The sequence below is a fragment of the Prionailurus bengalensis genome, chromosome B2, assembly GCF_016509475.1.
Source record: "Prionailurus bengalensis isolate Pbe53 chromosome B2, Fcat_Pben_1.1_paternal_pri, whole genome shotgun sequence".
Classification (NCBI taxonomy): domain Eukaryota; kingdom Metazoa; phylum Chordata; class Mammalia; order Carnivora; family Felidae; genus Prionailurus; species Prionailurus bengalensis.
In genome coordinates this window covers 78000926-78145104 of record NC_057349.1, presented here as the reverse complement: position 1 = coordinate 78145104, position 144179 = coordinate 78000926, and the positions used below count along the sequence as shown (strand labels likewise).

The 144179-nt window shown below is 37.5% G+C and overlaps 2 protein-coding genes across 2 annotated transcripts; one reads left to right on the top strand and one right to left on the bottom strand.

Annotated features, from left to right (window-relative positions):
- The first annotated feature begins 30852 nt into the window (after positions 1-30852).
- GJB7 (gap junction protein beta 7) lies at positions 30853-33642 on the top strand. The gene has a single exon (XM_043590518.1). It carries the CDS (start codon positions 31776-31778, stop codon positions 32637-32639), a length of 864 nt encoding a protein of 287 aa, XP_043446453.1. The 5' UTR covers positions 30853-31775; the 3' UTR covers positions 32640-33642.
- A 14442-nt stretch (positions 33643-48084) lies between these two features.
- On the bottom strand, positions 48085-143724 carry ZNF292 (zinc finger protein 292). The gene is made up of 8 exons (XM_043591889.1): positions 143475-143724; positions 93947-94101; positions 93683-93761; positions 91314-91449; positions 75677-75879; positions 68995-69131; positions 66554-66695; positions 48085-58303 (listed from the first exon to the last, which is right to left on the bottom strand). Exons 1-8 carry the CDS (start codon positions 143640-143642, stop codon positions 51149-51151), a joined length of 8175 nt encoding a protein of 2724 aa, XP_043447824.1. The 5' UTR covers positions 143643-143724; the 3' UTR covers positions 48085-51148.
- Positions 143725-144179: the final 455 nt, after the last annotated feature.

Here is a 144179-nt window from a genome sequence, read left to right as displayed (position 1 = left end):
GAACCACTGATCTGTGTCACTTTCCTTCTTAATTTGCCAAATAATACGTAATTGCTTCTTATTATATGGTTTTGAGGTAGGGAAGCTGTAGGGACTCCATTTTAGAAAGGTTCTGTCTTGGGGCACCTGAGTGGCTGAGTCGGTTAAGTGTCCAACTCTTCTTGTTTTTGGCTCAGGTCATGATCTCATGGCTTTGTGCGTTCAAGCCCTGAGTGGTGCCATGCTGTCAGCACAGATACCAGTTGGGATTCTCTCTCTGCCCCTCCCCTACTGTGCTTTCTTTCTCAAAATAAATAAACTTTAAAAAAAGAGAGAGAGAGAAATAAGCTGGAAAGAACTTAGTGAATTAGAAAGTACAGATAAAATGGAGGTATAGTTGAAGTCCACTTTCAGATGCATAAAATATAAAAAAGTCTTCTCTTACAATAATTCTACAAGGATGCCCTGCAATGCCATAAACAAAAATGAAAAGTCTCTTTAAACAAGTAATAAGTATTTCCTTGTCTTCTATTTTCTGTGATTCCTCTCTCTCTCTCTTTTTCCCTTGTTCCTTCTTTCTTTCTAAAACACTTGGAGTTTTTCCTCAAGTCATTTGGAAGTTGTTCTACAACAGATGATGCACAAGGCAGGGTTATTTGTGGATTACAGCTAAGTGTTTTTATTCACAGTAAAGCTGCAAATGTGCTCAATTAAGGTAACCTGCTGACAAGCTAAGTACTTTTCTTTGTTAATGATGGCAGTCGTTGAGAACCACAGTAAAAGACTAAAATCTAAAGAAGAGGACAGTCTCATATATTAACAGGAGTCGGAGTTTTCTATTCTGAGCAAAATGCTCGCTCTGTTTAAAATTAATAAACCCCTACCACTCACTCCAAGCGACTAAGAATGTCTTCCTGCCATGTCTCATAAAGAAATTTTACATGTGTTTTTGTTTTTGTTTTGCAAGAGGAAGAGTTTTGATCCATACAATTTGAATAAGCAGGCAGAGAAAGGATGCTCTGTGCTAGACCAGAAACGCCTGATGGAGTAAGGCAGAGTGACACAGTCACAGAATAGTGGCAAGGCAAACAAGACAACAGGATTTTGTAATTTTGAGGAATGATTTTCTTTTGTTCAAATTGTCTTTGTAGTATTGCTACATTTATTTTCAATTACAATTATTTAAAATATAAACTGATGTCAGAATTTAGGCCTCTCCTTTGCTTACCTGTTTTTTTAAATCATCATTTTGTTTAATCAAAGCAGAATGCTAACAGAAAAGGATACAAATCCTAAGTGTACACCTTGATGGATTTTAGAGTGAACCCCCTCAAGTAACCACTACCCAAAATAGGAACTAGAATACCACCAGCATCCCCAAATCCCATCATACCTCCTCTCAGTTACTATCCATCCCCTCCTCCATTAACTGCTATTTTGATTTCCATCACCATATTAATTTTTTAAACCTCATGTTTTAAAATTTATTCATATTGATGCATTTATCAGTTATTCATTTCCATTGCTATAGGGTATTCATTCCACTGCATTAAGAATTGAGATTTGGAGCATCTGTGTGGCTCAGCTGGTTAAGCATCTGACTCTTGATTTCAGCTCACCCCATGATCTCATGGCTGTGAGATCGAGCTCCATGTTGGGCTCTGTGTTGAGTGTGGAGCCTGCTTGAGATTGTCTCTCTTCCTCTCTCTGCTCTTCCCCTGGGCTCGCTCTTGCACACATGCTCTCTCTCAAAATAAATAAATAAATTTTTTTAAAATGGAGATTGCCTGCACCTACATAAACTTAAATGATGGGACTGATTGCTAAGACCACCTGTGTCAATATTACTGCCTTTATCCCCCAGGAAATTCTTGCCAAGGAAGCTAAAGTCACAGATCAATAAAATTTAACAGTTTGTATCAGGAAAACTGCAGAAACCAATTCCTATAAGCAAATAGTTTTCTTATCTGGGTAAACAACTCACTTATCAGGATAATAGTTTGTTCTTCATAAAACTCATCTCCAGATTATAACCTTGTTATGACCATCAATTCTAAAATGCGTGTCATGAACTTCATCCAGTTCCAACCAGTTCCCTACTGTGAACAACCTGTCATAAACCTGAGTTCAGAATCCCCAAACCTACAAATACTCTTCCCTAATATCCCCTTTTAGGGACACTACTTACTAATGTCACCAGCTAGGCCCCAAAACTTGACCTTTAGTACTCACCTTCTTGTATTCGCCAATATTTGCTCCACATTTTTCCTTAAGCTTTTCTTTCCAGTTTATCTCTTAGCTCAGGTAAATGCAAAACCACCCCTAGAGCAGTAGCAACTGCTCTGACAAGACCTTCAGCCGTCCCAGACCATCCAGACCAGTTTGAACTTTTCCCATTTTCTTTGGTGAAATGTCTTTTCCCATTTTCTAATTGGATTGTTTTTTTTTACTGTTGAGTTTAGAAAATTCTCTGTTATGGATACAAGTTTTTTGTCATATATGTCAATTTACATGTCATATAAATATTTGCCATCAAAAATGTCAATATTTTCTCCTAGTCAATGGCTTTTTTATCTTTTTAATAGGCTCTTTTGCAAAGCAAAAGTTTTAAACTTTGATGAACCCCAATTAATCCATTTCTTTTTCTTTTTTCTTTTCTTTTCTTTCTCTTTCTTTCCTCCCCTCCCCTCCCCTCCCCTCCCCTCCCCTCCCCTCCCCTCCCCTCCTCTCCTCTCCTCCCCTCCCCTCTCCTCTCCTCTCCTCTTCTCTCCTCTCCTTTCCTTTCCAGAGCTTTATGGTATTATTTCTAAGAACTCTGCCTATCCCTAGTTGGTGAAGAGTTTCTTCTGTGTTCTCTTCTAAAAGTTTTATAGTAGTATGGTTTATATTTACCTCTATAATCTGTTTTGAGTCAATTTTTGGATAAAGTACAAGGTTTAGGTTGAGTTTTTATTTGTTTGTTTTTTGCCTATTGCTGCCCATTTATATGTTTGTTTTTCATTCAGACATCCTATCGCAAAAATACTTGTTCTTTTGCCTATTTTTCTATTGGGCTTTCTAATTTGTATTTTTAATTTGCATGGATTCTATAAAGATAGTGGATATGAGTCTCTTCTTAGATGTATGCAAATATCTTCTTCCAACCTGTGACTGCATTTTCTCTCTCTTAGTGGTATCTTCTGATGAATAGTTCTTAATTTTAATGAAATTAACCAATTTCTTGAAAATTTGAAATTCACTTTACTAACCCTTCTGATTTGTGCTTTTTGTATCATGTTTAAGAAATCTTTAGGGGTGCCTGGGTGGCTCAGTTGGTTGAGTGTCCGACTCTCAATTTTGGCTCAGGTCATGATCCCAGGGTTGTGGGATCGAGCCCCATGTCATGCTCCACACTGAGCATGGAGCCTGCATAAGATTCCTTTTCTCCCTCTCCCCCCACTCATGTGTGTTCTCTGTCTTTCTCAGAAAAGAAAAGAAAGAAAAGAAAAGAAAAGAAAAGAAAAGAAAAGAAAAGAAAAGAAAAGAAAAGAAAAGAAAAATATTTTCCTTCATCAAGGAAGGCCACGAAAATATTCTTTGTTATCTTCTAGAACCCTAGAATCTTTATTGTTTTCTTTCTTGTTTAGATCTACAATCCTTCTAGAGTCATATTTTGTTTATTGTGTGAGGTCAAAATTAAGATGCATGTTTCTTTTATATGGATTTCCAATTGACCAGCACTGTTTATTGAAAAGGCCATTCTTTTCTCGTTGTGCTGCAGTACTATCACTGTAAAAAATTAAGAACTGTGTATGTATGAGTCCATCTGGACTTTCAGGGAATTGGCTTATGTAATTGTGGGAGCTGGTTAAGCAGGCTCTGTAAGACTGTCATCTCCTTGTCTGATGTTGGAGTTTGAAGTCCATAGGGCAGGCAATCAGGAAGAGAAGATCACGAAGCAGGCTGGAACTCACAAACATGAGTTGGAAAGCCACAAGGAACACTGAAACCTTTGTTCTTGTTGCCTCTGACCTTGGTGACAGGGGCATCCTGCTGAAGCCTCAGCCCTCAGTCACAGAGATAAATACATACCTGGCCCAGGAGTTAGGGAAGTTGAAGGAGGATCCTGGAGAAAGTGAAGTGATTGTGGGTCCAGCTGCTACTTCACAACAGCAAGGGGAATCAACATATTAGCTACAGTAGCTGTTGCTTCCCTTTTACCTTCCGAATCTCCCAAGTATCTCTGGAAGCTCACCTTAATCAGGAACATACAAGAAAGCATTCTGGGAAATGTAGTTCAGCCGGCCAAACAGACACAGTACAAAGCTACTTCAGAGTATTTAAATATTTTTGTTCTTTCTTTGAGGAAAAAGAGATGGGGATGTGTTTTTTATAAGATTATTTTCACTGGGTTTAGAGTATTACATTGTCACTTCATTCAACACTTTTGTGTGTCATTTTATTGTTTTCCGGAGTTCATTGTTAATATTAATTGATCAGCAATCACTCTTATTTGTTCTTTAAAAGAAATGCATCTTTTTATCTGGCTGTTCTTAAGATTTTCTTTTTGTCTTTGGGTTTCTATAGTCTTACTATGATATACTTAAGTATGTTTTCTTATGTATTTTATCCTGCTTGGGATTCATAAAATTTCTTAAGTTTGTGTCTTGATAATTTTCATATGGTTTAGGAGATTCTTGCCTAATAATTAAATAGTATTTCTTCACATTTTGTCTTTCTTATCCTTTTGGGATTCTAATAACTATATGTCAAAACTTTTCTTTAGATTCCAAATCTTTCTTTCTTTCTTTCTTTCTTTCTTTCTTTCTTTCTTTCTTTCTTTCTTTCTTTCTTTTTCTTTAATCCTCATTTGTCTCTGTGCTTCAGTCTTCTATCTGTATATTTTTTACTGACTTGTTTTCAGATTGCTAAATCTCTCTTCAGCTAATGTTAAATGATATGTATCTATCTATATCTATATCTATGTCTATTTCTATATATATATCTATGTCTATATATAAAAATTCCCCCAGTTCCTGGCACAGAGCACCTGAACCCTTGTAAATTCCTAAGTAATAAGAGCACTAGGATCATCTTTTTTCTAACAAGGTGATACTAGGTGAGCTCCTGGATGGGGACTGATCACCACAAAGATCAAGAAATGATTTGAGGCTTGAAATTTTCAGCTCTATCCCTCATCCTCCAGAGAGGGGGAAAGGCCTATACATGAAGTTAATAATTGATAATACCTACATGAGGAAGCCTCCACAAAAATCCCAATAGTAGGGAGCTTCCAGGTTGGTGAACATATCCACATACCAGGAAGGTGATATATTGCACCTCCACAGGAACAGAAGCTCCGGCAGTCAGGACTCTCTCAGATCTCACCCTATATATATCTTCATTTGGCTGTTTACTGTATCTTTTATCACATCCTTTAATAAACTGGTAAACATAAGTGTTTCCCTGAGTTCTGTGAGCCACTCTAGCAAATAAATGAAATCCAAGGAGGGGTTTGCGGGAACCTCAGATTTATAGACAGTCAGTCAGAAGCATAGGGGACGATCTGGACTTGAAATGGCATCTGAAGTCAAGTGGGAGCAGTCTTGTGGGATTGAGTCCTTAACCTGTGGGATCTGATATCATCTCCAGGTATGAAGTATCAGCCTTTGTTGAATTGTAGGACACCCAGCTGGTGTCAAAGAGAACTGCTTAGTGGGGAAAAAACCCACATCAGGTATCAGAAATGTGTGAGAGACAGAAAAGGAAACACACAGGAGGAAAGACTGAGGTTTTCCCCCAAACAGCTAATTTGTTGTTAAAGCCATCTAGTCCATTCTTAATTTCAGGTATTGAATATTAACTAGAAATTCTAATTGATTTTTTAATATAAAAAATATTTTTATAAAATATTTTAAAATATAAAAAATATAAAATATATATTTTTAAATATATATATATTTAAAATATAAAATATATAAAATATATATTTTTATAAAAAAATATATAATATTTAGCTCACTGATGAAATTCTCCATCTTGTCGTCTACTTCCTTGGACACATTAATTATAGCTATTTTAAAGTCTGTATCTACTAACACCAATTTTCGGAATACCTGTGGGTCTGCTTTATGTTCTCATTTTTCTCAAATCTTTTAGTATGCCTGGTAATTTTTTATTAAATGCCTGAAATTGTGTATTTAATACTGTAGAAGTTCTTGGTAATACTATTTCCTTCCAGAGAGGTTGTTTTTTTTTTTTTTTTAAGCTTCTGAGACTCCATTAAAATAGAATTATATTACCTTCATCTAATAAGGAATTGATCTGATTCAGAGTTAAGTTTCAGCCCTTTAAAAGCCTAGTCTATTTCTTGTTTTCTTACTGAAAGCCTGGGAGTCTATACCAGGACCTCTATATCTTGGCAAACCCTGAAGACCATTTTTAACTCCCTAGAACTATGCGATGCTGGTAGCTCTATGTAAGGTTCTCAGTCTCCTAATATATACTTTCCTTGCAGTTCTCTTTCCTCCTGATCTGTGCTGCTTCCATAGCAGTACATGCCTAAGGGAAACAGAAAAGTTGGATATTGACTACCCCAATGAGTTTCCTTTCTTTCAGGGATCTTGGCTCCTCAAGTCCTGATTACATTGGTGGCTGTCTGATGCCTTCAAACAATTTTGTCTTGTTTTATTTTTGTATTGTATTTAGCTTTCTAGCTGTTCTCAGCTAGATGATTGATTTGCTACAAATTAATCTGCTATAGTTGAAAGGAGGAGTACTCTTGTATTCGTTTTGATTCTATCTTTGACTTCTCAGCACCTTCCTTCCCTTGCTTTGAATTGATAAGAACATTTAATTCTGGTGACAAAGTTGTACAAACACCCGTTATCTTCTCCCTTTGTCCAATGGTCACCTCTTCTCTGGAGAATCTTTATATGCAAAATAAACAACAACAAAAAAATGGCCCTGCATTCAGGGTCAGTTGAACAGTCCCCACAAAATTCTTAAGTCCTTCACTCCACCTGTCCAGTAGGAGTGAGGAACACCACTGACTCAATGTTTATCCCATGAGAAAATCCTCTCTCATTATGCTGTAATCATGTGTGAAAGCCTAGAAATATCTCTGGCTTCCACTCGACTGAATTCCTTCAGAAAACTTTATTGTCTGCATACTCTTCTGTTGCCTTTCCATATGACAAAACTTTGTTAAATTTTCTCCAGAGAAAAAACAGAGACAATCCAATCATTTATCTAACATAGTGGTTCAAAATTTGCTTTTTATTATTGATAATTTTGGGGCACCTGGGTGGCTCAGTCAGTTAAGTGTCTGACTCTTGATTTTGGCTCAGATCATGACCTCACGGTTCATGAAATGGAACCCTGCACCGGCTCTGTGCTGATAGCACGGATATTTTCTCTCCCTCTCTCCCTCTGCCCTTCCTTCTCTCTCTCTCTCTCTCTCTCTCTCTCTCTCTCTCTCTCTCTGTCTCTCTCTCTCTCTCTCAAAATAAATAACATTTTAAAAAATTAGAAAAACATTTTTCTAATTACTTTCTACTAATAGCATATACATTGGAGGTTATTGCCAATTTTGCAGAAAGCCTCCATCAAGTTTCATCATATTTAGAAGAGTTTCCCAGACCAAAATTTTGCCTTGATGTATTTCAAACCTTATTTCTGCTCCATAACCCGGATCCCTCTGGTGCTGGGTTTCACTAGACACATTCAAACTGCAATGAGACCACAATCTCTGCACCTTTGTTATAGCAATGGGTGAGTGGGCACAAGGGGCAATAGGATGATTCTTGAAAGCCATCCTTACACTGGAACACTTTGTAATAACTCTAAACAAAAGTGAATGTGAAACACACAAATCTATTTCACTAAACCAAAACTAAACCTAAAACAACTTTCCCTTAGCTGGATCCTCAAAATGTCCATGGCCACTCCAAACTCTGACAAGAGGGGAAGTGCAACAAAGGAGAAATTCTAATAGAAAGAGACAGCAATCTCAAGTGATTATCTTATCAGTTAAAATATCTTAAATTTGCAAATTTTATAGAAATATATGTCTATGAAAACACACTGCTAGGGCCATTTCCAGGGCATTGGAGGGCACTGTGCAGGTGAGGAAGGGCTTTTTTAGCTTCATAGTAAATATACCTTGTATTTAAATATTATTAAAGACCCCCCTCCACCCCACAGGGTAGCTCATTTAGAATGTGGACTCTAGGAAAAAGGAAACTTAGTGTACTGTTGGTGGAAATGTAAACTGGTGTAGCCACTTGGAAACAATATGGTGGTTCCACAAAGAATCAAACATATAATTACCATATGATTCAATAATTCCACCACTGAGCATTTACTCAAAGAAAATGGAAACACTAATTCAAAAAGATATATGCACCCTATGCTTATTGCAACATTATTTACAATAGTCAAGATATGGGAGGAACCCAAGTGTTCATCAATAGATAGATGGATAAAGAAGAGGTGATAGTTATATCTATCTATCTATACATATATACATACAGATATAGTGGAATATTACTCAACCATAAAAAGAATGAAATCTTGCCATTTGCAACAAAATGGATGAAGCTTCAGGGTGTAACTCTAAGTGAAATAAGTCAATAAGAGAAAGACAAATACTATATGATTTCACTCATATGTGGAATTTAAGAAATAAAACAGGAGCACCTGGGTGGCTCAGTTGGTTGAGTGTTGGACTCTTGATTTCAGCTCAGGTCATAATCTCACAGTTGGTGTCAGAGCCTGTGTCAGGCTCTGCTCTGGCAGCGTGGAGCCTGGTTGGGATTCTGTCTCCATCTCTCTCTGTCCCTCCTCTGCTCATGTTTGCACACGCTCTCTCTCTCTCTCTCTCTCTCTCTCTCTCTCTCTCTCTCAAAATAAATAAATAAACTTTTTTTTTAAAAAAGAAATAAAACAAATGAACAAAGGACAAAGAGACAAAAAAAAAAAAAAAAAAAACAACCCAGACTCTTAAATATAGAGAACTGGTGGTTTCCAGAGGAGAAGCAGGTTGGGGATGGGTGAAATACATAAAGAGAATTAAGAATACACTTATCATGATGAGCACTGAATAATGTATAGAGTTGTTGAATCGTTACATTGTGCATCTGAAACTAATATAACAATGTATGTTAATTATACTTCAATTTAAAAAATAAATAAATAAGATAGCTGAAATTTAAAAAAAAGAAAAGAATGTGGACTCTGGAATAATCCTAGACTAAGAAATCCTTGCCCTTTATATAAATTCATACACATGGTCTTAGGGAGATTCAGTACCACATCAAACCATGTCCCCTGTCTCATTTCAGTAGGGCTTCCTGAGGGGAGGGGCAAGAGAACAATAATTGTTCCCCAAATTCCTCCTCTCTCTCTAAATGTCCAGTCAAATATACTGCCCCTACCTCTCTTCTTTCCTACTCTCAAAGTTCTCAGAGGACAAAGAGTGGTGAGAGCATTCTGAAATACATTGTCCTTACAGAAGACTGGAGTGAATAAAGCCTTGCCTCCCTCTACTCCCCACTTCTCCCACAAACCCACTGGATTAGCTTTTAATCCTTGTACTTTCTCTCAAATGCCTGAGGGAAGGCCATATACACCCTGGGTTTACCTCTTCACTTTTCCAAAAGGCTAAAGATGTTCAAATCTCTGGGATTTCAGTGTTGGGCTACAAAGTGTTGACTTTGGGTGCCATAATCTTAATTCTAGGTACAAACATATAAAGGCTGTGTGCAAAGTTAGCTGTGTTTATTTCACCACAAGAAGAAAAATCTAAGCGTACTTGGGCATTAAAACTTAGAACAATGGATGGCTATATTATGTCCGTGTTTACAGAACACCATCTGCTGAGCTGTTATGGCAACATGCAGAGTGGTGCAATCCATAGACCTTAAGTCCTGAATGGGATTTGAAGTGTGTGTACTTCATCTGAACCACAAAAATAGTTGACTAAGGTACTTTTTTATGTTGTTGTTTTTGTTGTTCTTATTGTTAAGATTAGGTAAACACTGGAGGATGCATTTGACCTAATTATTTCATCTTCTATAATTACGAATGTTAAATATTAATACTTTTGCCCATCAACCCCATTGGACTAACCTATGATCTGAAGAAATCATGCTACTACTTTTAAAAATTTTAACTTACATCCAAGTTAGTTAGCATATAGTGCAATGATTTTTTCAGGAGTAGAATCCAGTGATTCATCCCCTACATATAACACCCAGTGTTCATCCCAAGTGTCTTCCTCAATACCCCTTGCCCATTTAGCCATTCCCCCATTCACAACCCCTCTAGAAACCCTCAGTTTGTTCTCTACATTTGAGAGTCTCTTATGTTTTGTCCCCCTTCCTGTATTTATATTATTTTTACTTCCCTTTCCCTATGTTCACCTGTTTTGTATTTTAAAGTCCTCATATGAGTGAAGTCATATGATATTTTTCTTTCTCTGACTGATTAATTTCGCTTAGCATAATACCCTCTAGTTCCAGCCACGTTGTTGCAAATGGCAAGATTTCATTCCTTTTGATTGCCAAGTAATACTCCATTGTATATATATACCACATCTTCTTTATCTATTCATCTGTCAATGGACACTTGGGCTCTTTCCATACTTTGGCTATTGTTGGTGACCCTGCTATAAACATTGGGATGCATGTGTCCCTTCAAAACATCACACCTGTATCCTTTGGATAAATACCTAGTAGTGCAGTTGCTGGGTCGTAAGGTAGTTCTATTTTTAATTTTTTGAGGAACCTCCATACTGTTCTCCAGAGTGGCTGCACTAGTTTGCATTCCCACCAGCAGTGCAAAAGAGTTCCTCTTTCTCCCATAATGCTACTACTTTTAACATGTGATTGTTTTTCAAATGTGAACCTCAAATTTTCAAACTCAAATTGCAATAGCATTTATCAAATGCCTGGGCACTGTTACCCAATACTTTCACATTATTGCCAGATAATCAGAGCTAACAATTCCCAAGCACATAATGAAGTTATAGTTGCAATGAGTCCAACTTATTCCAACCATCCTGGAGTGGGAGATCTTTACTCACATTTGTATGTATATTTCACATTATTAATCTCCAGGTTACATTTACAAATTTATATATATTTTCTATAGAAATGAGATTTTTTTGCCTATATTTATGTATCCAGCTAAAATTTAACTTTTAAAATAATATTCTGGGGGGCATGCAAGCGATTAAATTATTTAGCCAAAGTTGGTGGAAAAGAGATAAAATTTGTTGTTTAATCTCCAATATATGCATTCACATCTATATGCACACAAAACTATTCATATTATTTCTTTTAAAGCAGATTCAAATAAAAGGGAAGAGAGATAAAAATTTAGGCTTATATGTCACACAAGTGTAATAACTTTTATATTGTATATATTGTGAACATATCAGTTGGACTTAAATACTTTACAATTCTGTGCACTTGTTTTCTTAAGTAAAGGTGCACAAAATGCTCATAAGTAAAATATGGGCTTTTATTTGTTGACTTAACAACAAGAAAAATTAACTAGAGCTAGAGGCACATGCAACTATCAACTTTGAGCCCTGTCAAATTCTGAAAGTGTTGAGAGAGCAGTAGCTACACTCATGATAGGTGAAGTTTTTTTCCTTAGAAAAACAGTTTCACAAACATTTCTTGGACATGGCAAATGCTTAGAAAGTATTTGATGCTTTAAAGGCAAATATTGAAATTGTGAGCCCTTTCAATGACATGGGAGGAGACATGGTATCCCGATGGGGTCTGGGGCTGTGGCTTGCTGACAGCCAGCTGTGGTGTGGGGCAAATTCTGTATTGCCACTGGGTCCAGAAAGGGCTCATTAAAGAGAGGTTAAAATCAAGGAGGCAATGTTCACATTTTCACTTGAAAAATGTTGAAAACTCATTTTAGATATAGAAATGGTGCTAAAATGTGACCTCTCCTACACCCCTGAGATATTCTGTACCCATGGGGCATTTTACCTTGATCCTTTCCTACATCAGTCAGAAGAGTAATAAATACTTATAGCACCAGAAGAGACAGCAGCTGAAAGCACAGAGCCCCTCAAACCACTCTTACCGGAACAGGAAACTTCAGAAGCACTTGATATTGCCAACACCAATCATTATTAAGTAATACTTAGTATGTTCCTGGAGTTGTCTTAGGTGCTATAAATCTCCTACAAGCTCCTGGTGCAACTGAGAATTACTTTTTTCCTCATGTAAGTTGTCTTGTATTCACAAATGGTACTGAAATTGTTCAGAGATGTGCAGCCAAGTTCCCCCCAACATGAAAGGTAACTTTTGTTGTCAACTCTATGCATATGTCTCTCATTTCTGGCACCATTTTTTTTGGACAGGAAATTTCATAATCCAAGGTCAGTGCCGCTTTCAGTAGACAAAGATAATGGTGGCTACCATTTTTTTGAGCAGTTGTTATTTCATTTAACCATCATAAGAACACAGAGGTAGGGAATGCCTTTCTATTATGCAAATGAGGAAATGGAGGTTCAGAGAGCTCAAGCATCTTGAGCAAAGCCACAAAGTTAAGTAAAAACTAGACTCAAGATCCCAACTCTGGTTTTTCTGAACTCAGAGTCTGAAACAGAAACAGAGGTGAACGAGGTTTATGGTATTCATTACACTCTTTTTCTAGTTCTGCCTTCTTTTATTTCTCCCCAACCTGGGCTTTGAAATGATGTTATATCAACAAGACAGCTCACTTTTTGCAGTTTTTATTATGTTTGTTTCTTCTAAATGAACAATGGTGGTGAAAGAATTAAATGTCTTTGTCAAAAGCATAGCCAAAAGTCATGAGTGTAACTGAGAAGGTATAGGGTTCAGCAGACACACTTTGTCCAGAACACACCCCTGTTCCTATCTCTCATTCCATAAAGATCCATATCTCATATCCCACCTCTTCTATAGAGCCTCTCCTGATTGCTCCCTGCCCCTGGCAATTTCTCCCTCCCCTGGCTTCTGTGTAAGGTGCTACAAGATCCTTGAGCAAGATCCTTGGAGACCTTTGTGTAGGGAACTGTGAATCCTACCTTTGTTTGGGTTAGTGCTAACGTTACTGGAAGGCTGGGATCCTCTGAATCATTAGTGCTCAAGGATTCAGTAAAGCCTCCCTGAAGGTTGCCCTAAAAACCAACTACCTCAGGGGCGCCTGGGTGGCGCAGTCGGTTAAGCGTCCGGCTTCAGCCAGGTCACGATCTCGCGGTCCGTGAGTTCGAGCCCTGCGTCGGGCTCTGGGCTGATGGCTCGGAGCCTGGAGCCTGTTTCTGATTCTGTGTCTCCCTCTCTCTCTGCCCCTCCCCCGTTCATGCTCTGTCTCTCTCTGTCCCAAAAATAAATAAACGTTGGGAAAAAAAAAAAAAAAAACCAAAAAACCAACTACCTCAAACCAAGGGCTCCTGGAAGAAGGTGTCTCAGTACAAACAGCTAATGTTTTAAGAGTATGGATAAAGCTTGGTAAGCGCTAATTGTAAACAAAGGAGTGGGAACTGAAAAGGGTGACCGATTCCAGAGACAAGACTCTGGGATCTTACTGTGATAGTAACCCTTTGGAAACTGGGTCACTATTCTGGGATCCTGAGATCTCTGTAAAAACCAAACCAAACCAGATTTGCTTTTGGGGGTATAGAGAGGATATATCCAGTAATTATCCAGTAATATAATTAATAATGTAAATAGATGATTTTTAAAAATAAACTGCACTCTTCTTTGAATTTTGGATTGAATATATCAATATATGGGATCATTTTAAAGGCCACAAATGCTAAGAGCAGTAAGAGAGAACCTGTACGGAAATTCACATGGTCTGCAGAGGTGGCTATCACAGAGTAAAGGAAAGATCTCTGAGACTTGGCATTCATTCCCAGGTACTTCCTACACTCTCTATCCTAGCTCTGGGACCTGATACAGGCTGCTCTCTGTGGTTCTGTTTTCTCATCATTAAAATGAAGGCCTTGGGGCACCTGGGTGGCTCAGTTGGTGAAGTGCCTGCCTTTGGCTCAGGTCATGATCTCACGGTTTGCGGGTTCAAGCCCCTTGTCAGGCTCTGTGCTGACAGCTCAGAGCCTGGAGCCTGCTTCAGATTCTGTGTCTGCCTCTCTCTCTGCCCTTCCCCCACTCCCGCGCTATCTCTCTCCCTCTCAAAAATAAACATTAGGGGCGCCTGGGTGGCGCAGTCGGTTAGGCATCCGACTTCAGCCAGGTCACGATCTCGCGGTCTGTGAGTTCGAGCCCCGCGTCAGGCTCTGGGCTGATGGCTCAGAGCCTGGAGCCTGTTTCCGATTCTGTGTCTCCCTCTCTCTCTGCCCCTCCCCCGTTCATGCTCTGTCTCTCTCTGTCCCAAAAATAAATAAACGTTGAAAAAAAAATAAATAAATAAACATTAAATTTTTTTTAAAAAATAAATAAAATGAAGGCCTTAAACTTCATAAATTTAATATCATTTCCAAATGTGAAATTCTGTTTCTAAGCTATTCTTCTTCCAAGAGAAAAATCATATTTTCATTTCCACATATCTTTAATTGTAACCAAATTTGTACCTAGAAATAAAAAGATAAAATACTTTCTCTTTCTCCCCTTCTTCCTGCCTCTCCCCTGCTTTCTCTCATCTGTTTGTTATGTACTTACAAAGTGTCTGTTATTGATGCTTTCTGGGTTTGTGAGAGTGATTTTTACTATGCCTTTTTACTTTCTGGATTGCTAAGAATAGGGTATATGATGTAAAGTTAAAGTAAGTTCATCAAAGATAGACTGACTTAAATTATTCTCTATCAACTCAATCCTTTAAAGAGATGAAAACCTTTCTCTCATTGTTCCAACTTCTTTGTGTAAATAATGACAAGGTTTTATAAAAAGAAATGTTCAATGAATTGTGTGTATGTGAATGGCTTTGAATTAGTTTTTCCAGTTTCGATTCTCTTTTAACATATATCGTGAACAGCAGAGACACAAGAGTTCTCATCTAAGTTATGAGCCAAAACAAATGATCAGGTTACACCTGTTTGGCTTATGCTACCTTGGAAACCACTAGACTCCATTTGCCTGAGCTTAAAGCACTAGCTTCCTCTCAGGGAAATAATATCATCAACTCATGATTTTTTTTTTAATCAAATTAACAACTGACTGGATCTCTTCTTAATCTTCACATCTGTGCCAATGGGTAAGTTAAGCTTATTTCTCTTATAATAGGATTTGTTTATGCAAGGGAAGATGGCATTTCTTGTAATTGGGTAGTCATTACCTCTTTCCAAAAAGTTTTGGTGAGAGAAGTAATCCTAATTATTACAAACTAAATGCACCGCTATCCAGTTTTGTGCTGCATCACAGACACCCTTTCTGGATAAGCTGCCTCTAAGTAAATGGCCCATTTGGAAAGTGTGAGTGACTTGGGGGCTTTGTGGTTGTGGCCAGGTCAGAGCACCTGGCTTGAGCACAGAATGTGAATGAGTGGAATTTGGGGGCATAGTGGAACAGCCCAGGACCTCTCAGTGGCCCCTTCTGTGCGGCTTCAGGATAACCTTTGCACTGTTCCGAAGAGAGGATCCTCTAAAAATGTCAATATCTTTGTTCATACAGGAAATTGAAATACCTGGCAAGAGGTATATATATATACAGGTGTTGGCCTGGGTGGATACTGTTTTACTCAGCATTGTTCCTGTACCCTCAATGTTGACAATTTATTTTTTTAGTATACTGTTATTTATATGTAATGAGACCTAAAATTAGATGTGAAATAATTTTACATCCACAGGCTAATCCTTAGACGTATAGCTCTTAAGCAACTGTATTTACAAAAGAAAAATCAAATATCACAAAACCAATAAAATTAAAATTAATTCAAGTTTAGTGGACAAACGACACGGTTTGGCTAAAATTAAATTACTACTCACTAAGAGAATAAGATACTGACTGCAGAAGCCCAGATTCTTTGAAGCTGTGCACCCACCGTGGGTTGGGTAATGGCTTGTCCCTTGTTCACTTGTCTCCATTCAAACTGCCAGCAGGCTTCATTCATGCTGTGCTGTCAATATGCCTTCACATAGCTTTCTCTTGAGCAGGACCCACCATGTGTTGTTTCTTGGAAGCCCAGATAATGAAAGTTTTGCAACTTGGTTCCAGTATGATTTCAAATATGACATAAATATCAGAGGTCAGCAAATGACCTCTACAAAGGCCAGATAGTAAATAATTTAGGGTTTGAGGGCTGTGCTATCTCTACTGAAACTAGTCAACTCTGCTATTTTAGCATGAAAGCAGCCATAGACCATAGTAAATGAATGGGAATGGCTGTGTCCCCACAAAACTTTATTTACAAAACAGGTGGAAAACTGGATTTAGCCTGCAGGCTGTATAGTTTGCCAAACACTGGTAAATATGAGTACTGAAATACTGTGGCTATGAACTAGTCCTTGGTTATGAATTAGTCATCCAGCATTGTTTTGTTTGTTTAAGATCATAAAAACAAAATACAAAATACACACATATAAACTTCTCATAGACTCTTGAGAATCTAATGACAGACCTTCAGGGATCATGGGTCCTGGGTTTAGAAACACTCTGCTTTCAGGATTTTCCAAATAGGCTACTGTTAAAAGTGAAAATGCCTTGTATTCAAATAAGGCATTTTATGGAATTTGCAAGAGTCAGCAGGTGGTGGAAAGAGAATCTGAGAGGAAATTCTATTCTTTAGGGGTTAAATAATTTGTGTACAAGGTAGCACAGAGTTGTTAATGAACCAGAAAATCCAGCCTGCTGAGGGGGAGCTGGAGACCAGTCATTTGGGATCTGGGTTCTGCTGCTGAGTTTTCTACTGAGGAGTTTCTGCTACTGAATTTCTGGAGGAGTCTTGCACAAGCCCCTTCTCCGAGTTTCCATTTCTTCATCACTACATTGGGGTCCATACCACAGACGATACCAACCCAGAGGATGGAGGTAAGGGTTACATGAGATGCTGCGAAACTCTTCAGGAACGCTCAAGCACTATCCAAGGACAGGCACTGTTATTACTGAGACGTGAAAGGGGCTGCCTATGAAGCTGACAGCTTTTTCATGGCTTGTCATGGTGGTCTGCAAGGATATTGGAAATTCAGTGCCCCTCAAACTCAACTTGCAAAATAGCACTTTTTAATAACTTCAGAGCAGGACTTCGGCTCCCAGCAGTGCCAGGGCTCCTTAGTGTTTTTGTGCCCATTCAGGGCACAGAGAAGGCATGTGCTTATAGATGGCTGAACCACACAAGTAGTGAAGACTCATGTCAGGAAAATTGTTGGCATAAAGGTTCGTCCTGTAATAAGTGAAGGACAGGTGGGCTGGTGTTCAGTCCCAAAGGCTCAAAAGCTCAAGTGTATGATTCACCCCAAGTTGAATCAGCTTTAAGGGATTCATTAACCAAACCCAGAGGAGCATGATTTATAAGGCGCCTCTCCAGGGACTGGAACTCTTGTATGTAATCTCAGGAGAATATCCTTGCACAGTTTAAGGAATCTCCTCAGCAAGAAAATTATTACTCAGAGGTTGCTTGGTTAATTGGAAGAATGAGAATCAAATGATTGTAACAGACATTTAATACAGGATGTAGAAAAGTCACATTATTAATTATCCTTGCTGCTACTATATGGTTATTGTAACTCATTTTCTCAACCCAAAACTTGTACATGTTCTCATTAGTTCTGACATCAGCTTAGCATGCTTGCAATAGGGTTATTCCAGAAAATCCAGAATCCTTGGTTGCAGAAGAAAATGGTGGAGTATTTTACACATGTACAGATAATATTTTCCCTGTATATAGACTGATGTAGACATTGAGAAGGTCTATGTGGTTTCTGTTCACGTATCATTCACACAGAGCTCTACTCTTCTGCTAAACTTTGCTTCCATATCATTATGCCAGTGCAGGACGACATGGTTGATTAGCTTCTATCCATTTTACTCAGGTACCCTCTGGTTGTGGGGAACTATATGGGAAAATAAGTTTCTAATTCTCACCTTTATGTTTGAGGTCTTACATAATTTTACACCTTTATCTCTACTAACGTTCTAGTATTTTCCAGCTCTCAGGAATATGGGACAGATGGTCTCTTTGGGATAGGTTTCTTCTACAAATTGGTAATCCTTTCCCATGAGGGTTTTTACTCATTTCACACTCAAAGGAGGTATTTGTCTCCAAATTCTGAGTTACTTAATTTAGTCTGACTATGCTCTCCACCCAGGATGTCACATTTTATGGAGGCCTGTGATTGTATTCTTCATGGTGTTATTGTTGTTTGATCAGTTAGTAGAAACTTAGTATAGTTGGTGGAAGATTTTTAGTCAAGTTTTTTTGGGTCCTTCAACTTTCACTAAGTTCATAATGATGATATTTAAATTCATATTTGTTGTATATCAGATGATATCCTAACTACTTCAAATGAACTTATTCATTTGTATCTATTTACTCATAGCTATACTAATGCAAGTTCCTTCTAAGAGAGTAGACTGTGATGTGTACAAATTTATTTCCTCTATGTATTCTTTTGGTTGTGACTCTGAAATATGTGGCACACAGGGGATAGTTATTTTAAATTTGACATTTACAGGGGCGCCTGAGCAGCTCAGTATGTTAAGCATCCAACTCTTAATCTCATGGTCAGTCGTGAGATCAAGCCCTGCATTGGGCTCCACGCTAGGCATGGAGCCTACTTAAGATTCTCTCTCTCTTCCCTGCTGTGCCCCTCTCCCCTGCTTGCACTCTCTTTTTCTCAAAAAAAAAAAATTTTTTTTTTACATTTACACATTTTTCTCCAAAGTCTGCATTTTGATGATTAGATCTCTGCCATGAAGATGAGTTAAAACAATTCATCAATGTTACTAGGGCCTTCCAACTCCTCATTACAATAGTGCATGTGCACGTGTGCACCCACACACATTTCATTTGGGATTTTTAACGGAATTATGAAATACTTGAATCAATCAACAGTGATGCCAATCCTGAAAAAAAAAAAAAACCCTTGCTGTAAGTTTAACATTTGAATTTGTTGAGTAAATAGGAATGAATGGATATTTTCTATTAATATTAGTATTAAGTATAATAGCAAAGTGATATGAAAATTACTTTAATTTCTCATCTTTCAGCTCAGTTTTCTTAATGTGATCAATGGAAAGAATTACGGCCCTCAAAGACTGTATGAGTGACTTATTCTATGTGAAAGAGCAAAAAAATATGAAACTGAATTTTTCACCTGAGAGTCAACATTCAACTTTGCTATTTCTTTCTTTTCTTATGTGTGTGTGTGCTTTATGAAATTCTTATATTTCATTTTGATTTATATTCACAACAAACCTCATGAAGTCAGCTTGGAGAATATTATTATCCCCCTTTACAGATGGGGAAACTGAACCCTCCCAAGAGTGAACTTCTTGTTTATAGTGACATAGCATGGAACAGCCCACTCCAAAGGTGCCATGTAACCTGGCTGGACCTCCTTTTCCAACCTCATCTCAGGCCATCCATCCCTCATTCACTGAGGTCTAGTCACATGGGCCTTCTGTTCCTCAAATTCATTCTGTCCAGCCATTCCATTTTCCTAGGACGTTCTTCCTCATATCTTCATGTAGAGCTGACTCCTTGTCTCTTGGGGCTCGATCCAAAGGTTATCACATCAGAGAGGCCTCCCATGGCCAACTGAAAGAAGCTCTCCTGGACCCATCATAATTACATTACTCTGCTTGTGCTTCTTCACAGCTTTCATCATTATCTGATATTATCTTACGCATTTGTTTCTTGTTTGTTTCTCTCACTCCCTAGAATATAAGCTCCTTGAGAGCGAGGTCCTTCTCTACCTAGCTTGCTCTTGCACCTAGAGCATGTATTTGTCATAATTTCTAATTGCATATTTAGGTAACTAAAAAAACCCATACCTATTTAACCTCTATGCCATAAGTTTTTGAGAGAAGGAACGCTGTCTATTTTTTTTACTGCTGTGCAACACAGATTAGGCACCTACAACTTTGCTGTTTCTTTAGCTACATGCAGCTAGTAAACATTTACTAAACAGCCACTTTATGCTAAGCACTTTGGAGTATACAAAACAAGTAACAAACATGGTCTTAAGGCATGTTAAAGCAAGGCATAAGGTTCTTTGGTGAGAAACACCAAAGTCTATATGAGAGCCACCAAAGGCTAAAATATGTGCTAAGGCTTAAGGGCTACAAATATGAAGAGAGAAAAATCACAACTTGGAAGGCAATAGTGAGGTAGGGCAGGGAGGAGGGAGGAACAGCACGAGCAAGTGCATGGAGATAAGAAGAACATGAGGTCTTGAGACAGGAAGACATAGGTAGGTGGGTGGGAGGATGAACCATCTGACCAAAGTGGGTATTGGTGAATGTTGGTAGACACAAGAGTGTAAGATCTTGAACATGAAGGTGAGACTCGGAAACTTATTCCAGAAGTCTCATGGAAGCTAGAGAGTATTCCCAAGCAGAAGAATAACAGGATGGGAACAGCATTCTAATCTAGCAGTCAAAAGCGTGGAGTGGATTTTAGGAGAAAGTCTGGGGGTATCTCCCACTTGCTTTTCTTGCAGAGATGAAGCAAGATGGTCTGAATCTCAGGTCCATCCAGAAGTTACAGGAAGTGGGGACCTCAGAGCAGACTGCATAGTTTTGTGGAGAACATAGCAATTTAATTAAGGTGGAGATAGAGAGGCTGAGTATAAGGAGAAGAATGATTGAGTTTTCCAAATGTTTCGGAGCTTTAGAGCAAGCTGTGTTCCCATTTGTTACTGAATTTTGCACTGTTACTTAGGCACTGAGTACACAACAGAGGACAATCAAAGTACTTGTTTAGGTTGCCACATAAAATATAGATTGTCCAGTTAATTTTGAATATCAGATAACTAACCAAAGCAGGAGGCATCACAATCCCAGACTTTAGCCTCTACTACAAAGCTGTCATCATCAAGACAGCATGGTATTGGCACCAAAACAGACACATAGACCAATGGAATAGAATAGAAACCCCAGAACTAGACCCACAAACGTATGGCCAACTCATCTTTGACAAAGCAGGAAAGAACATCCAATGGAAAAAAGACAGTCTCTTTAACAAATGGTGCTGGGAGAACTGGACAGCAACATGCAGAAGGTTGAAACTAGACCACTTTCTCACACCATTCACAAAAATAAACTCAAAATGGATAAAGGACCTGAATGTGAGACAGGAAACCATCAAAACCTTAGAGGAGAAAGCAGGAAAAGACCTCTCTGACCTCAGCCGTAGCAATCTCTTACTCGACACATCCCCAAAGGCAAGGGAATTAAAAGCAAAAGTGAATTACTGGGACCTTATGAAGATAAAAAGCTTCTGCACAGCAAAGGAAACAACCAACAAAACTAAAAGGCAACCAACGGAATGGGAAAAGATATTTGCAAATGACATATCAGACAAAGGGCTAGTATCCAAAATCTATAAAGAGCTCACCAAACTCCACACCCGAAAAACAAATAACCCAGTGAAGAAATGGGCAGAAAACATGAATAGACACTTCTCTAAAGAAGACATCCGGATGGCCAACAGGCACATGAAAAGATGCTCAACGTCGCTCCTCATCAGGGAAATACAAATCAAAACCACACTCAGATATCACCTCACGCCAGTCAGAGTGGCCAAAATGAACAAATCAGGAGACTATAGATGCTAGAGAAGATGTGGAGAAACGGGAACCCTCTTGCACTGTTGGTGGGAATGCAAATTGGTGCAGCCGCTCTGGAAAGCAGTGTGGAGGTTCCTCAGAAAATTAAAAATAGACCTACCCAATGACCCAGCAATAGCACTGCTAGGAATTTATCCAAGGAATACAGGAGTACTGATGCATAGGGGCACTTGTACCCCAATGTTTATAGCAGCACTCTCAACAATAGCCAAATTATGGAAAGAGCCTAAATGTCCATCAACTGATGAATGGATAAAGAAATTGTGGTTTATATACACAATGGAATACTACGTGGCAATGAGAAAAAATGAAATATGGCCTTTTGTAGCAACGTGGATGGAACTGGAGAGTGTGATGCTAAGTGAAATAAGCCATACAGAGAAAGACAGATACCATATGGTTTCACTCTTATGTGGATCCTGAGAAACTTAACAGAAACCCACGGGGGAGGGGAAGGAAAAAAAAAAAGAGGTTAGAGTGGGAGACAGCCAAAGCATAAGAGACTGTTAAAAACTGAGAACAAACTGAGGGTTGATGGGGGGTGGGAGGCAGGGGAGGGTGGGTGATGGGTATTGAGGAGGGCACCTTTTGGGATGAGCACTGGGCGTTGTATGGAAACCAATTTGACAATAAATTTCATATATTAAAAAAAAAAAGGGAAAAAAATGAATATCAGATAACTAATGGATACTTTTTGGGGCGCCTGGGTGCGTCAGTCAGTTAAGCCTCCAACTTCAGCTCAGGTCATGATTTCACGGTTCGTGGGTTTGAGCCCTGCATCAGGCTCTGTGCGGACAGCTCAGAGCCTAGAGCCTGTTTCAGATTCTGTGTCTCCCTCTCTCTCTGCCCCTCCCCGACTTGTGCTCTGTCTCCCTCTGTCTCAAAAATAAATAAACATTAAAAGTAATTAAGAAAAAATAATGGAATACTTTTTCAGTTTAAGTAATCCTGAATATTGGATGGCACAGTAAGAAATTATTCATTGTTTATCTGAAATTCAAATTTAGCTGGACAGCCTACATTTTATTTGCTTGCTCAATCTGGCATCCCTAGTCCTTTCTCTTATAGAACACACAGTATCTTCAGATATTAGTCATATAAATAAGTGATTATAAGTTATAAATGGCACGAACGACAGATGCCAATATTGTAAACAAGAATACCAAAGAAGACTAATTTAGATTGGTGGGGGTCACAAAAAGCCTCTCTCATTCAGGTGAGGGAGACAAGATCATCTCAGGTAGGAGGAACAAAATGGATGTAGGATCTAAAGGAGGAAATTAAAGGAGAGGAGCATGCCTGAATTCACTGTACCTTGGGGATGTGCAAGATGAGGTTGAAGAGACAGGCAAGGGCACCACATGCAAGGCTTCATCGTTTGGTAAATATTTGCCCCTTTTTTCCTACCCTAAGTGCAATGGGAAGTCGGGTTAGAGGTTTAAGCAGAGAAATGATAGAACGAGATGATATATTCTCCATTTTATTTTCATTATTATTTTAAATTTTTTAATGTATATTTCTATGTGCACTTTTTCAAATTTTTATTTAAATTCTAGTTAGTTAACATATAGTGTAATATTGAACTTAGTGATTCATCACTTACATATAATACCCAGTTCTCATCATAGAAAATGCTCTCCTTAATACCCATCACCCATCTAGCCCATCCCATGCCCATCTCTCCTCCACCAACCCTCAGTTTGTTCTCTATAGTAGACAGTCTATTATGATTTGCTTCCCTCTTTCTTTTTTTTCCCCTTCCCTTATGTTCATCTGTTTTGTTTCTTAAATTTCATATATGAGTGAAATCATATGGCATTTGTTTTTCTCTCACTCACTTGTTTTACTTAGCATAATACATTCTAGCTCCATCTACATCCTTGCAAATGGCAAGATTTCACTTTCTGATGACTGAGTAATATTCCTTTGTGTATATATATCACATATTCTTTATCCATTCATCAGTCAATGGACATTTGGGCTCTTTCCATAATGTGGCTATTGTTGATAATGCTGCTATAAACATCAGAGTGCATGTTCCCCTTTGAAACTGTACTTTTGTATCCTTTGAGTAAATACCTAGTAGTGCAATTCCTGGGTCATAAGGTAGTTCTACTTCTAACTTTTTGAGGAGCCTCCATACTGTTTTCCAGAGTGGCTATACCAGTTTGCATTCCCACCAACAGTGTAAGAGGGCTCCCCTTTTTCTGCATCTCACCAACATCTGTTGTTTCCTGTGTTGTTCATTTTAGCCATTCTGATAGGTGTGAGGTGGTATCCCATCGTTGTTATGATTTGACTTCCCCGATGATGAGTGATGTTGAGCATCTTTTCATGTGTCTGTTAGCTATCTGAATGTCTTCTTTAGAAAAAATGTCTATTCATGTCTTCTGTCCATTTCTTAACTGGGTTATTTGTTTTTTGGGTGTTGACTTTGATAAATTTTTTATAGATTTTGGATACTAACCCTTTATCAGATATGTCATTTGCAAATATCTTCTTCCATTCTGTAGGCTGCTTTTTAGTTTTGTTGGTTGTTTCCTTTGCTGTGTAGAAGCTTTTTATCTTGATGCAGTCCCAGAAATTCAAGTTTGGTTTTGTTTCCCTTGCCTCCAATGATGTGTCTAGTAAGATGTTGCTATGGCCGAGGTCAAACAGGTTGCTGCCTGTGTTCTTCTCTAGGATTTTGATGGTTTCCTGTCTCACATTTAGTTCTTTAATCCATTTTGAATTTGTTTTTGTGAATGGTGTAAAAAAGTGGTCTAGTTTCATTCTTCTGCATGTTGCTGTCCAGTTTTCCCAACGTTATTTGTTGCAGAGACTGTCTTTTTTTCCATTGAATTTTCTTTCCTGCTTTGTCAAAGATTAGTTGACCATATACCTTTGGGTACTTTTCTGGGTTTTCTGTTCTGTTGACTGATCTATGTGTCTGTTTTTGTGCTAGTACCATACTTTTTTTATATTAAATATAATTTATTGTCAAATTGGTTTCCATACAACACCCAGTACTCATCCCAACAGGTGCCCTCCTCAATGAGTACCATACTGTCTTGATGACTATAGCTTTATAATACAGCTTGAAGTCTAGAATTGTGATGCCTCCAGCTTTGTTTTTCTTTTTCAAGATTGCTTTGGCTATTTGGAGTCTTTTGTGGTTCCACACAAATTTTAGGATTGTTTGTTCTAGCTTTGTGAAAAATGTTGGTGGTATTTTGATAAGGATTGCATGTAATATATAGATTGCTTTGGATAGTATAGATATTTTAACAGTGTCTGTTTTTCAATTCATAAGCATGGAATGTTTTTCAATTTCTTTGTGTCCTCTTCAATTTCTTTCATAAGTGTTCTATAGTTTTCAGAGTACAGATCTTTTACCTCTTTGGCTAGGTTTATTCCTAGGCATCTTAGGATGTTTGGCGCAATTGTAAACAGGATCAACTCTTTGATTTTTCTTTCTGCTTCTTCATGATTGGTGTATAGAAATGCAACAGATTTCTGTATGTTGATTTCATATCTTGCAATTTTGCTGAATTCATGTATCAGTTCTAGCCATTTTTTGGTGGTCTTCAAGGCTTTCTACAGAAAGTATCATGCCGTCTGCAAATAGTGAAAGTTTGACTTCTTTCTGATATAATCTCCATTTAATTTATTTACAAAATTTTTAAAGTGTATTTATTTATTTTGAGAGAGAGCGTGCACAAGCAGAGTAGTAGCAGAGAGGGGGGGAGAGAAAGAACCCTCAGAAAGCTCTGCGAGGTCAGCTCTGAGCCCGACAAGGGACTCAAACTCACGAACCATGAGATCATGACCTGAGCCCAAATCAAGAGTTGCATGCTTACCAACTGAGCCACCCAGGCACCCCTATCATTTCCATCTTATTTTTTTATGTTTATTTATTTTTGAGAGAGAGAGAGAGAGAAAGACAGAATATGAGTGGGGGAAAGGCAGAGACAGAGGGAGACACAGAATACGAAGCAGGCTCCAGGCTCTGAGCTGTCAGGCACAGAGCCTGACACAGGGCTCGAACCCATAAACTGTGAGATCACGACCTGAGCCGAAGTTGGACGCTTAACTGACTGAGCCACCCAGACACCCCTATAATCTCCATTTTAAATGTTAATCTAGTTATTGATGGAAAACAGGTTGGATGAGGTCAAGAATGAGAAAAGGGGAGACAGATAAGAAGCTTTTATGGTATACCAGACGAGAGATGAGGAAGGTTTGGATTAGGGTGGAAGCAGTGTAGATGAAAGAGTGAAAATTTGGGATATATTTCAAAGGTAGAAACTTTGGGCTTGAATATAGATTGGATGTGGGTTTGGAGTAGGGAGAAGGTGAAAAACAACTTCGAAGTTTCTGGCTCAATACTAGTTGCATGGTGGTACAATCTACTGAGGTAGAGAACACTGGAGGAGGGGCCGTGCTTTTGCAGGGAGATGGAGGGTGGAGTAAGCAACACCATGAGTTCACTTTCAAACATTTTGAATTTATGAGATGACATCCTAGCAGAGATGACAAGGAGACAGGTGTGGACTGGACATACATAATTTTGGGAGTTATAGACACATACGTAGAGGTAAGAGAGATTGAAAAGGATTCACCACATGATTTTCTTACATAGTAACCTTGCAGATATGGTTTGATTTGTAAACATTCATTCTATAAATGCAACAGTGATAGCTCTCTGATTTATTAGTGTTTATTTTTTATTAGATCTTTCAGATTTAATTTTGTACATTCTTATTGGAAAAAATGTGGACAACAAAAATCATAAAAAATAAAATCATATAAGAACTTATTTCATTGATGAGTATTATATTTATTATATTATGTTACTATTCTTCCTTTTGTCCCTGTTTCTACTCCTTATACAACACAGTTCTCCCAAAATGTTCAGGCTATTTGGACCCCTATTGTTTCCTTCTATTCTAAATAGTTTCCTTCCACCTACTTTTTGGGGGAACTTTATTCATTGTGGTAAAATACATATGACATAAAATTTTCCATTTTAATCACTTTTCAGTGTACAATTCAGTGGCATTAATTACATGATTTGTATTGTACAACCATCAGCACTATTTCCAAAACTTTTTCAACCCCAAACAAAATTTGTAACTACTAAGCAAAAGCTCACCATTCTTCCTTCCTTCCTTCCTTCCTTCCTTCCTTCCTTCCTTCCTTCCTGTCCCTGGTAGTCTCTAATCTACTTTCTATCTCTATGAATTTCCCTGTTCTACTGTTCTAGAGACTTCATACAAGTGGAATCACACAATATTTGTCCTTTTGTATCTTACATATTTTATTACCATAATGTCTTCAAAGTTCACTCTCACTGTAGCATGGGTCAGAACTTCATTAACTGACTAATATTCCTTTGTATGTGTATACCACATTTTGCATATTCATTCTTGATGTAACTTGGGTTGTTTCCCACATGTTGGCTATTGAGAATAATGTTGTGATGAAAACTGTCATACAAATATCTCTTTGAGTTCCTATTTCCAATTTTGGGGTATATATCTAGAAGTAGAATTGCTGGGTCAGATGGTAATGCTATGTTTAGCTTTTTGAGGAACTGCCAAACAGTTTTCCACAGTGGCTGCCCCACTTTACATTCCCACCAGCTTTGTACAAGAGTTCCAATTTCCCCACATCCTTGCCAACAATTGTTATTTTATATTTTAAAAACTATACCCATCTTAGTAAGTATTGTAGCTTTTTTTAAACATTAAAAACAAATTTATTTTAGAAATAAAGAGCATGAGCAGGGGAGGGGAGAGAGAGGGAAGGAGAGGGAGGGAGAGGGAGAGAGGGAGAGAGGAAGACAGGGGGAGAGAGAGAGAGAGAGAGAGAGCGAGCCTGATGCAGAGTCTGATCCCACGACCCTAAGATCATAACCTGAGCTGAAATCAAGAGTTGGACACGCAACCGACTGAACACCCAGGTGCCCCTTCTTATAGCTTTGATTTGCATTTTCCTAATGACTAATGACGTTAAGCATCTTTTCACCTATGGATTGGCCGTTTGTATATCTTCTTTGGAGATATGTCTATTCAAATCTGTTGTCCATGTTTGAGTTATCTTTTGTTGTTGAGTTTTAGCAGTTCTTTACATATTCTGGATATTAAAACTTACCAGACTCCATTTTTAATTTAGATAAAATGTTTGGGGGAAATCTTCAATTCCCAAAATTATTCATGATATTGGCAATATTGAATATTTTACTTTCTGAAAATATTTAATTAATTGAATTTTCCAAATGAAATTCCTGTGCACTTAACTGCTAGTTCTCAAGAGAAAAGAGAAAATCATAGGAAAATTGGTACATTAGAATTGGCAAGTAGAAACTCTTTAAAAATTGGGAGTAATCCATAGTGACTTAAGAAAAGGGATAAATTAAAGACCTTTATTAAAAATAAAGAGACAATATGAATTATTATTAAGAGATAAACATGATGAGCTAATGACTTCAAACTAATGACTGCTTTCAAATGCTTAAAGGGCTATTATATAAAGATTCCTAACTTATCCACCTTCAGAGGAAAAAAGTTAGAGAAAAAAATATACTAACTTGCAATTGGAAAGCCTTCCAATTTGATACCAAGAAAAGGCTTTTAATGACAAAATAATAATAATAATGCTTACTGATCACTACCATGTGTCAGACTCTGTTTTGAGCCCCACGTGATTAGTACTATTATCATCACAGCTGAACTTGGGCTTGAACCCATGGAGTTCAATGCTGTGCCCAGGCTCTTATCCGCTATACTAAACCAGCTTTGTTAAAACTGGACTAATATTAGAACACCTTTCCCTCCTAAGAAAAGCCACTGCCTTTCTATCAGCAGAGAATTTCAAAATAGGATAGACATTTATCAGTCAAATGAAATTCATGATTCTTACACATTTGATGGTGTCAGTCTTTTAACTCTATTCAAACAGCAGTTTCTTTCTTACTGCTTTTCTTTTAGCAAAACAGTCTGGATCTACTCTTGCCTTCCTCCCTTTTCTAAAATGATCAGCAGGGTACTTTCAAATGTTTTGTAACATTACATAAATATCCTTTTAGATAATATGGACAAATGCCCAATGACACATGTTGTAGGAAAACATAATACCTTTTGTTTTCCCTTTTTAATATTTGGGACTTTGTTTTAATAACTCATGGAGACATTAACCTTTCAGGTGGATTTGAAACTCCTTTTTATTTAATACAATTTTGTTTGTGTTCTGAAAACCCAAGGACATTGAAGTATTTATTCCCTGCTCAATAGATCACTGTGTACATGTATGTTTGTTTTCTCTGAAAACATCTCTTAACCTTCATACATCTCCTCAGGGCTTTTGTGTGTGGGCTTGCTACATATTGTTTCCCCTGTAAGAGGTAATGTGCCATGCTCCAACAGGTGTGCTATTAACAATATCCCAATTTTCTTAACCTCCTCATTCCTCTCACATGATCATTTCCATGATACTCTTTCAGCTGAGTTAGAGAGAAAGCAAAAGGTAATTAATTTTTGTAATAGAAAACAAGAACTAAAATGGCAAGAATTTCACCTAAGAAATCACAAAGTATATTAGTGGCAGACCTGGAGCTCTAGCCCACATCTTCTGATTATAGCAGAGAGTTATGAGAAGTGGTTTTCACTTGGAGAGATTGTGTCTCATCTCCACAGGGTACATTTAGAAATGTCTGGAGACATTTTTAGTTGTCCAAAATGGGGAGGTGGTGCTCCTGGCATCTAGCTGGTAGAGGCGAGAGATTCTGCTAAACAACCTACAAGGCATAGGATAGCTGCTCCAACAAAGAATTATTCAGACCCAAATATCAATGGTGCCACCGTTGAGAAGCTCTGTTTTAGAGTGATGGAAATTAGATTTGAACCCTCTGCATCTTATTTTGTGACCTTGGGAAAGTGGCTTCATTTTTCAGAATGTGCTTTCTCATCTGAAAGAACAAAACATCCACCACCATAAACAAACAAACCAAACCAACCAACCGACCAACTAAACAAACAAAACCCCCACTTTCCAGGGTAGTTGGGAGAGACCAACTCAAAAGCACTGAACAGAGTATGCTGTGTATATAATGGGCCCAACAAACATAAATCAGGGAATCCAATTATAAGAAAAGATGGAAGCGGAGTGTGCCAGAAAGACAACATCACTGAAATGAAAAAGAAGGCTCCCTAGTTTCCTTTCAACTTTTATATAGAAAAGGGCAAAAGAGATGGAGAGAGGTACAAGATAATTAAACAGCATCAAGGACATATTAGGAGGAGAGGGGAAGAGATGGTAAGACTGGGAATAGAAAGCTGTGAGAAGGCTGTACAGGTGAAAGAGATTTTAGCAGTGACCTGGAGATGAATTTGAGAGATATTTGGAGGGAGGAACCAGAAGAATTTTGTGAGTAATTAAGAAGGGTCATAAAAGGGGCACCTGTGTGACTCGATTAAGTGTCTGACTCATGGTTTTGGCTCAGGTCATGAGCTCACCATTCCTGAGTTTGAGCCCCGTGTTGAGCTCTGCACTGGCAGCATGGAATCTTCTTGGAATTCTCTCTCTCTCTGTCTCTCTCTCTCTCTCTCTCTCTCTCTCTCTCTCTCTGTCTCTCTCCTTCTCTCTCTCCCCCTCTCTCTGCTGCTCCCCTGCTTGTACTCTCCTCACCCCGCTCTCTCAAAATAAGTAAATAAATATTTAAAAAAATTTTTAAAGGGTCATAAGAGAGAGAGGTCCAGGATGAATATGAGATTTCCAACTTGGGTGCTTGGGTACTGGTGATGCCATTAAGCAATAAAATCAAAGAGCAGAGCAGATAATAAATTCATCTATAGATACTTCAAGTTTGAGAGGCCAGTGGCATATTTAAATGATAACCAAGGGGCAGTGAGATATGGAAATCTGGTGAGAAGCCAAATATTTGAGAGTCAGAAATCTGAAAATGGTAGATGAATCCCTGGGAGTGAATGAGATTTTCTAGGGAGAGCATATGGAGTAAGAAAAGAGCAGAGGACAGAGCTTTTATGAATTAGACAAAGAAAACTAAGATGGTACAATCAAGAGAATCAGAACAATAGAAAGAGAAGATAGAAACAATAGAAAGAAGACGATCCTGGATGTCAAGGCTCAAAGAGTTTCAAGAACACAAGAGCAGGCAACAGTATCATAGAAAAATTAAGTGAGATCCAGAGTGTCCAGAAGATTTGGCAGGTCAGTGGTAGTGCTAATTTTAGCATGCAATGATGAGCAGAAAAACTAGACTCAGTGAGTTGAAGAGTAAATGATAGTTGTAATAGTAGAAATACGGGATAAAACTTAAGCACATTTATATGCTGAGATGAAGGAACCAGTGAAGGTTGAAGATACAGAAGCAGGGAAAATGGATAAATCAAGAGTGGGGTGTAGAGTTGGAATGATCATTTTGAGGCAAGATGAGGCTGACCCCTCCCTCTAAACTGTGTAGAGCATGTTAAGTTGGGCATTGATGTAAGTAGATCTGCAGGGGTGAGGAAACATGAGTTTGAAGAAGTTCATATTGGAGACCCTCACTTTTCACTATGGGACTGTAGGTGAGCTCAGTTGTTGGTATGGGATATGGGACACAGGACATGAGAGGAGCTAGGGGAAGGAAATAACCTTTAAGGATTGGGGAGGGGCATTAACAAACTAGAGAAAGTGAGTAGAGATTACAATTTCAAGAAGCTGGTATGTGAGGGGTATTTCAAGGTGCCAATGTCACCTTGGGATTCATATCTATTTTTTTTTTCTAGATCACTAACAGAACCCATCCATCCTTAGAAGCAATAAGCTGGAAGGATTTGTTTGAAAATGAGATAGCGTGTGTGGGATCACCAACTAAATTCCAAACTTAACTGGGCAAGGAATCAATTACGTCTGTGGACCAATTGTGTCATCTCCTTGGATGAATGTGAGTCCTCAACAACCAGAGTTGAAATTCAACTTTATCGTCCATAATTCATAATCAAGTAAGACAGTGGAAATGATCAATAAAATGAAAATAAATGAATCTTGATGAAATTGTTTTCTTTTGCAGAATCTTACCTTCTTTTGAGCCTAAGTCATGAGTTGGATGTTCCTCAGAGACCTCCTAACTGGAGTAAATAAATACTCAACCGGAATTGGGCGGATTTGGTTGGCTGTTGTGTTCATCTTCCGTTTGCTGGTCTACATGGTGGCAGCAGAGCATGTGTGGAAAGATGAGCAGAAAGAGTTTGAGTGCAACATTAAACAGCCTGGTTGTGAAAATGTGTGTTTTGATCACTTCTTCCCCATTTCCCAGGTCAGACTTTGGGCCTTACAGCTGATCATGGTCTCTATGCCTTCACTTCTTGTGGTTCTACATGTAGCCTGTTGTGACAGTAGAGAGAAAAGGCACAGAAAGAAACTCTATGTCAGCCTAGGTGTGATGGATGGGGGTCTGTGGTACACTTACCTGATCAGTCTCATTGTTAAAACTGGTTTTGAAATTGGCTTCCTGGTTTTATTTTACAAGCTGTATGATGGCTTTAGTGTTCCGTACCTTATGAAGTGTGATTTGAAACCTTGTCCCAACACTGTGGACTGCTTCATATCCAAACCCACCGAGAAAACGATCTTCATCTTCTTCTTGGTTATTACCTCATGCCTGTGCATTGTGTTGAATTTCATTGAACTGAGCTTTTTGGTTCTCAAGTGCCTTATTAAGTGCTATCTCCAAAAATACTCTAAGACACTCAAGTCTTCAGTGTGTGAGTGCCACAACCTCAGATATGTTGAATGTGGTGGGATAGGGGCTCCTCCCCTGCTCCAGAATTGCCACTCAGACTCAGCCATAAGCACACTGCACACCCCTGAACCCCCTCCCTCCCGAGGTAAAACAAAACTGCTTTGTGATACACAAGAGGGTTGGCAAGGAGAATCTGCATCCTTCCTAAGCAAGACCTAAGCTGTGTTGGAAAACAAAGGGTGTCAGCCTTAATGTCATTTGGGAAAAATTTTTAAAAAATTTTCAGTATGTGCTCAGTTGTACACACTAGACAGAGATCTCATTGTCATAGGGTTTAAGTGGATATGTGAGTTGTGTTTGAATAGTTAATTGCAAATTAGTCTGAAAAAATCCAGTGAACGGCATTCTCTTAAACGCTTAGATCTGTCACCTGGAAAATATAGAAAGTGACATTTCTGACAAACGTGATGGCTTCCAAGCTGAGGTTGAGGCATTGGCAATCTTTCCAAAGTGGCAGCCAAGGCTCCCCTCACTCAGCTCTACACAATCTTTGCAGAGAAAGAGCATGGTGAGGGCACAGTAGCAGGTAGCCAAGGCAAACAGAAGCACACTCAGTGAGAAGGCCTGGCCTGGGGAAATGACCACAGAGCCCAGGCCTCTGCAGTTTAGGTCTCCCTGGATATAAATGGACTAGGGGAGAGGGAAGAAAGCCATAATTTGTGGTTTCCAAATTAATACAAATATTACTGGGGACATGTCCCACTTAAGCCTGAACCTAGCAGATACCTGAAAGGGTCACTCCAGTCATACCAGAAGGCAGGTCCCACCAACTACACAGACAGGGAGCAGGTAGGACCCAGAAAAGGAACATACCCACTTGATAATTACTTAACCCTTCTCTTTTAACCACTGAACATTGAATACTTTGTAAATTTCTGTATTTATTGGACCTTTTTATGATCAGGAATTCACAGTGTGTTATACAATATGTCATAGTTTGCCTACAATTTACTAGTACATCTCTCTCTAGAATGGATAATAAAATGTGTACTATGCTGTTACATTGGCTTGAAAAATGTAAAAAAAATAAGGATGCTTATTATTACTTTATTTGGAGCCTAGCTCTTTCTTATTTAAAAAAAATCATATATTATCTTTGTATTTAACACTCTAACAGACGTGCATTTCTCCAGAATAAAAATTCAGTGGTTTTGTTGTGTTATTTGGCTGTCCTTGATATTGTTACTTGACTGCACGGGTACAATTATTCTGTGAAATAAAACTTTTCTGACAATTTTAGAGCAGGACTTGCAGCCCTGCTTGATAAAAATAGTTCAGAAATCATTCTTGTCCACTGGGAATTTTTTTAATGAGAAATCAGTGCATAAAAATGTAATTTTAACTGAAACTGATTATGTCATGTCTTCCATGGCCCTGCCCTCTTCAGCATAAAGTCACTACAATTCATGCAGGTTTTCCCCTTCTTTCAATTTATATCCCAGATCCCTCACTGCTGCACTCCTGAGCTTACATTCATTTGACATGAAAACAGCCAATCTTTGCAAATGCAGGTAACCACTAAAGGATTTAAAGGAATATAAACACATGTTTTTGACAGTGATGGGGGTTAAAGAGGCTTGAGATTTTTGAGGCCCTCATCATGGCATAAAATCTAGAAAATAGGGTTTTAGTGCACAGAAGTGAAATGGAGGCAAGATGATTTTTCCCTTTAAGTTTGTAGCCAAAAATATTTTTGAGGAGCTCAGACTTCACATCAGTTATGACTAGTGCTGCTGTAGGGAAAAGGATTGGTGGGACATGTGCATTTTTTGCTCTTTCCACTTTGCATTAAGAGGAAATGACGAGGTAATGGGAGCAAGAGCTGTGAATGAAGTTGTTTAGACAGGAAGGGGAATGATTTTTTCCCCTTTAAGCTTAGTTTATAAAATGAGTTTCCTATATGAATACTCTGGAGGTTGTCTTGGCATCAGTGAGGACCCAAAGCATTTGATTGAGAGAAACTGGCATTTAAATTTGGCATCTTTAGTCTCTTATCAATAAATTAATTTTTATTGAGCTATGATCAGCAGGAACAAGACACTGCATTATGCACCTTCAGAGATATATAATTCCGGCTGTAAGAAAATTTCCACTTTCATGCGGGAGCATGGATGTTAAGATGGGGTGGAGTATCTTGCACTGGTCCTCACTGGTCACCTCACTTGACCTGACTCCCCCACACAACATTGGTGCTCAGAGAGCAGACATTAACCTTAGAGATGAAGAAGGTAAGACCCAAAAATTCAGTCCCTTTTTTCAGGGATATTCATCCAGTAAAAGCCGAGTTACCATAGTTCTTTCTTAAACCTTCCTCACCTCATCGGGCTTCCCGGATCACTGAACAGGTGTCTTCTTAATTTCATTCAAGCCATTCCTGGCCGGCAGTTGGCTCTCTAGGACTTATCCCCCAAATCTTTCCTGTTAAGACACTGTCTGTGGTCACAAGGTTTCGTCTCAATGGAGCTGGAAGAAAATTTTTTTCAGTATTGTATGAAAGAATGCCTAGGGTTGCAAGTAGCTATGGTTCCAGTCTTCCCAAGGAAATTTAACAAAGATAGCTTAAGACAGAAAGACTGCAAAGTTAAGAGAAGGGGGAAAAGGCAAAGACCTGAGAATGTTTGAATTTTTAATTCCTGCTGTCTCTGACACAGGCTCCCCCCTATCCTTTCTGTAGTTTAGTTACATGAATGATAAATTCCCCATTTTTGCTTAAACTGGCTTAAATAGGGTTTCTGTATCTTGCAACTGAAAGAATCCTGATAACACCATGTTTTTCATATGTTTCTTTCCAGTACAGTGTAAAAAGGCAGGGGGTGGGGGATGTGAGGACACTTCTCTTGTACTTTTTCTTTTTTAGGTTAGGCATTGAGTATCCTAACTTTTACATGTGGCTACGTACAGAATGTGTGAGTAGGGGGAGAGATGTGGAAGGATCTCAACATTGGTTACAATAAGAGGAGAGTGAATTTTTTCTTTATAAATCTTTTCACTGTTTCATGTTATTTTTGTTCTTAAAATTTTAATAAAGAAGTCAATTAAAAGCCCAAACTGCCCTGTCCCTCCTTTTTCTATCTCACATCCCATCATATGCATAGAACACTTTCCTTAGATATTGATGCCAATTTATTCCTAGTTTACATTTTATTTTGTTTGTATATTTAATACTGCACAGAGTACAAAAGAGAGGGCATGTCACAATTCTGTAAAAAAAAAAATGGTGAGGAAAGAAAGAACCAGTGGTGGGGCATGTAAAGGCAAAAAGTGTTAGCATTCCTTTGAATTTTATGACAAAGTCTGAAGGGACAGATATGTTCTGGGAGAAACTTACCAGAAGCTGTCTCTTTAAGTTTTTTTCTCACAGAGCAAATCTTCCTTCAGCTGTAAAAGACAATGGTTTGTGGGGAGTTTTGAAAATTTTCCACAGACCTATCCTGTTTCTACTATGTCAGAAAGTCTTAATAAACAATTCTATTCTAAGATGATAAAGATTATCTTTAAAAATGCTGTAATGTATCCATATATTCTGTTTGAAAGTAAAATGAGTTCTGGATGTTACCCAAATAGGTCAACATTCCCACCTACTTATAGTTGAAGTATCTGATCCTTCCCCGACTATGGAGATTTAATTTTCTTCTAAAAAGGAAAAGGAAAAATGTTGTTCAGAGAAAAACAGTATTTGGAACTTCTGTTAATTTATTTTTGTCTCGAAATTTTTTCAGACATTAATGCTTTCTGTCAGAGGTGGACAGATGGCTGTGGTATAGAATTGTCTTTACAGAATAACAGGAAATTGAAGAAGTAGACTCCAGTTTTCTATCCTTTAAAAAGATCACTATTGGACTTGCGCAGTAGATTGGGTCCAGAAGAGACAAATATTAAATGATCCCATTTTCACTTTCTTACTATAAAAATGTCAGTAACTAAATTTGATCATGAATCCCCTGTGAGTATTAGTCATTAGGTGAACCAAGTGCTTTCATTTATAAAGCATTTATTGCAAAGGAGAGTCAGTGCAGTAACTTGAGATTTGACTTTCTATGGAAGATTAGCAAATATGATAAACTGATCTTCTGGAGAAAATGCCTTCTAATCACATTTGATGATGACATTAAAAACTTACCGTGGCTAAAATGAAAGATTGTCTTACTAATCTTTCCATATCCTGTATCCCCACAGTTTAGGTCTCTGGCATTTAGGAGCTCAGTTTCTTGGAAAAATATCTGTTCCTCTCCTTCTTCCTTCTTTTGCCTACCCAACATTTACCCTTCTTCACCTAAAAGAATTCTGACTTTGTTGGAGGTGGCAATGTCCCCAGCTAAAAAGTCACATTTCCAGGTCTCCTTTGCTTGTAAACGTACCAGTGTGAAATCTTGTCAAGATTTTTGACTGATGCTTTGGGGAAAGTTAAAAAGTGGGCCTGACCTGGCTTGCATGCATCTTTTTGCCCCCCAACCCCTTCCTGCCTGAGACATCATGGCTAGAGCTGCAGTAAACATCTTTCTACCATGAGATACTTTCAAGATGGAAGTATAACCTTATGGATGAAGGAGCAGAAAGACAGCTCCTGGAACTTTGACACCATCAGGGAATTGCTGTATCAGCTCTGAACTGCCTATCTCCATGCTTTTGTTTTCGTTGTTGTTATGTGAGAGGTAACTCCTACCTGATGTAAGCTATTGCCTTGTTGGGCTTCTTTACTTATAGCCAAAAATAGTTCCTGACTACTTTCATGTGAGTGATTAGGATGAAAACACAGAAGGTGTGCTTGTATCTACTGAAGACAAAAGAGATGACCTGGATATTGAATGGCAGAAATAAAACATGATTAAAAATCTCAGAATTTTTTTCAGAACGAGTCAGTTGAAATGGAACAAGTAGTCATTCTGCATCGATTTAAAATTTTAATATGAGACAAAGATTTAGTTCACGACATAAAGTCCTTGGAATTTAAGCTTACACCTTACAAATGAGCAATGTGTAGTATTAGACTATTGAAAAAAAGTTAATCTTGTGTTGGAAATGTGTCCAGACTATAGGGAATGATTTTCCCAATGCTTGATAGAGAAATAGCTTATTATATGTCCCAATGTTTCAGAACCAGGACTAATTGGTAAACATCAAAGAGATGAAGATTTTTACCTAATATAGAAGTATTCTATTAATTTGAACTGCCTCAAAATGAAATGAGTGCCCAATAAAGTAGTGAAAACCTTAACATTGAAAGAGATGATCAAAAATATTCCTGGATTGTATGGCAGGTGTAATAGCTAGATGACCTCCAAATTTCCTTTTCTCTCTCCAAGATTCTATAGTTCTCAGACTTAGAACATATACTGGGTAATGGCAAAATGAGACTTTGTATTGGTTATCTCACTATATAAACTTGATACCATAGAAAAATCTCTGATTAATAATCATCTTTAAAATACAAATTTCATGTACAATAACACAACTCCTTAAACAATTTAGGCAGTTCCAAAGAACTGATTATAACAAGATTTATTTTCTTTACAATCATGTGACATGTAAAGTACTTAATATTTTCTGTAGTTTCATTATTTTCTCCATCTTGAAAGGTCTAATTTCATTTCAAGGCTTGGATCAAATATTTCTATCGGAGAGCATTTTTTAAAATGTAAAATGGGGATAAATAATACCTATGCCATAGCTTGTTGACCAGATTAAATGAGAGGATCCTTGCAAAGCACTGATACATGGAGGTTATTTTTTTCAATTTTAGATATTACAATTAACATTACATGGCTTTATTTTTTTATTTTTTTATTTTTTGCAATTTTATTTTTTTATTTTTTTTTCAACGTTTATTTATTTTTGGGACAGAGAGAGACAGAGCATGAACGGGGGGAGGGGCAGAGAGAGAGGGAGACACAGGATCGGAAACAGGCTCCGGGCTCCGAGCCATCAGCCCAGAGCCTGACGCGGGGCTCGAACTCACGGACCGCGAGATCGTGACCTGGTTGAAGTCGGACGCTTAACCGACTGCGCCACCCAGGCGCCCACATTACATGGCTTTATTATCACTTATTCCTATATAATTTGCTTGTGCATTTGTACCTCCCTCTAAATTATGAGCATATTAAATGTGGGCAAGAACCATGTCCTTTACCGTTATACCCTTGAGGTTTAATCCACAGTAGCTGCTCAGCAAAGATTAAAGTATCCATGAATCTTACAGCCTAACTATGTTGTATGAACTGAAAAATCATGGTATTCTGGAATACCAAGATTTAAGAAATCCTTAAAATGCTTATAAGGAGACTATAACTCACAATGATAAAGTGATTTGCCTAATGTTACATGAAGTGATGGAGTAAGAATTCAGGGTTTGTTTTTTTTTTAATGTTTACTTTTGAGAGAGAGTGCATGTGAGCAAGCAGAGGAGGTGCAGAGAGAGAGGGAGACAGAGGATCCAAAGTAGGCTATGCATTGACATCAGAGAGCCCAATGCAGGGCTTGAACTCATGAACTGTAAGATCATGCATGACCTGAGCTTAAGCTACTGAACCATCCAGGTGCCCCAAGAATTCAGGGTTTTTTGTTTTTTGTTTTTTTTTACTCCAAATCTAGTCTTCCACAAGTTTTCTGTACAAAATTGTTCCAAAGTCCCAGTTTTTGGCACCAAAATAAAAAAAAAAGATATTTGGAATATTGGTATCCCACATAATAACCAACTGCATTACACTCAGTTATTTTTTGTTGTATTTTTACCTTATTAGTCAACTAAATTCTGATTTGGTTGGGAGTGACAATGTGCCCAGCTAAAAAAAAAAAAAATGTACATTTCCAAGTCTCCTTTGCATGTAGAGGTAGCAGCACGACTACCTTGTTGTCAAAACAAGATTTTCTCATGCTTTGGGGAAAGTTAAAATATGTATAATACATGCAATATTACTGTAGCCTGTTTCCATTATAAATGGTGGTCTATTAAAACGTACACATCATAGTTACTTCCCAATTTTTAGACTTCAGTTAACTGTTCAATTTATCATAAATATTCAAAAATATAAATGACACACCACATCTTAGCCCATGTGTTAGCTTGTAACAAATAAAAAGTAATGGAAAAGTAATTTTTGGTTCCATTTCCAGACCTCAGCTCTATACCACATCTCCTATGTTAGCTTGCCATCTTGTGGCCTCTTACTCCTGTGCAACTCAGTATCAGACCACCACACACTCACACATCCACTTTTTAACTTGTCTTATATGCAGCACGTAAGTCAGGTGCACATCCGATTTCACTCCCAGACCAATTTCATTCCAGCAAAAGCTGACAAACCTATAGTCAGAAAGACAAATGCTGACAGCTACAAGTAAAGTGAATCACCTAATCAAAAAAATATGCTCTGAGAGACAAGTACTTAAAAAACATCTGAGTATTTATTGAATAGAACATGCATACGTTTGCTGAAAAGGGGTGTACGTAACTTTTTTGGTGAAATCAGTATGAACACGGCCTCTGATAAAGATGTAGAAGCAAGGTAGTAACAGGATTTAAATGTAGATTTTACCAAATCAGAATGGTGACATGGTCTTTCTTTCCACTCTGACAGAACTATACAATCTCCAATGTTTGCTTTCTCCGTTGAAGGTATACATATGTGTGTGTGTATGCACATATATTCCATAGTGACTACGATTTAAATCCTCCTTCAAGCAGTATTCTAGGTTTAATCTCAGAACACACAGGTCTCTCAGAACAGAGGAATCAGGTGGGTTACGAATAAAAACCGTGACAGTTATCTCCAATACCAGCTACTTCCTTTCTATGGTTGTGATTAAATGAATTGACATATAATGAACTCAGAGGTCTGACACATATATGATCTATTGCCCTTACGAGATAGATAAAGCCAGACTTCAGTCTTTGGCTTCCCAAGCCTCCCTCCCTGCTCAGCACTCCAACTGTTGCTCTACTGACTGCCCAATTCAATGTACCAAAGACCTGAAGACTCTGCCAGTTGCTTTGTCTCTGTCCTTTGCTTCAGTGTTGTATTTCTGAGAAAAGCTGCCTACACAGATGCTATAGCTTGGTCAGTGAAAAGGGAAAGAAAATAAAAAATGTATCCTGGCCATAGGATACTGGGCTCCCGCCTACAGTTTTAAAATACAAATTCGGATTTTCTCTCGTCAGGAATACTGACAACTAAAATCTGAATGATTACACACAACCCACCACATTTTGTGGTGGAAAGATTCACACCATTCTGGATGTTTCTGGTCTTTTCTGGATATTCATATAGAACATTCTGGATGTTTCTGGTCTTTTCTGGATATTCATATAGAACATTCTGGATGTTTCTGGTCTTTTCACTTCTAGCAGAACAGCTGTTGCCTTTCATACTTCTGGCTCATCAACTTTGGTTGGGGAGCTGGTGTAGGATCAAGATTTTACTGGAATAAACTAGAATTGCTTCAGTTTCTCATTTTATACTGGTAACATATAGACTACATTTAAACAAAAACTATTTTTAAAGCGTAAGACATCAACATATGCCACGACATGTGACAGAACTCATAATTCTGCCTTATTTACTCATAAGTATATTGCACTGCCTTCCACATTTGCAGTAAAATTTTTCACTATAAAATCCTGACCTTCTCCACATTCATCCTTCTGCTTTGAAACGGCAATACTTTCAGCATCAGGACAGTAGAGAAAGCATTCTAAGAGAGGGGTCAGACCTATTTTACAGGTTGGCTGTTACAAGTCATTACATTTCCCCATACATCACTGTCCTCATCTATAAAATGGGATTGCTACTTTTTCTATTCCTCTCATGGGGCAAGGCTCATTTGAGAATTCCATTTTAAACTGCCTAAATACGATTTAGACAACCACCCAACTGTCATCATGGGATGAGAAAATTCTAGTGGCATATACACTTGAGAAAAACTTTGTAATGCTCTAGCTTTAAGAAGCCATAAGTAGGTTTAGTAAATAAGGATTGTTTTAAAATTTTCAAATAAGTATGATAATGAGTTTACCAGCTAACTGTGTTTATGATGAGATTACCAGGGACAATTGGCAAAATGACTTATTAGAATATTTGGACTGTATTGATTGCAAAACTGTTTTGCTAGTACGTAAGAGATTCTCTGTATATCCCATCCTCCTTCCCATCTCTAAGTGTTTAGGTGTTGGTAAACGTCTTGAAGCCTCCACATAAAAGGGGTTACTTTGGCTTGGCAAGGGGGGTGGTACTCTCCTTGTAGGAGTGACTCCTGGTACCTATTTCCAATAAGAATTTCCTGGTGTGACCTGCTCCTTAACAGGTTGAAACCTACCCATTGTCCTCAAAAGCCCAGTGACTTAAACACTTCACCGCTATTGAGGGACTGTAGCACAGGAGGGCTATCATTATCAACCTGATGCCCCATTCCTCTTCTCCAACCTACCCTGGGTGATGGGGGTATTTACAGGATCTAGGGATGGTCATACTAAACGCTATTTAAGTGCAGCTTACCTAGTGAACATTTTTTTTTTTTGCCATGCCCATAGTTATTTTGGGGAACACAAGAACCTAGAAGCTGAGACGGCAGCAAACAAAACCTCTGACTACTAGTTTCGATTGTAGGGCTCCCAGTACACATGGACTATAAAGTGAAAGGAGCTGGTCAGAAACCATTCGACCCCTCCACAACTCCTTATTTCCTTCTCTCTTCGCTTCTTTGGTTTAAGAGTACACAGCTGCAATGAAGACCTCTAGTAGCAAGCCCTTTGTTCTACCGTACTCCCTACCTTCATCAACACAGCTATATGCTTCATGGCTCCAGACTTGATTCTAGAAGTTCATCTTTTTTTTCCTTTGGAATCAATATAAATTAACTGTAAACAATATATATATGTATGAATTATCTCCTAATTGCCTGGGAGAGAATTCTCTTCAGCTACCAGTTTTTACAGCATCATTCCAAATAGACAGTGAGCAACCTGTTACCTCATTTGGCTGCCTACGTCTTCCAAACAAAGCCATGTACAAGCTCTGATGTCAGTGTGCATGGTTTCAACACTCAGTTCTGCCACACACTAGCTGTTAACCCTTAGGCGAGACATAGACTTTCCAAATATTAACTGTTACTATTATTAGCAGACCTGACACATGGGACCCTAGGCTTGGGAAAGCTAGAAACAGCAGATTCTTGTTAGACTGTAGCCTAAAGATGCCTCCCCCTACAACCTTCACTACCATCCGTACTATTTTACTTTCTCTCCCTGACTTGTCTATGCCTTTCAATTCTATTCATTATGCTCTTTAAAGAGTTTTCTCTAAAACTGTTCTTTGCTGCTTCACAAATTTATACTCAGTAACTTTAACTGAATATGGATCTCCTAAGACTTCTGGGCCAAGAGTATACAAGAAGCTACTTCCCTAAACTCCTTACATGTACCACATAGCCTGGAGGCACTCTCCCTGACAAAACCTCTAAAGGACTTCAACACTTGAGTCAATCTCCTTACACCCAGTTCCTACTAAGGGCATCTTCTGTGCATAGTCCACCAAATAATTTAGACCAAAATTCTTTAAATTTCTCAACTCCAACAACTTTCATCTACATTCTAATTCAGCAATCTACTATTGCCATTTCCAGACACTGCAAGCTGTATTACTCCTAAAATTTTAAATTTCAATGCCCTGGTCTTTCATACTTAATTCTTGGCTTCATTCCCACTACACTCTCTCTTTGGTGCCATAAAGACTTCCAGTCCCTTGACTGCTCTCTTTTCTTCGGTTCTTTTGGCTTTGTTTTCTTCCCTAATTGGGCTCAACTCATTGATGTATTACTTCTGCCAGGACTATCCAACCTCTTCCTTGTTCCTCCTCCATTCATACCAAGGAACAGTATTGGAAATACTACATAATCATGCAGACGGTGCCACTACGTGATCATGCTCTCCTAACTCAGCTATGCCTGAATGCTGATCAGTAATCCTTATAAAAAACCTGCTACTTAGCTCCTTCTCCCATTCTTCACCTCAAACTTTCACTATTTAAACCTTGGTTTCCTACTTTTCCAAGGATTGCTATTCTGCACATTTCTGTTTCCTTTCTTCATGACAAAGAGCTCAACATTTCTACTTAATAGGAGTCTAAGAGATGTCCTTTCTATTTTGTAAAGCTAGTACTTCTAACCTGCGTTCTTGGGACCAGGTTCCATCTTCTACTCAAACTCCTACCTCTTTAATGGGTACTTCCCCAGAATCCACAAATACTCAAGACTCATCCTAAAATCCTGCAAATAAGGGCAAGCACTGGCCAATTCTATTTCTTTCAAGCAAGACACTTAATTCATTATCTTCACTTCCTTAGCTCATTCACCATTCAATTGAATATGACTAGACATTCATTACTTAGCATCCACTAAAACTTCAAGATCAATGACCACCAAAGGTTAATTCTAGTATCCTTTTTATTCTTAACCATCACCCAGTGACACATGGCAGGACCAGCTACTCTTCATCATTCTCCTCCAGCTTCCATAATGCCCCAAAACCTTACCTCTATTTCTGTACCTCACCTAACCTAAACAAACCTTCTGTCCCAAGACATCTTTGCTAGTTTCTTTTCTTCTGCCCATTAAGTGTTGGTGTTCCTCAGGGATCTCTCCTTGGTGATCTAGCTTTTCCTACATGCTTGCTATTTCTTTCAATTCTAGCAAAATGTAGTAAGTGCTCACTGTATCTCAGATTCGGAGCAAAATGTTCATGAAGCAGAAGCCAACATACTTATCCTCAAAGGATTAAAGTCTACATCTGCAGCTTCAGACCCCTATAATTGATCACTATTCTTCTCTGCCTTAACGACCTGTAAGAACCTCAAACTCAGTATTAACCTTTCTTCCAACCCTATTCCTTCCACATATCTTGGTAAACAGCATTACCAGTCACATTACTCAGGCGGGAAACTTAAGAATTTTACATGCTGTTTTTCAAATCTTAAATAATCTTTCTCATTGGAACCTGAATATGCTCAAATTTGCCTATTATTTGAAAAACCGGTTGGACTCCATGGCACCCTTCAGCTGCCATTCTATCATTTCCTCTCCTTCACAACCAAACTTTCCAAAAATAGGTGTTTCCACTTGCTCTCTACAGTCCTCAAACTGACTTCCACTCTAAGTAATGGCAAAGGTTACTGATTTTCTTACCACTAAATCCACAAAGGACACTACAATCTCCTTAGCAGAATGTGACACAACTGCACACCCATTAAATAGTTCCATCCTACTAGTCTCAGGATTTTTCCTATTTCTCTTTTAATCTACTTTGAAAGACTGAGTTTCTCAGAGGTAAGCCCTGAGTCTTTTTCTATCCCCCCCCTAGGCAATCATCAATTCACAAAACTGCTTTTATCCTCACCTACCTAAATAGATTTCTTCAACCACTTATTGAAACCAAAAACCTGAAATTTTTCTCAACTTCTGTCCTCTTCCTCTCTTCCCATAATCCATGATCAAGTTCTATCAGGTATTCTAGACCTCTCAAGTCTGTCCACTTTCCTCCTTCAGCCATCATCACTCTTCAAGACAGTATTCTCTCTTTCTGGACAATTTGGACAGCTTCCGTAACTGGTCTCCTTGAATTTTCCACAGGAATACTTCCTCACCAGAATTAAAAAAAAAAAAAAAAAAAAAAAAAAAAAAGCCTGGAATTTTCTTTAACTTCCCTCCCCTTCTCTCTCTAGAAAAGTCTCTAAACTGCTTTCCCTCATCACAGACTATATAGTACCAAGTTCTCACCATATTATATATTTTTATAATGCCCTTAGCACTAATGATTATAGTAATTGTGGAGACTCTGACCTCCAGTAGAGCCAGAATCAAGTTCTCTTCATCTCCCATTTAAGCATCCAAGAAATTTTTACTACTGCTAAGTATGTACTATGTTAAAGGTACCAGATTAGATCCATGGCATAGAGTAAAAAGTAGTAACAACAACCTGATAAACGCTATCAAGGAAGGTAAATGCTATAATGTAGTAACCAGTAACGAGGGCAGAGGCCTAAAACTTGAAGGAGTAAGTCAGTACACAGTAAATTACAGTATCCCAAGCAGAAGGAACAGCTAATACAAGGGCCTTGCGATGTGAGTACAAGGGTTGGTTTGAGGAACTCAAAAGTAACCTATGTGGCTAGAACACAATGGGCAAAAGGAGAGCAAAACGATGTACTTAGAAAAAGATAGGCAGGCATCATAGTAAAACATTTTTTTTTAATTCAAAGGGCAGTGTGAAGAAAAAGAATGTCCCTTCTCCACCCACTCACCCCCACAGCCACTAAAATTACTTTAAAATTTTAACGTGTTTGGTGGGTAATATTCTGGAAGAAGGCTCTTAAGAACGATATTATGGTGGGTAGGGAAGAAGTGATGGTGGAGAAGTGGAAGAGTTCCTTTTTGCTTGAGGTAAAAATGACTATACTTGTGACCAAAAACATAGGGAAAGGGCATGAATTGGCTACTATAACAGCATTAAAGAACTTAGCTTGAGAAACCTAGGTAGTGATTTCACTTATCCAGATAAGGAATACTGGGAGAGGAATAGATTGAAGGTGAGGTGGGGAAAGAAATAATCATTTGGAGGTAATATGTTTAACTATGAGGTAGGCAGTTGAAAACACAAGCCTGGAACTATGAAGTTTGGTGTTAGAGGTATAAATGTGGTGTGACAGGTACATTCATACTGAACTCCAGAGAATGGACTAAATCTAGGGAGTGGAAACACACACACACACACACACTCACTCACTCACACACACACACACACACACACACACACACACACACACACTAAGCCAAGTTTAGGTATTGAGAGAGGAGTTAGGGTTGGAGTCAGTGATGGAGCAGCCAGAAGAGGTAAAGAGAAAACCAAGAATGAGTATTTCAGGAGTACGTCATCAACCCTGCCGGATGCTCCTGAGACAGTGGGTGAGAGCAGAAAAGGATAGGGCAGCATGGAGAATGGTGATCCTGAGGACAGCAACTTCAGAGCAGTTGTGGGGATACATAATGTGGTAGTAAATGAGAATGAAAGGTTTGAAGAGACAACTCAGATTAGATATAAACCAAATAAAATGGGTTATCATTAGATGGAATCAAGTGATCACCCTCCCCACCCTCTACTTTAAGAATAGTAGCTACGAGGGCACAAGTATAAATTGTTGAAAATGATCTAGTAAGAGAAAGTCTGATGAAAACAGAGTAGTTAACTGTAAGTTTTTGGGGTGAGGAAGGAAGGATTTTTGATAACAGTGCAGATACAGATTGGGTTTATAAATTTGGTGGTGAAAAGTGGAGAAAATTCCTGTCAAATTTTTGTACTTTCTTGGTAAAATATGATTAAAAGGTCAAAGATGAGGGGAATAGGAAAATTGGGGCAAAAAAGCGTATAAATCATTTAAGTTTGTGGAAGCAAGTTATTACAATAAAAATGCATAAAAACTGCCAGTTTTGAGCCTCTTTGAGATTATAAACTTGCCTACTGTAGTAATTTCTCCCCATCCAACTGCTGAAGAGCAGACAGGTTTCTGAAATTGTTCCAAATCATGGCAGAGTTGGGCATGGTGTGAGAATATGTGCAAAGGAATTCATGTAACAATGGGATCTAGTCTAAGTAGGATAAGTTGAGGACAGAGTGAGCTGATGAATAGTGAGCAGGTGGTAGGATTAACTGATTAACTGTAATGAGGTAGAAGTATTTTTTAGTGGAGATATCTCGAGCAGGTGAACTAGAAGTTTGTGTCTGGACAAAGAGAATCTGAATTCCAGTTAAGGAAGTGATACATGTTTTGATTACAGCAAGGTATAGGGATCCCACTTATGGGGAGATCACGGAAATGAAGCACCTCTAATAAGCAAAATCAATGAGAAATAAAAGACACTATCATTTTGTTCATTGAGAGGTAGTGTTGGGAGGCACAGATTAATAATATAAAAATTAAAAACACTAGGAGCACTGGGTGGCTCAGTCGGTTAAGTGTCTGACTCTTGATCTCAGCTCAGGTCTTGATCTCAGGATCGTGAGTTCAAGCCCTGCAATGGGCTCCAAGCTGGGAGTGAGGCCTACTTAAAATAAAAAAATTAAAAAGCTATAAAAAGACATGTGAAACTTATCAATCAATTAGAACAGTTAAATTGGCCAATTGGGAAAAAAAATCACCATTTGTAAACAGCCAATACGGCTGCTTTGGTGCACACACCTGCTGATTTTCAGCCCTGGTTTAATAAAATGCCATTTTAGAGGAGCAGTTCCTAAAGTGTATTCCTTAGATCACTAAGTCAGTAGGATACACCTAAGTATTAATATTTAAAATGAAAAATATTTTCATTGTCAGTTAAGCCTGAAAAACTCCCACTTTAACAGTTAACATGTTTTCTGTACAGAACTTGAATATACTAATGTTCACTGGATTAAGAGGGAGCTATAACATGCAGTTTAGAAAACTTTGACTACAGACTTCACCTTCCAACCTGCTGGTATTTCACTACAATAAACATTTTGAAAAAGGTTGTCTTACTGCTCTACTCTTTCTCAATTGTTAACATTTTTTCTTCTGGCCTCCACAATTTTTTTTTTTTTTTTTTGGCCTCAAGTCTCTCTGCTTTTAGTCTCAACTTATCCAATCTACCCTCTATACAATGCCAATTGTCTAAAATTGGTACCTGATCAAACTGTTCAACTTAAACACATTCAGTAACCACTTAATCAAAACTGAAAACTTTATGGCATACAAGAACCTTCATGATCTGGCCCATTTGCCTCTTCAGCTTCTCCAACCCCCTATCTTCCCACATAGACCACTTGAAATACTGCAAATGCACTATGTTGCTTCATCATTTCTCCATACGTAGAATTCCCATTTCCCCTATGACCATCCAAGGACTCTTCATTCATTCCTCTCTCAAGACTGATCTTTTCTACAAAAACTTTCATTAATACCCTCCCCCAAATACAGCATTCCCTCTTTGATATCTCTAGCTGTAGTATTTGAGTAGTCTTAACAGCTATAGCAACTGTGTTTGCTTACCTGATAGTCAAAAAATTGCCTTGCTAAAACTTGATCTCTGTCTAGCCCTTTAAAATAATTTAGCTATGCTGAATTTAACACTGCTGAAAAATTCCCAACTGTTACCGTTTCACTTAACACGATGTATTTTGAATAATCTGTAAGATTCAAATTCTTTGGATTTAAAAGAGGGAAAAATATCCATTTTTAAATGATAAAAGCTTAGGTAAACTGAGATTACAGGAAGAAAATACCCCAAGACAATAGACTGAGGAAAAGTATACCATGAAAAATATATACTTTATGATTCCTTTTTAATACTTAGGCATTACATTCCATATCAAATTTTACCAACATGCTGTTTTATAAATTCTTATTTTATACCATAATTTGAGTTTTCTGTTCCATGCTAAAAAGCCCACTCTTCCATAATTACTTTTAGCATACAGTACCTGGAATATAAAAAAAAATAACTCAGTGTTGGCAAACTTTCTCCTGATACGTAGGAGAACAATTACAGAAATGTCTAGTTAAGCTAATGAGCAAAAGAAAAGCCCCAATCCACTGGTATTTTCACGTAACTGTGGCTCATCACTACATTTATCAGAAATAAAACTACTTGCTACTGCACTATCTAGGGCAGTTTTGCCCAAGGCCTATCTTTAAGAGCTAGGTCAACTTCCAAGAAAACTGTACAGAAACATTCAGTTGTTAACAAAAATTTAATTTTAAAATCATTCAGAGTTAAGTTATTGTTAATTTAGAAAAAAAAACATGTATTAATCACCCATAAGAACAACTTTTATTTTAATAAATAACAGTGGGCTTGCCAAAGGGAAGGGATTTTAATGTGTCAAGTTTTATGCATATTGGTAATAAACTTTAAGGAGGTGAAACCAACTATTCAATATAACCCATTAGGCCCTAAAAATAAAACTACAATACTTCAATAAAACTTAAAAAAATATTTTCCAAAAGAAAATAATTCACTCCTTGACCATGCTTATTTATTCAGAGTACCAGCAATTTCAGTTAAGTGCTTCATTTGTCCTGCAAATCTGATGTTGCACAGGGAATATACACATTTTCATATTATCACAACATCATCAATATCTCAGGCTAATAATATTGTGAATGCAACTAGTTTATAACAAACACAAAGTCAAAAATCAATGCTACTATATATGGCAAACAGAAACAAAAGTAAATCTGAGAAGATGTTTTGTTTCCAGTACTGACTTAGTTGGACTTCAAATGAAGGTCCTAAACTCTCCTGAAATAACCTCTATCTCTGGCCGTGAATCCACAGTATAAATATGGTGAATAGAGCTAACCTATACGAGCTAACTATATACTGAATAACCAAAATAATCAATTATGACAACTAATACTGCTCTGGAAGACCAATCTAATGAAAAAAGTATCATTAGATATGGTGGGAAAATACAAATCTGTACAATCTAACATCTATAAACAGTAAAATCAAAACATCCAACTTCCTTATAGAAAGTGTTTCATCTATGTAATTATAAATGTTAAGGACTCTTGCATTTTATAAACACAAGATGGGCTCACTTTGATGATACCAATTTTAAGATTTATAAAAATGTTTAAAAAAATCTTTCCACAAAAGTTTATACAGTTTAAAGCTATACACCAATCTATAAATCTCAGAAAATGGAAAAAAAAAAACTTTATAAGATCACATGTATAAAACAAGAAATGAAATGTGATTTTATTTAAGGCAATACTGGGCTACTTCACAAATCACCACCTCAAATATTTACACTGCTCCACACTACTAGTTTCTATCACATTCACAACGGATTTTTTTTTAATACCAAATGTTTAAAATCTTTGATGTAGTAAATTCTTTATTCACATTTCCATTATATTTCATGGAACCATAATAACTATATCCAATTAGAAGCAATGAAAAAACTGTCGCTATAGGAAACTGCTAAAGAATCTGCTATAATTTCACATGAATACCATCCCCAAATCCTAGAGGATAAATTTACAAAGCAGAGCAAGGTGTTGATACAATGTGCCTACTTTGTGAAAAGTAATTTTGAGATCTTGTAAATAAATGTTTTATGTAAAAATCAATGAACTATGGCAGAGTTTCTACTTTTAGTTTGAAAAATTCTTAATTTAAAACAATAAAAGAACAGTTTTAAAAACTTGATCACTTAGTTAAAAATTAAAATTCCAAATATAAATGTGTCATTTAATAGTTTAGACTTACACACTGCTGGTGGCAGCAAATGATTTACAATAATAAATATATACAAAAAAGATATCTACAGAGTACTGTTCTACATGAGCAGTGACCTGGTGAAACATATCAATCACACAGATAATTCAGATTAGTTCATGGAAAGGGCAACTGGCTGATAGAAATCTGAGGTGTAGCTCAACTATTTACAATAACTGAAGTATTGATTCTGTTCCTCAAGTCCCATAGGGATAAAAAAAAAAGTTTTACATGACAAATGTCATGTTTTTTTTTTTTTTTCCTTTTTTCGGCCAGGTTAATTCATGTCAACAACAAAAATTAATGAAGTGTCACAATTCTAGCATGCGTGATGACTTCCTATTTAAAATAAAACCGTAAATGATGTATTTATATTACATTAGGTATCAGTACTGCCCTCTCCCTGTTGCTTTACCCAAACTAATTTCTTTCATAACAGACACATCTGGATCATTTGAATGTACTTCAAGTTTTTTCAGACTGACGGTAGGTTTCATTTCCTGAAGCTGTTTTAACACAAGTTCAGTGCAATCTTTAAGAGTCTTGTCTAAAACAATTTTTACATTATCACTGCACTGAAGCTGTGATGGATTGGCAAACTGTACAAAGGTTTCACTTTCTTTACAAGAACATACATGATTTCCACTAGTCACAGCAGTCTTGTCAATATTTTTTCTTGAATTTGAATGGGACCCTTTCTTATTTCCACTATTTGGATGGTCTTTGTCAGAATTTTTCTTCTGCTTCACTGCAGACTCTTCAAGAAACTTCAGAAATGATACTTCAAATCCCATTGGTTTAAACGAGCTCCAGTCAAAAGATGCAGGATGCTCCTCCGTAGTCTGAATTGCAACAGCAGTTTCTTCTTCTTTGTGTGTGCTACTTAACTCAACTGCCGATGCTGGTTCAGCTTTTTCAACTTTCCTCTTTTTATTTTGGGAGACATTTTTTTCTTTATTAACTCTCTTCAAATTACTTGTTTTTTGTTTTTCTGACTGGCAGGGGTTACTTTCCTGAAAATTATTACTTACATTTGAAGAGGTATGAGCTTGGGTCTCCACACTTGCATTGTCTTCGTTTATTAATTTTGTAATAAATAATTCTGTTAGCTCATCCATTTCGTCTTTTTCATTTTTTTCAGTTTCCCTCTGTGGAACTGTAGCTGTTCTGGAGTTATCACTGCTCTCTGGTACACATGTGTCAGAATTTTTCACATCACTCTTATCAACTTCTTGCTCAGAAGTTTCCTTTAATTGTGAGTTGCAACACCGTTTGAAGACAATGAGAAGATTACGGTGTTGTGATGTAAATGCCTTTGATAATTTATGGCATTTATAATGTCTAATTATATTGCTTTCACTTGTAACAACTGATGTACACCCTTTTATCATACATGGATACTGGGTTACAAATCTGCTTGTACACTCAGACAAGGCATCGTTCCTAGCCTTTATAGAATATACATGCTTTCCACGTTTCAGAGAATAAGGTTTATTTTCTTCAATCTGCACAATTTTCGCAGTCTTGTTTTCTAAACTATTTTTTTTCTTTCGTTTAGTCTTAGGCATTTTTATTCCTTCCTTTCCAGATCTGTGTTTTGTACCCCGATGTTTAGACTTTGTCTTTTCTTGGTTTGCCTTGCTTGATATATTTTCCTGACCAGGTGTTAATCTTCTTGGCCGAATCAAATGAGCTTTATGTTTGTCATTATGCTTATTAAAAATGTGTCGGAGGAGATTTGACCGAGTTGCATATATACGGTCACAGCCTTCACAGTCACACTTGTATATGCCATCTTCTTCAGTTTTATTTCCCTTTATCCCAATTCCATGATCTGCCTCAAGATGAACAACATAGTTCAAATATGTAGTAAATGAAGATTTACACTCTAACTGGTCACATGGAAATTTCCCAACATCCACAGAAGCAGTCATACTTTCAATTTCCTCAGGAGTCATTTCATGAAGTTTCATGTAGTGCTGGATCAGGCCAGTAATTGCTTGGAAGATTCGAGAACAGTCACTCACCTGACATCGAAATTCTTTCACAGTTTGTTTAGTTTCAATCTCTTCACTTTCTTTACCAGCTTCACTTTCCTCTTCAATCTCTGCAGAAAATGCAGGTAGATCTGATTTGTGCACAGCCTGGTAATGCAGAATTAAGTTTTGCTGTATAGTGAAAGCGGCAAAGCAACCTTGGTGAACACATCGATAAGGTCTGTAGGGACTGTATCTTGTTGGAAACTCATGGGAGTGGGAAACTGGCTTCTTGCGTTTTTTCTCCTCCTTTTCTTTTTTATGTCTCCTAATTTTCCGCCCTTTGGTTTGTATGTTTGTGAGAGAATTTGTATTACATTGTTCTGAAGTAACTGTAATCACTTGCAAAGAACTTTCTGTTTTTTCAGGACTTTTTTTTTCTACAAGTTGTTTTTCTGGGATCACTGCTGTATTACTGAGGGCATTTTCCTTCATTGCTCCCAATTCTAAAGCAGGCTGGAACTCCCTTTTATTTTCCTCTGTCATAGTTAGCTGTCTTTTTACTTGTGCAATTCGTGGAGCTGACAAATTTTCACTCTGAGATTTTCTTCCATAAGGCCTTTTTATTTTTAACTTTACCATTTCTTCTGTTGTAAAATGATGGACCAACTGGCAGTGTGCTCGGAGATTAGAATTTCTTGTAAATGTTTTTGTGCAGGTAGGCACTACACATTTAAATGGAGCAAATTTCAACTGATTCTTCTTAATTTCAAGAATCATCTCTGGAGTGTATTGATGAATCTTACCATAGTGCTTAAATAAAGCATCCTTTGTCATAGCGCTATAATTACACCCTTGGTTTTGACACACAAAGGGTTTATTAACTTTGTCACTAAACTGAATGTTGCTTATCATTTCAGAAACTGGCTGAACCACTGTGACATTTGGGATTGGTTTAATGGGAGTGGGAGTCAGTGTCACTGATGTATTTATTAGTACACACTGAGATGCTGGAGTGGACAGGTCATTTTCTAATTTTAATTTCTGTAAGCCTTCTAAAATTTCCTGTATTTGATCCTCCTTATGTAATACTTCAGACTGAGGAATGTTACTTTTTGCTGGCAATACACCTATGAAGGAGGAAAACTGAGAAGAATCAGGTAACTTGCTATTTTGTACAGTGTTTACTGAAGGAAGCTGAATGTTATAATTTATTTGAGCATTCTGTGATGTTTCACCAACACCCTGAGATCCACTTTTTACCTCTAGTATTTGAGAATTCATAGCACTTTTAATAATCTCAAGAGTCTTTTCAAAGTTTTGTATAACATTGTCTTCAGAAATCTGCAAATCAGAATTTATTGAAGTTGTGCATGAATTCAAAGCCATCATTTGGGAATCCCCATTTTCAGTTTTTAATGTTAAAGGAGCTAACACCGTATGGGACTCAAGATTGGTTTTAAAGTTTTCTTTCACATCAGTAATAAATAACTGATTGTCAACATTATTTAATTTCTGTGCTAGGTTTTCCACCAAACCCTGAGGCTCACAATTTGGAATTACATTTGAATGGAGGTTAGTGGTTGGTATCTCAATACTCTTTGCTATAAGTCCCATTGCTGTCAAGTCACTTGTTACCAAGTTTTGGGAAGCATTGGGTGCAATTAGGGGAGGGGCAACTTTCTTTCTTCTCTTCGAAGCACTGTTTCCCTTTTTATTTAAATGACTAGACCTTGTGTTCTGAGGACCACTTATAACTGAAACACGTGAACTGTTATTGGTAAAATTTTGTGATGGCCCACTAGAATTAGGGAATGAACTAGAACACAAACCATTTTCAACAGTCTTCAGTAGTAAGTCATTTGTTGGGAAAACAGGTAAACTGCTGCATTCCTCAATGGAGGAAGTTTTGGAGTTTGGTGTCCTATTCTGGTTTGTCAGCAGGGCGTTTGGGTGGCATACAGTCTGCAACAGGGGTGGCACAGCTGGGTTTGGCATCACTGTTGCATTTACTTGTGCTGCATCTGAAACACAACCTGCTGGAACATGAGAAAGCATTTCAGCACCCTCAAATGTACTGGGAATGCCAGCAGTTTCCAAAGCCTGTTTAATAATTTCACTTCCTTCTTGACTAACACTGGTACTAAAGCTAGTCACACCAGTCCGGGGAAATGTATTTGGTAAAAATGTTGATGAGCGATTTTCAGCAGCAAGAAGTTGCAGGAATGATGGATCTTTAAAACACGCTTCTGGGTTGAAGGTAGACTGTTGAGGCTGCTGCAAATTTACTGCATTTGTGGAGAGAATCATGCTGGCAAGAAGAGAAGGCTGTCCATTATTCTGTAGAAGTTCTTGAGCAATTTCTGCTCCATCCAGTGGTTTACAGTAAGATCGCTTAGACAAGTGTCCACCCAGAGATCTGGGATTAGTAAAAGCCCTGTAACACCTGCTACAGATAAATTTCCCATCTCTGATAATTGCAGGCCATTTGGCCCTTTTGTTGTGCTTGGGTTTTCTTTCCTTCCCATTTGGGCCCCGCCCACGGTCTTTTTTAACTTTTTCAGGGGCAGACTGTTGGGCACTGGTGCTATTAAAGTCATTTGCAACATTGACTTGCGAAGGAAAAACTGCATTTTCACCATTGCCTCCCTTTAGAAAGGAGGAATTGGTGTTTCCTTCAATCTGCGAGGAAAAATGATTTGTATTATTTTCCAGCTGGGAAAAAACAGAATTAGCCCCATTATCTGCTGGTGAAAGGAAAAGAGACATTGAACTACTTTCTGCAGGTAAAGGAAGGAAAGGATCCGAGCCACTGTCAATATTCAAAGGCAAAACTGTTTTGGTTAGATCTTCCATTTGTGCTGGCAAGGCAGTAGTAGATAAATTTTCCATTTGGGAACATATAATACCACCACCTTGTTCATTTTTATCCTGAGAAGGTATATTTGGATTTATGACACTTTCCACTGAGGGCAACAGTGGAGCTGACACACTTGCTAAATGAGCTGGAAAAATGGAAGGCGAGACATGCTGCAACTGATTTGAACAAGTAGGATTCCCATTGGCTTTGGTCTGTGGTGTAAAAAATGCATTGTTAGAGTTGCTCACCTGTGATGGCAAAAAATAAACAAACTTGCCATTATTTGGTGTATTTAAGTTGTTCGATTTTTGACCTTTTTTACTTTTGCGCTGCATTTTAAATGCCGCATACTGGTCAGGGTGTGCTGTCTTCATGTGTTTCCCAATACTCTGTGAAGAATTATAGGTTCGAGTACATCCCTCAACCTGGCAACTGAATTTCTGACCTGGCGCTTTTGGAGGCACTGATGGAGTTCCTAAAGAACTACTTGGGTTGGGCTGTGATGGAACAAATGTGATACTTTCCAATGTCTTAAGAGGTAAATTATAAAGACTGGATGATGTTTTAACATTACCTCCACATTCAAACTTAGAAGCTGGTAAACTGTTTTGAAATCCTGCCTGGTTTTGCACAGAAAAGGTCATCAGGTTGTTCACTTGCCTTTCTAAGTTTTGTGGGGTAAGGTCACCTATTTTAAGGGTTTCTGAATTTACTAAAGGATTCTGAGTTATCTGGGCTTCATTAAAGCAATCCTGTTCTTTTCTTTCTTGAAAACCTGGACGACACAAATCATTACAAGTATCTTCAACCGGTGTATGTAAGTTTGTGACCAATGATTCACCAGTGCCTTCCACAGTTGAGTTTTCTTGCTTTCCAAAGTTATCCTCGATCCCCTGATTGAGGGACACTTTAATGGACACAGCCACTTCACTGGCCTGAAGCAGAGGAGTAGTCACTGGGTTTTCCAAACCATTTGACAATGGTCCATCAGCTTGCCTGAGCTCTGATGCAGAAATCTGGTCTTGTTTGGTCACAGCTGATTCTGTTTTGCTTTTATCCCAAGCATCACTTCTCTCTGCTGGTAAGGCGTTTTCAATGTTATTTTCTGAAGGAAGCATAGACCTCTCTTTCTCAATGCTCACTTCTGTGTTCTGATTCACTTTAGAAGGCTGAACACAATCTCCAGATGAATTAAGTTGGTCTTCAGGAGGCAGCACTTTTTCAGGAGTACTGTGATCATCCAGATGCTTTTCTAGCTCACTCTGAGAACGATAAACTTTACCGCAACCTGTGAACTTACAAGTATAGGTATTATAATGCTGTGCTTCATGATCATATAGTAAGTAAGCTTCTGAAAAAATTCTGCCGCATTTAGGAAACATACATTTCGCTCTAAAGACTTGATGTTCCTTTCGGTGTGTTAAGAGCTCTGCGTAACTATTAAAACCAGCCTTACATTTCATCTGTATACAGATATATGGTTTACTGCCACAGTGCATTTGTAGGTGATCATTAAGATGAGTAACACTTACAAAATGACGTCTACAGTATTGGCAAATAACTTTTTTGCTTTGCATTTCAAGAAAGCGCTTGGCATCTTCATTATCCTTATGTCCCTTTACATGAGCGATTAAATTTTTAAAGTACTTAAAGCCCTTTTTACAAAAAGTTACAGGGCAATTAAATTCATTAACAGGTACTGGTTTCTGGACTGGGATCACTTCTGGCTCGTAAGATTTATCTTTGTCATCATTCTCATCATCTGAACCATCATTGTCATTAAATACTATGAAATCTGTTGAATAGAGACTATTCTTTTTTATAGGCCGCTGTTCCTGCTTGGTCACAGCATTAGTCTTTTGATTCTCATTGGTAGTTGTGATCTTAGGTGGCCTCCCCAATCTTCTTAATGGTTTCATAGCTGCTAGTCTCTCTTTACTAGATTGTTTAACATGCAATGTGACATGAGGGACAAAAGTTTCTTTAGAATTGAAGTTCTTTGCACATATAGGGCAACTGTAAATCCCATCTTTGTAATGTTTTTGAGCATGTCGTACTATTCTATGACCAAGGAATTCTTTGTCACACAACACACAATACTGCATGTAGGCTTGCCAATTCCTAAACCTAGCAGATATAAATCCTCTCTCTCTTAATTGTTTTATCTCTCTCTTCTTCTGCTTTTCATCACAGATGTCTTTGAGAAGGCCAGAATTAGCACCAACTCCACCAGAAAGTCCATTCATAGAAGTTTCTTTTATCTCTTCCTGGTAGTCTACTGCTTTCTCATAAACTTCACTGTCGTTTAGTTCATCTATTGAAGACACAATGGATGCTTCTTCCCCCATTAATGCAAGACATTGTCGTTTTAAGGTTTTCCAATCCCAGAATTCTGGATCAAAGGGCCACTGAGTTTTCAATACCAGTAAGAGCTCACAGCGTAGAGAATTTGGTATTGGAAGATTTTCTTCATCATATTTCTGATCTGGCTGGTTATACAACATTTCCACAGCATAATATGCATCTACTGTAGGCTCAAGAAGAAATTCACTCAGTTGACAAGCACGTTTAACTTCCAGATCATCAGGCAACAAGCAGGAAATGGTCTTGCAAATAGATATTTTCACTTCAGTATTTTCTGTAGATTCCAAACGAAGGGCTTTTACACATAGTTCTATACAGGTGGCAAGTCCAGCCCCTTCAGTCTGTGAAAAAGCAAACAAGAAATGTCAAATGTCAGTTTATACTTAACCAACCCTTATAAGTGAATTTGGTTATTTTTAAATTGAGGTTTGCTTTTCTCAAATTTTGCAAATAGCAACATATGAAAAACTGCCTCTTCTAAAGCATCGTAGCTTAGCCGTGTGTGTGTGTGTGTGTGTGTGTGTGTGTGTGTGTAAAATGAATTATAAAGAATAGCAGAAAATGGATAAGCACTGGGAACTAAGACAAGACCTGGGTATAAAATCATCTAATACAGCTAGGTAAACTTGGAAGTTATTACCATCTCTAACCGTTCATAGCCCACTTACAAAAGATCAAAACAACACAAACTTCATAAAACTGCTGTATTAGTGAATATTATGTATTTAAAGTATCTGCTATAGTATAACGTCTGGCACATAGGAAGTGATCGATAAATGTCAACTCTATCACAAATTTCATTTCTTAACTTTGTATTTACAGTCCTTCTGAAATAAAAAAACTCTTAATCCAATTACAGAACGGAGAATGTCCCCCTATTTCCTAACTTACTAGTAATGAAAGGAGATTTTCACTTTTAACAGAATAATCTGATCCTTCATGGGGGAAGGGGTTGTAGTTCTATCATACATTGGCTGAATGCCAAATCACCTACCTTGCTGCTGAACCATCTTAAAAATGAGTAGAAGGAGACACAATAAATGTTTTTCCTTTTGAATTAGCATTTTTTAAAGTTTATTTATTTTGAGAGAGAGAGAGAGAGAGAGAGAGTGTGTGTGTGTGTTTGTGTGTGTGTGTGTGTGTGTGTGTGAGAGAGAGAGAGAGAGAGAGAGAGAGAGAGAGAGAGAGAACGCGCAGGGGAGGGACAGAGAGAGAGGAAGAGAGAGAATCCTAAGCAGGCTCCACGCTGTCAGCGTAGAGCCTGACATGGGGCTCAAACTCACAAACTGAAATCACATAACCTGAGCTGAAATCAAGAGTTGGATGCTGAACTGACTGGGCCACCTAGGAGTCCCTGAATTAGCATCCTGAACTATTACTACAAGACAGCAGTAATGAAGGTAAAAGTTATTTGAAGATATATGAAGAGATAAAAAAAAAAATGGGTTTTTAAAGACTAAGGAGAACATAAATATAAGAAATAAGCCAGCTATAAGGTATGGCCACGTTCATGGGAATGGAATATATGTTATATAGGATCAAAAGGCAAGAAAAAAATAAGTAAAAAAAAGCTGATAGGGTCTGTATTTTCACAGACTAAGAAGGAAATAAAGTTTTTTGTTTTTTTACTAAAACAGAAGCTTAGATTCGTGAGCCAAAAGGAAAGTGAGGGGAAGATAAATTGGTCTTGACTTTAGGAAAAGCACGGACATAAAGACCAAGAAGAAAATGGACAAAAATAGATATGAGACCTATTAAATTTTTTTTTAATGTTTGTTTATTTTTGAGAGAGAGACAGAGGATGAGCAGGGAAGGGGCAAAGAGAGAGGGAGATAAAGAATCTGAAGCAGGCTCCAGGCTCTGAGCTGTCAGCACAGAGCCCAACATGGGTCTCGAACTCACTGACTGCAAGATCATGACCTGAACCGAAGTCAGATGCTCAAGTGACTGAGCCACCCAGGTGCCTGAGACCTATATTCTTACAAGTGACAGTGAAGAAAGGACAACTAGGAAAGAACTGGGACCATATGGTTGTCTCTAGCTTTCATATCAAACCTGTATAGTTATTTTATACTATTCCGAGATAAATCTGAGCCAGAAAACTTTTGTAGTAAAAAACATTTGCACCTCTGTTACATGACTTAGGGGCTACTTCTAATAATGCACAAGTGATGATGAAGGCACATATCAAAAGGACTAGTAAATATGTAGGGGACGAGAATTCTGAAAAAGGCTGTAATTATTTAGAAAATTCAGGAAATGGCAGAGAAAGAAAGTACTTTAAGAAAGGATTCAGGATATAGGGGTTTTGTGGATGAAGGACACCTACTCTGATGAAGCTGACTGTAACTATTTCGTCACGTGAATGTTGATCTCTTTCTCTATAAATGACAAAAGTGGATTCAAAAATTTTACTTATTGCTTAGAAAATGCAACTAAAATTATTTCAGAGAGAAACTCAACTGACAGTTCTATCCTAATACAGTCGGCTCCTGGATTCAAGGGTTCATTTCAACTCATTAAGAGCAAATGGCTTTGAATAAATTTGCTTTAAGAACATCTTAATGTTGTGTAATTAAATGTGAAACCTTAAATGATGCCAACAGAAGTACAACAAAATTTTGATTCTTTTGAGTTTACATCTTTGCGTGTGTGTGTGTGTGTGTGATTGAAAGTTAAGTTTACAGGCGATATTCAAATCATAAACTTGTTATATAACAAGTGTTTTTATTTTTTATTAATTTTTAAATTTTATTTATTTTTTAAGTAGGCTCCATACCCAACATGGAGCCCAATGCAGGGCTTTAACTCCCAACCCTGAAATCAAGACCTGAGCTGAGATCAAGTGTCTGTTGCCTAGCCGACTGAGCCATCCAGGTATCCTTATAATGGTGTTTTTTTTTTTTTTTGTTAATTTTATTTTATATTTACTATTTTTTAATTTTTTTTAATCTTTTTTTTTTGAGAGAGAGAGAGAGAGAGAGAGAGAGAGAGAGAGACAGAATGCAAGTGGGAAAGGAACAGAAAGAGAGGGAGACACAGAATCCCAAGCAGGCTCCAGGCTCTGAGCTGTCAGCACAGAGCCCAACGCAGGGCTTGAACTCATGGACCACAAGATCGTGACCTGAGCCAAAGTCACTTAACTGACTGAGCCACCTATAATAAGGGTTTTTAAAGATGAGTCTGAATTCACAATTTTCCATAAATATGTGATTAAACAAGTAATTAGCCTATAATAATGTACTTAATCAATAACATTAGTTAATAAAAGTACTGATAGCACCAACCTGAATTTAAGAGTCACAGGAACAGAAGAAAGCTAAGTGCTAAAAACTCAGAGGGAGGAATAGAGACCCACCCCCTTCCCGCCGCCCCCAGACAGTGGTCCAGCACCAGGCAACCTTCTGAAAAAGACAAGGTTTTATATTTGGTATCCACCCCCCTGCCTCCACTTCTCTGTTCCTCTCCTCTGACTGCCTAGTGTCCTTGACCCAAAGCTACTTAAGGCTTACAGACTGGTTAGTTTCCCCATGAACATCCTATTCAGCTCTTCTCCATCCGTGCATACCATGTCTTACCCTGCTTTAAAATTCTTAAATGGTTACCTTTGTATTTCAGAATTAAATATATATTCTTCATTGGTAATACAAAAAGGCCTTAACAATCCTACCTATGCCTCATCTGGTCTAGACTCATCTTTTATCTTTTGCCCTACACCCAAATAGCCTATACTGCAGGTAAACTAACTGTAGATCCCAAAATATGCCATTCTCTCATTTGCTTGATACCACTTGTGATATTGTGATATAAGAAATACATATATATTTTTTCATCCAGGGCTCCCAGCACATAGTCCTAAAACCTTGGTAATTTCCTAAATGATAAGAGCTATAAGGGAACCTTTTGTTCCCAGCTCCTAAAATAGCTCCAGAGCCTTAAACCATGAAACAGGTGTTGCTATTAATAAGGCCCTTTTAACCACAAAGGAGTTTGTTAATGAGGGGATTTTTGGAGAGCCCCCAGATAACCACCGGATGGGTCTGGTAGTCAGGGGAACAAACTTGTAATTAGAGGGTTGGAACTTTCAGGTCTTGCCCCCACCCCCACCTCCAAGGGAGGGAGAGATGCTGGGTTCTGAATCAATCACCAACGCTGGCCAATGATTTAATCAACTGTGCTTATGTAATGAAGCCTCTGTAAAAACCCAAAAAGAACAGGGTTCAGGGACCTTCTGCACTGGTAAACATGCAGAGATCTGGGGAGGCAGCTTGCCCTTTCCCCCATACTTTGCCCTGAGCATCTCTTTCATCTTGCGCTTTCTAAGTTGTATCCTTTTACAACAAACCAGTAAGCTAGTAGGTAAATTGTCTTCCTGAATTCTGTGAGCCACTCTAGCAAACTAATCAAATCTAGGGAAAGATATTGTAGGAACTTCTGATTTCAGCCAGTTGGTCAGAAGCACAAGTGACAAACTGGACCTGTGATTAGCATCTGAAAGGGGTTGTGTGTGTGTGTGTGTGTGTGTGTGTCAGTCTTGTGGGATTGGGCACTTAATCTGTGAGATCTGTGCTACCTCCAGGTAAATAGTGTCAGAATTAAGTTGTAGGATACCCAGCTGGTGTCCAGAGAATTGTTTGATGTGAAGAAAACCCCCACACATTTGATGAACAGAAGTATTCAGTGAGTAGTGAAGAAAGGAAAAGTTTTTTCTTCACACTACTTTACATGCTTTTTCTAATACTAGGGACACTTTCCCCTCCCATTCTGTCTGGCTATCACTCAGTCAAAACAGACAAGTGGGTTGGATGGCCCACATGTTTGTGTGTCTCCATCAATAGACTGAGTGCTATAGTGCTATAGTGCAATAGTGCTATATTTTTCAACCTTTTAATTTCAAGGGTCTAGGAAAAAGCATGAATAAACTGGCCAACAGTCTTCAACAAACCCTGGAATTGTGTTTTTTAAATTCATTTATTTATTTTTAAATTTATTTTAGAGACAGAGAGTGTGTACAAGCGGGGAACAGAGGCAGAGAGACAGAGAAAGAGAGAATGAGAATGAATCTTAAGCAGGCTCCCATGACCCCAGGATCATGACCTGAGTCAAAATCAAGAGTCAGATGCTCAACCAACTGAGCTACCCAGGTGCCCCTAACTCTTGGATTTTTTTTTTTTTTTAAGTTTATTTATTTTTGAGACAGAGAGAGACAGAGCATGAACGGGGGAGGGTCAGAGAGAGGGAGACACAGAATCTGAAACAGGCTCCAGGCTCTGAGCCGTCAGCCCAGAGCCCGACACGGGGCTTGAACTCACGGACCGCGAGATTGTGACCTGAGCTGAAGTTGGACGCTTAACCGACTGAGCCACCCAGGTGCCCCACTCCTGGAATTTTTAAAAAGGGCCACCAGGTAACCCAAATCACTGACCTTGAGACTAAACTGCATCATGTGAAAACTGAGAAGTTTTACTAGAACCTAGTCACTATAGCATTAATTTTAAGGTCTCTTTTGGTCCTTAATAATAATCTAGGATTCTAGTTTTAAGATAAAACCTCTGCTTGATCAGATTTCAAAAAGTAAAAAACAAAGGGAAAAAATTTTTATGGAATGGGAAACAAGATTTTTGGGGCAGAGTAATTAGCAAGTTGCAAGTTATTCTTGTCAGTAGGTGTGCTCCCCTGACCAACTCTCTAAGCTATTATTCATGTTTTTAAGTGTTTTATATAGGTGCTTTACTTCTGAATCCAAAGTCTCTCCAGAAAGGCACTACTCAACAGAACTGTGATGATGGAAGTCTTTTTTATACTATTCAATATGGTAGTCACTAGCCACATGGAGCTACTGAGCCCCTAAAATGTGGCTACTGGCTACGACAATGCAGTGTAGCTCTTGTCCAAGTTCTTCCCCTCTCCAACACAATCTCCTTCTAAGTGGGGTGTAAGTTTGACGGAGGAGAGTCACTTTTACTTAACGTCCTTAATTAATCTAATTAAGGAATGAGGGGCGCTTGGGTCGCTCAGTCAGCTGAGCATCTGACTCTTGATTTCAGCTCAGGTCATGATCATATGATCATGGGATCGAGCTCCATGCTCAGCATGGCGCCTGCTTAAGATTCTCTCTCCTCTCTGTCAAAATAAATAAAAATGAAAATAAAATTTTAAAAAATTAACACAAAGTGGTTAGAGTTAACAGGTGGTCAACAGAACATCAAGTTTCATACCCAATTTGTCTGGCTTCTGATTTCAAGCTCCTTCTACTTTGCTACACTGTTCTTTTTTTTAAAAATTTTTTTTTTTTTTCAACGTTTATTTATTTTTTTGGGACAGAGAGAGACAGAGCATGAACAGGGGAGGGGCAGAGAGAGAGGGAGACACAGAATCGGAAACAGGCTCCAGGCTCCGAGCCATCAGCCCAGAGCCTGACGCGGGGCTCGAACTCACGGACCGCGAGATCGCGACCTGGCTGAAGTCGGACGCTTAACCGACTGCGCCACCCAGGCGCCCCGCTACACTGTTCTTTAAGTGAGACATAAAGCCACTAGTGGCAGAACCTATGTTTTAAAATTGCACATTAATTTTTTAAGAAACTTACTATTGTAAGTTCATTTTCTTTTAACTGAAACACTACAATATAGAAAATGGAAAATCAGAATGAATTAACAAGGCTGACAGAGGAAAAACTGGAAAGCAGGACTCATTCCTGTCCTTTACTTTGAGAGAAATTCTTTTCTCCTGAAAAGAAATTATTTCAGGAGAAAAAGTGAAGATATATGTAAAATTTATGGACCAACTACAGATTTAAAAAGTTACTTTTAAAGGGGGACAGAAGAGTATCTTTCGGTCCCTCCTTTCAAAAAAAAAAAAAAAACTACACATGAATTAAAAACTACTTCTTGTCATGCTGCACACCAGATTGTAAGGATTCCTAAACACTGTTTGGCATCCCATTCTATGCAACGTAGCAACTATGGAAAATGTCTTCTGTGTACATTTAAAATGGGAACCAACTGCATTACTGCAAGGGTTATGCTATAAAAAAATAAATTAATCTTATAAAACTTGGATTCCAATTTAAATAAATAAATGGAAACACATAGGCAACCTCTGATTATTACGTGCCTCTTCAGTTGTATTTAATTTGTTTAATCTACTTATTAAATGTTTTCATTTCAATGACTTGTGTTTTATTTGCAAAAGTTCTTCTGACTCTTTAAAATCTGATCATTTTGATAGTGTCTTTCTTATACTTCAATCCCTTATTTTATGTCTTTAAATACATGTATTTTATAGAATTTTCCATAATTGTGTTAAACTAGGCAAATAATTCTATTCTTTTTGTCTACCGAAATTTAGTCATGTCATGTTGTTTCACATGCTTTATAAATCTTGGTGGTTAAATTTACTTATGTCTTCAAATATATGTAATTTATAGTTTCTATCTTTTCATGTTTAATCCTATTGTTACTTCTCTCTGACAGAATTCCCTCATGACAAACTGCTTCATGTTCTGTAAATCTTGATCACAAACTCATCTTAAGCAGGGCTTTATCTAAGAATCCTACATTGAGGGTATGTCCCTCCAAAGTTCTGCATTTGCTTCTGCCAGGTATCCCAGCTGTTACCAGCCTAGTTCCACCCTTACCTTCTTCAACATTACTTATTCAGCATGGGGATTTCTGGACTATAAAGACAGGGTAAATCTGGACCCCAAATCTGTGTAAGGATAGACCTATGGGTACAACTGCTTAAAGAAAACTTTTTTCCTTCTGTGACCCACAGCCCAGTTGGACATGCACAAAGTTTCCTATCATCTATCTGTGTTAAATAAAAAGTAGTATTTTTCTAGTCTACTTTTTCAGTGAAATTATAGGACTTCAAGGTTGGGGAGGGGAAGAGGGACAGGGGAACTCACTTTCAGCTCCCTAACATGAGAGGGCCGAGCCCAAGATCTTATCTCCTATCCCCATAAAGCTATCTCCTACCCCCATGTGCATATTAAAACTCAAACCCCTTAGTTACCACAAGTAGTAACATACCCTAATCCCCACCCAAGCCAGGAGGGGCCCAGCATCAGCTCAAGCTTTCTGCTCCAGTTTTTAGGTTCTTCTTCATTTTGAGCCTAAGGATTTCCCCTCCCTAACATTCATGAAATCTCAGATGCTATACATCAATAGAAATGTTTATGTCATCAAGTATTTTGGGGCATTTTGTAGAAAAAGGATTTTTAGACAATGTAATCTGTGTAATCTGCCAAACTACCAACAAAGGAAGCTATCTCTCCATTTCTCTTCACACTTTCTAAATCTCTACAGAGCCAAACTATCAAAACAGCAGAAGACATAGGAGTAAAAATTATAGAATGATAAAATACTAGAATATTACTTTTCTTCAGGCCAAGAGCAAGACTCTGGCTCTCATTTGCATTTTTAAGTTTCTCTATAGCAAATCTCTATTATTAGACTAATAAGGAAAGCAATGTTGAAAACTCTAAATGAAATAAACAAAAATCACTGGAAGAAGTGCCAAAATAATGTCTTTCATTAAAGATTATTTATGAATCTTAAATTAAGAAAAAATAGCTTGATTATTCTTACCTCAGAATTAATAACTTTAATCAGGAAGAAAATGTGATATACCGTCTTGGTTAACAGAGAAAGCTGACGACATCTTTCTAGGTACACTTGTATAGATGGTTCTACTCTTTGCTGTAATTTACTCCAAAAGAGAGTGAGTTCCCTAAAAAAAAAGAAAAAAAAATAAGTTGGAACAATAATGTAACAATCATGGACTATGTCAGTCCAGTCATTACATCTGAAATTAAAGCTGGTTTTAGATTCCAATTCTACATGTGAAATTAAGTTTAAATAAAATATAAAATAGATCTCAATTTTTTAGAGACTAAATAAAATCAGGATATGATTTATCACTTTATTGACTGATATTTTTCAATCTCAGGGAGAAGCACTGCCTGTCACTAATGAAGCACCTCTCATTTAAACTAAAAGTATACAAATGGTAACTCTGAGTCACATCTGTGACTTTATATAATAAAGTACAAAATGTATGTATACATAAAATGCATATACATATATATCAATGGCATATTTTAAAAAGCATTTCATTTTATCTTCTACCTTAAATTTAAAATTGACCAACTGGTCAATTAAATTTAAAATTTTAAATTTAATATTATTAAATGTTAACAATCAATGATCACACAGAACCCAAAAGAAAGTATTTTAACTAATTTCTGTCAAATTGGTAAAATAAAGAAATGGACTTTAAAATTGATTTCAAATCCAATTAAGAATGTATCTTTCATAGAAAATAATCCTACTGAAATGATGAATTTTCCTCCCTTTTACCTATTGTCCTATTTCTCTTCTGTCCTCTGTGGTTAATTTACACAAAAACCTTCTTCCTTGTTTCAAATTTTTTCACCAAGTATTCTCCTCAATACATGCCTTTCCTATTATTATTTCCTCAGTCTGCACTTCCAGGAACTCTGCTCTTTCACCACCCAATTGAACAACTTGCTCATTTACTGGATTTTAACCTATATATGGAGGCCTTCAAAAATCTGTCTCTCCAGTCTTGACCACTTTCACCTCTCTAGTTCTTTATAAGACTTCTCCACTTTGATCTCTTCTGAAACCTGAAACTTAATATATGAAAAAGATGATTAACATTCTTTCCAGTTCACCATCTTTCCAATTTAATGCATCATTATCACTGACCCTAACAGCCCCTGCTTTTTACTATCCTAAACACAGCTATCGTCATTTTTTTTCGCCCCATCCAACATCCATAAGGAAGCCTTCGTAACTTCCCAGATGGACTGTTGTACTGGTTTTCTAGTTGATTTTCCTATCTCAGCTCTGTCCTGCCACTTCTTCATCCCAACTCTACCCTCACCATTCAGCCCCCAACCCATTTTTCTCCATTACTTGTATTAAACAGCATTTCTTACACATAAACTTCTACTTTGCCTTCCTTCTTAAGACCTTATAATAGATTGCCTGTGTTGGTCATATGAAATCCAGACTTTGATGCCTTTTTTAAAGCAATAGCACACTTAATTTCTTAGTCACTATTATTTATGTTACATAGAAAATATACTTGTCCTCAGTAGTATATGCATGTTATTTATTCTCCCTTCAGAATCTTCCTACCTGCCTTTTATATCAATCCTCTCTGTCCTGCATTTATGATTTTCCCTTCATAACAAAACTCACACCTGCTCAGAAAACCTTTATAAACTTTATTCTTCTTTAATTACACATTTATTTAGCTTGACTGTTCCATATTCATTTGTATGTAATGTGTTAGTCACTTGGTAAAAATTCTTAAATGTTAGAATATTGTAAACTAAATTTTGTGTTCCCATATTACCAATACAACACTGAAGACTAATAATGCTGTTCACTGAACAGATTGTCAGCTTTAGCTAACACATTAAGACAGCTGACCTTAAGATTTTTGAATCAGCTGAGGTCCAACAGCTCCATTAGTTGCAAGCTCCCAAAAGATTATATAGAACAGGCTTTGCAGAATTGAAAATGTATCATATAAAGTAATGTGCACTGAAGAAGTTAGTGAAGTAAAATATCTCACAGACAGAAAATGAACTATATTTCTATACACGAATGATTAGCAGCTAATTATGTAATTGAAAGTGTATAATATGCAGAGGGAAAAAATACAGACATTCAATCATAGGTTGTTTACATATCTGAAAAAATTGTTATTGTGGCATCAGATAAAATAAACCTTTCTTTCATCTTCTAATATCTATTAATTATTATACAATCATTACTGGTATACTAAGGAGTTGTGTGGTCCTTAATAGAAAAAAATTTTTAAGTTATAATATGAATTAGTTGACAGTTTACATAGCATGTAATAACTGCAAATAAGCTTTTTGTCTTGTTAAGACTTTAAAAGATTAAAAATATGTTCTTGAGCTCTGCACTCTCACAACCTATCTTGTTTTTTTGTTTAACAAAGTTTTCCTTACAAAATAAAATCAACTCACCAAGCACAGTACATATCTCCTTGTTGGAGCTGACGTGATAGAAATGCAGTACATAAGACAAGAGCACTTTTTTCATCACCCTCAGATTCTAAGTTACAGATCATTTCTAGTGCATCTTTGCAATCAACTTCTGAGATCTACAGAAAAAGGACACAGAAATATGCCATAAAATGGTTTGTATTAGGATATATAGCAATACATGTTAAAATCTTCACTAGATATTTACAGATCATTTTTATCAGTAAAACCTCATACTCATATACTATCAATTCATAGTTTGTCATTACTAGGCTGCAATAAAGAAATCTTTTTTCAAGTCAAAAACCAACTATTTTCAAGAACTTTACAAATATCTATATGTAAAAAACTAATGCTCATTGTAAGTACCCTCTACCCATTAATCAAGTCTATGATACTGAAAAAGAAAAGCTGTATTTTTCCCCTTTTTCATCTGGTAATTTAAAAAGCATTAGAATCAGCAGAAAGACACAGAGATCTACTGGATATAAACTAATAAAGTGTCTATTCATCTGAGGGAAAAAGGTATAATATGAAACATTTTATACTGTAGTTATACTACCTTTAAACTCATTTCAGCTTTCTATAAATCTCCATTATTTTTCTTTTCATATCAATTCATTTCATCTCAAAGCCTGTCAACAGCCATGCATACATAAGTATAACCTAGATGAAGGCAACTTCATTTAATTACACACATCTTATTGCTTATTTTTTGAAAAGTTAAAATTTACTATCATATTACAATGATTTACTACATAAACAGAACTTACACATGATCTCTACAAGCATTTGCTGTAAAACAAGAATATGGCAAACATCACATAATCACAAATCACCAGTGTTCCACAAAATAAAAAGATTAATTCCAACATGTTATAAATGACAAATGGCCAAAAAAAAAATTGAAGACGATACAGAGCACTGGCACCCATGCACCACAGAGGTAACCATGCCCCTCCTTATTGATCTTATGTCTCTCCTCATCAACTTCTGAGTATGTCAGTGTGAGAGAGAGACAGAGAGAGAGAGAGAGAGAGAGAGAGAGAGAGAGTGAGTGAGTGTGTGTGTGTGTGTGTGTGTGTGTGTGTGTGTGTGTGTGTAAAATATGTGTTTAGGACTGAATAAGTATCTAAATGAGGATAACTTTGAGGCTTATCTTTGAGAACAAAGGTTGCATGAGAATAGATTCAGAGGTCCCATTCTATACCTTAAGCTGTGCTAGAAAACACTAAAACAAGAGAAGACACAGCTCTGAGTCTGTGTGTTTAACAACAATGACTTCTGAAAGGAATTATGAAATTAGTGGCAGCGTTAAGAGTGAAACTGGAGTCTTAGAATTCCAACTCCCTGGTGCAGTGCTCTTTCCACTATGCCTCTATCTAACTCCTTCTAACAAATCTTTAAGTAAGCTCATTTAAAAAAATTAAAAAGGGGCTGAACAATATGTAATCATACAATATTTTCAAATATCTATATCACATTAAGTGCACTGTCAGACATATTTTATTATTTAATCAGAAATTTTCTACTAGGTAGGCATTATAATTAACATTTTTTACACAATGAATGTGGTGTTGAAACAAATTATTTGCCCAAGTTGCAAAAGTTAATTAAGTGGTAGAACTACAAATCAAATTTTGTCTGATTGACATCAAATACTCACATTCTTTCCATTTAATCACATTATCTTTTACTGCAAACTGTGTTAATTTTAAACAATTATCCTGGTACACACATACAGAGAATTATTAGAAGTCGACCTATGAGTTTTGTTTACTTTTTCATGTTAATAATAACAATAATAGCAGCTTCTATTTATTTGTGCCAGCTTCTCCAGAAACAGTATTGCTAAATCTGCACAATATCTTGCCTGGTAGATATTACTATTAACTTTTTAGAGAGAAGGTTCAGAGAGGTTACTTGCTCAGTCACATGCTTAATTAGTGGTAGTCAAGATTTCAACCCAGATGTAGCTTCAAAGTCTGTATTCTTTTCAGAATTCTCCATGCACAAGCAAGTTGAGGCCCTTTATTGCTAAATATTGATTTTCACATGTTCAGGTTTAATAAAAAAATCTTATATCCTGAAAATCTAATTTGTTTTGAAACTGATCTTTTGTTGTCATTCTTCCACACTATTTTTTTTTTTAATGTTTATTCATTTTTGAGAGAGAGAGAGAGAGAGAGAGAGACAGAGCGTGAGTGGGGGAGCGACAGAGAGAGAGGGAGACACAGAATCCAAAGCAGGCTTCAGGCTCCGGGATGTCCATAGAGCCCAACGTGAGGCTCAAACTCACGAACTGTGAGATCATGACCTGAGCTGAAGTCGAAGTCGGACCTTAACCAACTGTGCCACCCAGGCGCCCATGTTGTCCAGTTCTTCTAAAACCTAAGCCACTCTTCTTGCTCCAATGATGTAAAATGTGTATATTATATATAAGGAAACCTATTTTCCCAATGCCATTACTTACATTAGCTTACAGTTAATCATTAGAAATATGTATTTGTATGTTAGGTAGCCTCTACATACTTACTTCATACATATACAACATATCAACTGAAACATGTGCCATATTCAATAATACAGAAAACCTCACTTTTTATAGGTATACTAAGAAAACAATTTTTACTGTCTTTCATTTCCCTGATTTGCCACTAGAGAGTCCTCTCAAAAAAACAGGACACTAAAGAGAATGGCAGGGAAAATGAAACTGTATTTAGACTAATGAATGGCTCTATTCAAACTATGAAAGTGAAATACAAGTCAAATATAGCTATCAATGAACAAGAATTATTATTTTTTTAAATCCAAGGCAGCATAAAGTAGCAATTACCAGTGTTTACCTAAATAGGGACTATTTATATAATATGGATATCTTTTCTCTATTGCTTTGAAAAATGAGCAAAAATTTAAGTACCAGAAAATTTAGAACTGACTAAATTTTTAAAATCAGAATGATCTGTTAAAGACATATTATGCTAAACTCTCTGTAAGACAGAAAAACCATTTCAAAAACATGAAAGATGAGGGGTGCCTGGGTGGCTCAGTTGGTTAAGCGTCCAACTTCAGCTCAGGTCATGATCTCGTGGTTCTTAGGTTCGAGCCCCACATCAGGCTCTGTGCTGATAGCACAGAGCCTGGAGACTGCTTTGGATTCTGTGTCTCCTTCTCTCTCTGCCCCTACCCTGTTCATGCACGCAGATATAAACATTAAAAAAATTAAAAAAAAAACATGAAAGATGACTTTTAGGTTTTAATATGGCTCTTTATGCCAGGTATTCAAAAAATATAGAACATTTCACCAGTATTTATATACATTTACTGAGTATACTTTTAAAATGTATTGGCTCTAATCACATTTTAAGAAGTCTTTTTTGCTTACCAAGATAAAATTGCTTTCCTTCTATAAAATAATTTAAATGGTAAACCTCTCATACTAATAAAACATAAAATCAAATAACGAGCTTTTTTTTTTTTTTTTTTAACTCTCAGGCTAGCAAAAATTTAAAAGACAAATTATCTCCAGTGTTAGGGAAGAGGAAATTTCATATATGCTGTTTATGGGAATATAAATTGGCATAATCTTTTTTGGCTGGTAGTAAGTCCCTATCTATTAATTTAAAAATTCCTTGGGGCGCCTGGGTGGCGCAGTCGGTTAAGCGTCCGACTTCAGCCAGGTCACAATCTCGCGGTCCGGGAGTTCGAGCCCCGCGTCAGGCTCTGGGCTGATGTCTCAGAGCCTGGAGCCTGTTTCCGATTCTGTGTCTCCCTCTCTCTCTGCCCCTCCCCCATTCATGCTCTGTCTCTCTCTGTCCCAAAAATAAATAAACGTTGAAAAAAAAAAAATTTAAAAATTCCTTGATCCAGGAAGTCCACTTCCAGAAATCTGTCCCACCAGTGTACCCCTGACAGGAATGAAAGGACATATATACAAGACAATAGTTCAAATGCCCCCTAGTCTGACTAAAGTTATTACAAATACATACTATGGAATTATGCAGCCATAAGAATGAGGTTGATCCATATGGAACAATATGGAAAGATGTTCATAATAAATGGGGAAAAAGTAATTAGCTGCCAGGGTGCATACATATATAGAAAAATATACAGAAAAAAAATATATATATAACTATCAGAAAGGTTATATATCAAATTTCAAACTGAATGATTACTTGGGGGAGTATTAAATTGAGAAGTGATGGTTAGAGAGAAAGAAAATTTTACTTTTTAAATTCTATGTTTATTTTAATGACAAAACCAACAGAAATACTGGATCTAAAATAAACAATGCTCACTTCGTTTTATACCTCTATCAATATTACAGACCAAGCTAGTAATTCCAGAGAAGCCAGACAGACACTCCACTCTCTCAGCCCCATTCTTCAGCCATCTACCAGGGCTAGCTGCTAATTCTATTACAATGAAAGGATCCTGGGGAATAGTCAATCCCTTGCCTACTGGCTCACTTGGACAAGGATTTCCTCAAAAGGACCACAGAATCCAGCCTATGGTTGACTCTTTCCAGTATCTATTCCCACCATACTATAAGGAATGGGTAAAAACCTCAAATGCTTATAAGAACCAGACAAGTAAAGGTAAATGAATGTGTGTGTGTGAGAGAGAGAGAGAGAGAGAGAGAATACCACCTCTGTCTTTGGGCAATTGTTCCAAAGTGACTACTTTTCCCTGGGGCAGAAATAAAATAGACCTTGCTGACAGCCAATCTTAACCCACTTCACATGGGAAATGAAGAAAAAGTTTCTATATGTTTGTAATAGGAACATAAAAGAATAACCAAACAATCTATAAGCAAAGGGAGACTTTTAGCAAGAATGTGTAGACTTGGGGTGCCTGGGTGGCTCAGTCGGTTAAGCGTCAGAATTCAGCTCAGGTCATAATCTCACAGCTTGTGCATTTGAACCCCGTATCAGGCCCTCTGCTGTCAGCATGGAGCCTGCTTTCGATCCTCTGTCCCTATCTCTCTGCCACTCCCTTTTCTCTCTCTCAAAAAGAAATAAACATTAAACAAACAAACAAAAAGAACATGGAATGCCTTAATTCTATCTGCTTAATGTAAGAAGGAAAAAAATCATTTCATAGGATATCAGAGATACTTGGGGTCCTCATAGAGAATTTTCCTGAGGACGTCCCAGGGTTGCTACTATTCAACTAAACCAAAAGGAAACTTAGGTTCAGTATTGCAAGATCTTTTGATTATTCAAGAGAGTTAGAAATACAGATTCTTCCTGGAAATTACAAATTCATACTCTTCAACTTCAAACAGGACTTCAAAGCTAACCCAATGACCCTATGTTTAGAAAGTTTTCTATTAGAAGCTAAAGATTCTTTAGGCCAAGGCTTATGCCTTAACTCACATTTAACCCCACGGTGCTTAATAAAAATTTGCTGAAGGGAGGATGGATGGATGGACAGATTGACATAAAGACAAGAGCTGAACTGATAATGAAAGCTTTATTTGAATTGAAAAAAATCTAAGATATAGCAGCAGCACAATAGTTAATTTAAGAATTTTAGAAAAACTGTTAAATACATTTCAAAAGCTATCTTAAGAAACTATATATCTGCCAATTAACTGTCTGCATAGCTATTCTGAACTAATAAGAAAACTTCAGTCTCCTACTTTGCTCTGATATAGAGACTAAAAAGCCAATTATCTGAGATAAAAGAGAAATAAAGAAAAAAATCTATGGATTAGCCAATGTCTAAACTAATGATATAATTCCCTAGGCTACAGCCCTGGGAGCTATTCTATCCAGCCTAGAAAATGCCAGACATCACTCTTCCCAGTATCCTCATTATCCTCACCATCCACAACAACCTTATTGGACCTAATCTTCGTCCAAGGCTACCATCTTCCTCTTCATTTTCTAGTCTTTAAAAAAAAAAAAAAAAAAAAAATCACACAATTACCTCTACAATTACAACCTGTAACCTCATGTAGGCGTTCAGGTTTCTGTCTGAGGCTATATTATGCAAATTCCCATTTGGACCATGATTCTACCTCAGAATTCTGTAGTATAAAACAAATACATGAATACTATGTATTATGTCAAACTAGAAGTAAAAATATCGTATGTCACACAGAGAAAATAAAGCTTTACATTAAATATACAAGTAAAATTGTGACCTATATATAGACATTTATCTATCTGTATTTATAACTTCTTCCTAGGATATATTATGTTTTTGAATACATTATGTGTGCATGCATGAGTGTGTGTGTGTGTGTGTAAAACAGAAAACATATTCTTAGTAAGAAGTCAAATAAATTCCAATAGTTACTTAAATTAGCCAATTAGAAAGATCTACAAGTATCCTACAAGTATCAGGTAAAACTAAAGTTAAGGCCCAACTGCTGACAAATATAAACATCCTACTAAATTGTTAAGCCACCTCCATCTTTCCCATAATTTAACCAAAGCAGTAAAAAGATTCGAATTATTTAAAACAGAAGCTAGATGAGATCAGTTTACATATAATTCTGAAAGCTGCTTAGAATCACTACCCAAGAGCATACTGAAAAGTTAAGACTGACAATAGTCCCTCACTATCTAAAAGAAAGAGAAGTCAAAGACATTCTAATTGAAAATTAACTTCTTCATTTTTAAAATTAATTACTAACAAAAGAAAATATACTCACCTCTTCCATTAACTTTTCATTTGGTGATGATGTACAAAGACAAACAAGGTAAGTTTGCTTAAAACTACCTTTTGTACCAATCTCTGGATGGTCAGAACACAGCTTTGCTAGAGCAGTTGCTTGACTTAACTGATTGGTTTTGATTAGATGTTTAATTCTCATATCCAACAAGATGGGACCCTCAAAAGCTAAAAATTCATTCACTTTAAAAAACAAGACATAATAGATTATTAACATTTGAAAATTCATTTGCAATACAAATACTTATCAGGAATATATATATTTTTTTAAGCACAGGAACTACTACTCTTTTTTCTTTGCAATATTCTATTACTGTCACACTATTACAAAATACTTGACCTTAATAAGCAAAAGGAGATTACACTGCTAACTTTTAAAAGTTGCATTAAATATTTTTACCTGAGAGTACCATTTAGAATGAAGTGAATTAACTTAAAAATAATTTTGTATTGAATTCTAATAGCCATTGCTATTAAAATTATAGTAAATTCTTTTCCTCACATTTATTCTTGAACACCAGAAAGTAGCATCCCTAGAAGTTTGCAGTACTGGAGCATTACACACTCATACTGGTAACCACAAAAGGATACTTGGATACGCTAGAGGATGAGATTCAACCAATAACTGTGTTCAGTAATGATGATGTATTTTTTTATTTTACAAAGGTGAGGTCTATTTTGCTTTAATAGGTGTTCTAAAACAAATTAAGTATCTATAGAAAAATTAAGGGAATGGGTGAAGTCTGCTGAAACTTCATAGGTTTGTAACTTTTAAAACATTAACCGATAAACCTCAACATTTCCTCATGACCCACTTAAGCATAATACGCTTCTACTCTGTTCAAGTCTTTGAATTTCCTACTGCCTGTTTGATGAACTACAAATAAGAATCTTTACTTTTTGTATTTGTGAGGGAGAGTCTAAATTTTAACAGTGCAAATTTAAACTCTTCCCTGTTTTCTTTATCACAATGAGAAAATCATGTTTAAAAATCTACTGGGTGATGGCTAGCCTGAAACCTTTGGAAGGCTTTTGGGAATACAATTTTAATACTCCAAATAAAACACACAATTTCTCTCTTTATGAACAGACTGGAAGATACGTCTAGTAACCAATTTGTAAGTTAAAAGATGGAAAGTGAGAGAGGTTCTTCCTTTTTTAAACATCCTTTGCTACCCACTAGTACCTTTATTTTTTAGGTATAACTGTACTATATTCCTGTATTCCACTGTAAAAAGACTCTCCTATAAGACAGTATAATCATGGCTCCTCAGTATTAAAACCATGAGCGTATAAGCATTTTAACACAGAAACCCAAATTCCATCCTTTTCTTGAAGTCTAGACCTTTGTACTTGCCACTTTCTATTCTACTCTCTGCCACATTAAACTAAATCAAAAAGTATAAAGACTGAACAGAGAGAAATAAAACTAAACATAACTTTACAGTGCCTCTGACTATATGTCTTACATATATGGAGCATTACTTTTTTTTTTTTAATATCACATGATTCTACTGGGGACAATTATATTGCAAATATCTTTTAACAGTTTAGTTCACTGCCAAACCAAAATCAGTAAAGATTTTAAATGAGAACTTAAAAAAAAAAAGTGAAAATAAAGTTGTTCTGGCTATAAATAAGTCACAGACTTAAAAAAGTTTTACTTTCCTAGTCATTCTTTCAAAAGGAAAAAGCCAGCAATACAAAGTCTGGGAATTACTTAAAATATTCCCATTAAAATTCAAAATCAACAAATTCTGAGGACTGTGGCAAAGAAATTATTTAAAGGTGGCAAGTATTTAACAAAACTGATGACACTCTGAATAGAAACTCAAATCGTCCCTAAAATCTCAAATAGCAACATATAAATTAGAATGACAGATTGTACAAAATAATTTCTGTGCTAGTTCAATGTATAGGAGGATATATGTTAATACTGTAAAATGTCAAAAACATAGTTGCACGTGGATTTTTTTTTTTTTTAATGATAAGAAACCACTGCCACGCTTAGGGCAAAATTGATTCCAAAGAAATACAGAGTATTAGAGCAGAAGGGACTTTACAAATCATTTTGTCCAGCTCCATCATTTGGCAGATGAGTAAACTGAGGCTCACAGAAGGTAAGTAACGTCCTAAGGTCATACAGCCAGTTAATGACAGAACCAGGACCAGAAAGAAAAAATGGGTCCTCTGACTTCCAGCTTAATACAGTGGTGGCATTAGAAAACAAGATTCACATTTGACTAGTGTGTCTACTTTTTTTTTTTTAAAGTAGGCTCCACGCTGGGCATTTTTTAAATAGGCTCCAACAGGGGACTTGAACTCACGACACTGAGATTAAGACCCGAGCTGAGATCAAGAGTCAGATGCTTAACTGACTAGGATGCCCTTAGTGTGTCTACTTCTAATTAGAGTGGCACTGTATAGCAGTAAAGAGCTGTGAGGTGGCATTAACTTTTAAGGGAAAATAATTCTGAAGCACGGGGTTCAAATGGATCAAAAGTAGATTATATCTTAATACCCATTTCAGAACCTAATAAATGCTCACTCTCCCCCGCCTTTCTCCATTTCTTCCTCACTGCTTTCCTTTTTCCCATTCCTCTGTATCTTTCTCTATTCCTCTCCAATCCAGACATCACAGATGTTATAACATCACCTCAAAGACTACCTGTTTTAGTGCTTGCCAGACTTATGAAAAAAGTTTTATATTTATCCTTGAATAGCTAGTCATAGCACATCTCATTCCTCACCTTGCTTTTCCCATTCCCATTCTAGAAAAGTAAAAATATCCTGAATTTTACTGGTGTGTAACCTTTTAATCTATTTTACCTGTATTTATGGACTTGAACAGAAAAGCAGGTTTTACCACATTTAAGCCTGTCAAGAGAGCTGGATTACATAAAATGACAATGTAAATGAATGTTTAGCCAGTTCAATTGAGAAAGTAAGAAATGGCCTCTTCTCATAGAATGCCACATACATAATATTTAAAAATACTAGTTCCTACATTAAAGATAATTAACTTTAAATATATTACAATATATATGTTGGATTTTTGTGATAAATCATTCCACAAATACCAAACGAGCATGTGCTATGCACAAAAAGTTAATTCAGACTAGGTCCTGAATTTTCCTCAAAGTGGAATGAACTTATTAATTGGATGTGTATCTCCATGCCAAGATCTGCACACGATTTCCTCTGTACCATCTCTGAACTAGCTATTTAACAACCATCTCAAACTCTGCATACAAAAATCTCTATACTGGGATGCCTGGGTGTCTCAGTTGGTTAAGCATCCGACTCTTGATTTTAGCTCAGGTCGTGGTCTCACAGTTTGTGAGATGGAGCCCTCACTGGGCTCTGTGCAGACAGTGCAGAGCCTGCTTGGGACTCTGTTCTCTCTCTCTCTCTCAAAATAAATAGATAAACATTTGAGGGGGAAAACCTCCATACCACAGCATATGTCATCTCAATCCACTTAGTTGTACTCAAAGCCAGGAATCTAAGAGTTGGCCTTAAAAATGCTCTCTCGTACTTGCTTCTCACCCACACATCCAATCCACCACCTAATTCTGTCACTTATAATTCCTAAATACTCAATCCATTCACTCTTCCCCATCTCTACTCCTGCCATTCACCCACTCCTCCCAGCCCAGTCTTTAATCTACCAGACCACTTTGTTAGTCTCCTGCATCCACTCTTAAGCCATCATCTCCACTAGGACTTGCGTCTTCTTTTCTTTTTTTTAATTTATTTTTCTTTTCTTTTTCTTTTTTTAAAGTACACACTTGATTGTCTTCTCCCAGTTTAAAATCTTCCAATGGTCCCTTTGCCTTCAGAGTAAATTCTAAAATCTTCATCATGGCCTACCCGAATCTGCATTACCTATTCCTTTTTAAAAAATACAATTTGTATTTTATCATAAAAACAATTTAGCATTTAGGTGAGAGGAAAAAAAAGAAAACGCATTCAAATTGGAAAGAAGTAAAATAATCGGACTGCAGATGACATGATCTTACATACAGAAAACCCTAAAGATTCCACACACACAAAAAAACAATTAGAATAAATGACTTCAGCAAAAAGTTACAGGATACAAAAATAAATTGCATTTTTATACACTAGCAATGAACAACCTGAAAAGGAAATTAAGAAAACAATTCTATTTTACAATATTAACAAAAAGAATAAAATACTTAGAAATAAACCTAACTGGGGCACCTGGGTGGCTCAGTCGGTTGAGCGTTCGACTTTGGCTCAGGTTGTGAGTTCGAGCCCTGCACTCTGTGCTGACAGCTCGGAGCCTGGAGCCTGCTTCAGATTCTGTGTCTCCCTCTCTCTCTGCCCCTCCCCTGCTTGTGTTCTCTCTCTTTCTCTCTCAAAAATAAACAAACACGAAAACAAATTAAAAAGAAAAAAATAAATAAACCTAACCAAGAAGGTGAAATACTTGTCCCTGAAATCTATTAAAACATGGCTGAAAGAAATTAAAGACACAAGTAAGTGGAAAGATTCCTGTGTTCATAGATTGAAAGACTTAATAATTGTCAAAATGTCCACCTATCAAAACAATTTAAGAATTCAATACAATTCCTGTCAAAATTTCAATGGCATTTTTTGCAGAGATAGAAAAATTTAGCCTAACATTTATATGAAATCTCAAGGGATTCCAAATAGCCAAAATAATTTTGAAAAAGATCGAAGTCTGAGGTGTCACACTTCCTCACTTCAAAATAATTTATAAAGCTACATTTTCAAAACAGTGTGGTACTGGCCTAATAACAAAGATATATAGGCAATGCTGTAGAACAGAAAGTCCAAAAATAAACCCTCACATATATAGTCAAATGATCTTCAACAAGACTGCCAAAATCACTCAATGAGAAATGGACAATCTTTTCAGCAAATGGTGCTGGGAAAACTCATATCCACATGTAAAAAAATGAAGTGGGACACTTACTGTATACCATATAAGAATTTAACTCAAAATGGATTGAAGATCTAAATTTAAGACACAAAACCATAAAACTCCTAGGAGAAAACAAAGAGGATAAGCTTGAAGACACTAAACTTGGCAAGGATTTATTGGATATGACACCAAGTTACATACAAAAAACCCAAACACGGACAACTGAACTACATCAAACCTAATTTTTATGCATCAAAGGACAGAATCAATGGGGTGAAAAGGCAGCCTACATAATGGGAGGAAGTATTTGCAAATCATATACCTGATAAGGAGTTGATATCCAGGATATATAAAAAATGTTTAGAACAATAAAATATCAAATAATCCTATTATAAAGTGGACAAATGACTTTAACAGACATTTCTGCAAAGAGGATATACAAAAGTCTAACACATGAGAGGATACCCAACTAATCATCAGAGAAATGCAAATCAAAACTACAATGAGGTATTACTTCATACCATTAGAATAGTTATTATCAAAAACAAACAAAAAAACAACCCAGAAAATAAATGCTGGTGAGGATATGGAGAAATTGGAACCTTTGTGCACTGTTGATGGGACTGTAAAACGGAGCAACTTCTATGGAAAACAATATGGAAGTTTCCCAAAAAGTTAAAATAGAACTAGCTACCATACGATCCAGCTATCCCACTTATGGGTATATACACATAAGAACTGAAAGGAGGGTCTTAAAGTGATATGCACATGCACCCCCATGTTTACAGCAATATTACTCATTACAGCCAAAAAGTGGAAGCAATCTCAATGTCCACCAATAAATGACTAAACAAAATGTGGTATATACATGCAGTGGAATATAATTCACTTTTTTTTATTTTTGAGAGAGAGCATGTGAGCAAGGGAGAGAGACAGAATCTTAAGCAGTCTCCACACTCAGAGCAGAGCCCAACACAGGGCTCAATCCCACAACCCTGGGATCATGACCTGAGCTGGAATCAAGAGTCAGACACTCAACTGACTGACGCACACAGGTGCCTTAAAAAGAAAGGAAATCCTGTCACATGCTACAACATGGATTATCCTTGAAAACATTATGTTAAGTGAAATAAGCTAGTCACAAAAAGGTAAATATGGTATTAAAGTAATCAAATCATAGAAACCAAAAGTAAAATGGTGTTTAACTACTGGCTGGTAGAAGTGGGTAGGGTAGAAGGAGTTGCTATTATTACAGAATTTTAGTTTTGCAAATGAAAAAGTTCTGGAGACCTGTTTTACAACAATATGAATATACTTAACACTGAACTATACACTTAAAAATGATTAAATGGTATATTTTTTGTTACATGTGTTTAACCACAATAAAAAAAATAAATTAAAAAATCAATGCAGCATTGTTAGTCACAAAAATCCAAATTTAGAAATTTAATAAAAACACAACACGTCAAGCTCTGGATAAGTGGCTCTTAACCCTGGCTGTACAATTATCTTGATCTTACAAAAAACTACTGATGCCTGGGGCTCAGACCCAGAGACTATGGTCTGAGGTAGGCCTCTTAAGCACTGAAATGTCTGAAAACTGTCCAGGTGATTTAGGCACAGCCAGGATTGAGTACCACTGCTGTAGGTATCTAGATTTCAGTGCCCAAATTACCAACTAGGGATAGTCTTAATAGTCACCCCACCCCTCATCCTTTCTTGAGGGAATATATTACATTTGTAAGAAATAGAATTTTTACTTAAAAGATTTCAGTCTTGCTTCCTTTTTCATTAATCTGAAACTTTATGGTCATAATGGATTATAGTAAAAATTTATGATAACTGAATTTTTGACATGATTGAAATGAAACAGAATTTTTAAAAATTAAAAAAAAAAAATTCTCTGTCAGAGCACCTGGGTGGCTCAGTTGGTTAAGGGTCAGGCTCTTGGTTTCAGCTCAGGTCATGATCTCACAACTTGTGGGTTCAAGCCCTGTGTCAGGCTCTGCGCTAGCGATACCAGCCATGCTTGGGATTCTCTGTCTCCCCCCTCTCTCTCTGCCCCTCCCCAACTTGTGCTGTCTCTGTCTCAAAAATAAACATTTAAAAAGAATTTTTTATTTAATAAAAATCCACATCATAGATGAACCTAGATAGTACGCAACATTAAAATTTTTGTGTGAGGTAAGATCTCATTATGAGTTTTACGTTTAAGTTCTGACATATTTATCCACATAACGTTATTATAAAATACACTCATTAATGTTTCAAGAAACCAGTGAGTGTATTTTAAAATCATTTTTAGTGAAAATGAAAATATGGGGGTCACTATGTTTATATTTAATTACATAATAGTAGAGTATAAATACAAATATGTCATCAGCCCAAAACTGTGAGTGAATACTTTTATAAGCTTACTGTAGTTTAATTCTGTCAGCTTAATTTTATCCCGTCACTGATCCTCAAGGATCTAAGGGTTATATACAAGTAAAAGGCAATCTAATTTAGTAGTGATTTTTAAAAATAAAATCTAAAATGTTCCCTTCAGTTATTTTGTATACCAAGACAAGGTCAGTTAAGGGCAAAGAAGAGAAGGGGACACAAAGCAATAGAAAAAGGAAATTAAACAAACAACAGAGGAAGGGAGGGAGGGACAACCAAAGAGAAACAAGTTAGGTCAACTGTATTCCTAAAAGTACTTAATACAGTCTTTAAGGTTTTCTTTTTAGTAACTGTAAGAAATGTCCTAACACAAAAAAAGTGTCAGTAGATTTAAGTCTAGGTTTCAGTCACCTCTTCTGGCATTCTCTGTATAGACAGGTAAAGATATATATATATCTCTTTATACAAAAATATATATATTATATATATCTTTATAAAAAAATATATATTGTATATATCTTTATACAAAAAAAATACACCAAAAATGTACCAAAAGAGTGAAGGAACTACAGATTTCTTATCCAAAAGTAAATGCAGCTGTAATCATATCTGGCCTCATCCTATTTACCTGGAAAGTATGAGTTATCACCTGCTCTCTCCTCCCATCTCCCCTCCCTTCAAAATATTATTATATCTTATGTATACTAATACCTGATAAACCAAGGAACAATTCTCTACCTTCACTTTTAAATGCAAAGTTTATTACTAAAATAAAGACTTATTTTCTCACAAAACTCTTAAGGATTTATAAGTACTGTGGTAAAGCTTAAGCTTTAGAAATTTCCTTTGAAAAAGAATGGGTTCTGGGGGGAAAGACACTGCTGGGCTTCAAATTCAAGAAAGGACTGGAAAGATGGTAAAAATTTAATCTGTGCAACTGCAAATTATCCCAATATATCAGAATAAGGGGAAAGGCTGAAGGGATTCAGTGTGACTGTAATAGGGAGCTCTCTCAGAGTCTAGATTGTAAAATGATGACATATACAAAAGAAGGGGAAGCAGGCTCAGGACCAAGGATACACACACCCTGAGTGTTATAGACCTGGTACTAATCTGTGTAAATTGTTATTAAAGCTAGAACCCAAGATGGCCCCTAGCTCACCAAAAATGTTGAGAACAATCAAACTGGCAAAGGTGGGTACCTTCTCGAGAAAAGTCTGCTGCTTGGGTTTGTCTATGTATTATTTATAATGACAGAGAAAAGGGAGACTTCCTCTTTTCTTATGGTGGTTCTGATAATAATAAACTTTAGATTTAAAAGGATAGATAGGAAAATGTAATTTTCAAAATGGGGCTGAGCAATAGAAATAATCCTAAATAAGAGTCTCAAAATTAATTATATTAAAAACATGGCTTGTGATTGTTCAGAAGAAGGTACGTGAGTGTTAAGTGACAAGACAGATTCACTGAACACAAATTAGGTTATACCTGTCAAATTATCCCAAAATGTCCCCAAATGTATCAGAGACCCAAATAAAAAATGCAAAACTTCTATGAGAAAAAATCTATAGAACTCTAGGTTTGGTAGTAAGGATGTATGTATTTATGTATGCATGTACTGTTATTCTATTTTATTTTATTTCAGTATAGTTAACACAGTGGTAATGAGTTTTTAGATAAAACACCAAAAGCATGATCCACAATAGAAAAAATTCCTAAGTTGGACTTCCTTAAAATTAAAAATTTCTGCACTGTTAAGGAAAAGGATAAGCCACAGACTGAAAGAACATATTTGCAAAACTTATAAAGGACTTGTATCCAAAATATACAAAGAACTGTTAAAACTTAACAATAAGAAAACAAATGATCTGATTAAAAAACAGGCAAGAATTCTAAAGGGATGCCTCATCAAAGAAGATATACAGATGGCAAGCATGCATATGAAAAGATCTTCAGGATCTTATGTCATTACAGAAATTGTTAACTGAAACAAAAATGTGGTATTACTATACACCTATTAGAATGCTAACTTCCCCCAAATAGGTAATACCAATTGCCAGTGGGGGTCTAGAGCAATAAGAATTCTCATTCATTGCTGGTGAGAATACAAAATGGTATAGTCACTTTAGAAAAAGTCTGGCAGATTCTTACAAAGCAAAACATAGTCTTACCATAAGATTTAGCAATCTTACTCCTAGTATTTACCCAACTGATGTGAAACTTGTGTCCACACAGAAACTTGCATGCAAATGTTTATAGTAGCTTTGTTCATAAACAGCAACTTGTAGCAAACAAGATATCTTTTAACAGGTGAATGGATAAAGAAACGGGATGAAGAATCTTTTTTATTGCTAATCAGCAATAAAACAGCAATGAGCTGTTAAGGTATTAAAAACATAGAGGTCTTTAATAAGCAATAAAAAATATTCAGCAATAAAACAGAATGAGCTGTTAAGGTATCAGAGACATAGATGAATGTTAAATGCATACTGCCAAGTAAAAGAAGCTAGACCAAAAGCCTATAATTATGAAAATCTCGAAAAGGCAAAACTATAGAGGTGGTAAATAAATCAGTAGTTGTCAGGTGTTCAGGAGACGGTTAAATGGGTGAAGATAGTAGATATTTTCACGGCAGTGAAACTATTCTGTATGATACCATAATGGTGGATACATGGCCACCATGCATTTGTCAAAGCCTATAGAACTTTACAGAACAAAGAAGGAATCTTAAGACATGCAAATTAAAAAATTATTTAGGAGGTTGGGGACACCCAGGATGAAATGCAGAATACAGCAAAAAAAAAAAAAAAAAATCTAACTGTACTACAAGTGTTACGAAAGAACTTTACTGGAAGAGGTGGGGAAATACTCATCTAACTTTGGATGAGCGGAGCCTATCAGAAAAATGGCAAGATACTGTACACAAGCATTGTACTCTAATCAATAAAGCCGTTTTCCAGAGGTAGAAAACATGTACACTAAGACTGATTAATTAAGTACACAGATGGCCAATGGTGTAGGAGGTCAGTCTGAAAAGGCTACATTATTGCATGACTCCAATTATATGACATTCTGTTTATGTGAGAGGTTATAGATAAGCAAGAGAAGGCTAGAATGATCCTTGTGGTATGGATTTGAGTGAAATACATCAGCATGAACACACTCATATTTAGTTTAGTACACATACAGCTGGTTACATATAGAAATATTTACAGATGTGTATATACACGGCTTAGCATACCTACATATATTTTCTTGCTTTGTCTGTTGAAAGGTCCTAGAAGCAATGACACCTCCACAGCAATGAACACACCCAGTTATCAGATCTTAGTTTCTAATACTAGTCTCTAAGAAAAAGAACAAGGGCTCTTTGGAAAAATAGCTGATTCTAGGACTGGGGTAGAAAATATGCAAAATAAGCTGGAGTACCTTACAGTGTCAGAAAGCAAGGAAGTACTCAAATGAAAAACATAACCCACAATGAAGGGGGTATGTAAAAGGGACGCAGAAGTTAAATCAAAGAATTCCCAATGGCCAAAGCTGGGACAATTTGAGCAACTAAAATAAAGTAGTATTGGATTATCACCAAAGTAGACAATGAATATCCATTAGTCCATACTGATATAAATAAATGACTGAATAAAAGGGTTAAAAGACAAATCTGTGTAGAATTCCAAATAATCTGTATAATTACTGTCCCCTCAAGAAAGTGGAGCTTAAATTTCCACCTCTGAAGTGTGGTCTGTATGTAGTAACTTCCTTCCAAAGAGTACTGTATGGAAAGGGAGGAAAAGAATAACTTTGAAGTGGAGAAACTTGATAAACACATTACCTCATCCAGGTAATCAAGTAATGTTAATATCAACAATGAGAAGTCATGCGGAGAGTATGTACCCTTGATATGATGTGATAACAATGACATTTTACCTCTGTGATCTTCCTCCCCAAATCCATAAGCCCAGTTCTAATCATGAGAGCAACATCAGATAACTCCCAGTTCAGGGACATTCTACAAAATACCTGACCAGTATTCCTCAAAACTGTCAAGGTCATCAAAAACAAGGAAAGTCTGAAAAATTGTCACAGCCAAGAGGAGCCTAAGAAGACATGACGACTAAATGTAATGTGGTATCCTGGATGGGATCCTGGAACAGAAAAAGGACATTAGGTAAAAACTAAGGAAATCTGAATAAAGTATGGAAGTTAGTTAATAACAAAGTATAAATATTGGTTTATTAATTGTGACAAATGTAGCATACTAATTTAAGATATGAAGAGTAAGGAAAATTGGCTGTGGGGTATATGGGGACTTTTCACAATTCTAAAACTATTCTAAAAATAAGAAGTTCATTTTTAAAAGTAATAAATTAGGTCATAGTAACCTCAGTATTAAACAACACTACTTAAAAGAACTCTAGCCAAGTACTTGTTATGGTCTTTCACCCAATCCTTATATACAAAAAAGGAGAACCATGGAGCAGACAAAAAGGAAAATAGGAATATTTGATCAAACAACCATAATCAAACAGTACTGATTAAAGGACTAAAAGCAAGAAGGAAGATTTCTAGAAATATCTCAGGGGCTAGGTTTCTGGACACGACCGTTTTATGGTTATTATCAAGGACGTGGATGTCAACAGAATATATGTTAATAAGAGGAAACTGGTAAGGACAAAAACCTTGAATAACAAAATCAAGACTTAAAAGAATATTGACAAGTTGCCGAGACAGAATAAATCTAACAGTGAAATTAAGCAGAATGGGGAAAAAAAGGCAATGCCTTGTGTGCCAAAAGACAAAGTATAAAAATGTAGTTGAGGGGTGCTTGGGTGGCTCAGTCAGTTGAGTGTCCAACTCTTGATTTTGGCTCAGGTCATGATCTCACAATTCTGGAGTTTAAGCCCCACACTGGACTCTGAGCTGTCGGGCTCTGTATTGACAGCACAGAGCCTGCATGGGATTCTCTCTCTCCCTCTCTCTCTGCCCCTCCCCTGCTCATGCCCTCTCTCTCTCTCTCTCTCTCAAAATAAATAAATAAGCTTAAAAAATGTAGTTGATAATTTAAGGGTAGCATTTGTTTTTTAAAAATTTTGTGTGATTTTAGTAATGTCATCAAGTTGTATGATATGACTACCCAAAACGGTTAATGTCATCTCAAGTCACACTAACATGTATAAAATGTTAGGATGAAAAATATGAGAGCACCAATGACTTCAAAGCTGGCCAGATCATATTTAGGGTACACATGAAGTTCTAAGAATTATACATTAAAGAGAACAACAAAATGCACTGAAAAACAGGAATCATGGGGACGCCTGGGTAGCTCAGTCAGTTAAGTGTGACTTCAGCTCAAGTCATGATTTTGCAGTTTGTGAGTTCGAGCCCTGCGTCGGGCTCTGTGCTGACAGCTCGGAGTCTGGAGTCTGGAGCCTGCTTCGGATTCTGTGTCTCCCTCTCTCTCTGCCCCTCTCCTGCTCGCACTCTTTCTCTCTCTGTCTCAAAAATAAACATTAAAAACAAAACAAAAACCAGGAATCATGAATGTAGATTTAACATCTTTAAAAATCTCAACTGCTATGGCATGAAAGAGGGATTTATACTTTGGCATGGCTTTAGGGGTAGCACTAGATCCAAAAGATGGAATTCTAAGAATGCAGTTTTCGCAATTTTCACAGTGAAGATTTTCTAATCATAGGTTAAGAATGGACTGAACTACCTAGCAAACCATTCTCTAGAAGTGTTCAAGCAAAGGCCAATTTATCATCAGTGATGTTTTAAATGGGAGTTAAAAGTGGGCTTTAAAAAAAAAAAAACAAAAACATTCAGTCTTTCCAATCTTGAGATTATGACCAAAGAAAGACTCAAGTAACATGTAAGCTTCAAGTTCCTGTGATATTCAAAGGCCATCTACCTGAATATGTTGATTTAGTTATTACAGTTACTTTATTCTAGGATGCTAAAACCTTAAAGTGAAACCAGCATTTAAAATTTTGAGTTCCACCCACACTCAATCCCCCAAATCAAAGAGCATTTCTTGGTTTAGCTGGGTTGTAGTGGGTCCAAACTTAGTCAATTAAAAAAAAAAATTCAGAATTAAGTAGATAACTGTTCAAATGCATGAAAACTCTAGAGGCTTTACTATAAACTAATGAGCACAGCCTACTGAGGTGTACTCATTCTCTCAGCTCTAGCTCTTCACTTCACACTTGCTGTAGGCTAGATTAAGTTAAACTAAGGGGCTAGAGAGGTAAAACTAAAAGCTCCCCATCCTTTTCAACCATCAAGTTTGAAAATGTAAATCAATTCGTATTTTTGTGTAAAATGTTAATTCCTTCAAGTTTTCCAAAGCAGGTAATAAACATACACTTCTAGTTTATGTGTGTGATTAGCCATAAAATAACTCCCATCAAAGAGACATTCTAAGTAAAAGAGGACCAAGTGAAGACTATGGATGCAAAATCTCTGTCATTTCACATCTGAGTTGTATTAAAGTCTGGCTACCTATAACCCACTGTACTGTAAGAAACTCCTCTTGGCTAAATAGTCCACAAATTACTCTAGTAGCTATGTCAGGCAAAGAACAAGAAATAGAGCAGCACAGAAATGGGCAGAGACTTTGTTAATAGAAACAATGTTAAGCACGTTTAAGCAAGTAAGGAAACTGAGCACATGCTCTTTTAAAATAAATCTTAAATCTCTGCTAAGGTAAAGATTCCATTTTCCTGTTTAGCGTAATGTGTAGGTTTGGCAAAAATGCTATTCAGAAACTAACAACAGAGAAGAGGAGTTAATTCTTTAATTTAAACTAGGTGCAATTTTATTTACAGGTTTTAGGCTAGGTGCCAACAGGCATGATATAAAAAGGAGAGAAGTCCTGACTTCAATTCCTGGCTCTGCCTCACATCACTGGCAATGTGATATAGAAAAGACAACCAATCTTCCTGAGCCTCCATTTCTCATCTGTAAAACAGAGACAATAAAGATCCTGCCTTTTTCACAGGATCATTGTGAGGGTTAAATGAAGCCAGTACTTCTAAAAGCACATTTCAAACCGTTAGGAACTATACAATGCAATTTGATATTAATATATTACATCCAATAGTTCCAAAAGCTGGATAGATCAGAAAGTATAATTTGATTATAAGAACAAAATCAACAAAATCACAGTGGTGTTAGTATACTAAGATAAAACTAATATGCCAAAGGCAAAAAAATCTAAGATTCTCAACTTTTAAATGTTGTTATTATTAATTTGAGTAATGAGAGTCCACTCCCCATTTCTCCAAGGTCTTGAGAACACTGTGGCTAATCTGTAGGTATCCATGATGGAAGGCGGTACTAAAAATCATCTGGCTTAAGAAAATTAAGAAACAGATAACATTGCTAGAACTATCAGAAAAGCATGGAGAAATGGTTAAGAGGGGAGCCAGGTAGAAAAAAACCAGCTTGAAGAGAAGTTTGGAGACTGGCTGGGAAGACTGTTTGGTAAATATCAAAATACCAGAAGAATTCACAAGCAATGGCCCTAACAACACTTTCTCAGGGCCTTCACAATTTGCTATTACATAGCAAAATACCTAGGGTTCGCCATCAATCAACAAGCAAAGCAGCAATAAACAACAGAAGTAGTTTATTTACTTCTTCAGTTAAATACCCTGGGAAAGGTCTGGATGAAATCTGGGTACTTTCCTAAACAATTTCAAGAAAAGTACCAAAGACTGTAACTGTGGTCTTCTTCATGGTGTATATAATTTTTGAACTCTTTTGAACATTAAGTGTTATACATATTATTAGTGATTTAGCCACCTACTTCAACAGGATATCTGCCAGTTTAACTGGAATCTTTACTGCCCAAGCTCATCCAATAACAACAAAACAGAATAAAATAAGATGGAGCAACAAGCTGAGAAAGAGTACTAATCTTAAAGGCAAAGACTTGAGAGTTCTAGCATGAATTTCTGTCTCTGTTTTGAGGAAAATCATTTAACTACCCTACTTCTGCTTCTCCATCTGCCAAGTAAGTTATCAAATATAAGCTAGACTGCCACCTGTCAGGATGTTGCAGAGTGAATTCCTCTACTGAAAAGATGCTGGGAAAATTTTTAGTTTTTCTGTTACTCTAAGATTGTGTAATATCCTATAAATACATCTTCCCCCAAATAAAATAAAGGTGAAGGGCCTGAAGCACCTCAGGTAAAATTTAATTAAATGGTCCTTCTCTGGGAAATCTTGAGATGAATTATACTTATCAAAACAGTTTTTTAAGTACTCATTTTTTTTCTAGTCTAGTGATTTTTATTTTCTCTCTCTCTAGAAAATTTACCTTTATCCTTATCCAATGGTTCCTGGGAAAGAATAGTGCACAGTACCGGGTTTTTCCACACCCCAGTCTCTTGAGCTAGAGTAGCTAAAAAATGCAATTCACAGCTGCCATTCTCCATCAGCTTTTCATGAGCTACCTATAAATATTAAATAAACATCCAAAGAATTACAACAGATTTTTAAAAGCAAGCTTATCAGGCTCTAAATATAATACTAACTTTTGAAAAGACTTTTATCTTAAAATTTTCACATCACATTACAAAGTGCTGAATTCCTTTACTTCTGATTTTTTCAAGATGAATCTCAAGAATTGTATCAATTATAAATTTTAATAAATACAATGTATTTCTAGAAATAAGTCAAACTTATTTTTCCTCCAAAATCTAAACCAAGAGCAAAGTTATTTCTCAAGGAAGCTATCAGAATATCCATAGCATAAAAGACCTTACACATTTTATATCCTGTGTTAGTAAAAAAAAAAAACAAAAACAAAAACAAAACTTTTCCCAAAAAACTACCATTAATAAGTGACAGATCTGCATCAAGGCCTAAGTGACAACATACACATATCCCAATAAAAGGGACTTTTGAAAACAACTAAATGCATGATTTTTCATTTATTTATTACATAGCCTTGGCAATATTCTATTTAAAGCTACGACACTAAAACTTGCTTACTAGTTGTTTCCAAGTGTTCATGCATTTAGTGTATTCTTCGAAACACAAAAGGACCAATAGTTTTTACCCAATTCAGAAACTGTTTATTGGGAATGTCTATGGGCAAAGGACTAGGGAACAGAGCAACTGGTCCTGCATTTATGGGGCTTATCCTCTACTGGGGTAAAGAAAGGGGAAGCACAGGCTAAATGAAACAAATGCTGTTAAGCAGGTATAAAATAACCCCAAGGAAGCTCTGAAATAAGAGCAAAGTGTTATGGAAACTCTTAAAGCTACATACTATGTTTATACAAAAAGTCTATTCCTCAGAACCATAGAATCTTCCCACTGCAACAAGTTCCAGGGCTTGAAGAAATTTTCTTTAAGTAATTGCTGAAAGCTACCATATAAGGATTTAAAGAGTTATTTCCTTCTCATTAACCCATATGGAAAATATCAACTAGTGCTTCTGTTTCAAAAAGGAAAGTTTAAAAGTTTATCTTATGTCAACAAACAAAATAATGAGAAATTCAGTATATTTGCATATAAACAACTTAATTCAGGGATAGAGTGCCAAACAATGAAAAGTTCTACAATAATTATTTACCTAAAAATAAATACTTGGCTGGGGAAATAACCTAAGACATGAGGTACTGATATTCTGAAGTAGAAACTACATGATCAAAAAGTTATTTGCAACGTGACAAACAAGACAAGACACCTTCATTGCCACAAACAATTAAGTAGTATGTGTAAAATACTATGTGAAATCCTATAATATTAAGATATGAATCCTACCTTCAAGAATTTTGCAACTGATGAAGATTTTAATGGTTAATATTGAAATAGGAAAGCTGATTTCTCTACCTAAATATAGTTTATTTCACATGCTTCTAAAATTTGAGAATAAAATTCTCTTTAATGTATCTCCTACAGAAAAACATCAAGCCAAAACTTATTTTAAGAACTCTGGTTAGAGAAAGAGACAAGTATACTTTGTGAAACTAGCTAGCAGAAACATTCTTTTTAATTAATCAATTAATCAAAACGTACTTGAAGCTATAGTATATCCAGCACAATCTAGTGCTTGAAACAAAATTTAACATTCTTGAAAATATTCCAAGACAACTAAGTACTAAATTGTGTAGTACTACGTAAGGCAGAATAATAGCACTAAATAAAAAAGACAAAGCATGTGTTTTCAGTTATAGGAGAAAAGCATGAACTCTGGAATAAAGAACCTTGATTCAAATGACTACTCTGCAAAATCAACTGTACAAATTTGGGCAAATAAATATTTTAAAGTATGAGCCTCAGTTTCCTCACCTTTAAAATGGGAAAAATATACCTACCCCCACAAAGGATTATATGATATATTAAATTCTTATAAAAATATTGCAGATGTTCAGCAATTAAACTGTTTCTAAATACAAATTAGGGCATTTTCTTTTGTTTTCCCTTACTGGTCTGGCAAAGTCCTAAACTGATCTCAAAGAACAGTGCAATATTCAACCAATCTATCTAAATGTATATATTCATTTAGCACACATTTATTGAACATCTACTATATGCATGACATTAGTGTTAACAAGAGCTGCAATTAATGCTTGTTATTAGTTAGATGTTTTAAAATGTAACCAAAAAATTTATACAGAGTAAAGAAAACAGACATAAGATATGCCTATATGAAATCTAATAGGTAGATATTCTCACCTGCACCAGTGTCTGAAACTGTTCCCACTGTTTATCTGATAACTCGACAGGTAGGCACAATAAAAGTTCAACACAGCTTCTAAAAAACAAAAAATTGGTAACGATAGAAATAATTATTAAGATTCAAAGTAAAATAAAACAAATAATTCTAGTATCAGTAGGTACCCCAAAACTATTCTATTTAAACTATCATAAAAGACTGAAATACAGAATTAAAACAAAAGAGCTGTATCTGATTTTTTATTTACTCAAAGGTCTACTCACAATGCCAAGCGTTCCAGAACCAATGCTACATTTTCACATTCAGAGGTAAGATAAGGTCGGGCTTTAACATAACTTTGGATAGCCACTGTGTATACCTCCAATAAAGGTAAAGGATCTTCTGAAGTTTTCCATTTCTCTGCATATTCAAGGAGTGTCTGTTTTGGAAGGAATAATAAAAAATATTCAACGTAAATCAAAATACATACTGGCTAATCAGTTTTTCTCTCCTCCCTGAGAAATTCTGAAAAATAACATGCTTTATCTATGAAAACAAAAAGTAGCTTATACCAATTAAATTATTAAAAGTAATAAAGCCATAGTCTTATTTCTAGCAGCTCTCTAGAGGAGAAAAGATTAGTGTTAATTCATCCAACAACAGCATCATTTCATGAAGGATGACTTCCTTAGTCAAAATGTCACCTTTCACCCCCAAACTTCTAAGATTTAAAAGTTGTTTTAAAAACAAGATACCTAGACCAGCTTGACCAGGAGGCATGTAGTAAAGAATTTCAAATATTTACACTTCTGTTTTTCATATAGGGAGCATAAAATTGAACACCTAAAATAAATAAATTGCATATATGGTCAGAAGACTTTTCAGTTAACAAAAAATAACGGTACAACATATTGCTATTTTTTATGACAAGTTTTATCATTTAAAAAAAATCATCTAAAGAACTTCAACAAATATAAAGTCAAATAACTTGTATAATAAAGTGCTCACTTTTTTTAAATAGAAACTACTCCTCATCCCTTAATGAAGTAAATATTTCAAATGCACCATATCAGAATTACTAAAAGGAAAAAACCCTGTTTATTCTATAGAAAGAAGAGATGGAATAAACTGGCAGCAGCATTTAAGCAGACACCCACATTTAAGATTCTACAACTATTAAAATCGTGGGTTACTAAAAAGTATTATCTAAAAGGTTCTATAAGTATGCTAAATAAAGGACTCTAATTGTTTTTATAATATAGAAAACTGCCATAATTGATCCTCTTCACACCTCAAGATTTAAGACTCGTCTCATCACATGTGTAAATTCAGTGTCCTTTCCTAGAAAAGAGGGTATCTTGAATGAAAACTCCATGAGGGCTTATATTTTTTGGCCTACAGAAGCAGTTTTTAAAAAAATATGTAGGGGCGCCTGGGTGGCTCAGTTGGTTGAGCATCTGACTTCGTTCAAGGTGATGATCTCGCAGTTCATGAGGTCAAGCCCCACGGTGGGCTCTGTGCTGACAGCTTGGAGCCTGGAGCCTGCTTCCGATTCTGTGTCTCCCTCTCTCTGCCCCTTCCCTGCTCATGCTCTGTCTCTCTCTGCCTCTCAAAGATGAATAAATGTTTAAAAAAAAAAAAAAAAGTAAAAACAATATGCAGATAGGTAAGAAGGTAGGAAGGAAGTTAGGAAGGAGGAAGGAAGAAATTACATTCTACCATTAAACACTCAAAACACTGCCTTGTCTTCTCTACTACCTCTAATAGTAGTTAAGTGATCAGAGAGGATAAGGAAGGAAGAAAGGACTAGAAAGGGTAATCTGGTAAATTTAAGAGCAATGCAGCAACAACTCACTTTATGAGCAGTCATACATATATCCACAGACCCTGACCCTCTCCAAGTTGGACAGAAGTGCAGGTAACCTGGAGACCCAAGCACTCACTTGGCCACTGATATCGGAAGTGAGGACAATCTTGAGGGACTGAATCCTTTATCCTATGGAATCTGATGCCAAGTTCAGGTAGTTAGTGTCAGGCTTTAATTGTAGAACACCTACTTGGTTTTGGAGAGTTAGAGAAATAGTATTGGGAAAAACCATGTATTTCATGTTAGCAGTAAAAAAAAAAAAAAAAAAAAAAAAAAAATTCCTGCAACAAAACTTTAAAAAATCTAAACAAAAGCTACCAACTGAATGGAAAGATGTGCATTTAGAGGTTCTTCTGTGATTATCTGTCTATTTTTAGGAATGAAATGGAGTATAATATTCTGTGTTTCACACATGCAAATGTTGGCAAGGTTGGTTTTAATGTTTTCCTTGGACATCTTATGATGATGTGACAGAGGATGACCTTACTCACATGTTCAAGAATTTCAGAAGTAACACCAACGATGCATACAATTCTTACTTCAGCTAGCACTTGTTTTTCTACAAAAAGTTATTAAGTATCATTTTCCTTTTTCTGGAAAAACATGTTTGGATGTCTAGGGAATTTCATGCCTGGCAAATGTTCCTAATCTAACATAGATTAGATTGAACACTTAGGCCTCTTGCAATAATGAATCAATTTCCATAATAATAATAGCTTTTGCTAGAAGAGAAAATATATCATACCAATTTCCCAATAGTTCTGAAATTGTAAGCTTCCTTTTTAAAATTATCTCCTAACCTCCCCCCAAAAAATCCTAAAGAAGGTGATATATTTCTACATATATATACATATCCAGGCATACCTCATTTTACCGCACTTCACTTTATTATGGTTCAAAGGTATTGTTTTTTGGGTTTTTTTTTTACAAATTGAAGGTTTTGGCAACTTTGCATTGAGCAAGTCTACCAGCACAATTTTTCCAACAGTATTTACTTACTTTGTGTCTTTGTCACATTTTGGTAATTCTTGCAATACTTCAAAATTTTTCATCATTATTCTTTTGTTTGTTACGGTGCTCAGTGATCTTTGATGTCACTACTGGAATTGTTAGGGCACCACAAACTGTATTCATAGGACAGTGAACTTAATCTATAAACGCTGCATGTGTTCTGACTGCTCCACCAACCATCTCTCTCCTTCTCCTTGGGCCTCCCTATTCTCAGAAACATAACAATATTGAAATTAGGGCAATTAACCCCGCTGTGGCGTGTAAGTATTCAAGAGAAAGAAGAGTCACATGTCTCTCTCTTTACATCAAAAGCTAGAAATGACTAAGCTTAATGAGGAAGGCATGTCGACAGCCAAGACAAGCTTAAAGCTAGGCCTCCTGTGCCAAACAGCCAAATTATGAATGCAAAGTTAAAGTTCTTGAAGGAAATGAAAAGTGCTGCTTCCATGAATACATGGATGCTAATAAAGTGAAACAGTCTTATTACTGATAACACAGAAAGTTTTAGTGGTCTGAATAGAAAGTCACCAGCCACAACATTCCCTAAACCAAAGACCCTAACTCTCCTCAATCCATGACAGAGAGGTGGGTAAACTGCAGAAGAAATGTTTGAAGACAGCAGAGGTTGGTTCAAGAAAAGATTTAAAGAAAAGAAGCCATCTCTGTAACATAAAAGTGTAAGGTGAAGCAACAAGTGCTGATAGAGAAGCTACAGCAAGTTATCCAGAAGATCTAGTTAAGATCATTAATGAAAGTGGCCACAGTAAACAACAGATTTTCAGTGTAGACAAAACAGCCTTCTATTTCAAGAAGATGCCATGTAAGACTTTCTTAGCTAGAAGGGAGAAGTCAATGCCTGGTTTCAAAGCTTGAAGGGATAGGCCAACTCTCTTGTCAGGGCCTAATACAGCTGGTGACTAAGCTGAAGCCCATGCTGAAGATTCTAGGGCCCTTAAGAATTATGCTAAAACTACACTGCTTGAGCTCTACAAATGGAACAAAGCTTAAGGGATAACATATCTGTTTACAACATGGTTTACTGAATATTTTAAGCCCACTGTTGAGAAAAAGATTCCTTTCAAAATCTTATCACTCACTGACAATGCACCTGGTCACCCAAGAGCTATGTCAGAGATGCACAAGATTCATGTTGTTTTCATACCTAACACAACATCTGTTCTGCAGCCCATGAATCAAAGAGTTACTTCAACTTTTAATTATTTAAGAAATACATTTCATAAGGCTAGAACTAACTGCCCTAAATAGTGATTCTTCTGATGGATCTGAGCAACATAAATTGAAAACATTCTGGAAAGGATTAACCATTCAAGATGCCATTAAGGACATTTGTGATTCATGAAAAGATATCAAAATATCAACATTAAAAGGAGTTTCGGGGCACCTGGATGGCTCAGTTGGTTAAGTGTCCAACTCCTGATTTAGGCTTAGGTCATGATCTCATAGTCTGTGAGATGGAGCCCTGTTGAGTCAGGCTCCATGCTGGCAGCACAGAGCCTGCTTGGAATTCTCTACCCCCACCCCCTCGTTCCTACCCCATCTGCATGTATGTATACTTGCTCTCTCTCTCAAAATAAATAAACATTCTTATTTTAAGAAAATGTCACTGCCACCCCAAACTTTAGCAACTATTATTCTGATCAGTCAGCAGCTACCATCAAAGCAAAACTCTCCACTTGCAAAAAGATTATGACTCGCTAAAAGCTCAGATGATGGTTAGCATGTTCTAGCAATTTTTTAAACTAAGTACATATTTTTTAGACTGAATACTACTGCACACTAAATAGACTGCAGTATAGTATAATTTTATAAGCACTGGGAAACCAAAGAAATTATTTTAAAAAAAATTTTTTTTAACATTTATTTCTGAGAGACAGAAAGACACAGAGCATTAGCAGAACAGGGCAGAGAGAAGGAGAGACAGAATCCGAAGCAGGCTCCAGGCTCTGAGCTGTCAGCACAGAAACTGACGCAGGGCTCAAACCCACAAACTGTGGGATCATGACCTAAGCCGAAGTCAGACGCTTAACTAACTGAGCCACCCAGGCTCCCCAAAACCAAAAAATTTATTGAACTCACTTTACTGATATTTGCTTTATTGTAGTGGTCTGGAATTGAACCTCCAATATTTTTGAGGTATGCTTGTATCTACATTTTCCCCAAGACCTAAAGTTCTGAATATGTCTAGCTCTGCAAAGGGTATATGAATTCTGTTCTCCTGTCCTCAGATGAAAGAAGTTTTTAAGCTTAATTCTAATATGTAACCAAAGATGAGTGATGAGTTCTTTTGGGTTTAACAGAGTCTGACTGAATTGACGAGAAATATAACTGACAAATTACAGAATGTTAGATCCAGAAAGTACCTTAAAAACCATCTTTTTTTTTTTTTTTTTTTTTTTTTTTACCTCATTTTACAGATGAGAAAAGAGGGAGAGGAAGCAGACTCTGGTGAAAAGGAGACCATTTAGGTGGCTATTTATTTAATAGTGTGGGAAAAACTTAAGTAGGGAGAGGGAAGAAAGATGACAACATACTGAGATGTTATGAAAAAAGTGATGACATGCTTGCTCATAAGGATTACATAAAAGAGCATAAGTTAAAAAGTTGGTTAAAAAGCAAATATGTAAAAAAAAAAAAGCAAACATATATGTGTATAAGGCTTTGAGCGTTGGTATTCATAGAAGTATATTAATAGTAGAGGTTCCCTTGTTTCTCAAGACACTAAGATCAGCAGAACCACTGTGAAACTGAAAAAATCCCCAACATAACTGGTTATTAAATTATATTTCTTCAATTAAAAAAGAGTTATTTATATCTACTTTATACAAGGGCTTTTAGGTGGGAATCTCAGACTGATCAGACTCATATTCTTTTCAGAGAATCAGAAAAGACTTTAAAGATCATTTAATTCTGTTTTACAGAGTAGTAATTAAAGGGTCCAGTGACCTGCACACTATGAATAGAACTGGTAATTAGCAAAGCCAGGCACCCTTACTCTCTGTGAAACATTCTGTCCGCTACAAACAAATATGGTTTGTGGTAATGTTAAAAGAACTATAAATCTGTGGTGTTACTTTATAATTACAAGTACCTTTTACCTGTATTGCTTCAATTATGCCTCATAAGAATGAGAGGAAATACTACTTATCCAATTTGCCAGCCATACTAGGATTAAGTAACTTCTTTATCAATTAAGCTTATTTTATTTCATTTTTTAATGTTTATTTTATTTTTGAGACAGAGACAGAACATGAGTGGGGGAGGGGCGGAGAGAGAGGGAAACACAGAATCTGAAGCAGGCTCCAGGCTCTGAGCTGTTAGCACAGAGCCTGATGCGGGGCTCAAATTCATGGACCATGAGATCATGACCTGAGCCAAAGTCAGACACTTAACTGACTGAGCCACCCAGGCACCCCGAATTAAGCTTATTTTAGTTGGAAGTAAGGAAATTCAACTTAAAGCAGCATACACTAAGAAAGGCTTCTCACATAACAAGAAATTAAGAGGAAGTTCCTGGACTGGTCAGCATAGTAGCTCAACAATGTCTTCAAGACTATGTATGACAAGCACTGAGTGTCACATGTAAGTAATGAATCACTAAAGCCTACACCTGAGATGAATATGACACTGTATGCTAACTAACTGGAATTTAAATAAAAACTTGAAAGAAAAATAAAATACAAACAAACAATAAAAATAAAACACAATGCCTTCAAGAACGCACATATGCCTTCACTCTACCATCCTCAGGTGGTACCCACCCTCAACCTCCAGTCCTTAAGAGAGTGAAACAGTTTTCTTATCCAGACTCAGCAGTTACCAGAAAGATGAGATCATCTCTTCATGTATATCTCATTTAGGAACAAGGAAACCGTTCCCAAAAAAACCCAAAACCAATTCCCATCAGATTTCTCCTCAGGTCTCAATGGCCACAATGGCATCACACACCCATGTAGAAAATCCCCCAGCCACAATGGAACCCTATGGTTGAGTTTTAAACCAATCAGAACTCACTCTCTAACGCTGGAGATAGGGCTTGACTCTCACACAAAGCCATGTGGAGGAAGGAAACTATGAATAAAATCAGGGTTCTATTAGGAAAGTAAGGGAGGGGCCAGTCTCACACTTTGGTTGTTTCACTATTGGTTTTTTCTGTCCACATGCCCTCAGAATAAGTGAGGGGCGCCTGGGTGGCTCAGTTCGTTGAGCATCTGACTCTTGATTTTAGTTCAGGTCATGATCTCAAGGTCTGTGAGTTCGAGCCCTGTGACAGGCTCTGAGCTAGTCGTGTGGAGCCTGCTGTGCTCTATGCTGACAGCGCGGAGCCTGCTTGGGATTCTGTCTCCCTTTCTGTCTGGCCCTCCCCTGTTCATGTGCACATTCACGCTCTCACTCTCTCCCTCTCAAAATAAATGAACTTTTTTTTTTTTTTTTTAAAGATCCTCTCTCTCCCTCAAAAAAAAGTCACTATGATCTAGTTTGGGGAGGAGTGGGAAGGGGTGGATAATACAGAAGATAAAAGATAGGGAAAGAAACAAAGTTTTTCTGTAAGGCACCAGATTGTTTCCATTAACGACTAAACTAAAAGTATGGCAGGAAAATTTAAAACCATGTTATATGAATAATGACTGATGGAACTAATACTGCTTAATCTGGATAATAAATAACATTTACTGAATATTTACTAAAGACTAGGTGCTATTCTGAGAGCTTTACATGTAATACCTATCAGCAATTAGATAAATTACAGTAATATACTTACATTAAAAATGAACAAACTGGGGCACAAAAAGATTAAAGTAACAAGTCCCAAGACTACAGAGCTAGTTAAGAGGCAAAGAAGAGATTCCAACACTTTGGCTTTGGAATCTGAGTTCTACTAAGTTCTATATTTCTGAAGAAATTTTTGATTCACAGCCAAATTCACAAATTTGAAGACTTGTCACATAAGAGTAGTTTTCTTCTGTGTGATCTCACAGAACAAACCAGGACCATTAGGTTAACAAACCAGGACCATTAGGTTAAAGTTTGAAGGAGATATATTTCAACTTCCTCTGAGGCAGAGCCATCAAACAATTAGAGTTAACCAAAACAGGACAGATTAGCCTCCTGGGACAAGAGGACAGATCACAGTTATTCAAGTAGGAACAAGACTACTCTGAGTTCAGAATGCTGGAGAGGAGTCATCTTTTGGAGACACATTCTATCATACTGGAAAAGATACACTTACTGTGTTTGGGGGGGGGGGGGTGGAAACTGGTGGTTCACAGAGGTTTTGATTACTGTATTATTTTTAGATTATTTGAGTTTCTAATCCTTAAAAATAAGCCTGGGGCACCTGCGTGGCTCAGTCAGTTAAGCGTCCAACTCTTGATTTCAGCTCAGGTCATGATCTCACACTTTGTAAGTTCAAGCCCCGCATTGGGCTTGCACTGACAGTGAGGAGCCTTTTTGGGATTCTTTCTCTGTCCTTCTCTCTCTCTCTCAAAAAAATACATTTAAAAACTAATAATAATAATAATAATAATAATAATAGTCTTAATAAAATTTGATCTCTGGCTTTTCTTTCTAAAAAAAATTAAAAAGTGTTGGCAACCTTAGCCCCATATACTACCATCACAACAACTGGCTGGAGCAGAGTTATGAGTCAAGGTCCTCTGGCATGGACTCTCTGGTTGCTCTGAGCCTCACCTAGCTGCCTCCCTCTTTAAGGGACCTATTTGACCCCTACTAGGTATTTGTGGAAGCCTAGAGAGGAGAAAGAAATACAAGTAAAAGAAAGGTTAAAGATAATGCTGCAACAGGATCTCTAATGCAGTATTTTACGACCTGTCCACCCCCCTCCCTGCCACTCCCCCATCATCCTCTCCCTAAGGAACCTTTTTTTCCCACTAACCATCCCCCATCTCCAATGAAATGTTAATACCCAGACGTACTGTATGAGCCACAAACTATTGTTATAGCTAAGGGTTTTGTTTTGTTGTTGTTGTTTTTTGGTTTTTTCTTTTTTCTTTTCCTCTCGAAGAGCCAATTTTCACCCCCTGAGAATAAAAATGCACACTTTAAAATTCTGGCTCTTAAACTGATTTCTCAGGGGCTAAATCAGCAGAGACTGGAACATATATACACTAGGTAGACAGACATTATACATTTCCAGCAGCTTCTTTTTGTTCCTCTAAGGATTATCAGGAGAGAAAACAAAAAAAGGTTTGAATAAAACCATAGGAGTGTTAAATTTAATGAACACAAGGATTAAATTCCTTATGAAGATTAAAAGGATTAAATGTCTTATGTAGAGCTAAGACTAATGGAGTGTTGGATATGTTTATACTGTCATATTCAGCTCCAATTTATATCTAGGACTGTCTAGAATAGAAGCTCTCAAAAGTTTTGATCTCATGACTCTTTACTCTTAAGAATTACTGAGGATACCAAAGATTGTTTTTTATGTGAGTTACAACCATTGATACTTAACCATATTAGGAATAAAAACTTAGATTTTTAAACTATACATTTGAGTGGACTTTAAAAAATAATAAACCTATTGCACATTACTACAAATAAGGCATTTGTATTGAAAAAAAAGCTTTTCAAAAAATTAGAAAAAGAATGTCATTATTTTACATTTTTCAAACTTCTTCATTGTTTGACTTAGAAAAAACCAGGATTCTCCTATCTATTTCTGCATTTAATCTGTTGCAATATCACACAGCACGTAACCTCTGGAAGACTCCACTGTATACAAGTGAATGAAGACAAATAACATCTTATAGTTTTGACCTTTTGGATCCCCTGAGCATTTGCTGTGTAATCCTTTTTCAATTTCAAAGTTATTAAAATTTGTGTGAAAAATTGTTGGCCTGGATACATACATTTTTGCACCATGCTCTCTCCAAACTTCAGTAATTGTTTTAAAGTAGCATAAACCCACAAAAACTAAGAAAATAGAAACGGAGGAAAGAAACAAAATTTTAAACACTGAAAAGCATATGGAAGAGTGGCACTCTTAAGAAAAGTGACTGCTAAGGAGCCTTTACATAAAGACACTAACTGCAGGATCACCAAAGGGCTCAGGAATTGGGAGCATTAGGTGCCTCTGGAAATGGGAGTGAGGATGGGTCTAGGAAGAGGATTGGTTGAAAGTCTATTTAAGGGGCTAAGCCTCTCTGATCTCCTAGTCCTCTCCACAGCTGGGTGACCCAAGCTAGGAACTGTTCCTCTCTATTGCCAGCAGTAGCTTATTCTGTAGATAAGCGTATGTTTGTATGTTTGTTTGTTTGTTTGTTTGAAGGTGTCAGTGCACAATTGAGGGGAGATATCTTACTTTCATAACAAGGCATCAAAGTCAACTTTACACAATGACTATACAAAAAGGTCCCCTTTTCAAGCCCTTTTCCACAACTCGTAGCCAGAGCCTCCAGAGGCCTTAGTGGAGTCCTTTTCTGGGAACTCAAGAGAAAAGACCCAAAGATTCTGCCAGGCCTTTCCCAGGAAAAGAAATAAGCTCCTTACGGTAAAGACCACAACACACCCTACTCACAGGCTTGAAACTCTGAATCAGTTTTTAAGTAGTCTACCTTTAAATATGGACAGTGAAGGACCACTAGACATTTAAGGAAAGCATCTAATAGCGAGAGATCAAAACAAACAGTAAAACAAAACAAAACAAAAAGCCCAAAAAACAAAAAAGAAACTTGGAGTAAGCAGAGACTATGAGAGAAGACAATCCAAAAAATTATCATTACACCAAAAACAGTAATGATGCAGCAATAGCATCCCATCCAAAGCAATCTACACATTTAATGCAATCTTTATCAAAACACAAATAGCATTTTTCACAGAGCTAGAACGAACAATCTTAAAATTTGTATGGAACCACAAAAGACTCCGAACAGCCAAAGTATTTAAAAAAAAAAAAAAAAAAAAGCAAAGCCGGAGGCATCATGATTCTGGACTTCAAGCTATATTACAAAGCTGTAGTCATCAAGACAGTATGGTATTGGCACAAAAACAGACACACAGATCAATGGAACAGAACAGAAAACCCAGAAAAGGACCCACACTATATGGTCAACTAATCAACAAAGCAGGAAAGAATATCCAACGGAACAAAGTCTCTTCCAGAAATGGTGTTGGGAAAACTGGACAACGAAGAATTAAACTGGACCACTTTCTTATACCATATAAAAAAAATAAACTCAAAATGATAAAAGACCTAAATGTGAGACAGGAAACCATCGAAATCCTAGAGAAGAACACATACAGAAACCTCTTTGACTTCAGCCATAGCAACTTCTTGCTTGACGTGTTCTGGTGACAAGGGAAAAAAGTTAACATGAACTACTGGGACTTCATCAGAATAAAAGGCTTCTGCACAGCAAAGGAACAATCAACTAAAAGGCAGCCTTAGGAATGGGAGAAGATATCTGTAAATGACATATCCAATGAAGAGTTAGTATCCAGGAGCGCCTGGGTGACTCAGTCAGTTAAGTGACCAACTCTTGATTTCAGCTCGGGTCAAGATCCCATGGTTTGTGAGCTCAAGCCATGCTGACAGCACAGAGCCTGCTTGGGATTCATTTCCTCTCTCTCTCTCTGCCCCTCTCCCCTTGCACTCTCTACTCTCTCAAAATAAATAAACATTTAAAAAATAATAATAGCAGAAATGAAATTCTCAAAGAACTGGAAGATACCTTGAGGAAATTTCCCCAACAAGTAAAAGGGATAAGAAAATGTGGAGGACAGTGCTCCAGGTCCCGTAATTAAAAACAGGTATTCCAGAAAGTCAAAACAGAGAAACGTAGGGAGAAGAAAGTAAATTTCCTAATGAATTTTAATGAAAAGACCCAATAAGTGCCCATCACAATTCGTGAATGTAGTCCTATACCAAGGTACTTTTTCATAAAATTTCAGAGCTCAAAGACAAAGAGAGGATCAAAATAAGCTTCAGGAGGGGGAAACAGCAGACTTCTCAACAGCAGCACTGGAACCAAAGGAAAATAAAGCACTGCATTAAAAACAGAGGGGAAGGGGGGCGCCTGGGTGGCTCAGTCGGTTAAGCATCCAACTTCGGCTCAGGTCATGGTCTCGTGGTTTGTGAGTTCGAGTCCTGCAGTGGGCTCTGTGCTGACAGCTGGGAGCCTGGAGCCTGCTTCGGATTCTGTGTCTCCCTCTCTCTCTGCCCCTCCCCCTGCTCGTGCTCTGTCTCTGTCTCTCAAAAATGAATACACGTAAAAAAAAATTAAAAAAAAAAAACAACAAAACAGAGGGGAAGGGTGTCTGGGTGGGTCAGTAGGTTAAGAGCCTGACTCTTTGATTTTTGGCTCAGGTCATGATCCCAGAGTTGTGGGATCGAGTCCCACGTCCAGCTTCTTGCTGAGCAAGGATAGAGCCTGCTCAAGATTCTCTCTTTCTCCCCTCCTCTGTCTCTCTCCCCCACTCCTGCTTTCTCTCTATAAAATAAAATAACTTTTAATAATTTAAAAAAAAAAAACTGAGGGGAAATTATTTCCATCCAGCCATCCAAAGTATTAAGACAGAAAAGTCAGGGGTGTCTGGGTGGCTCAGTTGGTTAAGCATCTGACTCTTAATTTTGGTTCAGGCCCCACATGGGGCTCTGCACTGACAAGTGTGGAGCCTGCTTGGGATCCTGTCTCCCCCTCTCTCTGCCTCTCCCCCATTCATACTCTCTCTCAAAACTTTAAAAAAAAAAAAAAAAGAAAAGAAAAGAAAAGTCATCTCAGACATGCAAGTTCCTAAAAATTTTACCTTCTAAGCACCTTTTTTCAGGATGCTACTATAGGGGGAATTTCACCAAAATGAGAGAATAAACCAGGAAAGGAGTATGAGTAATATCTAGGAAAAAGGAGTATCTAACAAAGAGAGGCAATGAAGATCCAAGAAGAAAGCTGTGTTAACAGGCCTGAAGAGTAACTGCAACACAACAGACAGCTCTAGGAGGAATTTCTTGAAGATGAACCTGATAGACTACCTAATGTGCCTGAATAAGCTGAGAGGAGATTTATACAACTAAGGAAGACTCTGGATTGAATTTAATACATACATAGAAAATTTAGCGAAGAAAATAAGGTAAGTCTACAGAAAATAGCAATTGAACAATTAGAGAATGAACATTCTTTACCAACACAAATAAAACACAAACTAGACAGTCACAAGAAAAAATTAATATCATACATTTTATTCTTTGAACACAATGAAATAAAATCAGAAACTATTAACCAAAGAATACCCCTACAAAGAAAACTACAAACTTGAAACATTTAAATGTACCTCTAAATCATGGCTGGAAGAAATCATAACAGAAATCAGAGAATAATACTTAAGACTTGAACTACATCAAAAATACAACATATCAAAATTTGTAGGATGCAACTAACACAATCTTAAAAGGGAAATTTATAGATGTATATGTTTATACTCCAACTTCTGCTACAGTTTTTTCTTTTAAAAAACCCACAAATTTGTTCTAACACAGTTTGAGCAAGACATGAATTTCCCACTTGCTTATGTGTGATTTTTTTTTTTGGTGAGAAACATCAGGTAAAAGCAGAAAACTGAACTCAGCTGAAGTGAGCTCTGTAGGAATATGCAAAATACATACAACTAAAAACATGTACCATCTATCTCAGTTCACCAGGTGTGTTATGAGCCATACCTACACAGATGGTATTACACTTTCTTTTTTTCCTTTTCACATTTTTTTTCTAATGTTTACTTATTTTGAGAGAGAGTCAAAGTACGAACAGGGGAAGGGCAGAAAGAGAGGGAGACACAGAATTGGAAGCAGTCTCCAGGCTCTGAGCTGTCAGCACAGAGCCCGATGAGGGGCTCGAACTCATGAACTGTGAGATCATGACCTGAGCTGAAGCTGGATGCTTAACCGACTGAGCCACCCAGGTGCCCCTCTTTTTTTTTTTTTTTTTAAGTTTACTTATTTTGAGAGAGAAATTGAGTGTGAGACAGAGAGAGAGAGAGAGAGAGAGAGAGAGAGAGAGAGAGAGAGAACATGAGCAGGGGAGGAGAAGAGAGAGACAGAGACAGAAAATCCCACACTGCCAGTACAGAGCCCAATGCAGGGCTCAAACTCATGAACCGTGAGATCATGACCTGAGCTGAAAATCAAGAGCAGACGTTTAACCAACTGAGCCACCCAGGTGCCCCATGGTATTATACTTCCTGTCCAATGTCAAATAACTCTCCTTCCACCACCTCACAATAAGTCACAAGCTGTATCCCTCCTGATACCCACTTCCACAAGCAAACTTCAGTTCTTGGGTCAAGTACCACATTCATTTTAGTAGTTATGTATGTCTTAACCACTAAATGTGTATAAAACAGTACTACTGTTTTTAGAAGGTTCTGAGGGGGGAGGGCAGGAGGTAGGAGGGAGGGAGGGAGGGAAAGGGAGGAAGGAATGGAGAGACATGAAGTTTTTGAATGTTATGCCTCTAACCCCATTTTCTCCATAAGCCCCATGATTTTTGTTGTGCAATTCTCCACAGCAAGGTAATTGCTAGGAATACATATGTTGTGATAAAGCAAAACTGGCTGCATTAGAAAAGATACAATGAAAAACTTATAGAGGATATTATTGGGACAGAGAAGTCTAAACATATACTGTAATTAGATAGTATTATTGTGTCAATGTTAAATTTCCTGAGTGTGAAGGGGCAGAGAAAGAGAATCCCAAACAGGCTCTCCACTGGCAGTACAGAGCCCAGTGCAAGGCTCGAACTCACGAACCTCGAGATCATGACCTGAGCCAAAACCAAAAGTCGGATGCTCAACTGACTGAGTCACCCAGACACCCCCAGACCCTTCTTTTATATAACTTTGGAATACTTCCCATACTGATAGAGAATATTTTCCTATCCCTTGCAACCTGTTTTAACCAAAAGAATGGGGCAGGAGTAATGGAAGTCCAGCTGTAAGTTTAAAACTGTTGCTCTCTCTTCAGCTTCTACTATCAACATGAGAAGATATATCCAGACCATCCTGATCAGGAGGATGAAAAGTAGATGGCATCCTGTTGCTCCAGTTGAGGCCAACCTGTGTCAGTCAACACCCAGCCAACTTCAGACCTGTGCATGAGTCCAGCCAAGACCAGCAGACTGCCTAGCCAACTGTCTCCTGACCTCCAGAAGTGAGCAATACATGCTTACTGTTACACATCATTAAGATTTTTGTGGTTATTCAGAATTTTGTGAAAACAATGAGGTAGTCAACTTATGTCAACTTAGACAAAGAAGAGAATACACTTGAAGTGCAAAATTTTTTAAAAATTAAAATTAAGGGGCGCCTGGGTGGCTCAGTCAGGTAAACATCCAATTCCTGATTTTGGCTCAGCTCATGATCTTACAGTTTGCACACTGAGCCCCGAGTCAGCCCTTGCTGACAGCGTGGAACCTGCTTGGGATCCTCCGCTTCCCCATCTCTGCCTCGCCCTGCTTTGCCCCTCTCCTGCTCACTCCCTCTCTCAAAAATAGATAAATAAATAAGCATCTAAAATTTTTAAAAGTAAAAATAAGAGAAGAGATATATGAAACAAAATAAAGACACAAGAGAAAGGATCAACAAACCCAAACACTGGTCATTTGAAAGACTGAAAAATAAACCTTTTGACAAAATATATCAAGAAAAAAGAGAAAGCACAAATAAACAAAATTAGGAATGACAAAGGGACACCACTACAGAAACAATACAGGTTTTTTTTTAACTCTTAAGATAATACATTAAATAACTTTATTCCTTATTTGAAATAGCTTAAAAATCTGAATAGAAGTATTTTAGAAAAGCTACTAAAACTGTCTCAAAAAGAAGCAGAGTCATTTACTCACTGAAGAAACTAAATCCAATTTTTAAAAATCACCACATGATTTTTATAGGAAAATCCAGGAAACAATCTGTTAGAAAACAGATTTCTTTATTATAGAAACTTTTGGAAAAAAGGAAAGAAAAAAGGGAGGGATGGAAAACTCTCCCAATTCATTGTTCGAGGCTACCATAAACTTGAAAACTGGGCATATGTAGTATGATAAAAGAAAAATCATAGGCCATTCTCACTTATAAACACAAATTTAGGGGTGTCTGGGTGGCTCAGTCCGTTGGGCATCCGACTTCAGCTCAGGTCATGATCTCACGTTTCGTGGGTTTGAGCCCCACATGAGGCTCTGTGCTGACAGCTCAGAGCCTAGAGCCTGCTTCAGATTCTGTGTCTTCTTCTCTCTCTGCCCCTCCCCTGCTTGCATGCTCTCTCTCTCTCTCTCAAAAATACACAAACATTAAACAGAGATTTAAAAGTCCTAAGTATTACCAAATCAAATCCTGCAATAAACACTTTAAAAAATTTAAAAATACTTTGAAACATGGGATGCCTTAGGTGTGGCTCAGTCAGTTAAGCCATCTGACTCTTGACCTCAGGGTTGTAAGTTTAAGCCCCTTGTTGAGATCCAAGCTGGGCATGAAGCCTACTTTTGAAACAATCGCACACTTACAGAAAAGTTGGAAATACAATATACAGAAAAAAACCTTTCCTGAACCATTTGGAAGTTAGTTGCCAACCTGATGCCTCCACTGCCTTTAAATATGTTAGTGTGTATTTCCTACAAACAAGGACTTCCTATGACATAACAGAATATGACCATGAGAATCTGGAAATACTGATATGTTAATGCCATTTAATCCTCAGACACCATTCAAGTGTGCCAATTATCCCAATGACCCCTTATATAGAAAAGGATACAGTTCAGAACCATGCAATGTATTTAGTATCATGCCCCTTCAGTCTCTTAAGACCCACTTAGGATCCTTACACTATCAAAAATTATGGGCCAGTTATTTTGTACAATGTCCCTTAATTTGGGTTTGATATTTTCTCATAATTATATTCATGTTATGCATTTCAGCAGGAACCTGGCAGAAGTGACAGTGAGCGATTTCTTCTTATTGTATCCTATTAAGTGGTGCCTGATTTCAATCTGTCCCATTATGATGCTCACTTTGATCACCTGGTTAAAGGAGGGTCTGCCCTCCTCACTCCCTTTTGGCTCTGACTCAGCATGCTGGAACTGGCTGTCTCTCTAAGTAATTCCACTCCTCACCCTCTCCTCCTGCTTAGGATCTGACATCCTATGCCAAGGTTGCCCCTCTGCAGAAATGCCCCCCTCACTCTGAAGCCCCTGAAGCCCCACCTCAAGCTGCTCCCTTCTCCCTTCAAGGATGCTCTACTTACTACACTTGGGCTCTAAATGCCCACACACAGCCATGTGAACCACCTCCCTACAGAGCATTCCTCACCTTAAATGGGCTCTGACTCCAGACCCGCTGAACTGCTACTTTGTGCAGATACCCTCTTCTCCCAATCTGAGCTTTAACACTCCCTCTGGGTCAATGCAGCACCCCTACTCCCATCCCCAGATACCCACTTCACCTTACATAATCGATTAAAGATAAGGACTGAATTATTTGCGAAGGGAAGAAGAATGGCTACAATGTATTTTTATTTTTTTTTCAACGTTTATTTATTTTGGGGACAGAGAGAGCCAGAGCATGAACGGGGGAGGGGCAGAGAGAGAGGGAGACACAGATTTGGAAACAGGCTCCAGGCTCTGAGCCATCAGCCCAGAGCCTGACGCGGGGCTCGAACTCACGGACCGCGAGATCGTGACCTGGCTGAAGTCGGACGCTTAACCAACTGCGCCACCCAGGCGCCCCTACAATGTATTTTTAAAATGATGTTGGACTCAGTAGGATTCATCCTAGCAATAAGAGGGTGGTTTAAAATTAGAAAAATCTATTTACTGATTTACCATAGTAATAAATTTAAATGAAGAACTATGTGATTATCTCAATATTTACTCAAAAAAAGGACATATAAAAATACAACCCATTCAAGGTAAAGAAAAAAACAAAACCTTTGCAACAATAAATAAAAGGATATCTCCTTAACATACTTGAGGGTATTCAGTAAAACCCACAGGAAAATGTCATACTTAAGGGTGTAAGGTTAAAAATACTTCCCTTTAAAGTCAGAAACAAAACAAAAATGCCTGCTTCTATTCAATACTGTATTTACAATAATCAGTGCGCTTAGAAAAAAAAGTGAAAGTAATAAAGTCTGGAGAGGAAAAATAAAAATGTCATTATTGTTAGACAATGGACGCATACGAAGCTGAAGGGGGTGCGGCACCTGGGTGGCTCAGTTGGTTGAATGTCCGACTTTGATTGTCCAACTTTGGCTCAGGTCATGATATCACGGTTCGTGAATTCAAGCCCTGTACTGGGTTCGCTGCTGTCAGAACAGAGTCCCCCCTCTCTCTCTCTCTGCCCCTCACCTGCTCATGCTTTCACTCTAAAAAAATAAATAGAACATCAAAAAAAAAAAAAGAAGCTGAAGGGAATGTCATATAGTTGCAGTGTATCACAGCAACAGAAAAAAAATCAATTCTGTTCACAATAAGTAGAGAATAGAATTGTTCAAAAATACCATTCACAATAACTAAAAAATTTAACAAAACATTTTTAAGATCTTGTCAGAAAAAAATTATGAAACTTCACTTAAAGACATAAAAGGCCTGCATAAATGGAAATACCACATTTGCAGTAGTAAGACAAAATTTAAAGATCACAATATGACCTAAATTTAATCTATAAAATCAAAGCCAATGCCAATGAAATTCCCCATGGAGTTTTCATAACTTGGTAAGTTGACTGTAAAATTCATACAAAAGGAAAAACCAATTTTGAAGAGCCAGGTGGCAGTATTTGCCCTATCAGCTAGCAAAACTTATCCCAAAGGGAAACCAAGACAATGAAATATTAGCACAGGCACAGATGATAGAAGAGAATTCAAGCTTTAAAACAGCACTAGAAATCAGTGCCATTAGAAATCAGTGACTTAAGTATAGAATATTCCTTAACTACTGCTGAAACGACCAGCTTTCCAGGGGAAAAAATTACAACTATTCCCAGCATACAGCAAAATGATATCCCATATGGACTAAATACAAAAATATGAAAAGCAATACTTTAAAACTTTATAAGAAGAAAATATGAGAGAGGAATATCTCAAGGGACAACGAAGGACTTCTCAAACAAGACACAAAACACACAACCATAAAGGAAGACAATGACAACTGCAGCAACATTAGAATTTAAACCTGTGTTGATCAAAATCCCACAAAAATCATCAAACGAAAAGCTACAAATTGGGGAGAAATATTTGCAACCCATACTCCCCCAAAATGCTTAATATATTCATAATATAAAAATAACTCTTCCAAATCAGTTAAAAGGAAGAAAGAAAGAAAGAAAGAAAGAAAGAAAGAAAGAAAGAAAGAAAGAAAGAAAGAAAAGAAAGACAGACAGACAGACATATGCAATCCAATTGAAATGGGCCAAGGATAGAAACAATTATCTAAATGGCTAATCAAGTATAAAGACAAAATTGTGATCAACTAAAATCCTGAGTTGACTCTGGGGTAAAAGATGCCTCTGACTAGAATTGGGGAAAGTGAAATGTTAAAAGCATTTCCCTTTAAAGTCAGAAACAAAATGAAAATGCCTGCTATCACTGCTTCTATTCAATAGTGGGTTGAATAGGGCTAATCAGTGCAATTAGAAAAAGAAACGAAAGTAATAAAGGCTGAAAAGGAAAAATAATAATGTCATTATGGTGGACAATGCATATATAAGAAGTCTAAGAGAATTCCAACTACTAAGAAGCTTTTCAGAAGTCTGACTTAAAGAACTGATGTTCATCTACATCACTTCCAGCTCCCAAATCTGCCTCTGTACCTGAGTTTTGAGCTTTCCATCACTATATTTTCTTCTGGGGGTGCTACTTTTACACACTTTCTTCCAATAGTGAGAATTCAGGAAAGTCTCTTACTTACAATGAAATCCAACATTATTTCATCATCTTACTTCTTATACCATTCTGGCCCTAATACTTTTGCCCCACTTCTTTGTCTACTGTCCTTGGCAAATGGCCAACATCATAGCTATTTCAGGAGCACTTTAGGATTTTCAAAGAATATCAATTATGGGAGCTTCCGGGTTGAACACAAGGAGGTGCTGGGAGAGTGGCGTCCCTGGAGAGGTCATAGAAGCTAGCTCTGTGCCCTTTCCCCTGGCCTTGCCCTATGCATCTCTTCCATCTGGCTATTCCTAAGTTATATTCTTTTAAAATAAACCATTCAGGTGTTGGGAAGATATGTAGTAGCTGAGCACCCTTTCTTCTTAACACCATCCTCAGAATCTGCTTCTGGGATTGCTTTCTCCCCATTCATCTTCTGAAGCAGCCAGGCATGGTGCTCCTTCATAGCAGTGAGGAACACTTCAGGCTCCAGAAAGGCTGGAGTTAATCGGAAGAGCACCATTCTCTCTTGAAAAAAAAGTTGCCACTGATATTTTTATTGGATAAAGTTCAAATATGTTTCAAGTCACAAAGGCTAATTGTTGAACTAATGTCCTGAAGAAATTGTCCACAGGAGCCAAAGCAGAAGTCTCTGATGCCAGCAGAACTGGCTCCATTAGACCATGGTTCATCCCCTTTTAAAATCAATTGTTTTTCTTCTGCCCTACAAGTATTTTTTTTTCCAAATAAAGAAAAAAGCCTACACTTGTATCAAGTTCTGCATTAATCTGTGTTACACTGCCATCCATGATTTAAAAGGCTAGAATCTTGGATAACCTGTATCACTTTAAAAATACATGTTTTACTATGACAAAAGTCAATTATGAATAACATAATTCACACTCCCATACACTATTTCTAGGGAGTGAGGTATCACTCAGAAACTGAGCTTCTGGTAGTTTTCAATCCTAAATAATCTCCCATATGTATGCTATCCTCTCCAGAGCTTCTCAGAGAAGGCCTAGTTTCTTTGTAGCAGTTTGAAACATGGCATGAACATCAGGACCCCCAAATTTCCTATTTCTTACCCTGACATAGCTCATTAAATTCTAGTTCTTGTAAAGTATATACTTTGCTATAAGCAAGTATCTGGTTACAGACGCAACCAGATCAGTTTCTTGGTGTAGATGGTGTCAATACTGAATCAGACGATTCGCAATGCTCACAAGGGACTCTAATTTCCTATGAAACTCGATGTAATGGAAGTTGTGGTTAAAAAAAGAAAAATGTCTAGGGGTGCCTGGGTGGCTCAGTCAGTTAAGCGTCCGACTTCAGCTCAGGTCATGATCTCGCAGTTTGTGAGTTCGAGCCCCACATCAGGCTCTGTGCTGACAGCTCGGAGCCTGGCGCCTGCTTCGGATTCTGTGTCTCCTCTCTCTGCCCCTCCCCTGCTCATGCTCTGTCTCTCAATAATAAATAAACGTTAAAAAATTTTTTTTTAAATGCCTAGTACATAACCTAGAAAGGGAATGTTTTTAGATTCCATCCAATGAACTAATTTTCATAATGAACATAATTCTCTCATCCAATGAACAGCTATGTAATGGTTTCTGTACAATTCTGACTATGGATTTTTTTTTTTAACGTTTGCTTATTTTTGAGAGAGAGACAAAGCACGAGTAGGGGAGGGGCAGAGAGAAAAACAGAGAGGGAGACACAGAATTCGAAGCAGTCTCCAGGCTTTGAGCTGTCAGCACAAAGCCCGACGTGGGGCTCGAATTCACGAACTGTGAGATCATGACCTGAGCAGAAGTCGGGCACTTAACCAGCTGAGCCACCCAGGTGCCCCTGACCGTGGAATTTAAATGAACAGCTATATAACTGTTTCTGTACAATTCTGACCATGGGATTTAATCGCCACAACATTTCTAACTGTGTATTTATTTTTCAAGTACCACAACAGCATATGTCTGATTGACCTGTACCTTTATATCATGACTCCAATAGTCAAACAGTCACAGCAAAGGGAAGCACATGTCAAGTCTACAGGGATGACTTTATTCTAACATACAGCTAAATACCATATGGGAAGTCCAAAATCCTACAGAAAATAATCCTCTAGGCAGAAATTAACCTTAATGTGTCCAGGAACTTACATATGCACATAACCATATTCAAAGCAGCAGAATCAAGATGCCATAATAGCAGCATGAGTTTCAATCTGAAGTTGCTGGGGCTTAGCCAGAAAAGGTACCAGAGTCTACTGAGTATGTCTATCATGGGCCAAATGCCACATATATGACATCCCCACTCTCAAAATTCATATGCTGAAGTACTAACCAAGAAGATGGTATTAGGAGGTGGGGCTTTTGACAAGTGATTAGGTCAGAAGGATAGAGCCCTCATGAATATGAGTAGAGCCATGACAAGAGAGATTCGAGAAAGCTCCTCTAGCTTTTCCACACATCAAGAAGGTGCCATCTATGAACTGCAAAGTAGGCTCTCACCAGACAATGAATCTGCCAGTGCCTTGATTCTGGACTCTCCAGTCTCCAAAACTGTGAGAAATGAATTTCTGTTGTTTTTAAGCCATCCAGTTTATGTTATTTTTTTTAATATTTATTTATTTATTCTGAGAGAGAAAGAGAGAAAATACACGTGTGTGCAAGAGCAAGCAGGGAGGGGCAGAAAGAGGAGACACAGAATCCAAAGCAGGCTCTGAGCTGTCAGCAAAGACAGGTGCCTCTAGAACTTTTAGTAACTATCCTGGATGGTAACAAAATTCATTAGAATCCAGTTTTTTCTGGGGCACCTGTGTGGCTCAGTTAGTTAAGTTTCTGACTTTGCCTCAGGTCATGATCTCCCGATTTGGGAGTTCAAGCCCTCCCTGCGTGGGACTGTGCTGACCGTGCAGAGCCTCCTTGAAATTCTCTTTCCCTCTCTCTCTGCCCTTCCCGTTTGCACTTTCTCTCTCTCAAAATTAAAAAAACTAAAAAAAAAAATCCAGTTTTTCCCTACTTATATTTATGCTCACTGATCCATAGAGAGCTTTGATTAAAGACAAATAAATAAGTTACCTCTTTTTCCTAGGAAAAATGTTAATCAACATAAACTGAACTATAAGGAGATGTGATCCATTCTCAACATAACAAATGGTAGGGGGACAACTGGATATCCACATACATAAAAGAGAAATGAGACGTTTACATCATATATAAAAATTAACTCAAAATGGACCATACTTAAATGAAGAGCCAAACCTGTAAAACTTCTAGAAAAAAACACAGGATGAAATCTTAGTGACACTGGGTTAGGAAAAGAGTTCTTAGATACAACACTAAAAAGCATGATCTAGGGGTGCCTGAGTGGCTCGGTTGGTTAAGCATCCAACTTCAGCTCAGGTCATGATCTCGCAGTCTGTGAGTTCAAGCCCCGCATCAGGCTCTGTACTGACACCTAAGAGGCTGGAGTCTGCTTCAGTTTCAGTGTCTCCCTCTCTCTCTCTCTGCCCTCCCACGCTCATGCTCTCTCTCACTCTCAAAAATAAACATTTGATTAAAAAAATTTTATAAAAAAAATAAAAGCATAATGTCTAAAAAGAAACAGTTGATGAAATGAACTTCATCAAAGTTAAAAATTTTACACTTCAAAAAACTCCATTGAGAAATGAAAAGACACATGGGGCGCCTGGGAGGCTCAGTCGGTTAAGTGTCCGACTTCAGCTCAGGTCATGATCTTGCAGTTCCTGAGTTTGAGCCCCGCGTCAGGCTCTGTGCTGACAGCTCAGAGCCTGGAGCCTGCTTCGGATTCTGTGTCTGCCTTTCTCTCTGCCCCTCCCCTGCTCCCACTCTGTCTCTCTCTCTCTCTCTCTCTCAAAAATAAATAAATGTTAAAAATTTTTTTGAAATGAAAAGACACAAATTCAGTAAACTTGCAAGGTATGAAACCAAAATACAAAAATCATTTGCATTTCTAATAATATTATTTCTATTTCTATCATGAATTTCTAACTAATAACAAGCTATCTGAAAAAACAATAAAGAAGATAATCCCACTGACAATACCATCAAAACCAATAAAATACTTACGAACAAATTCAACCAAGGAGGTGACCTATACCCTAAAAACTCTAAGACATCAATGAAAAAAAAAAAAAAACCCCACAGAAGATACAGGTTTCCCTCACTATCTGAAAGTTCACTTTATGGGTTTGCTTTTACTAAAGACCTACATTAGTACCTGAGAGAAATCTAAAGAGGATTTTTGCTTTTATGAAATACCTGCTTCACTTTACACAATTTTGGCTTGTGAAGTTTCATAGTAATGCTCTACTTTAGGCTAGTGGGAGAAACCTGTAAATGGAAAAATATTCCATGCTCATGGATTGGAAGAATATTGTTAAAATGTCTGTAACTACCCAAAGCAATCCACATATTCAATGCAATTCTATCAAAAGTCCAATGACATTTGCCACAGAAATAGAATAAACAATCCTAAAATTTGTATGGAACCGCAAAAGACCCCAAATTACCAAAGCAATCCTAAGAAAGAACAAGGATGGATGCATCAACACTTCCTGGTTTCCAAACTGTATTACAAAGCTACAGTAATCAAAACAGGGTGACACTGTCATAAAAAGAGATATACAGATCAGTGGAATATAATAGAGAGCCTGGAAATAAACCCATATGTATATGGACAACTAATCTTTTGACAACGTTGCCAAGAACACACAATGGAGAAAGTCTCTTCAATAAATGCTCTTTGGAAAACTGAATATTCATATACAGAAGAATGAAACTGGACCCCCATCTCATACCACTTATAAAAATTAACTTGAAATATATTGAAGACAAAAATGTAAATAAGACCAGAAACCATAAAACTCCTAGAAGAAAACAGAAAAAAGCTCCTTAGCAATCATTGCTCTTAGCAGTGATTTTTTTTGTAATATGACACCAAAAGCGCAGGCAACAAAAGCAAAAATAGACAAGTGGGACTACATCAAACTAGAAAGCTTCGGTAGCAAAGGAAACAATCAACAAAATTAAAAGGAAGCCTATGATATGGGAGAAAATATTTGCAAACTATATACCAATAAGGGGTTCATATCTGAAATGTGTAAGGAACTCATGACTTAAGAACAAAAAAAAATCCAACTAAAAAATGGGCAAAGGATGGAGACATTTTCCCAAAGGAGACATACAAATGGCCAAAAGGTATATATAGGAACAGGTGCTCAGTATCATTCATCAGGAAAATACAAATCAAAACCATAATGAGGGGTGCCTGGGTAACTTAGTTAAGCGTCTGGCTCTGATTTCAGCTCAGGCTCTCAGGGTTGTTAGATCGAGCCCCATGTCAGGCTCCATGCTCTCTCTCCTCTCTCTGCCCGTCACCCAATGGTGTGGGTGCTCTCTCAAAATAAATAAATAAACTTAAAAAAATAATTTATGGTGTGTCCATACTATGAAATGTTTCATTTAAAAAGAATGAAGTAGTTTTGAGTCTGCTTTGGAATCTGTGTCTCCCTTTCTCTCTCTGTCCATCCCCTGCTCATGTTATATCTCTCAAAAACAAACATTAAAAAAAATTTTTTTTAAAGAGAGACAGCATGCACAGGGAGGGGCAGAGAGAATCTTATGCAGGCTCCACACTCAGCTCAGAGTCTGACTCCAGGCTTGATCTCACAACCCTGAGATCATGGCCTGAGCTGAAATCAAGACACTTAACTGACAGAGCCACCAAGGTGCCCCTTAAAATTATTACTGTTACTTAAATTGGCATATTGTGTTAATTGAAGGAGGCTTTTTTTTTTTAAGTAACTTCTTAGTAAGATACAATACATGCCATATGAATTTCATGTTGTATTTTCTTGCAGGAGCTACCCTGAAACAAAAAATACATATTTGACAGCAACATATGAATTATTTTCTTCTCTATTATTCTTACTGTTGCAAAAATCCTATTTTCCTTTAAGATGATCAGGTTCATTCCCCTATAATTATCTTTATCTAGCACATTACACCCTCACAAAATTTCACATGTCAAAGAACAAAATAAAATAGCATTGTTTCCATTGCAAGTGAGGGGGCAGAATTTGTATTTGTAACTTAAAAAAATTTTTTTTTCTTAACGTTTATTTATTTACTTTTGAGAGGGAGAGAGACAGAAGAAGAGAGAGCATGTGCACGCACAAGCAGGGGGAGAAGCAGAAAGAGGGAGACACAGAATCCGAAGCAGGCTCAAGGCTCTGAGCTATCAGCACAGACGTGGGGCTCAAACCTAGAAAGTATAAGATCATGACCTGAGCCAAAGTCAGATGCTCAACCAACGGAGCCACCCAGGCACTCTCTTTTTGTAACTTTTTTGAGAAGTATTTTTTTTCCCTTTCAAAAACATTCACTGTACACATAGCAATTATATCCCAAGTTTTAAAAAATTAGGCTCCTCTACAGAAAAGATCATTTGCTTTTAGGGACGCTTTGGTGACTCAATCGGTTAAGTGTCCAATTCTTTCTTTTTTTTCAATTTTTTTCAAGTTTATTTATTTTGGAAAAAAATAAAGTTTATTTTGAGAGAGAGAGAGCACGAACTGAGTAGGGGCAGAGAGACAGGGGAGAGAGAGAATCCCAAGTAGGCACTGCACTGTCAGTGAAGACCCTAATGTGACGCTCAAACCCACAAACGACAAGATCATGACCTGAGCCGAAAACAAGAGTGGGACTCCCAAATGACTGAGCCACCCAAGTGTCCCAAGCATCCAACTCTTGATCTAGGCTCAGGTCATAATCTCACGAACCCAGCAACTGAGCCCAAAGTAAGCACAGAGTCTGCTTGGGATTCTCTCTCTCTCTCTCTCTCTCTCTCTCTCTCTCTCTCTCTCTCTCTGCCCCTCCCCCACTTGTGCTCTCTCAAAATTAACTTTTAGGGGCACCTGGGTGGCTCAGGTCATGATCTCGCAGTTGGTGGGTTCGAGCCTTGCATCGGGCTCTGTGCTGACAGTTCAGAGGCTGGAGCTTGCTTTGGATTCTGTGTGTGTGTATCTGTGTCTGTGTCTCTGTCTCTCTGCCCCTCCCCCGCTCATGCTTTGTCTCTGAAAAAAAAAAATAAATATTAAAAAAATAAAAATAAACTTTTTAAAATATAAAAATAAATATAAATTTACTTAAAATACTAACTAGATAAATGTTCCATTGGTGGTAAGATCATCATCTACAGAGCCAGGGACATCAGTTTTATCTTCAATTATACCTCTACACTAAGTTGTCACAAACAGTGAAGTTAAAGCAGTAGGACCAGGAGGTAGGAACCCCCTCAAACAAGATTCTGGTATCCTACTGTTTTACTGATTTTACTATAAATAACATAATAACATAATTTATTTATTGCAACATACAGATTCATTACTTCTGTACCAGTATACAGGCTATTGGATATAGATTTAACAAATGTTGCTATAAAATCAACAATCAATTTTATTCTTTCCTCCTTCAATATCTTGAGACATCATCATTTATTTTAAATACATATCACACCTTCAAAGAGAAAGCTAGAACTAGGGTGCACAAAAGCCAACACAGAAGTCAGAAATCCAGTATCCACTGAATTGAGAAGAATTCCTGGGAACTGAAGGCAGTATTAACAGAACACTAATCAAATGCACAGAAATAACTGCAGATATGTGGCAAAAGTTATGAAAAATATGAAGAGATCTTAAAATTAGCAAAGCTACTGATTTTAAAACCTCACACGAAAACTCAAATATGAAAATGATGAACAATCAAATTTAGAGGTCTGCAAGTAAAACATTTAACAAGTCAGCACTACTAAGAAATCAGTCACAACACCACTTCTGTGTCTCCTTTGCCTTACCAGTCCCACATCCTCTGGGAGTATGGGGTGTGCTTTTCTTTTAATCCAACCTCCTATTTGGGTAACTTTTTATTTATTTTTTAATTTTTTTTTTTAACATTTATTTATTTTTGAGAGACAGAGAGAGACAGAGTACTAGTCGAGGAGGGATAGAGAGAGAGAGGGAGACACAGAATCCGAAGCAGGCTCCAGGCTCCAAGCTATCAGCACAGAGCCTGATGTGGGGCTCAAACTCACAAACCATGAGATCATGACCTGAGCCGAAGCCAGGCACTTAACCAACTAAGCCACCCAGGCGCCCCTTGGGTAACTTTTTAAAAGATAATTCACATGACTGTCATTTGTTAATATTCAAAAAGAAATGACCAGGGGCGCCTGGGTGGCTCAGTCGGTTGAGTGGCCGACTTCAGCTCAGGTCATGATCTCATGGTCCATGAGTTCGAGCCCCGCATCAGGCTCTGTGCTGACAGCTCAGAGCCTGGAGCCTGTTTCAGACTCTGTGTCTCCCTCTCTCTGACCCTCCCCCGTTCATGCTCTGTCTCTCTCTGTCTCAAAAATAAATACACGTTAAAAAAAAAATAAAAAAAAAAAAACAAAGACAAAAAGAAATGACCAGGTAGAAACTTTTTGAGCTATCAGATATGCTAATATCTTAATAGAATTGAAAAGTTCTCACTTGATGTTTAGATTGTTTAGAGATATATTTAACCATGAGAACATACTCATTCCATTCCCTCATCCTTAACAATTTTTGGCACCAGTGGCTTTTAAGAATGACTCCTGCACAATTACAATCCCAGTAGAATGAATAAATGAATTTTACAACCATAGTGACTTTATTAATACTAAATTTAGTTTCCATGGACGAGGTGATGACCCAAATATGCCATGGTTATGAGGGGAAAAGTATTGGTACTAATCTACAGGCTTAATGTGTAAGTATAGTATGTAATTTATTTCATTTTAGCCTACTGCATCGAATAGGGTCCAACCAAGAAATAGGAATCACACAGTAATTTGAAAATAAAAAGTTTCATTTAAAGAATTATTAATTATAACAGAGGAGTAACACATATAAATGCATGGAGAGAATACTAAAGAATACCAGAAGACTCAGTGAGAGTACCCAAGACAGAAACAAACGTAGAAGGCCATTCCCCAGAACTAGGGTATGGACCAAAGAGAAGGTGTGGTTGCAGCCTACTGGATGGCAAAGAAGCTCACCAGGTTGGGTTGTATGGGCCTAACAAACTGGTTAGTGAGCACACAAAGGGAGATGAAACCGGGAGCCTGACCCAGCAGTGGCTGCATAGGAGAGCAATAGGAAAACAACCCTCTGTGGTATAAGCAGATGTGCAGGGGGAGTTGGGGTGTTGGCTGCTAGCTCTCCGGGAAGGAGACATGATATCTGGGGTGTGCAATGTCCATGGCAGAGGAACTGGTGAGGTGGTCACTAAGTTGGGGCTGGGGTTGTAAGTTTACCAAGAATGTGTCTACTGTGGGCATTCTCTTGGGGCAGAGGACCACTAGATGTCCCCATACCTGTGCCACTAGTAGCCATGCAGAAGGAATAAGAAACAAAAACAGAAACCCCTTCCTTGTGTAGTGTCCCCTCAGTATCCTCTACTGACAAAGTTTAACATCAATCAAAGAAGAAATGCTTAAAGCATCCAATATCACAGAGCAAGTAAGAGTTGATTCAGAGCTGAGAGGGAATATGATAACCGGCACACTTAATACTCAGGTGTCGTCATAAAGGGTAAAGCATGACAAAAAACAAACTGGAAATACACACAACATCAAGTGTGACTAAAAGACAATAATTAAAAAAATTTGCTGTCACTGCTGTCATTTCTCCAGTACAATCTGAAAATGGGAAAAATAAGCAAATATATTATTATATTTAAGAATATATCTCAGAAACCTCAGCTACTCATAGCACTATAAACCAGTGGTTTCAAAGAGAGAGAGAGTATACAGTGAAGGACAAAAGTGGGGGGACTTTTTCTATTGAATATATCTAAAACATAAACTTTATAATCCAGTACTCAGACCGAAATAAGTATATAAGCTGTAATAATAGGTATATGTGGAGAGTGTGTGTGTGTGTGTGTGTGTGTGTATACATACTCTCTCAAAATATCTTACTGTACTGTACTAACCCTTCTTCTTAGGATAAAACTATAAAATGCCTACGTGATGAGACAAAGTGAGGTGAACGATATAGGTACTGTGATGTAGCATTAGGCTACTAGTGACCTGACTATATGTCAGAAGGAGGATCGTCTGCTCTGGACCACACATGATGATGGGTAACCAAAACTGCAAGAACAGTGAAATAGTGGATAAGAGGGGGGACTACAGTCTATAAATATAAATATATATGATTTATAATTAGACATTCCTATACTGAGGCTTCATATTCAAATGTTTACTGATAGAATACTCAATTAAAAGCAGCTTAAATATCGTCGATGTAAACAATGACCCAATTTTTTCCTATGATTTTTAGGTACTTCTTTGTGCCAAATAAAGAGACAAAACACCTTACAAATGCAGATTTTTTTCTTAATCCAACAAAGAAATTATCTTAGTTATACACAGAGCTTAGAAACCGATTTCTTCAACCAGCTGCTCCCATTATAGTTTATAAATATCAATCACCTTTATAAATTTTTTATTTTAGAGAGAGTGAGAGAGTGGAAGCAAGGAAGAGGGGCAGAGGGAGAGAGAGAATCCCAAGCAAGCTTCACGCTCAGTGCAGAGACTGACATGGGCCAATCCCACTACCCCGGGATCATGACCTGTGCCGAAATCAAGAGTCAGACGCCCAATGTACTTACTGAGCCACTCAGGCACTCCTGTATCAATTACCTTTAAAAGATTCATACATTACTCAAATAAATTCAAAACTAATAAAATTCCCACTATTGCTAAACCAAGAGCCCTAATTAATACGTTCTTAAATAAGGCTAGTAATTAATCTCCACTACAATAGTAAAAGGCTTACATTCATTATTCTACTTTCCTAAAGTTTAATTTCAAATTCCTGGGGTGCCTGAGTGGCTCAGTCGGTTAAGCTCAGGTCATGATCTCGTGGTTCGTGAGTTCAAGCCCCAAATTGGGCTCTGTGCCGACAGTGCAGAGCCTACTTGGGATTCTTGCTCTCTCTCTGCCCCTCCCCTACTCGTGTTTTCTCTCTCAAAATAAATAAATAAAACTTAAAGAAAAAGGAAATCAAATTCTTCAAGTTTACTATTACAAATTCCCTCTGTACCCTAAAAGAAATGTCAAAAAACAACACCTACGGATTCCTCCCTAAAGGAAAAAAAAATTTATTTAATTTGCGTTTTGCTTTTTAAACATTAAATCATAGTTACTTACTTAGCCAAGTTATTTACTTCTCTGTGCCTTAGCAATCTCATATAAATAGGAATAGTAATTCTACCTACTTCAGAGAGTTGTTGAGAATTGAGTTCATCTCTCAATTTCAATCTCTCTCCCTTTCTTGCCCCAACACACACACACACACACACACACACACACACACACACACGCACACACACACATGTTCTCTCTCTCCCACAAATACACACATTTTGAATAGTTCCTGGCAAACAGCATTTAATAAATATAAGCTATTAAGACGACTATTATTAATCATATACTCACGTATACTTCATAAGAACTATATGTATTTGACCCAACTCAATCCTTGCCTGAACACTGATACCTAATGTGAGAACTGAGATGAAATAAAAGTGGTCAAAAGAAACCTAATTTCAGTAAGTAACAGCCTCTTAGGAGCACAAAATTCACTCTACTCTCCAATAATTAAAACATCTATTCAAAGGAAAAAGAGGAGAAAAACATTCAACAAGATTTAATTACCCATGATTCAGTAAAATAAGACACGGCCCCTGTTTTTAAGAAGCACCAATTTGGGAGTAAGTTGAGGAGACTAACAATCATAATACAGAGAAACTTTGATAAAAGCCAGAAAAAACATAAAAGTCTAATATAAATAAGGCAAATACGTCATTAAATCCATTTAGGAGTGTAGGAAAGCCTCATTAGAAATCTAATACCTAATAATTTTATCAGATTGAGGGAAAGAAATGTAGAGATATGGGGTTGATAAGAGGAAACACTAAAGGAAAAAGCTAAAGCCAAAGCACAGAGGTGAGGGAAGATATGAAAATTATAGTATAAGAACAAAACATAAAGACTTAAGGCTACAGAGAAGAAATATGGCTCCCAATTAGCCAAGCTGGTGCGTTGGGAGCCAGGTCATAAATCTGAACGTAGGCAAGTGAACTTGAATTTTATTTTTCACGGAACAGCTTCTTATGTGGTGCTTACTAATGTGATGGGCACTGTGATGATGCCTCATTTAATCCTCACAATCCTATGAAGTAGTATTATCCTCATTTAATAGGTTAAGGAACTGAATCCACAGCTGCTATATGGTAGAACTGAGATTTCACCTCATGATATCTAACACAGAACCTGAAGTCTTCAACAATGGGCTGCCTTTTAAAATCTTTAAGGAGTGCCTGGGTGACTCAGTCAGTTAAGTGTCTGACTTCGGCTCAGGTCATGATCTCACAGTTTGTGAGTTCAAGCCCTGTATCTGGCTCTGTTCTAACAGCTCAGAGCCTGAAGCTTGCTTCGTAGTCTGTGTCTTCCTCTCTCTCTTTGCCCCTCCCCCAGCTCATGCTGTCTCTCTCTCTCTCTCTCTCTCTCTCAAAAATAAATTAAAAAATTTAAAAAGAGGATTGTTAAAAAATTGTTAAATAAATAAAATCTTTAAGGAAAGTATATGATGTGATATGCTTTAAAAAGATAACTGATTATCTTAGAGACAATATAAAGACAGATTGGAGAGAATGGAGGACAGAAAAGCACCTTCATGAAAAAAAAAATCTTTTGAGTTTTCTTGCTGCAAGAAACTAAGTGGCCACTGATTAATATATCAGATCTAGCCAGAGAAGGCTACAGGAAGCAGTGCATGAATAAAATCAACAGAACTTGGTGAGTTGATTGTGGAGGTGAAAGGAGGAGTTAAAAATGGCTCAAGGTTTCAAATCCTAAGTTTAAGTGTGAGTGGGGGAAATGTCACCAATACTAACTACCTTTCTGTTTTGTGGGAGTGGAAGAATGTAAGGGAGAGTGATGAGTACAATTTCAAACATATTTAATTAGAAGTACCTGCTGAACTCCATGAGGAAGAGTCCCAGAGAGCTGGAAATAAGAGCTAAGAGCTAAGAAGAGTAGTAAGATCTAAAAGAATGGATACTGGGGCACCTGGGTGGCTCAGTCGATTAAGCATCTGACTTTGGCTCAGGTCATGATGTTGGGGTTCATGACTTCAAGCCCCACATCGGGCTCTCTGCTGTCAGCATGGAGTCTACTTCAGATCTTCTGTTCCCGCCTCTCTCTGTACCTCCCCCACACGTGTGCTCTCTCTCTCAAAAAACAAACATTTAAAAATAAATAAAAGAATGGATAACTGGAAATGCTATCCAGAGTGACAGGGGATGCTGTCAGAGTGGATGGCAACTGAAGATTAGTATGTAAATCATGGATTATCAACTAGGGCATCATGAGCCTCTTTCTGATGAGACTCCAATTTCAGACACGATGATAAAGTGGGAAAAATGGTTGAGGGTTACTCATGAAGAGTGCAAGGAAGAAAAGAACATATGAGGAAATGACACCAAAAAAAAAATCCTGAAATATTGAATCTAGCCTTTTAAATAAATCAATGGTAGCTAATAATTACTGTGGAACTACAGCAGGTAAAAGGGAGAGTCAGTGAAGGTGACTAAGGAGCAGTCACAAAAGGCAGAAGATTAGGAGAGCAGTGTAAATAAATCTGAAGGGAGATGAACTTAAGATCACAAACATTTAAAATGCCAACAGAGGCTGAGCAGGCAAGATACTTCAGCTTGTAGCCATGAATGAGTCTAATACTGCCAGATTCCTGACATTCCAAGATTAAGCCAAACATCCATATTTCAATATGAAAGCTTATAACTTTTCATAAACTTTTTTAATGTTTATTTTTGAGAGAGACACAGAGAGTAGGGGAGGGGCAGAGAGAGAGGGAGACATAGAATCTGAAGCAGGCTTCAGGCTCTGAGCTGTAGGCACAGAGCCCAAAGTGGGGCTCAAACTCACAAACTGCAAGATCATGACCTCAGCCGAAGTCAGCCACCCAGGGGCCCCAAAGCTTATAACTTTTTAAATAAATGTTTATTTATTTTTGAGAAGGAAAATGCACACGAGAGAGTAGGGGAAGGATGGGTGGGGGGGGCAGAGGATCCAAAGCAGGCTCTGCAATGACAGGAGAGAGCATGATGCAGGGCTTGGACTCACAAACAGTGAGATCATGACCTGAGCCAAAATCAAGAGTCAGACACAGGAGCGCCTGGGTGGCTCAGTCAGTTGAGTGTCCGACTTCGGCTCAGGTCATGATCTTGTGGTTTGAGCCCCGTGTAGGGCTCTGTGATGACAGCTCAGAGCCAGGAGCCTGCTTCAGATTCTGTGTTTCCCTCTCTCTCTGCCCCTCTCCCGCTCATGCTCTGTCTCTCTCTTTCTCTCAAAAATAAACATTAAAAAAAATAAAAAAAAGTCAGACACTTAACTGACTGAGCCACCCAGGCACTCCAAAGCTTGTAATTTTTAAAATGTGGACAATTACACTTTCTTACAAACAATGCAAACACGTGAAGTAATCTGAGCTGCTGGATTGCTACCTGGGTCTACACTTAATAATGTATTACAAATATGCTGAGCAAGTGACCTTTAAAAGAACATTTTCTTTAGTACGATGGGTAGAATCCAAACTGCAAAGGAACATAAGAAATAAAGACAACAAATATGGTTAACTTTCCAAGAAGTGTGGCAGTAAAGATTAGAAAACAAGATTAAAAGGCCCCTTTTTAAGGTAGAAGTTTCATATGTGGAGAGACAGGCTTAAAGAAAATGAAAAAAAATCCTAATATAAACGACCAACAGGGGCACCTGGGTGGCTCAGTCAGTTAAGCATCGACTCTTGATCTCGGCTTAGGTCATGATCTCTCTGTTTGTGACTTCGAGCCCTGCACTGGGTTCCATGGTGACAGTGTAGAGCCTGCTTGAGATTCTGTCTCCCTCTTTCTGCCCCTTCCCCACTTGCACTCTCTCCCTCTCTCAAAATACATAAACTTAAAAGAGACAGAGAGAGAAAAGAAAAGGAAAAAAAAAAAGATAAATGACAACAAAGCAAAAAGATGAAAAAGACGTATCTGCAAGTTCAAGGTCAGGAATGATGGAAAGAAAAATGACGAAGACACAGGAAAAGTGGAAAGGTTCTCTGAGGGGGGGAGAATCTCAACTGCACTGATGGAAAGATCCACTTTCCAGGGAACAGCCACTACTCTGGAAACACTAGGAAGAAAATGAAAGCTCCAGAGAAAATAAGATGAAGATTTGGGGGAATGTGTAAGATGGCATAGGTCTTCTGTATAAACTTTAAAAAAGATTAAAACCTTAGCACTCAGTATATCTGTAGAACTATTTGTGTGTGAGTTGCACTATTTTTTTATTATTGCTTTAATGTTTATTTTTGAGAGGCGGGAGGGGCAGAGAGAGACACACACACAGAATCCAAAGCGGGCCCCAGGCTCTGAGCTGTCAGCACTGAGCCCAATGCGGGGCTCAAATTCACAAACCGTGAGATCATGACCTGAGCTGAAGTTGGATGCTTAACCAACTGAGCCACCCAGGCGCCCCTAAGTTTCATTTCACTATTAAAAAAAAATTGTTTTAAGTTTCACTAGTATTTAATGTTTATTGTTCCTCTGAAAAGGTATGATTTCTCTATTCAAACAACATACATGTCAGCTCCATGCTTCCAGAGAAATAAATTTATTTTAAATCTCAGGTGCCAAAAAAAATGAGTTTACTTAACATGCATGGTATGTAAAACAAAAGTAAGCAGCACAATTAAAACTCTTTAAAAACTAAATACAATATATGAAAATTGTTAGTGATGGCTTTATTATGTCATTCATAAACTATCTTCACCAGAATACAAAGAAGAAAGGAGTAAAATTAAGAAAAATAAAGGGAAAAAATCCCAGTTGTTTAAGAAAATAATGTCATAAAAGAAGTATGCCTGAACCCCTTTTATAACTCTGGCATGGTACTGTTTTGTGTTAGATCAGTCCTTGTCAAACTTTGCTGTTTTATACATCAAGATATGAAGTAAGACTTTGGGGTAGAGGAAAGGAGTTCCCTTAACAAAAAAAATTTTTTAAGTTTCAAAACCACTATCTAGATGACAATAAACAGTATTTTACTAATATTAATATTCATGAGGGACAATTTCAGATCTAGTCCTCTTAAGTGTACTAATATCTAGCATTTACTGTGTACTTCCAGCATCATAATATACAAAGTGATCAGCAAACATTATGCCTTAATCACAACAGCTTGAACACAGATATTATTACCTTGTCTATAGATGAGGACACAGACACAAAACCAAGCCTGAAGTCCAATAAGGGAGTTGTAATTCAAACCATAATTCAAAATCTATACTTTTAGTTATAATATAATACACCTTCTCTCATCCCCAGCCTCTCAAATCCCAGGTTTCAAATTTTGGATGAAGGAAAGGTTTCAATGGTAAAGCCACACACAAGTAATCTCTTTCCCCTTCACACCACCAAAATAAAAAGATTTTTTTAAAAATATTTTTTGATGTTTATTTATTTTTGAGAGGGAGAGAAAGAGAGAGACAGAGACAGAGAGAGAGCGAGGAAGGGAGAGAGAAAGAGGGAGACAGAATCTGAAGCAGGCTCCAGGCTCTGTGCTGTCAACAGAGCTCGATGCGGGCCTCAAACTCACAAACCATGAGATCATGACCTGAGCTGAAGTCAGATGCTTAACTGACTGAGCCACCCAGGCACCACAAAAGATTTTTTTTATAAATTATTATAAGATCAAATTCCACCTTCTCTAGAATATAGACTTCAAAAAATTTGGTAAATCAGTAATTGTTATTTTTCAAAGTGATGATAATAGATGGCATTGAAAATGACAGAGTTTCCAAATTATGCTGGGTCATTATCACATATAAAACATCAAAGGTGGTTCCAAAGTAGTCTCTAAGTGTAAATGAAAATGTTTTTATATTTTAACAATCATTTAAAATAACTACGCCTTTTATCAATTCTTACAGCAAAGGTCTGTATCATTTCCATTCCATTTCCATTTCCATTTCCATAAAGAAACAAAGAAAAATTATAAGAAGCATGCCAAGGGTCACAATAAACAATTTTGTGGAAATTAAAACCAGTGTCCTTAGAATCCCAAACCATTAATTCACAGTATCTAATGGGCTGTCAAGAAAAGTATATACGAAAGACAGGATACAAAGAACAGGTTTCTTTCATCAAGGAAAACAAGATTTAGAAAAGATTCGCCCCCCCCCCTTGGGGGGGGGGCGGGGGGGGGGTGTCAAACACCACAAATGGTTTCAATGAAGATAGGTAAATCCTCAAATGTCTTTTTTGTGTTAAAAATAATTTCTCTTTGGGGCGCCTGGGTGGCTCAGCTTTCGACTTCAGCTCAGGTCATGATCTCGCAGTCTGGGAGTTCAAGCCCCACACTGGGCTCTGTGCTGACAGCTCAGAGTCTGGAGGCTGCTTCAAATTCTGTGTCTCCCTCTCTCTGCCCCTCCTCTGCTCACACTCTGTCTCTGTCTCTCAAAGATGAATAAATGTTAAAAAAAATTTTTTTTTAATCTCTTTAAGGTAGCATTTACAACATCAGGTCACGTTTTCAGAAATATTTTATAAACAGGTCACAATATTGTATATACTAAGTCTGACTCACTTTTTGTCAACATACTCAGTTTTACATACTAGGGTGAATTCTTAATTACCAAAGAAACACCTAGTTATGATACAAGCATTCCGAACTGTTTCCTACAAAATATCTTCATGCTGACCATGAACTTCATGATCACTTTGAGAATGTAAGTTTTATTCATAATATCAGTTATTATGTGTAATATCCCAATTTAAGCAGACAACAATTTTTTTTTAATTTCCCTAATAGAGCTTTAAAATAAAGTGATACAAATATGATTTGGATAAGTCCAAATCACAGTACATCACAAGATTCAAACTACTTAAGTATCAATTTTAACAAGTATTTTATTAAACTGTATGTTTTATTCTTTAGAAATATAATCTGTGAGGGGCACCTGGGTGGGTCAGTCGGTTAAGCGTCCAACTTCAGCTCAGGTCATGATCTCACAGTCTGTGAGTTTAAGCCCCACATCGGGCTCTGTGCTGACAGCAACAGAGCCTGGATCCTACTTCAGATTCTGTGTCTCCCTTTCTCTGCTCATGCTCTGTCTCTCCCTCTCAAAAATAAATAAACATTTTAAAAGTTTAAAAAATATATATAATCTTGTGAAAGTTTTTTTCAAAATATTAAAAATAAAAATTTGTATTTTGCAGAGTATGAATTGATAAAATGTTAATACTTTTAAGTTAGACATGTAATGTTTCAGGTTTTTTATTGACTGAGACCATATCTGCAAAACTTAGGGAAAGATCAAGAAATGCTTATATAGAAAATACAAAATGTAAGCTACTGATTTGGAGTTAACAAAATTCTAGGGGCATCTAGGTGGCTCAGTCAGTTGAGTGTCCAACTCCTGATTTCAGATCAGGTCATGATCCCAGGGTCATGGAACTGGACTCTGAGCATGGATCCTGCTTAAGATTCTCTCTCTGCCCCTCAGTTTCTCTCCCCAGCTTAAGTGCACACTTCTCTCTCTCTAATATAAATAAAATAAAATTCTAAATGCCTGGTTTTGATGATAATAGCTCACCTAAAAAAGGTAGTAAAATCACTGCTACTTAAAGGAAATAATTGTCTTTCAAAAATCACATATATCTGCAGGGCACCTGGGTGGCTATGTTGGTTAACCATCTGACTCTTGATTTCGTCTCAGGTCATGATCTCACAGTTCATGAGTTCAAGCCCTACATAGAACCTACACCTGCACTGTCAGTGCACAGCCTGCTTGAAATTCTCTCTGCCCCTCCCCCACTCTCTCTCAAAAATAAATAAATACAGACACCTGGGAGACTCAGTTAGGCATCTGACTCTTCATTTCAGCTCAGGTCATGAGCTCATGGTTAGTGAGTTCAAGCCCTGCATCAGGCTCTGTGCTGACAGCATGGAGACTGCTTGGGATTCTCTGTCTCCCTCTTTGCCCCTCCCCAACTTGTACTCTCCTGCTGGTTCTCTTCCCGCCCCCCCCCACCAAAATAAATAAATAAACTTAAAAATAATTAAAAAATAAAATACAATAAAATCCTCTCTCCCTCTAACTGCTCCCCCCACTCTGTGCACCCAATACATGTGCACTCACTCTCCAAAAAAAAAAAAAAAAAAAAAAATCATGGCACCTGGGTAGCTCAGTCAATAAAGCATCTGACCGGGGTGCCTGGGTGGCGCAGTCGGTTAAGCGTCCGACTTCAGCCAGGTCACGATCTCGAGGTCTGTGAGTTCGAGCCCCGCGTGGGGCTCTGGGCTGATGGCTCAGAGCCTGGAGCCTGTTTCCGATTCTGTGTCTCCCTCTCTCTCTGCCCCTCCCCCGTTCATGCTCTGTCTCTCTCTGTCCCAAAAATAAATTTAAAAAGTTGAAAAAAAAATTAAAAAAAATAAAGCATCTGACCAACTTCAGCTCAGGTCATGATCTCATGGTTCATGAGTTCAAGTCCCACACTGGGCTCTGTGCTGACAGCTAGGAGCCCGAAGCCTGCTTCAGATTCTGTGTCTTCCTCTCTCTGCCTCTCCCCTGCTTGCACTCTAACCCTCTCTCTCTCAAAAATAAACATTAAAAATTTATTTAATTAAAAAAATTTTTAAAAATCACAAATATTTGCTTCAATTAACTTTGGTAAACCAAAATTACTACAGCATACATATCTGATATGCTAACTTTCATATATCCCCATAAAACTGGTTGGGGTAGGAATCAAGTCAATTATTAATTACCACTTTTAAATTTAGATTACCTCTTTATAAATATAAAACCTGTATCTACAAGGTATAAAGTTAATATACAATATTGCCTATGTCAGGTATCAATAAGGATGCCAAATGTTCCACATGAATACACTGTCCAGATATTTGAACTGCTTTATTTTAGCCATTTAACCAAATATCTGTCTTCCTAAACAAATGCCTAATAAAATTTAATATTTTCTAATGATTCAGTGTCATACCAAACAAGTATTACATAGTAATGATGAGATCCTACGAAGCAATTTGGATTAAATGGGACATTTAAACAAACTGAATGGTATTTAATCCTATGATCTCACAGGTCTTCAGATTAAACAATTCACTATTAGTAAAGGATCTAACAGTGCTTGTTCTGAACATTAAATCTTTCCTCTTCAATTTGGTTAGTCCAGCCTCTAACTCCAAGCTTCATTCTCACCCCAGCCTTATTTTTTCAAAGAAAGCATGAGCTAAAGATCTTGTCCAGATTGCAGAGGAGCTCATATTTGAAATCAAATCCATCCGGCTTTCTACTACATAACATGGCTCCTCTAAGTCAAGTCACAAAGGAAGTAAAATGAACAGGTATACTTGTAAGGAATGAAGAGACCAATTTAGATGGAGCAGAAAGTTCCCATTGAACAGTGAAAGGATGGACAAAAATAAACAACAGAGCAAACAGAGCCCTGGGCTAAGGCTTAAATTTGTATGTTATGCTATGCACCAGTATTTCTCAAACTGGGTTCCATGGTCATAATGCAGTTTTCAGCATTCACTATAAAAAAACTTAAAACTGTATTTTAATTTTGATGCTCCTCCTAAATAAAATATAAGAATGTTCTGAATCAGCTAGAAGGCCAACTGATAAACTCAGGACTGCCTACCTTTGTACTTAACTACTAAACTGAGCACAGTGATGACCCTATAAGTAGTATTTTTCAAACTGCTGGTTATGACTATCAGTGGACTATAAAATCAAGAGCAGCTTTTCAAAATAATAATAAATAATAAAATAGAATGCATCACACATTGTAAGGATATATATGGTTTTGTGATAGTTCAGTGTGACAACTAAGTGCTGAAGTTAAAAAAAAGTTACATCTTAATCTATGAGCTGAGGTCAAAACTTGTAACTGTAAGATCTATAGACTCAGTCTCTTGGGTTTCTGCAAACTCAAATTTGAGAAACACTGTTGTAAGTACTGGACTGCCAATTAGGTACAAAGATAAAAGCAGGATATTGGGGAATTTCATAAATAGAAAGTAAGGTTAAAAGCAAGTTCATCAGTTAAGAAAAAAAGAGGGCCAAAGATTAAGATAAGAACTAGGATGCTATTATTGGACTGTACAATGTATAGACAGCACAAAACACCAAACTGCGACCAAATTTAATATTAAGGTGAACTATTGTAAATAAAGAGGTTGTTCTACAAATTTTCCAAAGTTTGAGTGATGTAGTAGGGATACCCTTCTTCTATTTAAAGAATGAGATTAGGGGCGGGTAGGTGGCTCAGTTGGTTAAGTGTCTGACTTCGGCTCAGGTCATGAGCTCATGGTTTGTGGGTTCGAGACCCACATCAGGCTCTGTGTTGACAGCTCAGAGCCTGGAGCCTGCTTCAGATTCTGTGTCTCCCTCTCTTTCTGCCCCTCCCCCACTGGCTCTTTCTCGCATGCGTACGCACACACTCTCCCTCTGTCAAAAATAAATAAACATTAAAAAAAAAATTCTAAGTAAAGAATAAGATTAGTAAAAGAGACTCGATGGGGCACCTGGGTGGCTCAGTTGGGTTATGTGGCTGACTCTTGATTTCGGCTCAGGTCATGATCTCAGCATAGCGTGTAGCCTGCTTGGGATTCTCTCTTTCTCTCTCTCTCTGCACCTCCCTCACATGCCACATGCGCTCTCTCTCAAAATAAATAAATAAACGTTTAAAAAATCTTAAAAAAAAAAAAAAGACTGAAAATATCTTTTGCCAAACTAAGAGAAAAGAACAGAGAGCTGTGCTTTGATTATTGAATATGGGTGACCAAAAAAAAAAAAAAAAAAAAAAGCAAAGACAGGGCTATAGAGAGGAAAAATTTTAATTTGACCTATAAAAGTGCCTGAAATTGCAGTGGGGAATAAAGGAAAATGAGATATGTGGTAGATCGTTACATAAATGATCCCTAAAGAATCACATCTCCCTGAACCCAAAAGAAGCTGGGTTTGATCACTTGTTGTACCCAAAGGGACCATGCCAAATTCGACACATGCAGAGGTTTAAAAAGCAGTTGTGCAGTAGAACTTGTTCTCTTCCTGCCATGTAACAAAATCCTAGGTTACCTTACTAGATGATAAGAGTGGGGATGAGCCAACCCAACTGAAGAACCTTGACCAACCCACCTGACAACCACAAGACAAATTAGTGAGACCATCTGGGACATTCAGCCCCACACAACCTACCAGCTGACTGCAGACCACCCAACAGACCCACAGACTTGAGAACAGTAATAAAAACAGCTATTCTTCTGGGGCACCTGGCTGGCTCAATTGTTAGAGCATGTGACTCTTGACCTCAGCTGGAACCTCAGTTCCAAGCCCCAAACACCTCTTCTTCCAAAGCCACTATGTTTTTGGGTAGTTTGTCACACTGCAATAAAACTGACTCAGGATACTTCAAGAAAAAACAAAGTTGGGGGTGCCTGGCTGGCTCAGTCAGTAGAGCATGTGACTCTCAATCTCAGGGTTCAAGCCCCATGTTGGGCATGGAGCCTACTTAGGAAACAAATACCAAAGGTTTTACCATTGTGAACTTCTTTTTGTTTGTTTCAATGCCCCAAATTTAGAAAAGAGAGTCTTTAGTCAATGTAACTATATATTATCTACACTTAAAAGATTCATTAAAATTCCTTTGTTTGGATCCTAAACCCTTAGTCTGGTTCTTACACTTTTCTAACCTATTTTTCAAACCAACTCCTGATATTTTCATCCAAGATGCCAGTTTGAAGTTGTTCCATTTTTCTGGGTGTTTATTCCCATCCTTCCCACTTGTTTGGTTATCTAAATTCATTCAAGACCCAATGTAAATAGTGTTTTCCTTTCCTGCCTAATTTTTACTAAATTAATTTCAAAATGACCAGTTCTCTTACTTCATACTCCACTTATTGTATTTATGACTATTTTACTATCTAATATTATTGCTTAACTCAATACATGCCTTAATTTTTGTAAGAGCTTTGAAGGCAGAGAGCTCCATAATGCTCCATAGCTCCCTTAGTACTCCCACATGAGGAATTTAATTATCTAAAATACATTAAGAAAAGATACATGTAATTGAATTTTAACATATCTTCTTGGCTAAATATAAGTATTTACAGACCGTTAAGTTTTTGTAATGTAAAGTCAAGGGGGGGAAGGAAAAAATTTTTGTTTTTGAGGTGCACTGCGCAACTCTCAAGGCTGAAAGAGAAATAACAAATCAAGAGGTTCTCCTGGAAAACAATACAGGGAGTATGTAACAAATACATTAATAACAAACTTTCCATTTTATAAATGAGGCTTCTTTCATGGTGACTGGTTAATTTTATGAACTGGATTTATGTGTGGGAGTTGGAAAAAACAAGGTAATTTCTCAACTTTGACAGAATTTCAAGGCAAATAAATAGACCAACAATTTCATATAGTTAAGAACATATATTTTCAAAGATCCTTGGTTTGCAGATTAGTGATATAAAATATTATGAAGAGCAATTGCAGAATACATCTTATCTTGCCCTATTTCAATTTAGGACCAGAAAGTGTCAAAAAGGAGGCAAGCAAAATTTGGTAAAGTTTTCCTTTGCTAAAATTGGCATAAGCATATTCTGGAAAGTAGAATTTAGTATCTCTAATATGAAATCATACTAATTATGAACATTTAAAAATTTATTTCCCCTGAGCATTACCTACACTTTTAAAGTTTAAATGACTTATTACTCCCTCAATACCTAAAGTAATTATCACTAATTAACAAGCAAGCCATCTTTTCTTCTGATTAGAAGTGTCCTAAAAATTAACTTAAGATATCCTCTAATAATCAAAAGAATAAAGTTTAGCTTTTTTTAAGAAAGCGAGCATTTTCAAAATACCACTATAATAAAGCTAAGAAAACAGGCAGATAAGCAAAAGAATGAACTTGTATCAAACAGATGAAACTAAAATATACACTAAAATATTTTAACTATATAATTTAAGTACTCAGTAGCTCTTCTAATAGTTTTGATTTTTGTTTCTTACACCAATAAGGCACTAGTTAATACAAGTACTAAGGCCCAGCTCAAATCCTATCTCAGTAAAGCTTTCTCTGATACCCCAGCCAGAGTGCTTACCTCTTACTTTGAACAATTTATCGAAATTATTATGCAAAAAATTAACTTATTTATCTAAATAGCCACCAATAATTAACTAAGCATGGCCACAGACTGGAATTACCATGCAGTTTAAAAATAGAAAAACATAGGGGCGCCTGAGTGGTTCAGTTGGTTAAGCACTGTACTTCAGCTCAGGTCATGAGCTTGTGGTTCGTGGGTTCAAGACCCGCATCAGGTTCTGTGCTGACAGTTCAGAGTCTGGAGCCTGCTTCAGATTCTATGTCTCCCCCTCTCTCTCTCAAAAATAAATAAACATTAAAAATAGAAAAACATATGGGGTGCCTGGGTGGCTCACTGAGTTAAAGCGTCCGACTTCAGCTCAGGTCATGATCTCCCGGTTTGTGAGTTCAAGCCCCACATCGGGCTCTGTGCTGACAGCTCAGAGCCTGCAGCCTGCTACAGATTTGTGTCTCCCTCTCTCTCTGCCCCTGCCCCGCTCACACTCTGTTTCTCTCTTTCTCAAAAATAAATAACATTAAAAATTTTTTAAAAAGATGGGGCGCCTGGATGGTCGCTCAGTCGGTTGAGCATCTGATTTTGGCTCAGGTCATAATGTCACAGTTCATTAGTTCAAGCCTGGCGTCGGGCTCTGTGCTGACAGCTCAGAGCCTGGAGCTTCGGATTCTGTGTCTCCCTCTCTCTACCCCTTCCTCACTCATGCTCTGTCTCTCTCTCTGTCTCTCAAAGATGAATAAACGTTAAAAAAAAGAAAAACAGGTTTACACGAGCAACTATGGAGTGATCGCGAAGAGATATTTTTGGTGAATAAAAGCAAGATGCAGTATATAATATGTCTACTTAATTTTTTAAAAAGGACAAATATGTATTTCTGGAAAGATGGATAAAAAAACTATTCGGGAACTGTCTTTGTGGAGGGTGACAGGAGGTCTGGGGTTGGAAGATCAAGTTTTTACTGTATGCCCTTTCTCTGTTTGAATTAAAAAAAAATTTCGGTACACTACATTTTCAATTTAAAAAATAAAATAAAAAAATAAAGTAAATCTGTTAATGATACACTGTCTTTTGATACTTCTTCAACTACCATCTTGAAGTTTCATTTACATCTTATTATTTTATATACTAGAGTCTTCTGTATCTTATATCCCCTGCTAACATCTAAATCTAGTCTTTGCATTAAATGCTTTCTTAAAAGTACAGAATTTTAATTATATCAAAAGGTCAAACCTCTGCTTTAATCAGGACAATAAAGGATGCTGAAATTGCCACCCACTTACCCCAGTAAAAGTGAATTGTTTTAGTAATTGTTTAAGTAATTACTTGCAATTTCTACTAAGGAAGCAGAAATTTTCTTGACCTCTCAAGCTCAGTGTGAATTTAAATATGGCCAAGCATTTACCTGGACCTGTTCCAGATTAACCACATTTCTTAATATGCTAACTATATTATCTTAAAATGAAAAGAGCATAATAACTTTTAAAAGTCTTCCTAATACGTTATTTTTCTTCCTGTTGTGTTCCTCCAAAGAACATTCTGGGTATTTAGGCAGAGGAATACTTTTCAGTGGGGTGTAACTGTCCTGATCACCTCAAAAGTTAGCACCCATGGCCCATGGGCACTAAATGTCACTATCACATCCACAGATCCTGCAAATGACAAACTGACCCCACCTATTTTCAAATGCCTTAAAAGAGAGAGCTTCAGGAAGAAAAGGACTATGCCAGTTGAGAAACACTACTTGTATGAATGAAAGCATGCAGATACAAAATACAAACTTATTTCCACAAATCAATTCAACCTTTTCAAATAATTATCGGTCACCAGAAGATAAATGGCCAAAACCAGTCACAATTCATGTATTAATCAACCAGTCATCCAGCCCGGTATATAATGCTGTCAACATCATGCCCCAACAAATCATTCTTCCAACTATTACAATGGCTTAACTTTTTAAGTAATTATTTTAAAATCCTTTAAGAATAATTCTTCTATTGAAATGCTTTTGTTTAAACTTCCAAATAAGTAGCTTTCCATTTTACTACACTGATCTCAGAAATAAAAGATACAAATCACAGTTTACTACAATTAGTTGTTTACCTTCCTTCAGAGACTGTAGGCTCCTTCAAGCCAGGGACCAGATCTGCCTGGCCCACAGTGTAGGTATTCATTAACGATGGTGAGTGAGTGAGTGAATACTGACCAGGTCTAACACAAAAAATAGCCCAAGAAGTTCCAACTATAATCAATTTTTATATAGTAATTATCCTGACACAAATAAGTGCAAGAAATTACTTCTGGCTATCCTATATTCTTATTCTAAGCGGATTTTAAGAAAATTAGTAAATCAGGGTGCCTGGATGGCTCAGCTGGTTAAGCTTCGCACTTCTGCTCAGGTCATGATCTCACAGTTGGGGAGTATGAGCCCTGCAATGGGCTCTGCACTGGCAGTACAGGGCCTGCGTGGGATTCTCTCTGACCCTCCCCAGTGTGCATTCTCTCTCTCTCCTCTCAAAATAAATAAACTTAAAAAAATAATAAAATTAATAAGTCAATTACATTACCCATATTAAAGCTAGCTTGCAAAGATTTAAGGAAATTTTTGAGTTCTGACAGGTACTCTCTTACGCTCATCTTTTCCCACCTTTCCCTCCTCCTACTTCAGCTTTAAGCAAATGTTCAGGTATAAAAGTAAAAAGGGGGCATACTTCCAACTCAATGTAAAGAAAACAATACTGCTAACAGTGAGAAAAATTTAATGTCTTTTATTTCTACTTTACTTCTCAGAACGCAATCTACTGTACTTAATTAAAAAAAAAAATCTACTAACTAGGATGTATAAGCAACTTCTACTTATGTAGGTTTCACCATATTCTCCAGAAACTCATCTGTTGCTGAGGTAAAAATTCAAAATATAAACTAATTCATTTCTTTAAACTAATTCATTTTTTAAAATAAATGCAAGTTAGGATCACACAAGCACTAAGCGTTAACACATAGAGAATATTAACTCTGAAGCCCACTGACAAATATTTATCTTTGTCTTTCTGAAGCATGTAAATATCCCAGTTTTGTGGGAAACCCTTACATAGAAAAAGCTAATCTCAACGCTAGAAATCAGGACATAATTTCTAGCTCCCTAGCATTTCAAGTACTGTTTTTAGATTGCTCTAATAAATTCTTTGTTAACCACTTCTTTGCTCAACTCATATCAGAATGTTAAGTAATAATGGCTGGGATACAATTTTAAAGAAACAATTATGTTTCAAGTTACCTCCCATTTAACAAAATCACTAAACAGTAACAGGTTACTTAAAAACAACAACAACAACAACAACAACAAAAACAAAACAAAAGAGTATGTTCTAGAGGGATCAAATATCAGATACACTCTAACTGTTCAAGTAATGGAGATTACTTTTAAATGCATTTAAATTATTGTGGGATTTTAATGCATGAAATATTTCATTATTCTTGAAATCCACAAATCCGGTATTTGTTTTATTATGTTTCCTGTAGCATGGGTCAATAAAAACTATTTACATATTATAAGACTAATAGCTTAAAAGGAATACAGGAGGGGCGCCTGGGTGGCGCGGTCGGTTAAGCGTCCGACTTCAGCCAGGTCACGATCTTGCGGTCCGTGAGTTCGAGCCCCGCGTCAGGCTCTGGGCTGATGGCTCAGAGCCTGGAGCCTGTTTCCGATTCTGTGTCTCCCTCTCTCTCTGCCCCTCCCCGTTCATGCTCTGTCTCTCTCTGTCCCAAAAATAAATAAAAACGTTGAAAAAAAAAAATTAAAAAAAAAAAAAGGAATACAGGAAATTCTTTTCATATCAATAAAAAGAAATGCTGCTTCATCCATTAAAAATACTTTTGAAAGTGATAACTTTATGATGTGGCATACACTCAAAAAAGTCCTACCTGCATGAGATTCCATTTTCCCAGAATTATTAATCCTGCGTAAAAATACTGCTGGCCAAGTGTGTTTACATTAATTAGCCTTAAACCCATCTGTGGACACTGCTATCTGAAAAGTATCTTTAAGCAAAGCTAGACTTTAATACTTTTCAAAGGCTAAAAATCAGACTTCACTTATAAAGAAAGACTTTCCCTTAAAAGGGTGTTAAGTATTCTTTTATATCTAAAATAAATACATCTAAAAGACCAATTAACAAGTTGGTAGTTCCAGGCAGGTCAAATTGGCAAATTTCAACAATTCTTTAAAACAAGGATTCAAAGGAATGATGGAATCTCTGACATAAGTATTCACCAGACCTAGAGTACGCTAAGTGGGGAGCTTTCACATTGCATATACTACTAGAGAAGTCACCACCTAATCTGACAAAGTTTTTTTTTTTTTTTAGATAATGAACTACTACCAAATAGTGACAATAACGTGCATATTGAATTTTTTGTAGGTGTTCAAGTATCCCTTATAAAGAAAAAATTTCAGAACTTGGAGGTGAAAAATTAAAATGAAATCTATTCGAATATTCTAAAATGGTCCTCCCATTGTTTGGCTTAAGCTCACTATGTTTCCAAAACAATTTCTCTATGATGATACATTCACAAACAAACTCTAAATGGGACTTGCATATATGGTCTTTTTCCTCAAGACAATCTAGCCAAAATCTTCACCACAACCAGTAACAGCACCTTGAAATTTCAAACGTAACTGGAGGGGTTTTAATCAAATCCAAATGTAGACCCAAACTCTCCGATTGCTATCAAGCAGTGTTACCAGCATTCCAAATCCTGCTTTAGAACGCAGTTACTGGAAAGCAGTGTCCTTGTGCAAGAAAAGGAAGGAAAGGTCTGAAACTGACCTGAGCACAGGTCCACAAGAACCTCAATCCTCTCCTTTTCACCAGAATGCCAAATAGGGAAGGATCCAAGTAATAAGGGTGGCGGGGAGATGCGGGAGGAAGGGCAGAGGAAACCGTACTCCTCCAAGGGTGAAAGCAAAAGAGAAGCGGACTCTGGAAAGCCGCCCCACAAAAACATTCGACCGCAGGAGCAGGGAGAGCTCCTCTCCTCTACCGAGGAGAGCAACCTTCACACCATGGAAGTGGTGCACCAAGCAAGCAAAGGCAGGAAGGACAACCTCTGCGCCCCCCACCCCCGAACGTCTCGGCTAGCTCCAAGGGGTCGGCGGGGACTGTTCCCAGAACGTCAACAAAGGCCCCTTCAGTCCTAAGGCGAAACTCGAACAACAAAGGCCGGGAGACAGGGAGGACGGGGCCGGGGGCGGGACGGATGAAAGCAGGGGGAAGCAAAGGAATCAAACCAGTGGGGGCGGAGGCCCGTCGGAGTGGGAAACCAGAGGCGCAGAGGCGGGGGGCGCGGTAATCCCCAGTGCACAATAAGAGGAGGAGGAAAAAAGGGGACCTGGCCTCCATTCCTCCCTTACCCTCTCCCTGCGGCGGAGAGGGCTCCAGTCTTCAGCCGTCTACATCTCCTCAGCCTCGGGGACCGCGCAGTCCCGAGTTCGGGGAAGGAAAGGGGCGGGGGGATTTTCCGCCCTGACCACAACTCCCTTCCCCCAGTTGGGAACTGCCGACAACAACCGCCACAACGGCAGCCACACAAAGGCGCCTGCCTCGTACTCTCCGCTCCCGCCTGGGCGGCGGCGCCAACGATGCCCCAGCAGCGACGACCACCGCTCGGCCGCCAGGCGCTCGCTCGCCCTCTTCCCTCTCTAGCTGGGGAAAAGGGGGAGGGGACCCCCAGGCGCCCTCACCTGGCACAGCTGCTGACAGTACTCCGTGGCCGCTTCCACGGCCGGCACGCGGCTCTCCCGCAGCTGTCGCTCCAGCTCCTGCAGCCGCTCGCCCAGGCGCTGCAGCTCCGCGACGCAGCCGCCTCCGCCGCGACTCAACCTCTCCTGCTCGGCCTCTTCGTCCGCCATCTTCACACCCCGCTCCGTCGCGTACGCACCTGGGTCACGTGATAACACAATGCCACGTTCGGCGGGGTCACGTGCCGGGCGCGCTCGCACGCCGCCGAGCACGTACAAAGGGCCCGGTGGGGAGGATGGGGGAGCGGGGAGATTGGCGCGAGGGAGCCCGAGGGAGGTGAAGGGAAGGGAAAAGGAAGAGGGCGGGGTTGGGGCGGTGCGGAAAACCGCGGTTTACTTACCCCGAGCGGGAAGTGGGCTGCTGCGGCCGAAAGGGGCGGGCCGGTGGAGGCCTGCTGTCGGTCACGTGGGCGCTGCGACCGTGGGGAGGTGTGGGGGGGAACCCTGGGGAGGGGCTGCCCTCTCGAGTGTCCCGATTCCGGCGTGGCTTTCCCCAATCCCCGAAGTCTTCTACGGACGTATGTCCTAATTCCCCAAGAGGACGGGTGAGCGAAAGCTCTGGGTGGGCTGGGGCAATGGCAGCATTTGCGGTTGGCCTGCAGGCAAGCCAGAGGCAGGGGAAAAGCAAGAAGGTAAAACCTACCCATG

What these genes read in the sequence shown, in the direction of transcription:
- GJB7 (XM_043590518.1), top strand. Translation starts at nt 31,776, where the DNA reads ATGAGTTGGATGTTCCTCAGAGACCTCCTAACTGGAGTAAATAAATAC.
- ZNF292 (XM_043591889.1), bottom strand. Translation starts at nt 143,642, where the DNA reads ATGGCGGACGAAGAGGCCGAGCAGGAGAGGTTGAGTCGCGGCGGAGGC. An exon ending in ACTGTCAGCAGCTGTGCCAG is followed by an intron (nt 94,102 to 143,474) that starts GTGAGGGCGCCT and finishes CTTCCAAAACAG; the next exon opens with ACACTCCTTGAATATGCAGA. An exon ending in ACCATTGGATAAGGATAAAG is followed by an intron (nt 75,880 to 91,313) that starts GTAAATTTTCTA and finishes TGTTTTTTAAAG; the next exon opens with TGAATGAATTTTTAGCTTTT.